This window comes from Lasioglossum baleicum, chromosome 15 (genome assembly GCF_051020765.1).
Source record: "Lasioglossum baleicum chromosome 15, iyLasBale1, whole genome shotgun sequence".
Classification (NCBI taxonomy): Eukaryota; Metazoa; Arthropoda; class Insecta; order Hymenoptera; family Halictidae; genus Lasioglossum; species Lasioglossum baleicum.
In genome coordinates, this window is record NC_134943.1 from 6,712,121 (window position 1) to 6,832,078 (window position 119,958).

At 44.9% G+C, this 119,958-nt stretch overlaps 7 protein-coding genes and 1 long non-coding RNA gene across 12 annotated transcripts; 4 read left to right on the forward strand and 4 right to left on the reverse strand.

Annotated features, from left to right (window-relative positions):
- The first annotated feature begins 4,944 nt into the window (after nt 1-4,944).
- Ask1 (apoptotic signal-regulating kinase 1) lies at nt 4,945-16,183 on the forward strand. Of its 5 annotated transcripts, XM_076438811.1 has the most exons (25): nt 4,945-4,975; nt 6,349-6,388; nt 7,208-7,258; nt 7,329-7,549; nt 7,636-7,830; nt 7,901-8,070; nt 8,144-8,312; nt 8,391-8,690; nt 8,772-9,025; nt 9,128-9,287; nt 9,525-9,878; nt 9,999-10,260; nt 10,337-10,474; nt 10,544-10,710; nt 10,846-10,941; nt 11,003-11,142; nt 11,221-11,376; nt 11,666-11,770; nt 12,607-12,719; nt 12,865-13,034; nt 13,104-13,368; nt 13,460-13,787; nt 13,875-14,022; nt 14,097-14,173; nt 14,377-16,183. In XM_076438811.1, exons 2-25 carry the CDS (start codon nt 6,373-6,375, stop codon nt 14,426-14,428), a joined length of 4,107 nt encoding a protein of 1,368 aa, XP_076294926.1. In that variant the 5' UTR covers nt 4,945-4,975; nt 6,349-6,372; the 3' UTR covers nt 14,429-16,183. The 5 variants fall into 5 exon arrangements, with proteins under 5 accessions (XP_076294926.1, XP_076294931.1, XP_076294927.1 ...); XM_076438812.1 differs by lacking the exon at nt 4,945-4,975 and having other exon boundaries at nt 6,230-6,388; nt 11,678-11,770; XM_076438814.1 differs by lacking the exon at nt 4,945-4,975 and having other exon boundaries at nt 6,236-6,388; nt 7,125-7,258.
- An 8,202-nt stretch (nt 16,184-24,385) lies between these two features.
- Dhc93ab (Dynein heavy chain at 93AB) lies at nt 24,386-51,715 on the forward strand. Its single transcript, XM_076439211.1, has 37 exons — nt 24,386-24,758; nt 32,301-32,540; nt 32,759-32,991; nt 33,109-33,374; nt 33,459-33,865; nt 33,982-34,409; nt 34,573-34,814; nt 35,093-35,360; nt 35,512-36,055; nt 36,152-36,469; nt 36,839-37,193; nt 37,621-37,892; nt 38,657-39,037; nt 39,112-39,260; nt 39,502-39,531; nt 40,021-40,266; nt 40,341-40,872; nt 40,971-41,535; nt 41,682-44,075; nt 44,133-44,494; nt 44,574-45,050; nt 45,273-45,537; nt 45,837-46,186; nt 46,267-46,529; nt 46,591-46,887; nt 46,956-47,125; nt 47,203-47,506; nt 47,570-48,039; nt 48,283-48,837; nt 48,933-49,233; nt 49,312-49,593; nt 49,670-49,971; nt 50,098-50,225; nt 50,303-50,517; nt 50,637-50,993; nt 51,064-51,212; nt 51,275-51,715. Exons 1-37 carry the CDS (start codon nt 24,548-24,550, stop codon nt 51,567-51,569), a joined length of 13,623 nt encoding a protein of 4,540 aa, XP_076295326.1. The 5' UTR covers nt 24,386-24,547; the 3' UTR covers nt 51,570-51,715.
- Nucleotides 51,716-59,448: 7,733 nt separating this feature from the next.
- On the reverse strand, nt 59,449-62,145 carry LOC143216296 (uncharacterized). The gene is made up of 2 exons (XR_013010541.1): nt 61,965-62,145; nt 59,449-61,105 (listed from the first exon to the last, which is right to left on the reverse strand). It is a non-coding gene; the product is annotated as an uncharacterized LOC143216296 (long non-coding RNA).
- A 5,872-nt stretch (nt 62,146-68,017) lies between these two features.
- Nucleotides 68,018-69,036, reverse strand: LOC143216165 (venom metalloprotease inhibitor-like). Its single transcript, XM_076439003.1, has 3 exons — nt 68,876-69,036; nt 68,602-68,714; nt 68,018-68,515 (listed from the first exon to the last, which is right to left on the reverse strand). Exons 1-3 carry the CDS (start codon nt 68,925-68,927, stop codon nt 68,375-68,377), a joined length of 306 nt encoding a protein of 101 aa, XP_076295118.1. The 5' UTR covers nt 68,928-69,036; the 3' UTR covers nt 68,018-68,374.
- Nucleotides 69,037-71,306: 2,270 nt separating this feature from the next.
- LOC143216173 (zonadhesin-like) lies at nt 71,307-86,642 on the forward strand. The gene is made up of 8 exons (XM_076439014.1): nt 71,307-71,622; nt 79,924-80,027; nt 80,093-80,168; nt 84,770-84,818; nt 84,885-84,971; nt 85,088-85,152; nt 85,810-85,928; nt 86,351-86,642. The coding sequence occupies exons 1-8, from the start codon at nt 71,571-71,573 to the stop codon at nt 86,429-86,431; spliced, it is 633 nt and encodes a 210-aa protein (XP_076295129.1). The 5' UTR covers nt 71,307-71,570; the 3' UTR covers nt 86,432-86,642.
- Nucleotides 75,347-79,900, reverse strand: LOC143216312 (uncharacterized). The gene is made up of 3 exons (XM_076439233.1): nt 79,784-79,900; nt 76,655-77,458; nt 75,347-75,657 (listed from the first exon to the last, which is right to left on the reverse strand). Exons 1-3 carry the CDS (start codon nt 79,898-79,900, stop codon nt 75,484-75,486), a joined length of 1,095 nt encoding a protein of 364 aa, XP_076295348.1. The 3' UTR covers nt 75,347-75,483.
- LOC143216164 (uncharacterized) lies at nt 80,170-83,698 on the forward strand. Its single transcript, XM_076439002.1, has 4 exons — nt 80,170-81,474; nt 82,581-82,631; nt 82,707-82,804; nt 82,899-83,698. Exons 1-4 carry the CDS (start codon nt 81,426-81,428, stop codon nt 83,079-83,081), a joined length of 381 nt encoding a protein of 126 aa, XP_076295117.1. The 5' UTR covers nt 80,170-81,425; the 3' UTR covers nt 83,082-83,698.
- On the reverse strand, nt 83,082-88,464 carry LOC143216166 (chymotrypsin inhibitor Ani s 6). Its single transcript, XM_076439004.1, has 3 exons — nt 88,327-88,464; nt 88,126-88,223; nt 83,082-87,350 (listed from the first exon to the last, which is right to left on the reverse strand). Exons 1-3 carry the CDS (start codon nt 88,376-88,378, stop codon nt 87,267-87,269), a joined length of 234 nt encoding a protein of 77 aa, XP_076295119.1. The 5' UTR covers nt 88,379-88,464; the 3' UTR covers nt 83,082-87,266.
- Between the last annotated feature and the right edge of the window lie 31,494 nt (nt 88,465-119,958).

Consider the following 119,958-nt stretch of genomic DNA (forward strand, 5'->3'; position numbering starts at 1 on the left):
AACGTGTTCCTTCAACTTCTCGAAAGTGGATGTGTGCCACATGTTTTGGAAGGCATCGCGACCGTCATAAATAATAACCTGCATACACAGCCGCGAACGTTCCGGCGCGGCGTGCCCTCACCGATAATAAATTACCGAGAATGCAAACACCGACATGAATTATATTTGCCGCGGCGCGGCGGAGTTATTCCGTGACTGTCGATAATCAGCTCCGTGACCGAACGGCTGCCAGAATTCATTCCGACCATCGATTCCCACGAACGGGATTCACCATTCTGCAACTTTCAGCTCGAAAACTCTCTGTGTCTCTTTCCCTTTGTCTCTCGCGTGTTCCTTAATTTTTACTGAAACCAGGTCGCTTGAATTAAAACGCTCAATCATTGATTCGCCCTCTCTATAAACAGAAAGAGACAAATCTACAGGAGAGTTCATTAGGACGCTCGCCAACTAAAATTACCGAATAAGATCTTCGAGGAACGAATTTAAATCTTCTATTATTGAAGCTATTCGTGTCGCAACGTTCCTTGATTGTTTCGTTCTCCAAATAAGTGTCTACTCTAATCTTCACCACATTATCAGGTTAGAAACATCAATGGAGACCTTTCTAATAACTTCAATTAAATTATACCTAATACGAGAGATGAAATATAAACATATATTGCATTCAATGATGCATATTAAAACGCATCGAATAACCTCCTGTCGATTTTGCATACTCGAACAAATCAGTACAATATATCCTTCACAATCTCGGACTTCATTCACAAGCAGTGGAAGCTCGGAATAAATTTCCCTACAGAGAATAAACAAGAATCGATTCCGGAATCGTTTCGGAACCAAAAAAACAACAGCATAAACCCGCATGGAAACCGAAATGAAAACCGTAACGGAAACAAACGGTAGTTGGAAATTTCGGTGCATCGTAACTGTTATTCAGAAACGAAGGTTCTTTCGCAACTGTTTTAATCAGAACATTTGCAGAACTGTTTTAACCAGTTATTTTCGTAGCCGTTTCGAGCCGTGCTAATTTCCGTCGAATGCTCGGCGTCGTTACCAAACGCGGCCGTTCGTTTCTCTGGGAAACGGCGGCGAGCACGGGAAAACAAGGGAAAGGATTAAATTGCGAGCGTTCTCGCGTCGAATGATTCGTGGCGGGGACGTGCATCCCCTTCGCAACGGGCCGTGTACACTTGTAATTCCGTGGTACGTCGGTGTAACGGCCCGTGTCGTGAAATATCGGGCCGATTGCGAGGCGAGAGGGTCGCGAGCGACGAAAACCGAGCACCGTTTCGTGCTCGCTACCTTCTAAAACCTTCTCCAACTAACAGACACTACGTGGCCGGTTTTAAATCGCTGCCATTTCGTGAGCCAAACAACTGCCTGTCATCTCCACTCGTCATTGACTTCGCAATTCATCGTTCATACGACCAACGCGTGTCGAAAATACTACATTTGCAAGTCAACTCGATCCTGGAGGAATAGGGATCGGTGTCGGATCTAGACGAGTTGTTCTTAATGTAATTTAGAGCTTTAGCTACTATAGAGGCTCTGGGGAGCTGAGACAAACGAGAAACTGGAGTGAGAAAAAAATAGAAGGCAAGTGCTTGCATTATCTTAAAATCGACTGTTTTTAGACTCGAACCTTAGTATGTACTTCTTTTGTTGTATTCGATTCTAAGTGGGAATGTGTTGTTAAAATACTACAATATTTTGTTAAAATAATCAGCGAAGGGAAGAAGTTATACAGTCGCAGTTATTATTTTTATGTGAATATGAAACTGCAATATATCAAATAGAAATGGTCAGGATGAACCCTGAATTCCCAGACCACGGATAACGATGCTATCCTATAGCTTTAGGGGATGAATTTTGGAGATGAAAGTTTTTTACAACATCAGGCCTATTGCTCGTTTTTTATTAATACATCCTCCTTTATAGTCCAGCCGACAGATGTTAAAGTGTCCTCTTTCCCAAGGACAACTTTACATTGTCGAGGGTCGAAGAGCCATGAATGTGAAATTAAGGGTGGGTTCCTTGGGACACGGACTTTATGATCACCTTTCGCGAATAATGTAGCAACCGTTGCGCAACAGAAACGCCTGCGAGCAATTGCTGTTCTCGATTTGATATCGACGGTAATATGATGAGTTAACCCCTTTGACAGCTTTGAGCACTAACGAAAGCGTTGAAAGATTATTCGGTACAAAAAACCGTATGATTGGATCGCCCGACGAACTACGCGACGATAAACGAATCAAATTTAATCAAAATCAATTACGAGACGGTCTTGGGTCTGAACTAGTGTTGCAGCTATGGCGGTTTCTCTATTTTGATGGACTGCAACAAATCGATACGATCACATTTCACTACAACTTCACAGCCTGAAAAATAATATTATTAAATAACAAACTCTATCCTCAATAATATGTTGTAATATAAATTACCGTAAAAATTTTCGACAGATTTTAATCATTACAAACACTGTGTGCATCGTTTGTAATTCGTCTAGCATGTGTTTTCGAACGGTTTCCAGTTTCCATACTGTTATCGTTTGCACACTCGTATGTCTTATGTGTGTACAAGTGTACATATAGGAGCTCGCGCGTACTATGAGGCGACGCGCCGGAGCATAGCCAAGAACATATACACTGATATACACATTTCCAAGCCAGCACGTCAAGTGTGCGTGCAGGCTCGTCTTCGTCTACGTATGCAGGTAAAGAGACGCGTATGTACATACACGATGACGAGCCGCGTACGTGATGGCGACAATGAGTGGGCGTGACGTGTACGTACACGCATTACACGCATTCCTCGAGCAGTTTCTACACCGCGAGGCTCCCCGAGGATCAGGGAATCATCTGAGATGCTATAGTCGACGGTACACCTTCTGCACAGACTGCCAGCCTTCCGCGAGACGTGTCACTCGATTAATTCGGTGTTTTCTTACGCCCTCTAGGATATATTGTGGCTGAAGTAAGAAACAGAAGGCCACCGACGGTATCTCGTCGGTGCAGAAGCAAAAGGCCACTCAGAAGATTCTCGTCCGTGAGAAGGCGAATCATCACGGAACCACCGACCAGATAGTATTAAAAGACTGCTAGCTTTACGGGATATCGTGTCACTCAAATAATTCAGTGATTTCTTACGCTCTCTAGGATATACATTGTGGCTGGAGTAATCAGAGTAATCGATATCAAATGTTACATTCTCCGCAGACCGTATTCAAATTGAGCAGGTATTTTTTTCAAAAGATGTTTTGGTGTTATAAATATTAACCAATTGTAATAAATATTAACCAGTCCGAAATAATAAAATCAATAATTACTGTCACTTAATTGTCGAAATCGATCGATAGTAGACAGAGTGGGGAGAGTTGCGCCTTCATTGCGCATCGCCGCGTACGCACCAGTACGCACTGCTTGAGCTCGGCGGGAGCGCTCGGCGCTCATTGTCATTGTCAGTCAGTCAGTCAGACGGGCCGGGAATCCGGGAATACCGGCAGGAACGGTCGGGTCCGGGAACAGGAGGCCCAGGAGGATCAGGAGTGGACCGGAGGCTGCCAGATGAAACCTGGGCAATCGGTATTATCTTCTATTTCTAAGAACTTCAAGTATCTGTATATTTACAATTTCATTACAAGTTTAGTCGAATTTAAGACACTTGCTAGATGTAAAAACAAATGTATTGAAAGATAATCAATAAAGATCTTGTAAATTAATATCCATGATTATTTCAAACCTATTCCCTTCCATTACATTTTGCAGTCACCTTCCGTCAGAACAAAATATACATATGTATTATTCAAGCTGGTTCATTTGATTTTTGTATAAACGTGAATATGATTACTTCGAGCTACTATCATTCTGTCACTTTCTCGAAGTGCCTCTATACAAAGCATGTAAACTCCAAATGTATGGCTGTATGTACATATGTATATGGTCTAAGATTCTCGTGGATCTAGTTCCGACATTTATCATTCCTCAGCGTAGAGGGCGTAAGAAATCGAGATGTTGTTAACCATGTCGGTATTTCAGATCGTGAGACACAAAAGCCCATATGGTGATTGGTCTACTCCTATACCTCGTCTGTGGTATCATTCAGTTTTGCACGTAGCTATTGTTTCTAGGAAGAAGCAGGATCTCTCGGTGTTCCTCGGTCACGAGAAATGACGTGTTTTGCCGGTCGATCGTGGGGCAGGCCAGTTCTCGGGGACCCCCTATATCAGACTCGTAGGATATACAAAGAGCTCATCGGTAGCTTATCGGTGTATTCTGCATTCCTGTGCAAAGGTCACGGTTCTCTACTCGGCAAACAGAGAACGTAAGAGGCTATAGCTCTCGCTCTATTCAAAGAGGATAACTTCCTTGCCAATTCTGCGTTCGCAATAAGTACACTTGATTTCCCACGCGGTGAGAAGAAGATACAGAAGGCTTTTAATGCTCAAACAATCTCCCAGCTTTTTCTACATGAAACTCTTTGTATATTCTGTACTCCTACTGAAAGGGGAGCGCTGCGGAGTGGCCGCTCCGCGCATCACTGCGCCCCACTATTCTTCACGCACTCGTAAACCGCGTATATACGAATCATACTCACCTTTGGAACCCTTTTTGCCTACAATTATGTCAGCTTCTACCGCTGAATACCAATTAAGTCAATCAATTGCCTGTTTGCTAGATCGAGTCTCTTTAACGGTTCCAATTTCGCCGAGGAAAATCCATTGTCACTCTTTTGACTAACTCGACGCAACTCATTCGAGTCATTGTTTTCAAGTGTTTGGAATCTAGTTTAAGTATCTTTAGCAATTGAATTACAGAGTTCCGTCTTGTGACGTAAATAGGCTAGGTGGTAAGGAACCGTTTATAATCGCAGTTTACATCGATTCTTTGCCATTCACACTGGTCATTACGAGTTTAGACTTAGGATAATGTGCAACAGTGCTGGGACCAGAAACAAGGGGAATCGTCATTAGAAAGTAAGTCGGCAATGTAGAATTATGATAATTAGGCTATATTTTTGGATAATCTTATCCTATTTCTATTTCTAATTTCCAATTCTTGTCTCAATTAATCAATTTTCTGAAAACCTATTACAATTTGAAAGAAACTCGTTTATTGTTTATTTACATTTACTTCTGTGTATCGGATTATCGCCTGCGATTGCGCCATAGTAACAGAAATAGCCAACGCTAATCGAATTTTGATAAAGCTACAGGCGTGATGATGAGTTTGAAGCAGTCCCTTGCATTTTTAATACTCGGGGAAATAATCGCATTTAAACCGCGAGCATACAGTGTATATTCGACACGATGATTCTTCGTGTTCCTGGCGTCCTGTTCCCGTGGAGTTCATTGGTACGTTTCCACGGTGCTCCGTACTGTAGCAACCGAATCTGAATGACCTAGAAACTCATCATCCGCCTTTCCTGCACCGATACAGCCTCCTCGATGATCATGCTAGCCGAGTGAACCGTCGACTCTAGTCGATCGACAAAAGTGTTTTGTGGCAGTAGCAACTCTACTCTCCGTACTATCTCGCGTGCAGATTTTTGTTGTGGACGATAGAGTTCACAACTATGATCATATTTCGTCGACACATTATTGTTCGACTAGATTAACTAAATATAGCTAGAGAGAAACTACGCCACATATTTCACGTACACAAACAGCAATAAATAATTTCAGTAATTATTTACAAAATGGTGTCTATCGATTTCAATGACCTTGAAGTATACCACAAAGGTCAATATCCTGAGTACTTTCGCTTATGTATAACCGTCGTTCGTCTTCAGTGTCAGGCGAGATCTACTTGAAAATATTTTCAATAAAATATAATGTAGTATTGATGAGAGGTTTAGAATACGTTTTATTAAATTTTGACACACTATATTATAGTATAACGTCGGAATCAGATCACAGCATAATGGCGTTGATTTAGAAGTTTTGATGGAATTCGCTGTGCTTGCAACTCGTAATCACGTGCACAGATTAACAGAAGATTATTAGAGCAAATACCTTTACGGTAATAATAAATGAGTAACAGCATTTGTCATTGTACATACACAACGAAATGCGTAGCATAAAGTCAAGTTCCGCGAATTAGTTAAACGATAGCAACTGTTTTCGAGACGAACAGCGAGGCATATTGTTTGCTCGCGATTCGTTTCTGCATTGGAATGCGCATTAATCGCAATAATCATTTCATTTTTATTATAATGCGTTCTATCTTGAGAGATTTCTATTTTTATACCGGCGGAGGAGCGCTCTCGCTGCCATCTGTGAACCGACAAGAAAATTCTTTACGCGAGTTGTCTTGTGCACGACCTCGACTCTGGATTTGTGTGTTCTAGAAGAAATGGACGGTCGTTTCTACGATGTCCAACGCAAAAGGTATTTTTTCACGTTAATCATACGTCGAACTACAGATTAGAATCGCTAGAATCGCGTCTAGTGGAAGCTGGGATGAGACGCACGGCTAATTTTCTGCACGCCAGTCTGTTGCGCGCCAATGTCATAACTCGATAATCTTTTTAACGTTCCTCCGCAATCTGTTGTTTTACTGTGGTCCAAAGTCTCTGAAAGCCCGGCAATCTTTATCTACGATAATGTCTCCGAGTGTCAGTCCTGTAACACGTACCACGAATTCCTGATAGACAGTGAACAGTTGAAAATATATTTAAAAGACAATATTTTAGGTCATGTCGTGTCGTTCTTTGACGCAGTAAACGTAAAATTTTAATATTTACATACGCGATTTAATCGATGATATATTGATCAGCCTATGTTTCAACGAAAAATATTTTTGCTTCATCTAGAGCCTTTCGATATCAAACATTAAATTACTCGATTTTCATTTATCGAAAACTCCGTTTCGAATTTCAAAAACAAATGTTGTCACTTTTCTGTTAATATTTTCAATAGTATGCTTATTTTCTTTTAACATACATGCTTTGACATATTTGGAGTAGGGAATATTGTTCTAAAGGCTCAAGTTATTACATTTCAAATTCATGAGTGGATGTGTAGTGAATCAAGGAACTTATGAGATGATCTAACATTATTTAATAAGTATAATATATATGTAAGAATATATATATTAACTCGATCGTGTTGTGTACCTTCGCAGGTAACTGTGTGTCTTCCATATCCATTGAAGTTTCCCAGAGACCTGCAAATACAAATTAAGAACATTAGTTTTGTCTGCTACAGAACAATTGGGCAACATGATCTCCAATTGCGGTGATACACCCGATACAGCTGGTAATTATCATTCCAAGATGTGTAAAACTCGTGTTATTGAGAGGGATTTAGAGCATACATTGTGTCTTAGCTCCCTCACAACCGGTAACTGTAGAGGGTATCTCCAGCACTGACAGTGTTGGCACTCACAGCGATATTTCTGGGCACACTACCATCTTAGGAAGGCCCAAAATGGATGTGGCATGTGTTTTGGACCTACAACAACCGGAGCACATAGCACAGAGAAGGAAAGCCTTGGAGGAAGTCAGACAAGCTTGTAATCTTGTTAATGCTAATATGCATCATATACAGGTATAATTTTGTGTCTTATCAAGCAAGACTATCATTTTTGTAAAGGTGTACCACCACTGAATATTAATTAAAATTTGTTGTCCTAGTTCGAGAAGCTTGACTTTGGAGAAACAAATGTGCTGGACACATTCTACAATGCAGATGTAGCTGTGGTGGATTTAAGTATACAGCTACAGCAGTCTGCCTTGTTCTATCATCTTGGTGTCAGGGAAAGTTTTGGCATGAAGGAAAATATTTTACTGCATAATGATACGGACTCTGAAACAACCATTAGACTTAAGGTATGCTTGTTGTTATCATTAAAAATAGCTGCAGAACGATTTAATAGACATGTTACACTGAAATTTGCAGTTGTCATGTGGGAGCTACACATTTGTTTCATACCGTGTGGTGGACTGTGGCTCATGCGTAGCCACAAATCCAGCCACCACAAGAATTACCGGGGAGGAAGCTATAGATCCAAAGCAACACCTAACATTGAGGCTTAAGAAACTGTTTCAAGATGTTGAAGTACAATCTAAGTACGTTCCACTCATTCTTTTCTTATAGATAGAAAATCAAAATCTTTATCGCTGAGTGATACAATTTTTCTAGAGCACACATGAAAGAAAAGTTCCTAGCAGACTTGCGGAAAGCACGAGAAACGTATTCAGGCGAGGAGCTTTCGAAAGCTTTGAACAACATGCGCAAACGTTTGGATGACCCGAACGTTCTATCCGGAGAAGTCGTTTTGAACGTCCTCATTTCTTTCCGAGAGATACAGGTAATAACATACACACGTATTTCATTGCAATTGATGTGGTACTAAGGATTGTCTTCAAGTATCTTCTTTCATCTGCAGGATTATGATGCAATGGTACAATTAGTCGACGACCTCAGGACTATACCAACGCACAAAAATTATATCAACACCCCCGCTATTCGATACCTGTACGCGTTCGCACTGAATCGGAGAAACAAAGAGGGCGACAGAGAAAGGGCATTAAAAGTTATAGAAAAGGCTCTGGAGAAGAAAGAGAATCATGTTCCAGACATGTTGTGCTTGTGCGGAAGAATATACAAGGATCAATTTGTAGAGAGTAGACACACAGATGAAGAGAGTTTAAAGAATGCTATCCATTGGTATAGGAAAGGTTTTGAGGTACAGTGATTTTTAGTTTTGAAACTCTAAATAGATTATCGAATTACATAATTTTATGCAATGAAATTATTTTGTGCCCAGGTACAACCAAATGAATACGCTGGAATAAACCTCGCCACGTTGCTGGTCATAGCTGGAAACGAGTTCTCGAAAAGCGAGGAACTGCAGCACATAGGCATGGTGTTAAACAATCTGATTGGCAAGAAAGGTAGTCTATCTAGTTTAAAAGACTATTGGGACGTGGCCACCTTCTTTGAGATCAGTGTGTTGGCCGAGGATTATTCGAAAGCTATCCAAGCCGCCGAGTGCATGTTCAAATTGAAGCCGCCAAACTGGTACGCATCGATACATTATTTAATTATTGTGTGTTCCTCTAAAAATAAATTTTTGAGAATATAGAAATATTTATGAAGACGCAACTTCTTGTCCCCCCTTAGGTACCTGAAATCAACAATAGGGAACATAACGCTGATAGATAGGTTCCGTAAAAAGAATGAGGAAGCTGAGGTATCGCCAGAGGAGCAAATATTTAGTTTTTGGATGGACTACTTTGTCGAAGCAACGAAATCAGAAGTCGGCGATAGTATACGGTTTCCAGTAAGTTGATAAATGGAATCGTTCTACAAAGGATCCAGTTTCCAATTCGGGAGACTATGGCTTATAATATTGTGTTACCAATCCAGCTTACTTCTGTACATTTTGGGTCAAAGTAAGAATAATATAAAACTGCTCTTAGTGCAGGTCCTTAGCTTGACTTTATAATCAATCAATCTTCTAAGAAGTACACGCGCTCGATGGAAAGAACGGATTAGTCACCGATCGTTCCTTTTTCAGCTCTTGGTGCTGGAGCCGACTAAGATCTTCATGCCGAGCTATGTGAACGTAAACCTCGGAGCAGAGGAGAAGTCGGTGCAAATCTGGAACCTATGTTTGGACAATATGAAGAACAGTTGTAAGCAAGTACACGACTGGCTTTTCACCGCGAACATGATACGCAGCGTGAGCCTGTATAAGCGAGACGAACGCTGCCTTTTTTTGTACGTCCACCAAAACTCCGACGATTTCCAAATGTACTTCCCATCGGTCCAATGCAGACAAAGGTTCTACAACTTGATTCTAGAGATGACCAGAGATCAGGAAGGCATGGTCACTGATCTGGACGCTTATTTGACTGACGATAGAATGAAGGTGTGTGGGGTGTCTCTTTATTTATTGAAGTTCCAGCAGCACGAGATTCTACTGTGCTCGTTACCTATCGTGTATTTTATTGAAATTGACACGTATTTATTAACATCATGTTCATTATAGTTTGAGTACGAGCTGGATGATCAAAGTAAACGAATGATCCTGGGTAAAGGTACATACGGCGTCGTTTATGCAGCTCGAGACCTAAACACTCAAGTTAGAATTGCAGTCAAAGAGATACGCGAACGGAACTTAGGGGATGTGCAGCCGCTGCACGAAGAAATTAAATTGCACAGTCAGCTGAGACATAGGAATATTGTACAGTACCTTGGATCAGTAAGCGAGAATGGCTACTTCAAGATATTCATGGAGCAAGTCCCTGGAGGTAAAATGATAAAATAAAATATCCTACGGGAAAGGAGATGTTCAGAGTATATTTATACACTTTTTAATGCTTGCAGGGAGCCTGTCAGCTTTGCTGAGATCAAAATGGGGTCCCCTGAAGGAAAATGAGTCTACGATTGCTTATTATACTAAACAAATTTTGGAAGGCCTCAAGTACCTGCATGATCAGAAAATTGTTCACCGAGATATCAAAGGTAATTTAATAAATATCCTAATCCTATAATTGTTAAGACTTCTGGATGCTGATTGCAACTAATTCTCAGGTGACAATGTTCTGGTGAACACATACAGCGGAGTAGTCAAGATTTCAGACTTCGGCATGTCAAAACGATTGGCTGGTTTATGTCCCAGTACCGAGACATTCACTGGAACACTTCAGTACATGGCACCGGAAGTGATCGACAAGGGACAACGAGGATACGGTGCACCCGTAAGTTTTACTTGTAGCATATAATTATTAGACATCGGATCTTTATGCAAAATATTGCTACTGTTTTAACAGTACACTAATAATTACATTTCAAGCGAGACACAAATATTATAATAATTTTTACACAAATTGTAGGCGGATATTTGGTCTCTGGGTTGCACCATCGTAGAAATGGCTACTGGTAAACCACCTTTCATCGAACTGGGTTCTCCTCAAGCTGCCGTCTTTAAGGTAACTTATTCGACTGTTTAAAACGTAAACCTTTTTGATAGCGATTTCTTTTTCTCGATAGGTTGGATATTACAAAATACATCCGGAGATTCCATCAGAATTATCGGACAGGGCAAAGAGTTTTATACTTCGCTGTTTCGAGCCGAATCCTGACATAAGAGCGTCTGCAGCGGAATTATTAGAAGATCCGTTTTTAAATGAGTACGTGGCATGTATAAATTAGTTGCTATATAAACAAATATAAAGAATGATTCTATATACATATATGTACGTTCGCAGGAAAAAGAAAGCCAGTCGACTGGTGGCTCCACCTGATTTTAGTCGTAGTATCTCTGTACCTGCTGACCGATTCGAACGCTTAGGGAAGTTCGACAAAACAAACAATAGTCAAATTGCTTCCGCGGCACCTATACAAGCTTCACAATCGGATGATAGGTAATAGAACTATTTTACTTGCACAACAAAAGGTCATGTTGCAAACTTGATGTATCAGTATTTCGTTTTGCTTGATCATCAAAAAGAAATTTTTATGTTCATGTCAACGTAGCTTTTTGTGATAGTTGAGGCTAATTAGAACGAGTCGTTTTTTGTCTAAATAATAAATCTGAATACATTGCGTTCAATGTATTTCGAGTTAGTTCCATTACGTCATTCACGTCTTTTTTAATCATTTGATTTTTGAATTCTTATCGAGTCTCTATTGTGACGAAATGTAATTGAAAAGTGTTACTCACAGTGGAGGGTTGACAAAGTCTAGCCCACTGAGGGAGCGCAGTCCAGCACACCTTCTGTCTCCCATCAGCATGCCCAGTGCCCTGTCTTTTAACAGGTATGGTGCTAACGTTATAAGCGGTTAATCCCATCCACTTTAAAGTATCACTAATAAACAAAATAATATCGTAATAAATGAAAGAAAATGATTATTAACACTAGTTATGGCGTGTATAGAATTAATACAGTAGATTCAACGCTTTGTATTGTCACGCATTCACATAATAGGGGCAATGGAATTTCCTGTTGGTGATTGTAACATGTGCAAATTAAGTGTAAAGATGCGAACACACCAACAAGTAATTTGAGACTTTTTCTTGCAAGAGCAACTTGTAGAAGCGTGTACAGTTGTTTGCAAATATTATAGATATATTGTTTCACTCTAAAGTGGACACTCTGTCGTTCAACTAGCTGGCCGCTATCTCAGAAGCGTTTACACGTTTCACGAGAATTGCTCTCGCAGCAAATGTCACAAGTCACTTGCTACTGTATGAGAAGCAAATCCTTAAGCCATTTTTCCATTATTTCTGCGTCTAATTGACCCTCGGAAGTTGTGTCCGTACGCCTGCCGTATTCCAAGCCAATAATACTGTGATCTGAAGCTTGATGTACTAAACAAGTACAATGAAAACGTATTAAAAAACAGGATTATGTAATACCGTACACACATATGCTTCTCAATCATACTTGTACTAGCTGTCTCGCGACAGTGTTCCGAATCTACTCGCAGCTTCAGTGAGTGTTCTATGTATTCAGGTTTATTTCCAATCAGAACTACTGCCAGGAAATGTTCTTGCCCTTGTGACACGTGCATCGCGCAACCACAGAATCGAAAGCTTGAGGACGTGAACGCAAATTTGAGAGATAATTAATAACGATTCCTTGTGTTTCTAGTACAATAGGCAATACACCTTCTATAGACACGAACGAATCAGACACGGCGGGACCTTCAATGACCAGAAGGAGCTCTTCTGGGGGTTTGTTGTCGCCTGAAGTCGAATTGGGAGGTCAGTGCTCGCAATCAGCTTCTTGAGGGGGGTTTTTGAAGTTAAATAATCAGAATATTCCTTAACACTTTATTCACCAGAAGCCTATTGATAAGTTTTTAAATTGCAAAAGTACTAATAGTAAATTTATTCATACTTTTTACAGGCCAACCAGGCCAGAAGACTGGTGAAGAGCAAGAAGGCTTTTATTTATTGAAAAAGGATAGTCAGAGAAGAATGACGCTCACAAGAGTCCTCTCACAGGACGAGGCCAAGATCTGTGAGGTGTGGATGAGAGGTATTCATCAGGCAGAGGGCCAAACAGTTCTCCAATTGGTAATTACTTCTGCAGCTGCCAATACACCATGTAAATGCTTCCAATGACAAATTTATTTTTCTTCTTAGAGTCATCTAGTATTGCTAATGCGAGCTCTGAAGGATTACATAGCTGAACAAAATAATGAAGTCATAGGAACGGCTATAAGAACGTTAAAAGAAGAATTGGACTTCGACTCCATAGCTATTAATCATCTGAACCAAGCCATTTATCTCTTTCAAACCGCAGTGAACGAAGTTCTGCGAATGCACAGTATAAAACCTCATTGGATGTTCGCGTTAGATAATTTGGTGAGAAATGCTGTTCAGGCGGCAATCACTGTGCTCTCTCCTGGTAATTATTTAGTGATTCTTATACATTTTTATGTCATTCAACTTGAGAATTTTTCTATTTCAATGATTATTGTTTCTAAAATTGTGTTTAGAACTCGGTGCCAATTTGCTGGGTCAAGAACGAGTACAGCCAGGTGACCAAGGAAACGGAGAAGGATCCACTTCTGGTGTGTCCACAGTAAATTCTGTAAAGTCGCAGAAAATGGGGGACTCCGTTGACAATAAATACTGGAAAGAGTACCGAGATCAAATGGGAGAGTTGAAGGTGGAAAATATGAGATTGATCCAGGAATTAATCGACAGTCAAAAGGCGTATCAAGTCCTGTTACAGCAGGCTCTCGAAGACCAAAGAGTTCGGATTAACACTCTAACACGGCTCTGCGAGAATATTAACAGAAGAACTACCAGACAAGAATCAGGGTAAGCTTTTCATATTTTCAAGCTTGACACTCTAACTACCAGAATGATCTATTAAGAAATCTTCAAGGAACATTTTTATGCTTGTAGTTACAATTCATCTTTCTCGGGGAACGTACCCAATGTACAAGTTCCAGTAATTATCAACGATGCAAGTTCTGAGATAACTTCAATCACAGACGACGATCTCGTATGTTGGCTGCAGAACCTGCATATCGATGAGGCGTCAATCGAAAGGGTAACTGTCGCGTTCCCGTGTATTTTAGTTTCAAATATCTATCAACCCGTTAATTATCCTATTATTGCTTGCAGATCACATACGAACAGTATACGTTAAATGATATTTTGAATCACGTTACTCATGACGACATACGAAGACTTAATTTGAGGTATTACATCTTTTTCATTTCTGTGTTCTACTACCCTTGGCAGAAAATATTTGACCAGACCATGAATGTGATTCTTTATGGAGGCACCATACAATAATTGTAAATTAAACTAGTGTCCAATTGTTTGTCCCTGTACCTCTTCGATCGAATACTTTTTGCCAGGGACGTGTATTGTTCTTGTCACTGATAAATTGTTTCTTTAGAGGAGGGATTGAGCTGAGGATATGGCAAGCGATATTAAGTCACCGGCGGTAGAGCACACAAGCCAGAAGACGGTTTCGCTTTCAATACTACATTGAAATTGGTCAACTTCATGCAGGGTAAAATAATTGTTCAAAAACGTGGCTGCCAGAGAAAGGCGACGGACAAATGAGCTGAGTTACTAGATGGTTAAAGAATTCGTGAAATACCCGTGTCATTCGTTAGTACTTCGTGGACTGAATGATCGCAGAGTTTTTAATGCACAAAATGATATTATTAGTTTACCTCGTAGTTCCTAATTGTAGATTATTTAATGGTCACGAGACAAGCGTGTACATAGCAGAAATATTGCATATGTACATATATGATTCGTTGAAAGATGAAATTTACAGAATTCGTTGATGGTAGAGAGAGAGAGAGAGGAAGATCAGTATTGTCGCGTCGAATAAAAATTTATTAAACTCTTTAGATTAGAGTTCCGATCTTGCCAAGTTGAATAAATCGATATTGTTGTTCAGAGGAAAATTGTTGTTCAAATTTACCAACTCTACTGCCAGGAACGATTGATATTATCGGAGAAAACAGTTACACGTGGATGATTGCTTTGTATGTTCGTTCCTTGTATTCCTGAACGACCATAAGCCACGAGAAGCCACATGGAAGGCTAACATAAATCGAAGAAGCAAAGCGAGGATCGTAGTGCCTTATGAACCAGTGTAATAGTACAAGAGAAGATATTTATTACGTGCAGCCGATCACGTTTCGTTATTGTATTTCTAGTTTTCGGAAGGTGTATGCAATTTGCTCGATGCATATGGAAATGTACTCGTAGTTGTGTGCATAAAGCGCTTGTTGTACGTTGAAATAGACTGTGGGTCCTCGTGCGAACTCGTAGCTGGTTCCATAACTAGACTGCGGACTTTTACAACTATCTATAAGGGGCAGAAATTCTCTTAATAGTTTTAATAAACTATCGATTTTTATCATGAATGCATAAACTCCGTAGTCTGTTTATATTGGTTAGAACTAAGGAAAAATTTCTTTCTCTGATTGGAACATTCATTGCGAAAATGAAATTAAAATGTATAAAGGTCCGTAATCTGGCAATACATAGCTCGCTATTAACAGTTTCAGAAGTTTATTGTGCGTTTCACAGATTATTGTAGATACTGATTTTTATATAACGACAGATGTCTTGCTTTCTTGTGCAGTCGTTCGTGCACAGAACTCATGCTTCCTTTCTACATCGTGTAGGCTAACATTCAGCTGTGTCTTCTAGCGCCTGAACGCAGTGATAGAGCGTGATCACGCGAGTCAATTCATACAAGTGCCTAAAAGCATCAGGAATTAGCGTGATGTCCATTCAATTCAATTATGTCGCCGATGCGTGTTGATCTGGGATGAGACTCTGTCCGAAACAAGTAGAGGATGCTCCACAAACTGAATCATAGTCCCTATTGTTCATCTTCCTCAAACCCACGGAAACGATTAACATAAATCTGTGACAGAGATTCTGCATTTGCAAATACTATATTGTATTTTTTACTATGAAGCGCGTTGTTGATCTAGCTCCTTTAATTGTTTCGAGTAGCATTCTGCAGCCAGTAGGGTCACAAATTAATGAAAGATCATCTCCCGAGATACTGCTTCGTCCGAGTGTTGTGCCGCTAATAACCGTGGACGCGAGTGCTACGAGTAATCGTTAAGACGTTTCCATTGCTGTTCCCATTCACTGTAATCGTTAAGATTAATTATCCCTGTTATTGTTGCAGGCTGAAACTTGTAATAAAGATTCCAGCGGACAGACAACGTGTTTTTTTTCGTTCCGTGACCCTTGGAGTGACTGAATGCACGAATGGAGAGTGGAAACGTGTTGTGAATCATATGTATTTCTGAGTGCATTGCTTCATGAACTTGATTAAAATGTCTCCTGAATTAATGCTTTAGGATCCAAGTGTGCCAGTACATTTTCATAGAAGAACGCCAAGTTACTAGTGTATCAAAAAATATTAGTATCAGTCTGCGAAATCGTGAAAATCGTGTTGAAACAGGTAATTGATTTCGCCCCGTCTACGGCGACCGCATTGATATGGATGAGGCGTTCCCTTCTTATCCGGTTGTGACGCTCCGTTTAAAAGATAAGCCAAATAGATTCGCAGCTCATCGACAGGGAAAGCCTCGTCGCGACCTCCGGGCTTTTCTTTTTTCCTCCAGGATTATCCTAGCGATACGATCTGCTCTTCGAAGGGGTGGGCTTGTCACCAAGCTTTCAACACACGCTCTCAAGGTGTTCGCAGGGGGAGAGTCAGGTCGCGCAGGGTGCTCGAAATTTTTGCAGGAGAAAGAAACGCACCGGCGAGAGGCAACCGACGCCCAAAATTGCGAAAGTTTCCGAGGGTCGGGGTCGGACCTATTCATTTGCACTACAAAAAAGCCGGTGGCTTATAAACGCACCCCCTTGGACCAGCCGACTATTTTCACTGTCGGGGCCCCTGCTTTTTTTCTCCCTCGCACACACCCTCCTCCTGCACCAACCGTTCGCCTATTCGTCCCGATGCATTCGGCCGCGTGCAATCCACCCCCGGCGAAATGTGTTTAACCGAACAAACTTTATGTCTGTTGGAGAAATTAATCGCATTCGGGCTCAGGGAACGCTCTGCAGCAAACAAGATACAACAATTAGTAATTTTTAGTTAAATACAATTCAATATTGCCATACGAATGAAATTGCTACTGTCACTCGGCAACAACTATTACATATATATAAAACCCCGAGTGCAAAGCGTTAAATAAAAGCTAAGAATTAAATGATTCTTTTGGCCGTGTGCAGAAGATAGAAAGAAGATATCGTACTACTTGCTTTAGCGATTTTTCGAAACAGTATCTGCTAGGGGTTCCGTTTTTATTCATCTCGTCCCTGCTCTTTTATTTGCTATTCGTGAAACAATTTCTGATCTTCTCCCCAATCTTCCATCTCAATTATTTTTCAATATTCCGTCATTATCACGGTAGCCTAACATCGATTGTCAGGGATGATGAAGCTTCCCCGTTGGTTGTATGGAAAATCGCGTCGGAGGGCCACGTTCCCTATGTATTTCGACGCTGCGAATATTTTTTCATGCTATCGGGCCGATTCAAGAGACAGCGACTGTTATTACAGTCACGGTAAACATCTCGCCCTCTTGCCACCCTGTTTATCATTAGCGATTCCATTAAGGAATCGAAGACCTACAATCCACCACGGCATCCCAAATATAAATGTTAATGTTCCTCCGTCGGGTTTCCGCATAAATTACGGGCGTCGCGAAAAATTCACGGAACGACTGCGGGGGTGGGTGATGCTCACAGTTAGGCGATTGCAACCCCTGGAAATCGGCTGCACCGTTTTTATTAGTTCTGAAAATTGTTGTCTGGAGGCTTATTTACAAAAATTTCATTGATTTTCGGAGGGCTAATACTTCAATTTCACATTCGATAAGAGTATCGAATTATATCGCATAGTGTTATAGGAATTTCGTCGAGATTCGCGTAGCTCGAATCGGATCATGGCGTTTTAAGGGAAAGTTGTTCGTAATTTCATGGAGCGGATTACCGGGTACCGAAGTCGCAAATAAAACGGCGCAAATATCCAGTGGATCGCAGTGTGAGCGCAGAAGGGTTGCTTTGCCGCGATCAGGATACAAATCCCGGGCTCTCCGGTGCCATCCCTTTTCGCCTGCACCGTACGTCCTATCCTGTGGACCTTCTCTCTCTTTACCTTTTAATTAACTAACTGCGCCGGCGGAGTAACTAAAGAGGATCCACGATTTTCGAGCACGAGGCTTTCAGCGCCACCCGAAATAATCCATTTTCCCGAGTGAAAGGCTAAATAAGATTATCGCGTCAGGTTCCGCCACTCTTGGCCATAAGGGAGAGAAAAGAGAGAGAGAAGGAGGAAAGGACTGTATCTCTGATAATCCCTTTCACAATTTCGTCTAATTGACTGCGATTTTTCTGCGGTTTTTATTCGTTGCGACAAAATTTTCGGAAGGATTGGATTTCGAGAAATTGTCTGGTGATAGATTAACATTTGTGCTAGTAACTTGACCCCTTTGAGATTATTTCATTAGCGTGCTTTGTAGTGATTTTCATGGTTCCAACTAAATTTGCATTCATTAATGTATCAGTAAGAAAATAATGAATATTCCAGTTCAGTTTGTAAATTTCTTGATCTGTTAAGGGTTGAAACGTCCCTAAAGCATATCGACGATTTAAATCTTTTCTGAAATGAAGTTGAAAATTTCACTGACTAAAAATTCACCGACAGTGGCCCTGGAGGCTTTTCCTCCGGTCGAAAGCAAATTTGCAAGATTTATCGCGAGAGCGGAGTTAATTTCGCCCCCGGGGAGGGTGAACGTCAGCATTATTTTTTCCCGCTTTTATCGGGCATCCGAGAGATCATTGTCCACTCCCGTTCCTCCTTCGTTTTTCGCTTATTTTTGCACAACAGCGACGAATATTATCTTTTTAAAACGCCTTTTACAGTGAGGACGCAAAGAAAGATTTTATCGGGACGAAGGACACGCCGTCGTCGGTCTCTCGGCAACAAATTAAGGATTTTAAGCCGAAAGTAATTAGTCCCGGCGAACAAGGTGTCACTCCGTGGAAACGAGGAGCCGGAGCGAGGACGAGGAGTCAGGCCTCATTGTTCTCGCTATAATCCCCTGGGAACGTTCATAAGGTCGTCCCGCTCGTCTGCATCGAAGAAAGCGTTCGCAAAAGGATGATTCCGGTTCCCGGACAGATTAATCGTCATATCGACGGAGGCTTTCCTACTTTTTTCCCTTCTTGCCGTCTGGCTTCGCGACGACGGTGATTTTCTACGAGAAACATCCCCTGAGAAAAAGAAAAGACGCCGGGAGACGAAAAATCCCGATCGTCTCCAAGCAACATTTCGATGTTCTTGAATTCTTCCAATGTTTTTACTGTTTGATATTTCATTGATCCATTAAATGGTTGAGGATAAAACAAAGCAACGCATTTTTTAAGAGCGTCTTGAAAGTATCTACTTTGTCTGATATAATTATTTGGTGTGCTGTATCTTGCTGCCTCGTGGCAGGCTAGAAGGAATTAAAATATTACAAATTGCCCTCATTCTCACCCTAGTGCCACCGAATTTCTTTATCGCAGGGCAAGAGGGGACCACGGTGAAAAAATGGACCTCGTTCCAGGATCCCTGGTGCCATTCATACGCAGCTCGCCGGCGTAATAATTCATACGGACGATTTAATTAAACGGCATCTATGCGCTTTTAAATTACACAAGATCGAGGGCGATCTCCAAGGGGCTGTGCCCTCTAAGAGAAAGGGAGAGAGGAACTAAAGAACTGGAGATCTCTCGTAGCTGGTTAGAAATTAGATCCCCGTTGGCAACTTCTGCCGGGTTGCGAACAGCCAGTAGACCGATATTGAATCGCGTCCGCACCCCTTTCTCTCGTCTCATAACGCAAAACCGGGGCTCGCGAGGCAACAGATGTACCTGATACATATTCATATCCGGGCTCACTGGGGCTCTCCGCGTTATTGTTACTGTTATTATTGTCAGACCCGAGACAGTCGGCCGTAATAGCCTCGAGAAGAAACCTCGGAGTGCTCGGCTCCCTCTGACCACGGCTAATTTCACCTACAGTCCCCCGATTATTGTTATTACCAACAGGATTCTTTGACCACCTTTTTACGAGGCCCCGACCTTCATCGTTCGTTATTATTTCCTGAAAAATGTGAACCTGTACAACAGCTACCTACCCTCCGATTTCGATCATTTTTCAATATGTTAGAAATCTCAACATTTTGAACAACTTTTTCTTTGCATGTCATTGGTGGTCATGTACAGTGAGCCACCAAAGTATTCGAACGCTCTTTAAAACAGAATAACTTTTTTTATAATTGTACCAAACGACCTGATTTTTTATAATCAATTAGAAGCATTGGATTACGAAATGATATGTAAAAAATATTTTCCAAAAATTATATAATAATTTACAAGGTTACATGCAAAAATGAAAAAGGTATTTTTTAGAACTTTTTAATTTGGTTCCTTCATGATAATTTAAAATAGATGTGTTGTAGATCTATGTTAGTCATACACAAAAAATTTCATCGAAATCGGTTGATGCAGGGAGAAACGACACGCATCGAAAGATGTACGATTCTGTGGATTTTAAGTAGAAACTGATCAGAAGTCGTATAAAACTACGATTTTCACAATTGTTAACCGCTTGTAGCTCGTGTATATGCTAATCAATTTCGAGGAAATTTTCAGCATGTGTGCAACTACTATAGATCTACAAAACAAATATTTTAAATTTTCTTTAATGGCCCAAATTAAAAAATTTTAAAATATGCCTTTTCTATTTTTGCATGCAACTTCGTAAATTGTAATTTTTGGAAAATCTTCTTTGCACATCATTTAGTAAACCAATACTTCTAATTGCTTACAAAACCTCTGGTCGTTTGGTACAATTATAAAAAAGTTGCACTGTTTCAAAAGGCCGTTCAAATACTTTTGTGGCTCACTGTAAAAATCATTCACCTTAAAGGATTTCACTTTCCGCGGAGTTTCTGCGTGAGTTCTTTTCCACGGGTTGAATTTCAAAATCCGGGAGCAGCGTTAGTAAGGCGTAGTGGAGTGGAGAACTGCGAATGTTCGTCGTCAAAAATATCGCAAGGGGTTGCAGGAAATCCGTGAAACCGCAGAGGATCGAACTTTCCCCACCGAGGGATGAGGGGTTAGATTTTCTGGTCTGGTCCGACGAAACGAAGCCAGCCGGAAGTTCGAAACTTCTCCATAACGCGGCCGAATTAATGGCAATTAATGGCAGCCGTGTTTGCCGGTCGGCTGTACACAAGGGCCTGTTTGTGCTGCCAATTCGCCGGCTCGCGGGCCGCAGCACGTGTAAATTTCCACTCTCGATTTCGGAGCCAAGACGAGCCTCGATCGAGAGTCCTTTGCCAGCGCCCCGGCAAACAGACCCTAATGAATTGCTTGTTATTCGAAAGCGGGGAAAAAATCCAATTAACCGGGGTTCCGAGAGGATTTGCCGGCGCTTGTTCCTCGACGCTCGACCCGCGATTCAAACTGCTGACGCGCGGGAACAGCGAACGCGAGTGCAACTGGACCGGGCCTTGAAAGTTTTAAGAATGTCAGTAATTTGTGATGGTTTTTCTTTTTCAGTCCTTTCTTTGGGTCCCAGGCAGGTATTTCGTTTAACATCGCCAATAAGCGCGATTGAAACCTAAAAAATTCCAACCACAGTGTAAAAGCACTTATGTTCACCATGATAGTGTGTTAGAAGTAGGGATGAGATCAAGTATCTCGCAAACAGGATCGAACTTTGATTGATTGAATTCGGACTAAGTATACTCGAACCTATGCCAGACAGTTTCGAACCTTTTACAAGTACTTTGGTAAACGGAAATAATACTTGCAAGTATATTTGATTCTTGGTCGAACAGATTCGAAACTTTTATGAATATCGTACCGGAAATTCTCTGATTTTTCTAATCATTAGTTTTTCATCGTCTGCTGTGTTAGGAGTGGAAAATGGAAATAGGATAAAACCAAGTATTGTAAATGAAATATTATTCTCAAATATGTAGTTACGAATTTAATAAAGGAAGTGCTTAGAATCTACTATGCAGTTCTGATTTCCAAGAGTCGAGTACTACTTGTGAAGGATTCGATTCCTTTTGAAATTGACTCCGATTCGTGAGTACATATTGAACTCGATCCCATCCGTAGTTATAAGAATAATATTTTCAGAAAATGCAGATCAGCTTTAAATGCTACAAGCTTGCCAGTAAAACTACTGTAGAAACTAATAAACATTTCCAACATACTAACCGCAACCAGCAGCCAGAAAATCGTCAGTGGCGCCACGACGGGTTGCGACACCAGGCAGGTGTTATGGTCGTTCCAATTTACGGTGCAGGGAATCAGTAGTCGGTGGTGTGAGAGATCCCCATAAAATAACCGAAGAGGAAGAAACTTCTTCGCGGTTTGAAATCGAACAAACAGCGTCTCCCGCGTATTTCCGAACGTTCCGCCACTCCCGCTGTTTTATGGCTCGTAAACAATGCTCCAGAGGAACGAGGACTTGCGAAAAAGCGCCGCGACCAAAAGGTCTGCCTCGTCGAGTTTCTATTTATTGTCGCAATATATCGACCGTTCTTGCTCGTGATCCGTGTGATTCCTCGAGGCACCCGAAGGCGAGATCCCCGATAAGAAAACGTTTACGTCGTCACGCGGCAACAACACCTCGTTGCTAGGTGTTTGTTTGCCCTCGACGATGACCGCACCCTCGACGATCCACCAATTAGGCAACGGGGATGACGACAATTAAACGGTGAAAGGGTTCGAGAGTTTCCGAGACAATGGTGCCGCGAGTTTTTCGGCCCTCCGCACACGGAATATCCGGCTAACTCGAGGGAAATGTTGGTTTCCGCGGTTGGAGCTCTCGTGCGGACTGCCTTGAGCCCGTCGCGCACTAGCGATCTGCACGGCTCTTCCTTTTGGTCGCCTTAAGCCCCTTTTACACCGACAGGTTCGTATCGCTCCTCGTTACACTTCTGCTTCTGCGCTCCGCGGCTAAAAACCTGACTGAACGTCTCTACAAACAGAAACCATAACATTTCTAGTCCAGTTTCTAGTCTGAAATCATATTTTAGGACCTGCTCGTGTTTTAGAGATCGTACATTCGATATTGTTACGGTGAATTTTCTCCTTCGTAGTTTTCCATTCTATTCCCAACAACTTGATCAACAGAGTTCTTAAAAAATGAGACCTAAAGAATGAAATTATACAGGACAGAAACGTAAAGATATTATACTATCTTCACAGCAAACGGAACAATTGAAGACAGAAACTTCCTACTCAGGGAAATGCCCAAAACCTCGTAGCTACTTAGACCCTCAGACTTCAACCCCTCGACTCTGAAAATCTGCGATTCGCGTCATCCCCCAGACTCTGCCACTCTAAGGGTAGAAGCAAGAGTCCGAAATCTCCATTCTACCCCGAGCATAGGGTGCATCGATCAACACCTCCCGGTGTAACAAGCTCTCGTTTTGAAAGCGCGTCGTTGCAAAGGATCCGCGAAGCTGCGAGTTTCCGTCAGAGGCTTGGTCTCAGCCAGTCTCAGCGGGTCCGGGGTTGTTTCTCGTGGCGGAACGTCGTCGTCTGACGAGAAGGCGTCGTGACACGCGATAAGAGGACGTCGCAGGCAAAGTGTTTCCGAAAAGAACGCCGAAGCGAGTGTCGACGAGGGTGGCAGACGCTGAAGCGGGGGGGAGTGGAAGACGAAGTAGAGGAAGAACAGGATGAGGAGGCGGAGGAGGAGGAGCCGTGAAAAAGAAGAGGCTCGACGTCAGCAGATCGAAGGTTCCACTTTCGCCGGGGGGTGGCTCGGGTATTGGAAAAGCCTCGGGAAGAATGGGGAAAGGCCTCGGCTGCATGCAACCTTCGAATAATATCATCCGAATATTGGAGACGCGACTGCCGCCCGCTCGCTCGCTCGCTCGCTTTCTCGTACACACGCTCGTAAACCGACGAGGATATGAATGCGGATAGCTCAATTTTCCGCGGCTGCCGACCGGCTAACACGCAAGACGTGACGGCTTTGTCGGCGACGCTTTCCTCCCTGTCCCGCGACCATTTTCCTCTTCGTTTCGCTCGCAGTTCGCGCCCCCCGAGACTCGCAAACGGATCGCCGACGAAATTATTGCCCCCGTTCGAACCTAATCCGCCTGATCCCGCGGAAAACTGCGCTGGATTACAAAACGCGCGACGGATCCCGATACGCTTTATTGCGTCCGCTCCCGATCGCGTCTGATTTATGCGATTGCGCCGGGATTCGGTGTAGGATGATCGATGGCTCTTACATAGGAATTAAACGAGCCCGGTGTTGTCGGCTGATTGCAGAATCGACCGCAGACATGTATTTCTCTTTTGAATTATTTCGCGTTCATATGAGCTTTTTATTTGTTATGTCAGTCTCAAGGTTCTGCAACAGTCTGCAATGCTTAGCAGAATTTTGCCGATGATTATACAGATTTCAGGAGATCGTGTACCGGTGGATGTTTCAGGATGCCGTTGTCGTGAGACTTTTCGCAACTGGCACCGGAGACGACAGGAAAAAGGATGTCAGATTCCGAGGGTAGCTTGGAGAGCGTCCACGACTCGGAGAAGTCGGAAACGCGGGAGGAAATCATGGTGCCGGTGCCGAATCGGCAGAATCCGAGTGGCGACAAGCTCGAGGAATTCGAGAAGTTGCTTCAATCGATGATGGAGTCCCGTTCACCCTCGCAGGAGGCGGACGAGCCTGACGAAAACGAGAGCGAAAGGAAGATAGGTGCGTCCTCGACACTTTCACTTCTGTTATCCTAACCGCGCGGCAATGCCTCGCTACTTGCCCATTCCGCGATCCTTCTCGTCTATTCCTTCATCCAGACGACTTATTCAATGGACCCATTACTTCTCCCACTTTTGTTAAACAATTTCGAACACTGTCCTCCTTCTGGTAAGACTTCTGTTCTTAACTAAGTTAATCTTAGCTAAGACTCCTTGTTGTCGATTGTGAGCCACCCGGTAGGGAATAAAGAAGTCGTCGCCAACTCTCGAGAAGACACGCGTGTAAGAAGCGGGCTCTCGTCTCGCGTGGATCCTTCGCTCAGGTTCTACAACAGGGGTGTTCGGGGGTGGGTCAGGGGATGCGCAGTTTCGCAGTGGAAACTCAGGTAACCTGTTGAGAGGGGGTGGTGGAGTGGGCGAAAATAGAGAGCTTGCTGCAGCTTAACTCGGAGAATTTCCCAGACGCTCGCCAAGGGCATTTCCAGGGAAAGTGGCTCAGCAGCCGGTTCAAGGGAGTTCGGCGAGGCGGGGAGGGCGGGGAACGAGGTTCATGGGCCAGGCGGGGGGACCCTCCCATGGGGGGCAGGAGGGTGGAAATTTCTTCCCGTGGCTTGGGGATTAAGTTACGCCGCCCGAAACGTCTCGGTGCTTTTCTCTCTCTCTCTCTCTCTCTCTCTCTCTCTTTTTTCTCTCGTCTTTTTCTTTCCCTCGGTTCCATTCTTATTCGTCCGCTTTTACGGGGCGAGTGAGCACGGGCAACCAGATGGTAACGCGAACTTTAATGATCTTTTTCGTGGCTCGGTAGACCCGGCCGGAAATTAGCGAACGCGAGAACTTGCTAGCCGGGAGCCCTTTTGCTTTTGTATTCCGTCGTCGTCGCCGTCGTCGTCGCGAGATCCCTGGCGAGGAAAGAGGGAAAAAAAGATTTTTCGAACTGTTCTGGGAGCTCGTTTGCATTCGTCCTTGTCCTCCAGCGCTTCTTTACCCCAGCCCTTGCACGCCTATTCTTAGCAGATACTTGGGAAACCTTGTTGAGATACCTGAAAGAAGATTTTTTTCGAGATCCGCAATGGATCCGTTCGTTTTCTCGATCTTGTTAATCGAGGTACGTGTCTGAGGGCTTCTGGGAGGGTGGGCTGAAGATTCACCGTGTTAGGGGGTGGAAATTATTCCACGAAAGGCCAACGGCGATGCGGCTCGCTGCCCACGCACGTGGAATTAACGATCGTCGCTAGGATCGAAGCGTTGACCTTTGGTGATCCAGTGGAATGAGTCGGGCTTGGTCAGACGGCTCTGTGATAGTTGCTGATATGCGTTGGACATTCGAAGTAGCGACATAATTAGCCCAGTGAGAAGTACTACTATTATAATAATTACTAGAGTGAGAATCTTTATGCAAGTTTTTTCAGGAATTCCATAGATCGCTCCAACGAGCATTTCTATGGTATCCAAAGCACGCTGAACGAATACCGAACAAATGGAACAGGTTATTTGCCCCAGAGGGAAATATCCAGATCTTGAACCTCGAACATTTCCTCTTGCCTTAGAATACCACAACATCCAGTGTAATAATCACACAAAGGAAAATTCGAGGCAATTTCCAACTCGATCAGATATTTCCATAAAAAACGAATTCTGAGTGGCTTATTCGGCAAGATGGCTCTCCCACAATGCGTCGAGACCCCCAAGACGCTTATCGACGTGTTTACGGTTATTTCTTGGCCACGGGGCCGTACATTTGTGGATAAGAATCGGGCAAACTATACTGCTCGGTTATTAGTGATTCAGGAGGGCAAACGCGGTATCGCCGAAACTTCGAAACTACGGAAAGATCACGATAGTAAATCATCCGCGGTGAAGTCGTCGGCTGAAAGATGACCGGACATTTATTTGTGGTCCTGTTGGCACAGAAAATGATCCGAGAAATAAATAATCAGGGAATGTCATCGAGCCATCGTTTAACGTTAGAACGTGCAAAGAAGATTCTTGGATTCATTTTAGATAATTTTTGCCGATTTAGTCGAGTCTCATCCTCCAATTCGATACTGCTGAGTCCCGTTTTGGGACCAATGTGCACCGTTGCACGTTCCGTTCGATATTCCCGCGGTGCAGCGGCGGTAACCGCTTTAATTACGATGCATCGAGGAGATTTAGGGCGGCGTGTAACGACACCGAGCGACCGCAGCTGTTGCCAAATTCGCGTCGTCGTCGGCTCGCGGCTTCTACCCGATCCGACCCGCCACGACCCGCCCTAAATTCGACCGTGAATTTCCCGTAGAACCGAAACGCCGCTGTCCCGCGCGACGTCGGCCAAATTAAACTCATAAAATGTCCGGAACCGACGCGACCTCGCATTAGAGACAGCTCTGAGGGCCTCGAACGCGTTCTCCGGTATTATATGACGCCATACGCTTGTAAACCCTGCGAGCTCCCGTTAGTATAAGGGCTGAAACTGGTCCGAGTGCTGGGAACAGCGTGAAAGACAAATTAGAAGCTGTCGAACAAACGAGAATTCACTATTGTCCACCATTCGAGGAGATTATTCTTTATGTTCTTCATGCGAGTTATTCTCGTAAAAATTCTTATTTTACATAAAGACCTCAACTTCAACCACCGACATGTTTGCACGCAATTCCTGAAACTCAGCTTGTAACACCACTGAAAAATGACTCCAGTATAATTTTCACGAGCTATAGGATTCAAATGGTGAACCACCTACCACTCAGTGAGGGTTGTTACCAAGAATGATCGCGCGGAGATCAACGAAGTTTCAATTACACGCGCCTAAGCGGTGATGAATTTGATGGTCCGCGAAGGTGTCAGGCCAGTAACCGTGATTAAAATAATAAATTGTAGGGACGGGTTGAAATTAGCGCCGGCACAGGGGTACACACCCCCGCAGTTTCTGCTTTTCGCGCCGCAAAGCACGGATACTCTGAATTATAAATGCCTCTGAGGGCGTTGCCTTCCGCCGCGGCGGTGCTTGTAAGGAAACTCTCGCCGAAGGGAGGACACAGAATTTCGCTGAAACTCGCTGCGTCCCTGGCGACGAGCCAATTCGATCTCATGGACTACTCGTTTTCGGAATTGTGTCGTTAGATTTACGGAAAAAGTGTTACAGTTCCCTGGCTCGCCCTTTGCGACGGCCACGATAACCACTTGATGGCATTTATTGCGAAACGGGAACGCCGAATCGTATTAGCGAAGGCCATTATCAAATGGGATTTGGAGAGGGAAAGTGTACTAGTTCGGGGACAGATTGGAATGCGAGATTACGGCGAATTATTTCGATAGTTCGGGTCCTGATAATAGAAACCTCTGTTAATATTCCGTGTACTATGAACTTTGCGTCTAGTTGGAGTAACTATTCTTGGAGATATTGCTGTTGTAGATGGAGGTAGTTAGGACAAAAATGAATTGGTGCAATTTAAAGTAGCAAGTACAGTCAAACCTGTTTTTGTGCGGTCTTTTTTTATGCGATTCTTTTTTGTGCGATTTGTTTTGCGCGATTTTTTTGTGAAATTTTTTTTGTGCAGTTTTTTATTATGTGTTATATATGTATATGAGTATCGAGATTCTGTTCGCCATATGTCGGAATCTCAACGATGTCGGCATCACTTTTTTTCTATCAGTGTGTATGTACATATTACATCAGCCATTTTCATACTTATTGCATCAGGCAATTTAATTAGGCATGCTCAATGTTCATATTGATATCTCGGATATCTCGGAAGACGTTGTCGTTATCAAAAAAGTGTTCCTATAAAATTTGTTTGGTATGACGGGCTACATTACGTAGTATTAATTTTTTTCTTGTGGGTGCAGTGGTGGAGGACATTTCGAGGTCACCTTGATTTTTTTAAATGGAATGTTTGCTTTGACATATTTTCTAAGTGAGACTTTTTTTATGCGGTCCCTCTCCACCGCACAAAAACAGGTTTGACTGTAGATTAAAAGAATTTAGAAGGTCAAGAATAAAGGAAAATTGCAGTTCTACGAGTACCGGGATATTTTATCGCCTCCGGGCAAAAGATTCTGTGTCTCACCTAGCCACGTGCTTCCACCCCCATCAATCCAGCCATTTTTAAAGGTTGCGTCTTATTAGCAGCCCCCTCGACGTTTTCCAAGTGGAGTGTCAATACACAATACCCGGATTATCATAATATCGTTCCTCGGGCCGCCACGTATGCGCGTACATGCTCGCAGAGTGACATCTTGCCACCCCTAGCTCTCGCGACGAGAGCTTTAAGCCTCCCCTTCAGGAAACTTTCCTGGATCCTGCCAGATGCGTTGCCGTTTCTCGCGAACGCCTCCCGCCGGCACTCGATTAGGGTCGAGTTCATGGAGACTGTTCCACTTTTATTTGTCCTCGGCCCACCTCGATCCACCGGATGGCCGTCTGTCGCGACGAACGCTTCTGGATTACGTGAAAACATAGTAATTTCCACGGGGGAATGCATTCGGGGACCTCTTTACTTTTACACACTCTCGAGGGTCCTGGCAACTTTCGAAAATATTGAAGCTTTTACGTTGATGGCCCGTTCTACTTCGAACACAATATTCTCCTCTTTTAGGGACTCTACTTTTTGCTGAGATAAAACAGACAAAGATGTTTCCGATGTGTCTGTATCCATTCTAAAATTGATATTCCACTCTCCGAGGCAGTTTAGCCGAAATTTCTGCAGCCGGCAGCTTAAAATACGATCTGTAGAAACTTCGAGAACCATCAATTTCCAGAAAAACCCACCCTCTCTGGTAGAATCGACTCAGCAAAATTGAATACGGGGTCCCCACGCGTGAGGTCAGGTTTCATAATCATCGCGGTATAATTTCACAGTAGACTCGTTCCCCCCGTAAAATCGGAAAACAGTGCGAGAAAACGTGGGCGGAACTATTGAACGGCGGGCGTGTCGAGGGACGAACGTTCAGGGAAGCGTGCGTGAAAAATGACACCGGGTTCGAACGGTCCCTAAATAAGAAATCAGTGGGACGATGGGTACGTTAGCTTCTGGAAGTCGAGGAAGCTGCGACGGTCATCAATTCCCACAAGGAAAAGAGAGGCCAAGTTTTGTTTCACGATCGTCCTTCTCGCGATAAAGAAACACGGAAGACAAATGGCAAGTGGGACAAATTTCGGCGGAGGGTAGATAACGTCCGAAATCATTATCCTTGGTCCGTGCAAATTGTTTGGCGATACTAGGACGAGAATCCTGCGTGTCGCTTTCTCCGACTCGACGATTTCGATTTGGGGAACCGGGAACGAAAAGTGATTAATGAAGTTTGACCAGCGAGGGCTGGATCCGCTAGCCAACCATGAATTGATTAAGGCTGTTGCGTCGCGAAGCAATCGGGAAGATTTATACGCTGCTTGTCTTGTAGCAGATGTCCGCCATCATTGGCCGTTAAATGGTCAAGGATCTTTCAGGACCTCCCAGGAAGGTTTTAATAAAAATTTAACATTTTTTTCTAATTTTCCGAACCCAATACTCTAAACAGCTTCCATCTAATTGTAAGTACCATTTTGGCACATAAGAAAATAACTTCGTGTTCTACAATGAAAGAACAATTTGTCTGAGGATACGTACTGAAGTGTGAACTACCAAGAGGTTCAATTATGTCGGCACAAGCCTAACACATGGACGCGGCAGACGCAACGGCAGAAATTCGCGTTCTCGGCGTGGATGCGTCGGATCTCGGCCCGCGTCGATCCAATTTGCGCGATAAGTATCCAGCAGGAGGAAAATTCGAGGGGGCAAGGGGGCTAGTGGATGTAATTTGAAGCGGCGAGTACGAGGGTGCTCGTGTTCCTTTCGCCTCCTTTCCATTCTCTTCCCTTTTTCCCTAATTCGACGCAGCGCGAGCAGCCGCTGCGGAATGAAAAGCGCCTCTTTGTGCGTCGCGTGCACACGCGGCCGCTTTTCTAAAGCCGGCCGTGTGTGCTCGAGCACTGGAAAATCTCGAGCCTTTTTGGGAAACGGCTAATCTGTCGACGGAATCGGATCGGCGCACTCGAACCGAGCAAAGTTGCCCGCGGGCACCGGGCACCAGATGGTCAGCCCTGCCGTTCCCTTTTCCACCGGGCTTTTTTCTGGTCTCTTTTATTTTCTGATGAATTAAATGACTGTCAATCAGAATTTCATCAACACATGCCTTGTATCTCATCAAACATTTTTAACAAATTAGAATGGATGTATAGACTGTAACTTGGAAGTCAGGGCGATGATAATGACGAACACAAACCGACGAAGTGTTACTTTGATCGTTTAGCGTTCTGTACATATTGCGTGCCATTGTGCGTTATGGGGGTTCTATGCCACCCTCTAGTCCTCGCTCTTAATCTCCGAGGTCCAAACAATGGTCCTAATGATCGAAAAACGTCGCGGGCCATTCCCGCCTGGCTGAAATCCAAGGGTAAACAGCTGCACCAACGAAAGGGAGCCTTCCTATTTTTACGTCAGCGTGGTTTCCACACCGTTTTTACGGCCGATCGATCGACCTGATCGGGGTTAGCTGCACACCCTGGTAAACGATCATGGGACCACGGGTTTTCCAGCGATCGCGCTTTCGTGCATTGTGCACGCGGCGAACAATCGGCGACATCGTCGAACGAAAGTCTGCTTGTGTTGAACGGGTCGAACGGTTCTAGCGATCCGCTATTGTGCAAGCTGTTAATCCCTTGCACTCTGATCATTTTTTACTGTGTATGCTTCTGGTATAAAAATATTTGTAGTGTTCGTAGATTATGGAAGAAAAGTAGGAGGAATACTTTGTTGCTTTGTAATTGTTGACTTAGAAACTTGTACGGGTACAATATATTCTTTCATACACTCTGTACTATATGGTTTTAGCATCCAAGGAAACTTAATTTCCAAGAAAATTAGAGAATGTAAAAGTTGAAGGGTCAAACTCACAACCCTTTCGCTATCAACGACTTCTAGCATTCACAAGAGAGGCGAACAGCAAGGTATACTCACCTCAAAGAATTCCTGCGGGTCTCCAAGGCATCGTCGGAGCCCGTTGCACTTTAATTACCATTTCCAGGGATAAGATCGACCGTTTGACATTTGCAGACAGTCGGTGTGTACACTCGCGTGTCGATCGGCTCGAAAGAAGACAGAGGAGTCGTTGTCGGCAGCGAAACACCGACTAATATCGTCGGTCGGTCGCGGAAGAGTAAAATGGTACCTGCCAGTACGCGGGAGGCGGGATCGCGTGCAATGTCAGTTGCTCGGATATATTCCGTGCGTCCCGCGACAATAGGGAGCCAACGAGCAGGCCCACCTCAAAGACACGATCGGCCAATGTAACGTCGGGTTCAGTCGGTGCCTGGTCTCTTGACCTGCTTGCTCGACGGCCACCATTGGCAATTTTTCGCCGTTTATAACCACCCACAACCCATTCCGCCCACCTCTGTCTCTTCTTTCCTGTATTTCCTGCGCTGAAATATGAGTCGAGTTTCATATCGCGAGCCTTGCCAGCTCGCTCGATTCCAAGGAACCGAGTCCTCGCGTTAACCACCTTCGTGTTCTGCCGTTCCCTGCAGAAATGGCTGCCCCGGATGGCCCAACGGACTTCCGGTTGGAGTACATCGGGGCTTTCGTGCAAAAGTCGCTGAAACTGAAGCCGGAAAAATGGGGCAGACTCCTGCTCACCGAGGAGTACCGAAACGCCGTGATGGACTTCCTGGATAATCCGTTGCCCGCGGCGGTTTTCGTTGTCCTGACGCCCAACGCGCAACTTGTCGCCTCCTCCTCGTTCCCCATACCCTGCCAGAGGACCAAGGGTGAGTCCTGAATTTTCTCGGAATTTTTCTAGACGAGTTTTGGTCGCTGCAGAAGAAAAATATAGTGTATTATTTGGATCTAACAGTCGAGATTCTACAGTGCAAGCTTTTTAAAAAAATGATCTCAACCTTAGAAATGAGAATTATATGACACAGCCAGTGAAGAAGAAGGGTCTCTGCTCTGTACCTGGTTACTGATTACTCGAAATTGCACGCAGGTATCTACGCGGTGAAGATCAAGCAGATACCGCTACCACGGGAAAAGGAGGCTTGCTCGTCGATGTTGATCCTCGGCGATCTATCCTCCCGTATCGTGGATCAGCTAGCTACTCTGGTCGACAACGTGTTCGCTCCTCTTCTGAGGAAGCCGGAGAACCACAAGGATTTGCCTGATGTGGCAGTCCAGGACATCTGCAGACACGTTCATGCTCTACGAGGCACCCTGTACCAAGTAATAAAAATTCGAAAAAGATCCTGTGATACCGACTGTAGATTTAAATTCTAGAGGTTGATCTGGAACCGATTGGTACCCATTAGATTTCTAAAGGGTCGACCTTTACTGTCACAGGTGAAAGGACAGGTGAATGGTAGGACGGTCCTCCCAATGCCAGCGGGAATGGAGATGGTGACCGAGGTGGAGAAGATGGTCCGAGCAGAAGGGCCTCAGGCGGTCGATCTCTACTTGAAGAGTGCGATCGAGGGTGTTGTGATAAAGTGGGCCTATTTGGTGAACGACGTTGTTACTCAGGAATCGGGCGCGGCCTTCGAAAATAACCAGAATCCTACTCCTGACGTTGAGCTGGAGTACTGGTCCGCTAGATTAGCGAATTTGAGGTAGATTGGGTCCAGAGGTGTTCGAATATTATTGCAAGGTGAATGTATCTCATTTTCTTCAATTGTTATATACCACGTTCCCAGATACATTTATGACCAGTTGCAAGAGGACCGAGTGAAGAAGATGGCGAGCATCCTGGAGCTTACCGAGAGTGCATACTACCCCTGTTTCCGCACACTGTTTGAGAACGTGGTGTCCTCGATGGCAGAAGCAAAAGAGATCTCCCTGTACTTGTCTCCTCTGTCCAGGTGTTTCAAGGCGGTCGAGGAGGTCGATTTCTCGGAGGCCAAACCATTAATGGCCACCCTGATACACACGGTCGGATTAGCTTGGTCCAAGTCCAGCCACTATCAGAGCTCGTCCAAGGTGATCATCATGTTCCGGCAGATTTGCAACCTGTTGATACAGGAGGCTCGTCGATTCCTCGACCCGTCGTCTATCTTCCAGAGCGACGTAGATGAGGCGTTGCAGCGCGTTCAGATATCGAGAGGTGGGCTAACGACAATTCGACGATCACCTCGACTATAAAATCAGTTTCTCCCGAACCTTGAAAACGAATAAAATCAACAGACGATTGGTCTAAACGATATTTAAACGGTTCCGCAGGGGTTCTTGAAGAGTTCCGATGTCAGTTCGAGCTAAGGAAAGACATGCCAGCGATGAAACCGCATGCTCCGCCCTGGACTTTTAATTGTAGTGCAGTGTTTGGACGTTTGGATGCATTTTTAAAGCGACTGGCTGATATAGAGTTGCTGTTTAATACTGTTATGGAGTTCTCCAAGCTAGAGAAGATAGAAATCGGTGGAATACTAGGTCGATCCCTCAGCAGTAGGATCATCAATGTTTACAAGGAGTTTCAGCAACTCTTCGTCTCGTTTACTGTGAGAGCCAGCGATGCTTTGGAACCTGATGATGAATCCTTTGCTATTGACTGTCAGAAATTTAATGAAGCCATCAACGATTTGGACAGCAAGCTCGCTGCCATTCTGTGTCAAGCTTTTGATGATTGTGGAAATTTGGAAAGCGTTTTCAAGGTATTAGGCCAGTGCAAAAGTTCGTGTCCGATTCTTTGTTGTATTTTGATACGAAATCGGGTTCGAACTTTTGCACGTTCGGCTACTCTCCGTTAGTAATTGATCGAGATTACAGAAGTTAATTCCAGGTGGTTGATTCTTTCTTGTAACCTCATCCTTCCAGCTGATAAACATCGCCGGCTCCGTGCTCGACAGGCCAGTGATAAGCAAGCAATTCACGGACCGCTACACCAGGATTTTAGATCTGCTAAATGTCGAGCTGACGGTAGTCGAAGTGCTGTTCAATCGCGGCACCAGAGGCGCGCTAATTAATCTTCCGCCGCTGGCGGCGGCTCTCACGTTCACCAGCATGCTGCGGCAACGCATTGACCTGCCAGTTCAATCTTTCAAGGCTATTCAACACCCGTGAGTGACTCCCACTGAGATTCAGGACCTGTAAGAAGCACGACGGGGTGTGGAGATCGCTTTTGAAGTGACATTAAGGGTACAAAGTCGCGGCACACACTTGCGAATTCGAAGCTTGCTCAACTCGAGACTTACTTTTCTCATTTTTAGGACGTTCGTTGGTACTACTCCCTGCAAATCTCAAAATTAGAATACTGTTCCAAAAGCAATTTCATCATGCTAGAACTATTCCTGCCGGCACTCCCGATTCTCTAAACTAATCAAACTCTCTTCTTCAGTATGGTAACAAGCGAGGAGGGCCAGAGCATAGAGCGTCGCTACGAGAGACTAATCAGGATCTTCAGCGAGAAGGAGGACGATCTCTTCACAGAATGGGCCCAAACGGTGCCAGAAACCGTGGACATCGGCCTAAATCGCAACATCCTAACTCGCGAGAAGGACTCAACGCTCCTCCTAAACTTCGACCAAGAGCTCCTCGCAGTCCTCAAAGAAGTAAACTATCTGAAGCAGATGTCTCGTACGGACATCCCCGACGAGGCAGTAAAGGTTCGTCCAAAAAGATTGTTCTCGGATGGACCAAGTTGATAGTTTTACATTTATTCAATAAACAAACAGTTTACATGATATTTTGTACGAATTTTCCTCAAAGTTCAAATTCAACAAAAATTGTAGAAATGATGCGGGATCGTCGTTGCAGGTATCGGAGGACGTGGAGACGTTCCGGAAGTTCCGTACATTGTTGGGCGCGACTGTGAATTCGTATAATAATATTCGGAAGACTACCACGCGGGTAGAGTTCCATCTGATCGAGAACGAGATCACGAGGATCGATTCGCTGGTGTCCCGCGGTGAGAACGAGCTGTGCTGGCGGTCCGCGGGAGTTCTGGAGTACATCGTGGAGCTTGGCGAGCTGGTGGAGGGCCTCTGGAGGCGGATCAAGTCCGCTCAGACGAACGTCGGCAAGATCAAAGCGATCCTAGAGCCCTGGACCAGGACGCCGTTGATCGAGAGGAAGGACCGGCGCAAGGACGCTTTATTGTCGTTCGAAGAGCAGCCGGAGAAAGTATCGAGACTGTACGGAGTGATTGAGAAAGCCGCCGAACAGATCCACTCGTTGGTGAAAGAGAACAGGACGCTTTTCCAAGTCTGCGACGAGATCGAGGAGCCATGGCGCAGATACGTCGAGTACGTCGACGACATTGTTGTGGAATCCCTTCGGAGGGCTTTGGGCTGCTCGTTAGGTTTCTATCATTGCCTCTCTCTGTCTTTCTCTCTCTCGTTGATCGACGACGGCCTTCCTGCTTCGTCTACGAAGCTTCTTTTTCTATGTTCGTTAGGGTACTTGGTCGAGAACATGGATTCCGTCGGAGAAGGAGAGCCTTTGCTCGAAGCGAAACTCGAGCTCAGGGAGCCTGATCTTTATTATGTCCCTTCACTGGAGCCCGACGATCCCGACGGACTCGATCAATTGATCCTCCGTTTGCTGGACGATATCATTGGAATGGCTGCACTGCTGCCGAGATTGAAGGAAGACTCTCCCGGCTATGGACAGGAGCTGGAGGATGACCCAGACATCAAAGGGATGAAGAACGAAATTTTGAATAAAGTCAGCACTGCTGTCGAGGACGCTACCGAGTTCTGCAGCAACTTCGAAGGTCATTAGTCTTTACTTTGCTCGAACTGAGAAGTTCTGACACGGTGCTATCGCTGGGCAGTCGATATTTATGCAAACATATATTTTTGTAGAATAATTTGTAGAAATTGTGAACGCAGACAAAATTTGTTCTGTCTACTGAAGGTCCGATTAGATTGAAAAGAAGCTCATTGTACGTTTAAATGGTGATTTTATCAAGTCTAATCAACCGATAGAGAATATTGTAAATGATTGATGAGATGAAGGAGTTAAAGATCTAGCAATGTCCAATCGAGGATCGTGGAAAACGGTCGTCTACCGTTAATCACGGATCCGTTGCCGGCGTTTACCATTCGATCCCCGGTGATCCTTCGTCGTTTTCTTTTATCAGGGTACGCCTATCTCTGGTTGGACGACAGGGACATGGTGATGCAACAGTTCCTCGAATATAGCCGACAATTGACGATAGAGGAAATGGAGATGGTGGCCGTCCAGGATCCCAAGGGGCCGGCGCGGTCGCCGCCGAAAATGGAGCAATTCCGCGAGCAAATCGACCTTTACGAGGGCCTCTATCTCGAGATCGAGGAAATGGAAGCGTCGAAAGTGTTTTGCGGCTGGTTCAGGGTAGACCTGAGACCCTTTAGACAGTCGGTGCTGAACATGGTCTGCAAATGGTCAAGCATGTTCAAGAGACATCTGGTCGATCGTGTCACCAGCAGCCTCTCGGATTTGGGGTCGTTCATCAGGTGTTTCCCCTACGACACTAAAAATACACTTCCTGATAGATTTATGCATCTCCATCAAACTGTCGAGAAACTAATTAAAATACAACAGCTTTTCTAGTCACTTTTTCTAATACAACATCTGCAGAAAAAGAAAGAAATTCTATTACATTTAAATTCTTTGCTCTGGAGAAAATTTTTGCGGTTCTGTTTCTTTTCTAAGGAGAGGTACTCTACGTCCAAAATTTCTGCAGCTTCCAAAGAGATTTTGGAAAATGCTAAGGAGGTAAAAGGCGTTTAACTATAACCCTCGACGGAATGCGAAACAATTTCGGTTCTCAGCAGAACCCTCCCCGTGCTTGACGCAATACGATGTTTGATTCGCCGCTATGGTTATTTCAGATTATCACGCGACGAACGAGAGACAATAATAAGAATATGAAATCCTTAGGAGAGCAGACGAGGGTCTGCTCCAGCCAATCCAGCCGGGTGACTATATCGGCCTAGTCAGCGTGATGGGCTATCTTCTGCAAGTGAAAGAGAGACAGCCGACCACCGACGAGATGTTCCAGCCGCTCGAGGAGACGATCGAGCTGCTCAAATTTTACGACCAGGACATCCCGGAGGAGGTGAATGTCCTTTTGCAGGAGCTGCCGGAACAGTGGGCCAACACAAAAAAGCTCGCCCTCATGATGAAGCAGCAAGTGGCCCCGTTGCAGGCTGGTACGCTCGTAAATCTCGGGAAATTTCCCTTAACACCTTGCCATCCGAATCGATTGCCTTCTGTTTCTGTATGCTCAAAGTTTCACGATATTTTTTAACCGACTTCGAAAAAAGAGGAGGTTACTCAATTCAATCTGTATGTGCCTTCTTTTTCGCTTTTTTTTCTATGTATGTTCACCGATTACGCCGAGATGGATGGACCAATCGGGACGAAACCTTCTGCATTTCGTAGGGTATGTCTCCCGATTGGTCCCTTGAAAACAAATTTGAATTTTTTCATTCTTTGCGGTTTTTATTGCAAATAACCAATTAGACTGAAAAACCATCCTACGGTGTTCTACAAATTCTGCTCGTTCCACTAAAAAGTGTGAAATAAAAAAAATTTTCGGAGGCGGCGCAAAATTGAAAATTTTCCAAATGACAGATGTTGCTGATTATGATTTCATTGGAATATGGTGAACTTGGAAATCAGTAGGTGGGTAGAGAAGATACATTAATATGTGAAAGCATGTAGAAGAATTTAAGGATTTTCGTAATTTCTAGTGTCGAAAATTTACAATTTTGCGCCGTCTCCGAAAAGATTGTCGTCTGTATATTCACATAAATTAAATGGAAATTATTTCATACTTTTTAGTGCGTTTTTTCGAAGTCGGTTTAATGTTTTTTTATAAAATTTTTTTTCCATTACGTATCTGATACGGAGCAATCAAAATTAGCTTGATTGGTTCACTTGAATGTCGACTGTAGATCTATATGCATAACAGGCGAAGTGTCCAGGATCAGAGGACGAATCGCCGCATTCGATACAACTATAACACACTACCGCGAGGCGTTTCGTCGTTATACCTTCTTCAAATACGAATGCCGTAACCCTTACGAGCTCCTGGACGAGGGCCACAGGGAGATCTTGATGTTGGAGACGCAGATGAAGGACATACAAGAGTCTGCATCACTGTTCGAAGTGATTGTACCAGAGTTTAAAGTCCTGAGACAATGTAGAAAAGAGCTGCGGATGCTCAAGCAGCTCTGGGACTACGTGAACATAGTGCGGAGCAGCATAGAGGGATGGAAGACGACGCCATGGAGGAAGATCGACGTGGAGAACATGGATATTGAGTGCAAGAAGTTTGCCAAGGAGATTAGGGGTAAGTAGTTAACTGCACATTTGCATCATCGAGGAATTCTTTGAAGTTCTGATATTTCAAATTGACTTTACTAGCTTTGGATAAGGAGATGAGGCTGTGGGATACTTACGTGTCACTAGAGGCAACAGTAAAGAACATGTTAACTTCCCTAAGGGCTGTCGGAGAGCTCCAGAACCCTGCCATTCGAGAAAGGCACTGGAGACAGCTGATGAACAGTACTAAGGTACCGGCGAGGTTCGAGGGACGGTTCAGAAACGCGAAGAGAATGATTCGGGAGTACAGATACATATGAAGTTTGTAATATTTTTGTACGAACGATTTTTGTATTTTTGTATTAGAGAGGTAACTCTGTGTGAACGGTTCGGAGATTAGGTGCGTGTGTAGGGAAACGGGTGACGATTTTGTATTGACGGGAATACTAGATGTTAGTTGCACAAGCTGTATATACGCTATCGGTGTTGCAGAAGCTGGGCGACATGACTCCAGAAATGACCGTAAGTCCACTGTAAATACGCGCACGATTACGATTTTTATTGTTCGACTGTTCATTGATTATTGTTGTGCATGCTTTATACGCATCATTCATCTGGCATCGTTAGTTCAAGACTTGTATATATTTTGATTAATAAATTGGTTCTGCGATGAACACGATCATTTCATCACCCACCTGCTTCATCCTCACACTTCATTCTAAAAATATTTTCTGTCTCATCACTAGATTTCGGGTCCTTATGCAAATAAAACCTAATTGCTACTTTTACAGATGTTTCTACCATTCACTGTGTGCACTACCATCTCAAATGCCATTACCACAAAGCAACAGAACAGTCACGTATTTTTAATTAAATTACACCCCCAAACCTAAATCCCCCTAGTTACGAGTTAATTTTGTTTACGAATAAATATTTTTTATGAAATACTACGAATCTTGTAATTGCCATGGAACATCAGAGGACACGCTGAACAGCGATCACTGCGTTTAGGTTCGATTCGTGATGGACGAATCAACTACCCTGGCAGACCTGTTGGAGCTGAACCTCCACGACTGCGAGGAGGAGGTGAAGAACATCGTGGACAAGGCCGTAAAAGAGATGTCAATGGAACGATACATGCGAGAGCTAAACGTCACATGGTCCAAAATGGAGTTCGAAAAAGAAACCCATACTAGAACCGGTGCCACCTTGATCAGAGCAAGCGAGGAGCTAATCGAAACCCTTGAAGAGAACCAAGTACTCGAAGAACCCTCAATCTTTCGTTTAAAACCACTCAACAGAACACAATCTAAAATTACAATCTATTCCAGGTCCAACTGCAAAATCTCATCACCTCAAAATTCATCGCTCACTTCCTAGGGGAGGTCTCCAGCTGGCAGAAGAAGCTCAGCATCGCAGATCAAGTGACCACAGTCTGGTTCGAAGTTCAAAGAACTTGGATGCATCTAGAGAGCATTTTTACTTCCTCTGAGGACATTCGGAGACAACTGCCAGTCGATGCAGAGAGGTTCGACAGGATAGACAAAGAGTTCAAGCTGATGACAGAAGAAATGGCGAAAACGCCTAATGTGGTGGAGGCTACTAATAGAGAGGGCCTAGCAGCAGCTTTAGATATCCTGCAGAAGGAGCTGGTACTTTGCGAGAAGGCTCTGGCAGAGTATTTGGAAACGAAGCGTCTGGCTTTCCCTAGGTTCTATTTTGTTTCGTCTAGTGACTTGTTGGACATTCTGTCCAACGGGAACCAGCCAGAAGTGGTGGCCAAGCATCTGACAAAATTGTTTGATTCCATGGCTCGATTGAAATTCGATGATTCGGCTGATAAGCTGCCCAGCCGGGTACTGGGTAAGTTAATTCAGGAACAGGAGAATTTTTAAATGATTGGTTTAGCTATGAATTATATGTAGATTTCTGGTAGATAACGTGTTTGTTCCCGTGCAAAGGTATGTTCGCTAAAGACGGCGAGTATGTGGATTTCGCGAATTGCGAAATGACGTGCGAAGGGGCGGTAGAGGCATGGTTAAATGGCCTCCAGAGAGCTATGAGGGTGACCATAAGACACTACTTCAGCGAGGCAGTGGTCGCATACGAGGAGAAACCGCGAGAACAATGGCTGTTCGATTATCCAGCTCAGGTGTCGCTCTGCGGCACGCAAATCTGGTGGACCACCGAGGTGAACATCGCGTTTTCCAGACTAGAAGAGGGCTACGACAACTCGCTGAAAGACTACTTGAAGAAACAGATATCGCAGCTGAGCATTCTAATCACGCTGCTGATCGGAGAGCTGACGAAACAGGAGAGACAGAAGGTGATGACGATCTGTACGATCGACGTGCATTCTAGAGACGTCGTCGCGAAGCTGGTCCAGTCGAAGGTGGAGACCTCGCAGGCCTTCCAATGGCAGAGCCAACTGCGACACCGATGGGACGAGAAGGAGAAGGATTGCTTCGCTAATATTTGCGACGCCCAGTTCAAATACTCGCACGAGTACCTGGGAAACACTCCCAGGTTAGCGTCATAAGCTCTGGCACATTGGGATCATTTGTCGAAGGCTTCTATAGAAATAGTTTTCTATTGCTGTAGGGCATTGTTGTACTTTTATTTTCTCTCTGCGGATCTTTATGCAAAATTGAAGTTCCCCCTTTCTCCCTCAGGTTGGTCATAACGCCCCTGACAGATAGATGCTACATCACCCTAACGCAATCCCTCCACCTAATCATGGGCGGGGGTCCAGCAGGTCCCGCGGGCACCGGAAAGACTGAGACCACAAAAGACTTGGGCAGAGCATTGGGCATAATGGTCTACGTGTTCAACTGTTCCGAGCAAATGGACTACAAGTCCTGCGGCAACATCTACAAGGGTCTAGCACAAACGGGAGCATGGGGATGCTTCGACGAGTTCAACAGAATCACCGTAGAAGTCCTATCAGTAGTAGCAGTCCAAGTAAAATCGATCCAGGATGCAATCAGGGACAAAAAAGAGAAGTTCAATTTTATGGGAGAGATGATTAGCCTGGAACCTACCGTAGGCATTTTTATCACTATGAATCCTGGCTATGCTGGTCGCACGGAGCTTCCAGAGAATTTGAAAGCCTTGTTCAGACCTTGCGCTATGGTGGTACCCGATTTCGAGTTGATCTGCGAGATCATGCTCGTGGCAGAGGGTTTCCAGGATGCTAGGGTCCTTGCCAGGAAGTTCATCACGTTGTATACTCTGTGCAAGGAGCTTCTGTCAAAACAGGATCACTATGATTGGGGTTTAAGAGCTATAAAATCCGTGCTCGTGGTCGCAGGGAGCTTGAAAAGGGGAGATCCTGGCAGACCTGAAGAAGAGGTGCTGATGAGAGCTTTGAGGGACTTCAACATACCCAAAGTGGTGTCCGACGATCTACCTGTGTTCATGGGATTGATAGCAGACTTGTTCCCAGCATTAGATGTCCCAAGAAAAAGGGACGCAGAATTTGAGAAGATGGTGAAGCAAGCTGCAGCTGACCTGCAACTTCAGCCAGAGGATGGGTTTATTTTGAAAGTTGTACAACTCGAAGAATTACTTGAAGTGAGACATTCGGTGTTCATCGTTGGAATCGCTGGTTCTGGCAAGACCCAGGTCTGGAAAACCCTTTTCAGGACCTACCAGAACATGAAAAGAAAGCCTGTGTACAACGATCTAAATCCAAAAGCTGTTACCAATGATGAACTCTTCGGAATCATCAATCCTGCGACCAGGGAGTGGAAGGATGGTTTGTTCTCCGTGATCATGAGAGAGCAGGCGAATTTAGGAGGCGAGAATCCTAAATGGATCGTCTTGGATGGCGACATAGATCCCATGTGGATCGAGTCTCTGAACACCGTCATGGACGATAACAAGGTTCTGACTCTAGCTAGCAACGAGAGGATTGCTCTGACGCCTGTGATGAGATTGCTTTTCGAGATCTCGAATTTAAGGACCGCTACCCCGGCCACGGTGTCTCGAGCTGGGATCCTGTATATTAATCCTCAGGATCTAGGTTGGAACCCTTATGTTACCAGCTGGGTAGAGAAGAGGACATCGCCGATAGAGAAGTCGAATCTGGTGATGCTATTTGATAAGTATATCCCTCCTTGCTTGGATACTTTGAGGATCAGGTTCAAGAAGATCACGCCTATCGCTGACATGGCGCACGTGGAGATGCTGTGCCATTTGTTGCATTGTTTGCTGAAGCCTGAGCTGACTGGCACTGATTTTTTAAAGGAGCATTATGAACTCTACTTTGTGTTTGCTGCGGTTTGGGCTTTCGGATCCTCCATGTTCCAGGATCAAACTGTTGACTACAGAGTGGAGTTCAGTAAATGGTGGGTGAACGAGTTCAAGCAGGTCAGGTTCCCCCAACAGGGCACCGTTTTCGATTACTATATCGACGCTGAGACGAAGAGCTTCACTCTCTGGACTGAACGTTTGCCTAAGTTCGAGTTGGACGCCGAAATGCCACTGCAAGCAGTTCTGGTTTACACATCAGAGTGCATCAGGATCAAGTATTTCTTAGATTTGCTGATGGTGGAGAAACACCCAGTGATGTTAGTAGGCACTGCTGGCTGTGGGAAGACGGTGCTGGTTGCTGAGAAGCTACTGCATTTGGCTGAGAACTATGCAGTATCCAATGTACCTTTCAATTTTTATACTACTTCTGAGATGCTGCAGAAAATCCTGGAGAAGTCGCTGGAGAAGAAAGCTGGCAGGAATTATGGTCCACCTGGGAATAAGACTCTAGTGTATTTTATAGACGATATGAACATGCCTGAGGTGGATGCTTATGGGACTGTCCAACCACATACTCTGATTAGGCAGCATTTGGATTATGGTCATTGGTATGACAGGACCAAGCTGACGCTAAAGGATATTCATAATTGCCAATATATCAGTTGTATGAACCCTACCGCAGGATCTTTCACGATCAACCCTAGGTTACAGAGACACTTCTCCGTGTTTGCTGTTAGTTTCCCGAATGCTGATTCATTGACCACGATCTATGCCTCCATTTTGTCGCAGCATCTATCCAACATCGAGCACAGGTACCTATCATCATTTATGGACTGCGGCTTTTATACCCTTACGTGATGATATTTTAGGTTCCCTCACGCAGTCACCGAACTATGCAACAACATAGTGCAAGCCTCCATTCAATTGCATCACCGCTGCGCTCAGATGTTCCTTCCAACAGCAGTGAAGTTCCACTACATCTTCAATCTCAGGGATCTATCGAATTGTTTCCAGGGATTACTATTCAGCGGCAATGAATGTCTACCATCTTCTTTAGATCTAATTAGGCTCTGGCTTCACGAGACTCAGCGCGTTTATGGTGACAAATTAACCGACGAGAAAGATATCGAAAGTTTCACAAAGTTACAGTTGGACATCCTGAAGAAGAACGTGGAAGAGATCGACGAGGGATCTGTACTAGAGAAACCGAACATCTACTGCCACTTTGCAGGTCATTTTACCATCCCCTATTGTCTCTCTTAATCTGTGTATTTGTTATTGCATCCTAATCCAAGAATCATTGTCTGCAGGCGGAGTCGGCGAACCTAAATACATGCCAGTGAAGGACTGGGCGACACTACATCGATTGCTATCGGAGGCAATGGTCAGCTACAATGATCTAGTAGCTGCCATGAATCTAGTGCTCTTCGAGGACGCGATGATGCACGTCTGTCGCATAAACAGGATCCTGGAATCTCCCAGAGGCAGCGCTCTTCTAGTCGGTGTAGGAGGATCTGGCAAACAGAGTCTGTCTCGACTGGCAGCGTTCATAAGCACGTTGGAGGTCTTCCAAATTCAACTGAAGAAGGGTTATGGAATCACTGATCTCAAGCTGGAGCTCGCTGTTCTTTATAACAAGGCTGGCTTAAAAAACGTGGGCCTGGTGTTCTTGATGACTGACGCGCAAGTGCCGAACGAACAGTTCCTCGTACTGATCAACGACATGCTAGCCTCTGGCGAGGTGCCCGATCTTTTTGCCGAGGATGAAGTGGAGAATATCATTGCAGGTTCGCTGCTTAGCAATATTATTGCGGATTTTTATGCAGAATAAAGTTTTGGTGATTCTGCTCCTGGTAGCGATTTGATTAGCGAGGGTGTTATACCAAATCGGTTTCCATCCCACTTCCTTGATCGTCCTCGTGGAAACCAGGCTCTAGCCAGCGTTCAATGTATCCAACAACCCTCTACGGTAAACGATCAAGTGTAAAACTCATTCTAAACGTCCACAGGCGTCCGCAACGAGGTGAAAGGTGCCGGGATGCTAGACACCCGCGAGAACTGTTGGAAGTTCTTCATCGACCGGGTGCGCAGGCAGCTTCGAATAGTTCTCTGCTTCTCCCCGGTGGGATCCACTTTAAGGGTTCGCTCGAGGAAATTCCCGGCCATAATAAATTGCACGGCGATAAACTGGTTTCACGAATGGCCGCAAGAAGCTTTGATGTCTGTGTCGAAGAGGTTCCTGCAGGAGTTAGCCGAACTTCCCGAGAGTTATAGGTATTCCGACGCGTTCTGATGGCAAGGGAAACGCGAACTGTATCTTCGGCGAATGGAAATGATTGTTGAGCCGGACTTTGGAGAATTACGCGTGTTTCGGACAGAGTCTGAGAACAGTCTAAATGCACTTCAATCGAATCATTATCGGATACTCTAACTGAAACTATCCTTAACTTTGCCGGACCAATTGTGGTAATGGCTGAGGTCTTTCGCTTACAATTCTGATGAATAACAGAGCAGGATCGATCACTAGAATTGATTAGTTTACTATCTAACACGAAATTAATTTCCTGATGCAGGGACTCGGCAGCAAAGTTCATGGCACACGCCCACACAAGTGTCAACGCAGCCAGTCGCCACTACCTAGCCAGCGAGCGTCGCTACAACTACACAACTCCAAAATCCTTCCTCGAACAGATCAGTCTGTACACTCGTTTACTGAAAACGAAGTCCAGCGAGCTTCGAGCTCGAGTTGCCAGGTTGGAGAACGGTTTGGAGAAGCTTAGGTCCACTGCTGTGCAAGTGGACAAACTAAAGGAGAAGTTGGCAGTGCAAGAAGTGGAATTGCAACAGAAGAACGAAGCTGCCGATACGTTGATCGCGATCGTTGGCGTGGAGACTGACAAAGTGCAGAAGGAGAAGGCTATAGGTACTCCACAACCTGCCCTCTGGGTAATCCGCGTCTATCTAAAATTCCATTGACGTAATTGAACTTCTACTTGTATACAGCTGATGAGGAGGAATCGAAGGTGGGAATAATCGCGGAAGAAGTGTCCAAAAAACAAAAGGACTGCGAGGCGGACCTGTTGAAAGCGGAGCCAGCTCTGCTAGCGGCCCAGGAAGCTCTGAACACGCTGAATAAAGCAAACCTAACCGAATTAAAATCGTTCGGCTCGCCTCCAGGTGCTGTGACCAACGTGACAGCAGCTGTGATGGTCCTGCTGGCTCCAGCAGGCAAAGTGCCCAAAGACCGCAGCTGGAAGGCTGCCAAGGTAAAATGAGGTCAATGAAAGACGATACAAGGTTACCGGAAACATTCTTCCACCCTTCTAGATCGTGATGGCGAAGGTCGACACGTTCCTGGACTCCCTAATCAATTACGATAAGGAGAACATCCATCCCGAAGTGATAAAGGCCATTCAACCATACCTGAAGGACTCCGAGTTTGAACCTGAGTTTATCCGGTCGAAATCAGCAGCGGCGGCAGGTCTCTGTGCCTGGGTCATCAACATCATCAAGTTCTACGAGGTATTCTGCGACGTCGAGCCTAAACGGAAGGCCCTGGCGCATGCGAATGCTGAACTGGCTGCTGCTCAAGACAAGCTAGGCGTGATCAAGCGAAAAGTTGTTGTATGTAAACATTTTTTAAGTGAAAAAAATATTGTTCCAATAGCCTGAACATTATTTGTCGGTTGCAGTCTCTCGAGGAGCAATTGGCGAAGTTGACAGCAGACTTCGAGCAAGCCACAGCTGAGAAACTGAAGTGTCAGCAGGAGGCTGACGCTACCAATGCAACTATTGCACTCGCCAACAGGCTGGTAGGTGGTTTAGCCTCGGAGAACGTGCGCTGGGCGGACTCTGTTGCAAAGTAAGTTGCAAGAAGTTCAACAACTCTTTCAAAGTTGAATTGGAAAGTCAACTGAAAAGTTAAACGATTCGTTCAAGTTTCATGCAGCAAGCGTCAACGCTGCCAGGTGACGTGCTGCTGGTGACAGCGTTCATATCGTATGTCGGCTGCTTCACGAAGCAGTTCCGTCTAGATCTACAGCAGAAGCAATGGCTACCATTCCTAAGAGCCATCGAGCCCTCGGTTCCCATCACAGAAGGTCTGGACCCGCTATCTTTACTGACAGACGACACTCAGATTGCCAAATGGAACAACGAGGGTCTACCAAACGATAGGATGTCTACAGAGAACGCAACCATTCTGACAAACTCGGATCGTTGGCCCTTGATGATCGATCCTCAGGTAGACGCATCACTCTAGGTACAGTCTTCGCATAATTGCTTCTGACACTATCAACTTTCTCAGCTCCAAGGCATTAAATGGATCAAACAGAAATACGGAGAGGAACTAAGGGTCATCAGGCTTGGACAGAAGGGTTGTCTGGATGTCATCGAACAGTCGTTGGCGTCAGGATCGACCGTACTAATCGAGAACATCGGGGAAACGGTGGATCCGGTGCTGGATCCTCTGCTGGGCAGGAACTTGATTAAGAAGGGTCGCGCGATTAAGATCGGCGACAAGGAAGTCGAGTACAACCCGCTGTTCAGGTTGATGTTGCACACGAAGCTGGCTAATCCGCATTACAAGCCCGAGATGCAGGCGCAAACTACTCTGATCAATTTCACGGTGACGAGGGACGGCCTTGAGGACCAACTTCTGGCGGAAGTGGTGAAGGCCGAGAGACCGGACCTTGAAGAGCTGAAGGCAGAGCTCACCAGACAGCAGAATGACTTCAAAATCACGTTAAATAGCTTGGAAGACTCGCTGCTGTCGAGGTGCGGGTTGAAGGAGATATTCTTGATCTTTATTATGTAATAAAGAAGGCTCCTGTCATATTAATTGATAGAAATTATTAATGAAAAAATGTGAAACTGAGGATTTGATCGGCTATTGTAGGTTTAGTGTTAGCAACGACAAACCTTGTCAGAGGCGGCAAGAGCTTTCTCGGTTACCCGATATTTCCCGTGCATTCGCTATCTGTGATCGTTTCCCAATGACGAGCTGACAATCGTCCGTAGACTTTCATCGGCTGGGAGCAACGTGTTAGGGGACACGTCACTAGTGGAGAATCTCGAGACGACGAAGAGGACCGCGGCGGAAATCGAGTCGAAGGTGACGGAAGCCCGCGGGACCAGTAAAGAGATCGACGCTGCTCGAGAATTGTATCGACCAGCGGCAGCCAGAGCTTCTTTGCTCTATTTTATCTTGAACGATCTAAACACGATCAACCCAATCTATCAGTTCTCGCTGAAGGCCTTCAGCGTCGTCTTCCAGAACGCAATCTCGAAGGCGGACCCGGCGCCGGACGTGTCCGGCAGAGTGAAGAATCTGATCGAGTGTATCACCTATTCGGTGTTCATGTACACGAGCAGGGGTCTGTTCGAGTGCGACAAGCTGATTTTTGCCTCGCAGATGGCCTTTCAGATATTGCTAGCGAGGAACGAGGTGACTGCTGGCGAGCTGGATTTTCTTCTACGGTTCCCCATCACGCCCCATGTGACTTCGCCCGTTGACTTTCTCACTAACACCAGCTGGGGAGGAATCAGGAGTCTCGCTAGTCGAGAAGAGTTTCGGTGAGCTGAGTCCACTGCTTCAAGAATTTTTCTCGTTTCAACATTTCACGTGCAGCAATCTAATAATGTCCTTCTGGTATCGTTTTTCTGCATAGCAATTTAGACAGGGACATAGAGAGTTCAGCAAAACGTTGGAAGAAGCTAGTAGAATGCGAGTGCCCTGAACGAGAAAAGTTTCCTCAGGAGTGGAAGAACAAGACAACGATCCAGCGTCTGTGCATGCTGAGGGCTCTACGACCTGATAGGATGACATATGCAATTGCAACGTTCATCGAGGAAAAACTGGGTCCTAGATATATCGAAGGGAGAACAGTCGAATTCGCGAAATCGTTCGAGGAGACCGGTCCATCAACCCCGATTTTCTTCATCCTTTCCCCTGGAGTGAATCCTCTGAAGGTCTAAAAAGTCTTCTCACCCCACAAGATCATCCCATGATTATCCCCCAGATTTTTCTGCAGATTCATCTGGTTGCAGGACGTGGAAGACTTGGGTCGTCGTTTAGGCTACAGCCTGGACAATCAGAATTTCCACAACGTATCCTTAGGCCAGGGTCAGGAGACGGTAGCGGAGCAGGCGATGGACGAGGCAGCCAAGAACGGTCACTGGGTCGTCCTGCAGAACATTCATTTAGTCAAGAAGTGGCTGCCATTGTTGGAGAAGAAGCTGGAAATAGCTGCGGACGGTTCCCACCCCGAGTATAGGGTGTTCATGAGCGCGGAGCCGGCCAGCACGCCCGCGGGACACATCATCCCCCAAGTAAAAGCCTCTCTTTGTACTCTGACACCCTCTAACTAAGGCGAAGTAGTCGAGACGCTCAAACGAGACGAATTAGGGGATCCTGGAGTCGTCCATTAAGATCACGAACGAGCCACCGACGGGGATGCAGGCGAACCTCCACAAAGCCTTGGACAACTTCAGCCAGGAGACCCTCGAAATGTGCAGCAAGGAGGCCGAGTTCAAGGCGATCCTGTTCTCACTGTGCTATTTCCATGCGGTAGTTGCCGAACGACGAAAGTTCGGCCCGCAGGGCTGGAACAAAATCTACCCCTTTAACGTCGGGGACCTGCACATCAGTGTCAGCGTGCTCTATAATTACCTGGAGGCCTCCCCCAAGGTGCCCTGGGAGGATTTGAGGTGAGCGTTCGCGTCACACAATCTGGCTGGCGTAGTTGATCCCTAATCTCAGGGTGGACTAAAAACGAAAAATTTCATTAAAAAATATGCGCATCAAAAATAATTATTGGATTTGTATTTATTAAGGTACTTGTTTGGAGAGATCATGTACGGAGGACACATCACAGATGACTGGGACAGAAGACTCTGCGTTTCGTACCTGGAGGAATTGATGCAGCCGGATCTAGTGGACGGGGAACTTCAGTTAGCGCCAGGTGAAGCACTAGAGCGATCGATTAAGATAGCTTTCGGTTCGGATTGGGGTCGGGAAGTATCGGTTTCTTCTTTCAAGGATTTCCCGCACCCCCTAATACTGATCTCATCGGCTACCACGCGTACATCGATGAAGCGATGCCTCCGGAGTCCCCTTATCTTTATGGTCTACATCCTAACGCAGAAATAGGCTTCTTGACGATGACTGCGGAGAATCTCTTCAAAACCGTCTTCGAGATGCAGCCTCGGGATTCTGGGAGCTCTGGTGGACAAACTGTAACTCGGGAAGAGAAGGTAGCAACTATTGTAATCAGTCTGTAGCAAAGTTGTCATTCAATTGAAAGAAAGATTCTTTTTATAATTCAATTGTAATGTGGATGAGGATCAAGACAGTTAATTAAACGATCGTCCAGGTGAAGCAAATATTGGATGAAATAATGGAGAAGCTGCCAGACGAGTTCAATATGACGGAGATCATGGGCAAGGTGGAGGAAAGGACGCCGTACGTGATTGTAGCGTTCCAGGAATGCGAGAGGATGAACTATTTGACGATAGAAATCAAACGATCGCTTCGAGAGCTGGATTTAGGTTTGAAGGGTGAGCTGACCATCACGTCGGACATGGAGGACCTGGAGAACGCGTTGTTCCTGGATCAAGTGCCTCCTGTGTGGGCCCAGAGAGCTTATCCTTCTCTACTGGGCCTGGCCGGTTGGTTCGTGGACTTGTTGCTGAGGATCAGAGAGCTGGAAACCTGGTCCACGGACTTTGTCGTAAGATATACCATCGTAGATGCCGTAAATGCAATCATGCTGAGGAGCCTCACCTAGAATCTCGTTTCAGCTACCAGCATCAGTTTGGCTTGCAGGATTCTTCAACCCCCAATCCCTCCTGACAGCCATCATGCAGTCCACAGCAAGGAGACAAGAGCTACCCCTCGACAAGATGTGCCTGCAATGCGACGTGACTAAGAAGAACAAGGAAGAATTCACGTAAGCGACGAAAAAGAGAATGATTTGGTAATCTATATCTGATCAAACGTTTTCTGTGTTAGCTCGGCACCAAGAGACGGTGCATACATTCACGGAATTTTCATGGAAGGCGCCAGATGGGATGTTCAAACAGGAATCATCGTGGACTCGAAGGCAAAAGAACTGTTCCCTGCGATGCCTGTGATCAATGTCCGAGCAATCACGCAGGACAAGCAGGACCTGAGGAACATGTACGAGTGTCCTGTCTATAAGACGAGGACAAGAGGACCCACCTACGTGTGGACTTTTAACCTGAAGACCAAGGACAAGCCGGCTAAGTGGACCTTGGCTGGAGTTGCGCTTTTACTTCAAACTTAAAGTTTAATTGTTAACAAAATTCTTCTTCATTGTTCTACACTTCGGAAGTTAACTCATTGCCCTATAATGTCGTGTCAGAGTCGCGATGTTGAACAGAATTTAGTGAATATTGATATTATTCTGTTGAACTGAAATAAAATTCTATTTCTCCACATACGGCTCCACATTTTCCAATTTTATTTCTTCGATCACATATAACAAATTGCATGTTGTCATTCTTATGAATTACGGATTTTACACTGATTGCGACTGTTTTCAAGTTCACCCATAGAATAGAGAATGTTTCAGATCAATTTAAGGACATCGTTACCACATTTTCAGATACTTCAGGTTCTCAAGAAAGAAATTAGAGTTCGCTTCCTAACTCCGACCGCTCCAGGAAGTTTCGATTCCGTCCAAAGACCCGTAGCCCAATCACGAAACTGCTACCCACGTTTCCATCGAGTCTCGTGCCCGAAATTATTCCCGTCCACCACAACGACCGAATAGAATGAGTCAAACGACCGGTTCGCCTGTTATTAGCGATCGATCTGGCAAAGTCGGTCGTTTAAAAAAAGCGAGGGGGGCGATACACGTGGCTGGTCGGTTCCGGCGGAAGAAGAAGAAGAAGAAGACAATAATTCGAGCGTAAATCCCGGAGGGCCCATCGAACGAAGCAGATATCTGTAGGTCGGCTAATCGACCAAGAGTTAATAAACCGTAAGACGGAAGAAAACCGACGCGAGGTCTCCGGAGGAGTGCTCCCCGTTTCCTGTCGATTCCTGGGCGACTTCTTGGAGCTTTGAGGCGGCACGGGGAGGGAATTATCTGTCATTCCTCGAAATAAAACCCTCGCCAACGGGGATCGATACTCGCGAGAACCTCTACACCACCGCCCAGTGGGCTGGAAATCCGTTTTTTGGGGCTGAAATTGTTTTAACGTTGTTTCAAGGTTTAAGGTTACAGTACCAGTAGATTGTTGAATTCGTCTCGACACCAGCCAGAATAGTATGAAATCAAAAGTATGTATTAACATTTTAAAAAATCGTGGTAACCTCGCCTCCGAGGAGGTGAAAAACGCGTGGATATAGAAATCCGGGGGTCGCCTCGGGGACATAAAAGCTTTCAGATTGCGGCGCGGGAACAAAATTGTATCGTGTTAGCGAAAGAAATTAGATTTCCCTTCCGACGGGGACGTCGAAGCGCGCAGCGGATATCGCTCGGGGAACGATCTCTCGCTACAGAATGGAATCCCATCAAATATGCAGAGGTTATTAGCTCTCGAAGAACCGAGGAAAAATGTTTGCCTTCGCCAAGGAGGAGGATCCCCGATCCCTCGCCCCTCGAACACAAGGCGAAGATAAACTCCTGTTGATCAACCTGTTAACTAATGCAACCGATGTTTCCGACGTGGGGTGGCTGCTTTATAAATTCTACATCGGACCCGTAAGTAGTTCTAAAAACCTCTCTGTTTCCCGGGTCGCTATTTATTTAACCCCCGAGATCAGCCACGGAGCCGGAACGTTGCCTTGTGTTCCCGAAAACGATATTCTGGAAAGTTTGGAACTCTCCTTTTCCGTGTTGTAGCTTATTCTCTGTTACTAGTTTAATGTGTTTCCTAAAACAGTGCAAAAAACTGTGGACAAATGCAACTTTCCGTAATAATGCGAATTTCTGGTGCGTCCTAAAATAGCGACGGATTGGTCTCGTGCACGAGGCATCGAATCCGGGGTTTCCCGGCCCGCCTCCGTTATAAGAGTTTCATTAGCCCGGACACAAAGAAAATCCGGATGGCCCGGACGGTGCACTCCGGGCAAAGTCAACTCATGAATCCCATCGAATCAAAGGGGCAGAGACAGAGAAAGAGAGAGAGAGGAAGAGGAAGAGAGAGAGAGAGAACGAACGAGCAAGAGAGAGAAAGAGGAAGAGTGAAAAAAACTGCTCGGACGGAGGACGGTGATTGGCTAGCAAACACCCTCCTCGTGATTCGTGCCGATCGATTGGCCCCTCGTGCACCGGCTTCAATCACGGTTTTCATTAAGCCTCGCCGGACAACGGAGGGCAAGAACAGGATCGAATACCCGGTGCTCCTTGCGTCAACTATCGTGCTCGAGAACCTTGATACGCCTTCCGTTAGCTACGCTGACTAATCGACCAGTCAGACATGCCCGCGAATCCGCAGAGTTTTCCTAGAGGAACCACGGACCTGTGAACAGAGGATGAACAGGAAACGAGGAAAGTTTGGAACTGTGGCCTTTCGCGGGCAAAATTCGAGCCGCGAATAGATAGTACGAGAGAACCACGAAGGACTGATAGTCGGCGAAATTCGGGAATTATAGTGATGCGTATGGAAATTACACTGGAAAGAATATATAAAGCAGATAGGATGAATCAGTGATTTTAAGGGGCGACTGATGTTTGTATCGATTAAACAAATGGACTGATGGTGCTGCTTCCAAGATCGATGTTACAGTCATCCAGGAAGTGCGTGCGTTGTTGTTGAACGTTTTGGAGCTCCTGAAATGTTTTTATCGTTTATTTATGTACTAATTTATTTTCTTGTACCAATCACTTGAAATTTTGCTGTGTAATAGCAAAAATAACGAACAATTTCTATACTGGCGAAATTTTTGCTCGCGGAATATATTTCGTGGAAGCGGGGCCATGAGGCAGAATATTTCGAGAGTTGTCTCTGGTAACGAGCGATCGATAGAACATAATGAAACCGACAGAGCCGAGAGGCTTCCGAGAAGCAGGAGTGGCTCTTTGACAAAGAATTCTTCGCGACGAGTAATCTTCCCCTTCGGAATGCTAATTTGAACGGCGAAGAATGGGCTCCGCCTCTCCTCTCTCCTTTCTCTCTCTCTCTCTCTCTCTCTCTCTCTCTCTCTCTCTGTTCCCCTGAGAGAGTACAGCGCCGAATGAATTCACCGAAATTCCCTTGCCGAACGGATTTCGAGCGTCACCTTTCGGAATCACGGATCGTGCACACGTGTCCGCGGTTCTGCATCTGTTGGCGACGCGGTCGTTAACGGAGGCTCGTTAGCGTGACGAATCGGTTGTCAAAACGACGTGTCGCCGATACGCGATCTGTTTCACTGTGTCGGCGGAGCTCGATCGATTCGAGATCGATGGGCCCTCGAACCGGTTCGTGACAGAGGATTCAATTGGGTGAGAACAAGCTTGAAACGCGGGCCCATTGAAATCCATTCGGTACAATATTTCACGTGAACGAGAGATGAAAACCTTGCCGGAACGTTGTCAAAAGAATATGGTGTGAGAACAGTATTCAACTAGACTGCGCATTTTATGCAGTTATAACTAAAAATCAGTTCGAACATTTTTTGCCTGCAGTATGGGATTGTTCCGATGGTTTGGAGCATCTCGGAGGAATAACTCAGCGAGTCCGGTGCAAAATGAATGAAACAAACCTAGGGAAACGCACGAAATCAGCGGATCTTGGGCACGGGTCACAAGGACGTCGCGTTCGCGATATTAAAACGCGCTCGAACGGACGTCCGCGATAGCCAGGCCTGACGCGGCACGTAGGGTGTGCGAATTTATTCGTCTGCGGAAGAAAAAGCGCTCGCTGTTGGCACAACATTAGCGAGAGAATTCATAGGGGCCGCGAGGGAGAGTTATGGCGAACACGTGCCGTTCCTCGGACACGTACGGGCGTACCTGTGTTACGGAGACCTCGCGATACATCCTCGCGGGGAAACTGCAGAGAGACCGAGCGCGGTAACCACAGCTCGTGGAAGATGCTGTCGATTTGTCAAACTGACCCGGGGAACGCGCGTCCGTTTCCGGAGAAAGGTAACCGGAAAGAAATGACTCGCGGTGCGTCACGTTCGAATTTCGGGGGTTGGTAATCGTCCGCGCGGCGAAACGATTCTAATTTGAAAGAGGGGCGTGTCAGATTCTTGACGGACGTGAAAAATGTCACTCGTATGCAAAGCGAATCGTGCCGCTGCCTTTCATTATTTCGTCGCCGCTGCCTCGGGGTCTCGGCTTTCTCCCTCGCGGAAAATTTCATTCTACCGCCTCCGGAAAGTCGCACGCCCCGCGAACGCGACCCCTGTTTCCTTTAATATAAGATCACGAGGAGAGCCAGCAGCAAGCACGGGACACCTGCGGTCGCTGCTTTAAAAATGATTAACCCGACGGAGAACCGAGGCCGGACCGGGCCGCGTTGACGCCGATGAAAAATGAATCCCGCCCTAGGCTCTTGGAAAGTCGCCGCACTGTCGTTAACTCTTCCCTTGATTTTTAATGATTTTCTAACGGCTCCCATCTGATATCACCCCATTCCCCAAAGAAACGCGTCGATTTATGCCAACAGTAAAATTAAATTTGAAAAATTAATTATTGTTATGATCGATTGAAAACATAGTTAAAGCGGCTGAAGCGAGACGGGATAAGAAGAAGTTGTACTGCAGTAAGAACCGAGGAAGTCCAAACAGTTTTTCGTTGCCTTCTTCATCCGGTTGGGTAAGTTGTCAGTTAAACGGGGTAACAGAATTATCCGGCGCGCTTAATTGGCTCGGTGAAGACAGCAGAATCGCGACATTCGAATAATGGAGCTCGAGAAAGGATCCCGTCGTCCGTTTCGTTTCTTCGGCGTCTCGTTTCGCCAACTGTTCGTCAACGAGCGTTCCTGGCGATTCATTTTTCTCCCAATTAAGCGTTAATTTATTTATACACTGTGATCCGGCGGGCGGGCCGAGCGTCTTGCCACTTCGCGAAATCAAAGGTGCTAAGCCTCGAAGCAAGGATTCGGAGGAAACTTAATGAAACACCCGCGAAAGGAGGAGGATGAGGGACGACAGAAGGTTCGGCAAGGGCCGACTCGGCTAACTAGAGAGGCCTTTGAGCGTCTGAGTTCGGCTCAGCAGATCTGTAAACCAATCAGTGACGCCTCGCCGATACGGGAGGCTAAGTCGACGTAACCGGATCGCTCGACTAAACTGCTTACTTGATTATAGCGTTAGTTAGCGCCCCGTGGCCGTCCGTCTGTGTCGCGGGGAACCGTCCCCCTGAATTCTGATCACGTGGCCCAATTTTTGCTGTCCTACGCTGTCCCGAGTCGACGCTAATGGCGCGACAACCGACACTGATTTCTCTCGTTTGATGAATCCTCCAGGACTTTCGTCCTTTGTGAGGATCTTCCCCTTTCAATTTGCGGAATCCTCTTCTCCTTCTTCGCTTTGACGTCCTCTGTTGTTTCTTGGAATACTAATGGCTCTTCGGTGGATCTTAAATACTAGAAGTTGTCCTCCATCATCAAACTCGAGAGACCACTTCCACCGATTTCTTTATAGAGTATTGGCTAGAGATTACCATACCTTCGACTCTCCAGGATCTGTATAGGTTCCCAGGGATTTATAGGTGTCCAGCAATCGCAGGGATCTTCAAGGACTCTGTCAGGGACCTCGGAGACCACGAGCGACCCCATCGAGCGGCCTCCACGAATTCCCAGGAATCCGTAGGGACACCCGTCTATCCCCAAATGCTCCCAAAGGCAGCTATAGAAGTTGATTATTTTATAGATACAGAGATGCATCCAAAAGAATCCCCCTTAACATTCAAACGTCCTTCACAGAATAGATGACCATTCTGTATCAGCTCTCATCGGATGTACCTCAGTGGATAGCAACATTCCGGTATTCTCATCGATGGGTCAAATGAGAGAACCTAGAACGCGGTGCTCCATTCCTTTTAACCTCTCCCTTTCAGCGCAACCTTTCACATCGCTTCAGACGTTCATAGAACTACTTCGCATCGCGGGATCCTCCACATGAAAGTGGAACTGGATAGCAGGTATACACGTGGAGTTCAAAGGCTCCCCCGACCCCGTGGATTCTACCTCCCCCATAGTAATCGTCGACATTGCGGAGTGAACCAACGAATCCGAGGCAAACTGACGAGAGAGAACTGGGGAGAGACGGGACGTGGTCTCGATCCGGGCAAGGAATATCGAGCGTACGTGCATCGGCTCCGCTCTCAGGAGATTACAAAGGAAACACGACGAAGAGTGTATACACAAGGGTGGCTACTAAATTTGTACTACGTGGATCCACAGGCTCGGATACCTTGCCCTCCCTCCGCCCACGCAAATACTCCTGGGACGGGGCAAGTTATTCGATAGGTTCGAGCTTGGCCAAACATCGACCAGTCCGATTCCGCGTCCTCCCTTCGACGTGGACACCAGGGAATCACTGGTTCCCGGGATCGCAACTGTCTATTGTTATAATTAGACCGGTCGCGATCATTATCGTCGCCGTGTTATCGGTTCCGTTGAGACCGAACTCCAAAAATATTGATGCTACGCTTACTTACGACCCCGAAGATGTTTGATCAACATCTTTACCACTCCGAAAACGTCAGTGGGTACTCGAGCTTTCACGGAAGTCCAAACAAACTAACACAATGCTTATTGTAGTTTTCTTTCTGCATTGGGCCTGTCAATCGCTGCCCATTATTAACTAGATTTATTTCGATACGTCTCTTCATCTATTCCTCCACTTCCGGAGGCTTGTTTCAATTTTTTGTTATCAACGATGATGATGAAGAATAGACATTCAGAAATCCATAAACAAATACTCACAAGGATCGTGGCAAAACGATAACTACGAAACCCACTCAAGACAAATATGATCTGTGTCTGTAAAATATCACTGCGACAATGTAAAAATCGATCAATCGTCGCCGCAGCTTATCGAAGACGTGCCTCTATTGCTCACAGGTCTCGCTACAGAGATTAAACAGATAAAGCGAATTTTTCCGTCTAGCCAGAAGTCGGCGATGGCACAAAGCAGGAAAAAAAATACGACTGTTTGATCGTAGACGATTTCGGTGTAGAAATAGCGACTGACGCAACGCCAGGCTCCGAACCACTTGCTAATGCGAGTCGCGTTCTTATCACGCGCGACGCGGCGTACTCTCCAACTGGTCTGGAGTCCGAGGTGGAATCTGGAAATACCGGCGTAAACACGAGGTCCAGGCCAGCCTCGGCACACAGACATTTGGAGAGAAAATATTGTAGGCTAATATTTACGTTCCGGCAGTGGCGCGCGAGGCCCGAGGCGTTTATCGTTAATGCGATTAAGTCGACGCGTGATTCATTCCCGAGCAGACATTAATCACATTGGCGGACGTGGCGCGAGTATTATCGAATTTTAGAGGCGTCCGGGGAAACTCGGGTTCTAATTGCTCGCACAGGTTCATGGAGAAATCATCCGGTGACTAGACAACTAGTCTGGCCCCGTTGCATTGCTTCCCCGAACCTCGCAGAGCTGTCTTTTGTAGATAAAAGTTGTTATTGTTGGTTATTCTCCTCTTGCACATCAGAGAACACAGATTAGTAAAATCTAAACATGTCCAACAAATTTATTGATCGAATTAGTGCCGATTTCTCTGGTACTCTAACTCTTTTCAACCCCTTAAGTGCATTGTTGAGGAGCTGGGTCTCCTGATCCTAGAGTCACAGTTTATTTGGTACACTCCTGACACTATAGAACCACCTCAATTCCTTTCATACACGTTGAATAGCAGCTTGACTGGAACACAATGGCTGCCATGCCCGCACTCGTCAAGAACCTTCAAAATCAAAACAGTTTGTAAGTACTTGCGATTTTCTTGTCAACGATGAACTTAACTATTCGATGTCGTCGATGGATTATCAGTTTGCTTTTGTACGGTGAACGTTATATGATGTTACAATAATCTTTTGATGATTTAAACTGTTTGATATTTTCTCTAGCTATCTGTCGATTCCCAGAAAGCGAACAATAATGCATGAGAAGGAAAAACATCGAATAATCTATCTTCTATAATCAATTTTCAAATATTCCTCAGAGAATGATGTATTACATGAACACACTCGGCGATAAAACGCATCTTCGCTCATATCTGCTATTAACCTTGCGGTCTACGAACAAGTATATTACCACGCTTATATTAGCTTGCCGAGTTGTCGTTGTTCTATGCGTCAAATCTTGTAATCGAATTTTAAACCACTTCCCGATGAGCTAGAGACTTGAAACTTTAAACATAGCTCAGAACTGTATAACAATGCAATATGAAAAAACAAATTTTTAAAAAAAGGCGCGTCAACTGTCTATTGGTTGACTGTGCCAACTCGCGTCTAGATCGCGCTCTGATTGGTCCGTGTTTTTCGTTAATAACTCCTAAACAAAGCCGCGGATAACATTTTTGCAACGGAAAATGTTGCTTCAAATGATCTTAGGAACCTCCCATTTCCGGCTGTTGAAGGAATTTTGGGACACCCTGTAGTTTAGCGCTCCACGCTGTTATTTATAGTCACTAATGTCCAAAAAAATGATTTCCTCCTTTTTAGTGCATTTCAGTATAAGCGTGGTTTTTAAAAAGTTTTTTTTATATATTTTTGTTTACAGTAATTTTGCGGTGTCTTTACGACGAGTAGGACGCGCAGCTGAATCGATACGCAGTCGACTGGTTTTAAGTAATTTAACAGAGGCCTACCGGACGCATAAACAAACACGTGCGCGCTCATTGCTGTCGATTGAATATTCATGCGTCGGCTCGTATTTACATTTCGTCCGGAATTATCATATCCACGGACTGCTCTGCGAAAATGTAGCTGGCTAACGGCTGTCCAGAGTTCGGGTTCGGCTACTCAAGAAAATTTGCGGCCGCTACCCCTGGGATCTCTGGAGAGATTCGCAACCCTGAAGAAGTTCGTCGAAACGACGGCGGATTAAATGGGCTCGTTGGGGTCCGTGGCCCGTGTTCTTTCCTCGATTTTGTTAATCATCAGATTGAGCCGAACTTGGGGATCATTTGGACTGAATTAGTCGATGGTTTTTCCACTTCCTAGTAGAATAGCAATTTTCTAGACAGTGTCTTCTTATTGTCTTCAATTTTCTAAAAATGGGTGCAAACAACTCAAAGTTTTAGATGTCTAAAACTCAGTGCTGCACCGAAAAGAGTCATCACTACCTCGCAATATCCAATATCGCTGTCCACATACTTACATTGCCGTCCCCTGCAGAGAGGGAACAAAGAGTCCGTTCAAAGCCGGCTGAAAGCGAAACAGAAAATCGGCAATTGATGATGCCGCGTAATCCAGGTGAAACGACGACTATGCGCGTGTGTTGGTCGGATAGGAAGAAGCCTGTTCAATCCCCAGTCTCGCTGGCACCGCGGCGAACCGGAACGCGCGGATTCATGCGACCAGGTTTGCACAGAGGGACGACTCGAAATTCCGTCGAGCGAGCCATTGTAAACCGGTGCGGCGCGGCGCCTAGCGAACCGGGTGCAACCCTTCGTGCCGAGGCCGTTCTCTGTTTTGGCAGCGTTATCGGTGCTCCCGCAGGGGAGTCAGGAACGCACGGCCAGCCCGAGATTATCCGCGCAGCATTGGGGAGCCGAGCGCCGGGAGACAATGCCAGGATTTCGTTGCCATTCCTCTTCGTCCGACTCCCTTTCGTAGTTAGCACGCGTGACTCGGCGACCGGGTCTCGCGAGGATTCCAGGATCAGGTCCTTGAGGCTCAAGGTCGACGATCGATGCCGCTAGAATGGAACGAGATCGACTGATAAATGGACTGTCGAGAAAAGATTTTTTCACTATAGTCGTTGTTGAAGTGGAAAATGTGCTATTGGATAATGACAGGGTATCACGTTAGAAAATGATCGGGAATTACACTATCGTTGGAACACGATTGTTCGAGCGTGTATGTAACGTGTTCGAAATTGTGTAATTTTCCAGCGCTGAAAGGTTTCCCCTCGCGTTCCAAAAGAAGGAGTTCGCAGGGAATCATCAGTCGCAGTCGCGGCGTTAATGGAACAGCTCGTCGGCCGATTTGTAAAACTTCCAACTGGAATTTCGTCGTGCTACCCGGTTTCGGGGGTAGAAAATTTTCACGTGGCTCCCTGCAAGTGGCCCGCTTTTTCACCCCCGTATTCTCAGCCAGGGCGCTCGCCCGTACGAATGATCGGCAAATCGGTCGGAAAAATGATTGGGTAGTGCGGCCGGATGCTTGTCGGGCAGAATCGCCGAGGCTGTCGACCGGGACGAACGAAATAACGGCAGTGAGCAAGATAAATACGTTGCTAGTCGTGGAGGCTGGCCGAAAGTAGGGTGGAAGGAACGACAATGATTTCTATTAGGGGTATTCTGGTTTCTCATTTTCCAAACATCGATTCGTTTTTTATTGTATTTTCTGTAAGTATAAATGTTGTAGAACACGCGTGCAGAAGGATTTGTTTGAATTGTGTTAAAAATAAACATCCAATTGAAAGCAGTGTTCTAATTGCCTTTAAAAAATGCCCAGGATTCCCCTCGATTTCCATTCTCGCCATTAGCAAGGTGCCGACCACCGTAAGGAGGACGATCGATTCCCCGCTGTCTCATCGTTTCGCAGTCACGTACCTGTTACCAAGATAGACACCATCGTACCGTCATGGACACCATGCTATCGCGATCCGCACTACCCGACAAACGGTGACTCAACCGGTCAGCTGCAACTGCAACCCGTGCTGCACCTTTCGCATCCGTTCCGTGCGGACGCACCGCTCAGCAGGTAGCTACATTGTATCCTGATCGCGCGAACGCGTTTTGTCGATATCCTTCGCAGGGACTCGTGTCCTACCGTGAAGTGGGCGGGTCCTGGAAGTTTCATTAACCTGGATCGATTGTTCCACTGGTTGCAGTTTTACGCTTTGTTCTCCTCGCAAATTTTAAGTAGTAGTTACTGCTGTCTTTGTTGCATGGCATTTCTTATCGAGACGTTTGATTAATCGATCCTGTGATGCCTTTTGAATCACGCTGCGTTGATGTTCAGCTTTCGAAAATGTTTCGGTCGGTTGGCAACAAATCGACCAATTTAGCTCTTTAATTGGTTGAAAGTTTCTTCGATGAGAAACTGCATAAAATATAGAACCATTTGTGTAACAGCTGCACACAGTCTACAAGAATTTGTTTAAAGTCTATATAAAATCCATGATTACTTGGTCAAGAACTGTATAAAATCCACAATCATTTCATTAAAAAGTGCCTGAAATCCATTCAAACATTTCACCAAAGCTGTCGCTTAAATAAAATCGAGCAACAATTGGTGCTCTCATCGTTTCATTAAAAAGTGTCTGAAATCCATTAAAACATTTCACCAAAGCTATTGCTTAAATAAAATCGAGTAACAATTGATGCTCTCATCATTTCATTAAAAAGTGTCTGAAATCCAATAAAACATTTCACCAAAGCTGTTGCTTAAATAAAATCGAGTAACAATTGGTGCTCTCATCGTTTCATTAAAAAGTGTCTGAAATCCATTAAAACATTTCACCAAAGCTATTGCTTAAATAAAATCGAGTAACAATTGATGCTCTCATCATTTCATTAAAAAGTGTCTGAAATCCAATAAAACATTTCACCAAAGCTGTTGCTTAAATAAAATCGAGTAACAATTGGTGCTCTCATCGTTTCATTAAAAAGTGTCTGAAATCCATTAAAACATTTCACCAAAGCTGTCGCTTAAATAAAATCGAGCAACAATTGGTGCTCTCATCGTTTCATTAAAAAGTGTCTGAAATCCATTAAAACATTTCATCAAAGCTGTCGTTTAAATAAAATCGAGTAACAATTGATGCTCTCACCATTTCATTAAAAAGTGTCTGAAATCCATTAAAACATTTCACCAAAGCTGTCGCTTAACTAAAATCGAGCAACAATTGATGTTCTCCATGAAAGCAAACGAGCAACGCTTCCTGGAATGAAGAGGAGACGATGGAGTAGAAAGTAGGTGAGAAAGGATGAAAGCGGCATCACGGGAAACCGATCGACCGGAAGACGTTTCTCCCCGTCTTCGGACGGTAAAGAGGATTCAAAGGCGATGGAAAAGGGAACGTTAAGAGAATTCACCCTCTGTAAAGTGGACCTCGGCCACGCGAGAATCGGCCGACGTTTGTTTGCGGGCCACTGGCAGAAGCCTGAGGATGATATCGATAGCGGGCGGCGGGCTTCCCCGTGAGAAAAATGACATCCGTTGTAGCCGAGAAGTATCCACTCGCGGAGATTTAACTGCGGAACCCCGCTACCCTCTATGGAGATCGGCGAAAAGAAATTCTCGGAACGCGCGCGGCTGAGTGCTTCGCCATGGATCGCGAGAGCTCAGATACATCATGGATGGTAAAAAATTCGTTGGGGGGGTTCAAAGTAATTCCCCCCCCGTTGCCTGGCGTCGTGGAATCGCGGAGGAATCACCTCTGAATCATTCTCGATTTCATTGTTTCGTCTGCCAAGAAATCTTGTGCTGATACAGGCAATTTGATCGATGGTTTGGATTCGTTCTAGTTATAATTGAAACGAGGATCTACATTTGATGCGGTAGAATCTCGATTATTCGACACGTCCAAATCGATTTTTGTGCTTGGTAGGTTTATTGTTGATCCAATCATGAAAAGATAGACTTTCGGAAGATACACATAGATCATTAAAATCGATGGGGTGGATTCGAACACAAGTAATAAATCGACGTAGATTTATGTTCCCCGAACAGTTGCGACGACGAAAATATTGACAGATCCTGGTAACGAGACACCTATAGCCTCGAAAGCATTCATAGCCGCTAAATGCACAAATACATCCCCAAAATTGTACCCCAACACCGAGGCTCCGAGCAACACACCCCTCGAGTTTGACTCGCGAGGACAAAAACGCACAGACCCGTTGCTTTCGAGAGAGTCTTTCACCTTCTCGAGAGAGAGAACGTTCGGCTCGACAAACAGTAGCGGTAAATGAAATAGTTCTACGCCTTGTCCCGCCATATGTTCCCCCGGAAACGGCCCGTATATTTTATAGTCTCGCGAACAAAGCTGGCCCTACCCCCCCTAGAAATCCCGCAAAGACCGAATTACAGTTACGCTCGTTCCACTTTGATCCGGCGTTTAGTCCGCGTCGATGGGGTAACCGAGCAGAAATGAACTCGCGATAATGATATACGCAGTGCGTAAAACGCGCCCCGAATGCCCCACCGACCCCCTCGCATCCCCAGCGAGAGGGAAAGTTTGCGTTCGGTAGGGGTCGTTCCGGCGGCCATGTTGCCAGGCGAAAATTCCGCGGTCGCACCCACGAAGACTCACTCGCTACCGATAACAGCTTGCACGACAACGAGAAAGGGGATGATTCTACCCCTCTCTGTGCTACCGAGGCCTGACTCCCAAATTTCTTCGACGGTCTTCCTGAATCTACATTATGAATCTACCTTCACCTTGTGGTTTCCAGTGGAAACGCTTAGGAGATCCAGAAGGGCTGAAATTTTGGGTCGTCGTTGTTTTTAGCTTGTTTGTTTTCAATCTAACTTTGTAATACTTTAACTACCGGAGGTTTAGGAAGTATTTAGCTGCCGGGGATAGCTGTACTGTATTTTAGAAATCGGACCCGCAATTGAAGGGTTTTTATGCAATTCTATTCCTTAACGGACAACTATAAACAAATGTATCCAATGCACGCTGAGATACGGAGATACATATACATATAATATTTAACCGAGTGACTAAATTATTAATTCAAGGTTGAATTCTTGAAGAATATTGTACACAAGTCTGGTTTCCTTCGATACCACGTTGGAAATAGTGAGTAGTTGAAAGAAGGTTGAATATCACGTGGCCCTTACTTTTTCTCACGGTATGCGCTCACAAATACTCACAAATGCATTAACAGTTTCCGCCAATGCATGACTCACGACGCATCATCGTTACACGTTTACCCAGCCAGAAATTAAATAAACATGATAACGTTTACGTAACGTTGCACGCCACAACAACGAAGTAAATCCTCGACTAACGCTTGCGCACGGATAATGGATACAGGAAGCGCTGGCGAACGGATCGAATGACTCACACGCGTTTGATCGCATAGTTTCGAGGCAAGGAAACTACGCCAATGAAGAGCAATTATCTGCAATGTATATTTTTAGCGTTGGGATTACCGAGCATTAAATCATGAAAAAATGTGGCAAAAAAAATCACGGGCTCCCTGGAATTGAGACTTTAGCCAATACATATTCATTGAATCATGATCGCAAGCTATTTGTGCAATTTATGCAATTTCATGCGACTGCAACTTTGTAGTTCAAATAGTCGTAAAACACGGAACAAGAACGTGTCTTTTGGATCGTATCAATAGTATAGTAAAAAACATTCGTTTGTTCAAGAGTTACGACGTACACGTGGCTAAATATACAGTTTCGAGTTAAGTGGCTTCAAAGTTTGAAATAACAATTACTGCAGCTTAGGACTGGACCACAAAGTCTTACAACATCTATAATTATGCAAATACATTCATACATGCACGAAGCTTCTTTAAAACGATCACCGAGGTCGCCAAAATTGATAACCATTTTTTATCGCACAACACTATCTAAAATTGATAGCTCCAAATGGAAATACACTCTTAACACAACAAAAAAATTTGCTGAACGAGGTAACAAAAGAAGCGGAAAAAAAATCATGTAGACCAATCCATCAGCTACTAGAGAAAATAGAAGACTGGAGGATAAAACCGTGGGTAAATGATGTCAGATTGCCTTGCATGATGAAGCCATCATCGCGTCGCTTGGATCCATCATCCCCTAAATCGCGGCGCGTCAATCGCGAGCATCAGCGTCGCTGGTCGGCGGAATGTCGCGTGCGCTTCGGTGGTGGGAAAAAGCGAAAAGGGGAAGCGTGGGGAGAGGGGAAAGGGGGAACGGGGAAAAAGGGGAAGAAGATCAAGGTCAGGGGGTGGAAAAGCTGGCGCACGTGCGGCCGCGCATTTCCAGAGCGATGCGGTCGTGCAGATGGGGCGGCAGAGCTCGTGCAGGGGTGGCTCCGGCGGCCATGTCGGTTCCCAATTAAACAAATGCCTGGTAGGAAGCTCGAGCAACCCCTCGGGCATAGGTGGCTCTCTTTTCCACTCCCCTGGTGCCATCCAGCTCCTCTCTGTTCGCGAGGGGCGCGGTGCACGTGTCGAACGGCATGCGAAATTTGAGTCGAGAACTGCTGCCATGTCGGTGTGCCTGCGTTCGATCTGTTCGCGAATGCGTGCCATTCCACGCGCTTGTGTGCGTCAGATACGCGCCGCGGATTGCTCCGCGAGCGGCCGCGTGTGTTGCGACACGCCGCGCGTGCAATCGCGAATACGCACGCGACTTGAATTCCTAATTGGCCTCCTCGTTCGAGAGACGCCATTCTACGATTCCCTTCGATCACCTAATCGAACCGAAATCGGTTCATTGCTTTCGGTATCTTGATCCTCGACTAATTAATTAGGCGAGCCGGGTGAACGACTCGCTTGACGGTGAATGATGATCTTTCATGCTGCTTAGCAACTCGAATATCAACTCCAACAGGAATAGCATCATTCGTGGGGGACAATCGATTTTCTTGTATGTATATTGACTAGGTTTGACTGAGCGTATGCTCTGCTTCACTGTGAATGGTCTAATCTTTTCAAGTATCTACGTAATTCTAGAATTTGAAACTGTCTCGCAATATCTAACCAGTCTAAAGAGGTCAATAATCTGTGCGACATGCAGCCGCCTTTTGCCGAAGCTACAAAAATAATTTCTATCAACACCTTTCTGGAGCAAACACCATTATCTCGATAAATTTGGTCCTGCTGCACGGTGAATCGAAAGGATACCCACTCAGACGGATCCACTCGTGACGAAAAGTGTACAAACACTCGTCCATCGGGATCCAAGAGAGCAAAACGCAAGCGATGGACACAGATAACTCTCCACGAAGCGTCCGGACGGAGACTCGAGCGGACAAGAACAGTCACGAAGCGATAAACCTTTATCGGTGACGGCGACCTTATCAGAAAAACTTTTCTTTTTTCTTGAGAAAGAGAGAGGGAGAGTCCAGCGTAATCTCGCCAGACTCCGAGAGGCTGAACGACCATGGCGGGGACAGGAAACCGGCCTCAGCACTTTCGACCTCTCCGTGGATTGCATTACGGATCCAAATATTGGAGCACCTCTTCAGCTACGGACCGGTCAAACTGTTTGACTTGCTCGAACGGAGTCTGGCTCGTCAGCAGCCGGACACCGGCCACTGGCAATTAGGCTCAACCCTCTCATGCTATCCAGAAATGTTTCATTCCAAGAAACTTTACTTAAATCCTTAATTTCATATTTTGACCCCCGTATGTCCCTCGTATCGATCGAGTACATTATTCACTGTTTCTGGAGTTATGGCTGGACTGGGGATTCTTATGTAAAATAAAATTTGTCTAAGTAGATTGTAAGAAATGGAAACTAGATAACAATGTATTTCATCTTTCACTAATCTTAACAAGTCGAAAATAATGTAACATCAATCTATAATTCATCTAATGTATTTACAATTTTGTTTTTCACTCATTCATTATTACTATAAATGCATAAAATCCGCAGTCTAGTTATGACAATTTCGAAATTAGAGCTGTCAAATAAATGGAGACAATTTATGTAGGATTAGCGAAACGCTTAAGTTTATTTCATTACATTCGAATACAGTCGTGATCGGTTAACCAACGAGAAGTTACGAAACTGACCCCCTGAACTGCGCCCTCTCGGTACACACCAGTACGATCTCCGATGTAACATCAAAATAAATAATTAACAATTTTATCGACGTAACCAATTCGTATCGCCGTCGTCTAGTACATAGTTAGCCGACGACTTTCATCGATTGCGCACTAGGCAAGCCATCGTACAAAAAGAATCACAGCACAAATGTCAGTCACGGAGTTATCTATATTTTTATGATGCGGAAGAGCAGAGGTCTCGTAAAATCCGTCGGAGTATCATCGTGGTCGGATCAGAAGCGGGAAATCCCTGGGTACTTCCGGTAACGCAAATTTCGCATGCAACTTTTGCCTGGACACGACTTTTCGGGAATGCACTCATTCCAGCAGTTTCTTACATAACCTGGTTTGCAGTAACAACCGTCGTTGCACCTCTGAAAGGGGAAATTTCAAGAAGAAATTGTTATTTTCCAAGTTGCAACATTTTTATAAAGTTCTGAATCATTGAATCTATACTCACGATGTTTACGATGGGACACGGCTCGTTCAAGGTGTCACATGTGGCTTGACAGGCAGATCCACAGGCATATTCCTCGTTACGCCTGTTGCACATTAACAGCTGGCCGGAAGTTGCTGAAAAAGTACCGAAATTTCCAAAATTATCGTCCCGACTTTTGCTTATTATAGAAAATATGTATACAGAGAAATGAAGAAAGTTGATTGAATGAGAAAAATGAAAGAGACAACCCTTTCGAAATTAGCAAGAAGAATGTTGCTTATTTTGGAGAACTTACAGGAGAAAAGCGCCGCAATGGCGACCAAGCATACGATCCACAATTTCATCATCTTGACTGTGCACACAGAGACTCTAAACTGACAGGAAAGAGTCAGTAGAGCAGCTTATATACATACGTCGCATTTTGTTGTCCTCGACGCGTATCTATTACACAAGTTTTCTGAGCATTTGTATAATCCCCTTTCCCGGGTCGTCGTCATACACATTTATGTTTGTAAATGTCTACGATCATCCGTTTTATTAAGTATTGACGCTGTCTCGAGTGGTTTCCATTTTTCTTGACCTAAACTGGTGCAAAGTGTACTGAATTAGTACGTTAACTATTTCCCATGTAATTACTATCCTCATGATAATTAGAAAATATTCCATGAATTTGTTTAATCTTCAGCGCTCGAGTAGCTAATTCCTAAAATAGAATTGCGGGAACGAAATTCACAGAAAAGTCGCAGCGTAAAATCCAATTATTGTGAATGCGGTACTTCTACGCGCGGCAAATTCGCAACATTGACACGCGACACTGATTAGCTGTGAACTCTTCATAATTAGTCACGGACAACTCCCGCGGTCACCGATTTGCGAAATGAAAATTCATAGAATTCATACAAGTCATGGAATAATCTGTGGGGAAGTACGAAACGGTATCAATTCTAACTGGAAGCTATATTTTCGATGGATTGCTGATGGAATACATTATCTTGGTTGTGCAAGAGAGTTGCGTTTGAGAGGCTAATTCAGTGAAAGTGTACTACCAAAGGAGAATTGGGTTATTTCTAGCTCTATTAAGAATATTCTAAATAATCTAGAATCCGGAGGCTAGCGGCAGTCAGCCGGACTGGAACGCATTTAAGACGTTCGTTAACACCCCCATGGTGTCAAGGGGTTGACGACGAAATCCACAATTAATTTGTGATACGAGAGCGCGTTGACCCCCTTCAAAACCAGGAAACGTTTAGGTGGAAGTCGAGCGAGGTTGATTGGGACGCGTTAATATCGGGTCAGTGTGTCAGTGCGTTTTCACCAGGGGGTTAGATCGCGGCCCTTCATCGGCACAAAGGAGCCAGGAGCTCGCCTCCTGCAACGTGACGTCGCTGAGGGGTTGAAAAGTGGAGTAGAGTGCCTAGAAGGGGAGGAGATAGAGAGAGGGTGGGTCTCCCTCGAGGACTTCCAATCGAGTTTTCCGCTGCCAGTGGCTGCTGGTCGCATTCAGGCGACTTAGAACACTGAATAACCTTGCCGAGACAATGTCGAAGACCAGCTGGACTCCTGAAGCCTTTCACCGTCGAGATTTGCTGAACAACCTCCCGAGAAAATGTGGATCACAGGAGCCTGATTATATTCTGGAGAAAAGAATATTATCGATGAGGATGCTTCTTGGATTGTTAGATACTGCATGGCCGATTGAAAAGGTAACGCGTGCATGCAGAGACTACGCTCTGCTCTGTTCTCGTCCAGACGCCATCAGTAGGGTCTGGCAATAGACACAGAGGGATTATTTATCGGTAGAGGGATCGAGAGCGATCGAGAAGAAGCACTAGCGGCGAAAGCAGCCTTTAAAGCACTCGCTCGCCGTCGAGACGAATTACCGACCCGAAGGATGAGAATATAGGGAGGGCGGCGGCTAAGGGGGTCCTGAGTCCTGAGTGCTCAATAATAAATAGCATTTTGACTGTCGGATATTCGATTCTCGACTCCCGCTTTCGCTAAATAAAAAGCGAAGCGAGGAGAGAGGGAGAGGGAGGAACAGCGAGGCGGCGTTCGTTGTCTCTGCCGGCTGTGAAAAGGCATTTAAGGGTAAAAGCAAACGCGGATTCAGAGAGCTGGATCGATCGATCTGCTGCTGCTGTGCTGATCCGGACCGATCCGCAGAGTCCGCTCCGGGCTCAATGGGGCGAAATCCGCTCGGAACCTTTTCACACGTACAAGCCGGGAAGGTCGCTAATTGCTGGCTCCGCACAATGTCCGCCGATTGACCGGTCGATACCCGCAGGAATCGCTTGCGTCGCACACTGGGCCAGAATCGAGAAAAACTGGACAGTCTGAATGTTAAATCGTCGCGGAAGCATCAGAGAATTATATTTGATGGATTATTTTATTTGGAATGAGACGTTCGTTGCTTCATATTTTCCTCAGATCATTAAAAAGTAAGACTGAATGTTGAATAATAGTTGAACATTTTCCAAAACACCCGAATTGAAACACGCCAATGATTCATTAAGAACACATAAATTAAACCTGGAGATCGTACCACCATTGTTGAAGCAGCCTAAACACATTCGAATCTAGCAGCCTGCAGCTGCACAAGCAGATTATCTTCGCACTTTGCGGACGATAATAATTTTACTACACGGTAAACAGACGTTTAACTTTATCTCTGCAAAAAATAATTCCGTTTGCATTACGCGCGGACTTACGTCACCGGTTTCTCTTGACTACAGCTTCCTCTGTCTTTTCTGGCGTTTCTTTCTTTGAAATGCTTCTTGCTGTAATAATTTTTGCGGTTTTTAAGTGCTGGAGATTGATCAAACAAGGTTGAACGAGAAATGCAAAAGAAACGGAAGCAATGATGACTATCGTCCGTCTTATGACAGCGCGAACGACGTAACGATAGGCTGTCCTAGCAGCGCTATATAAAAGCCAACTAGTTTCCGCGAGTTTTAGTGTCGGTCATAAGCTGTCCAGTAACGAGTGCTACAATGTCCCGTTTCGTCTTCGTTCTCATCGCCGTTCTGGCAGTGTTCTCTGCTAGTAAGTAAACTCCTCCTAAGTTTTGACTCCGTTGGACTTTTTTTTTGTGGGGAGCCGTTAAGAACAAGTGTTACGCTAACCATCCAGCGACGATTGACGACTTGAAACACGAAATCGAAGTTGCCATTGACGAAATAGAGGCCCAAACAATCGAAAATGTACTGAAAAGTTGGACTGATCGAATGGGGTATTGTAAGGCTAGCCGTGGCAGTCATTTGAATGATGTTGTCTTCCATTCCTAAATGGAAAGGTTCAATCTTTCTAATAAACTCATAACTTTGAAAAAATATTCATTAGTTTTTTTTTATAGCCGATTCAAATTGTATCAAATTGAATCAATTGAGTAAAATTTGTTCGATTAGAAATTTGAAATTTGTCGGATTAGAAATGTCGGTGTTACGAGCCAGGGCCGCGAGTAGCACGAGTGGCCGGCGAAGGGTTATTACCCTAGGAATATGATATAAATTTGTTAGTTAAGGAACGCGGACGAACCCAATGCGAAATTGGGGAGCCGCTAGGATTATTGACAGCGAGGACGAACCTGACGCGAAGTCAGGGAGCCTCTAGGAATGGAGTCAAACGCAGACGAACCCGATGCAAAACCGGGGAGCTGCTAGGAGGTTGTATAATAGCACAGACGAACCTGATGCGAAATCAGGGAGCTGTTAGGATGCGGACGAACCCAATGCGAAACTGGGGAGCCGCTAGGTTGGATAAATCTCTGTTCGGACAATTGGAATGTCGCGAAAGAACCTGATGGTTAATCAGGGAATTGCTAGGATAATTAGTAAGCCTCGTAACTAGTATAATTTAATTGATACAATCCGAGCGGTAAGATTGTATCATGTGGGGACGTTCAATTACTTGGTTAGGATATTGGACGATAATTATGGGTTTAATGAATTTGAGTTAATTATCAAAGAAGACAAATATATTCTTACTATAGAGTTTCGTTCTACAAGTGTACTTGTGTCGCGAATGAACTGAATTTAGAATAGGAAAGAAATTGAAAGGTGATATTACCTAAGCTAAGACGCACGGTGTTGACGCACTGGCAATGCGGGGGACTCGAAGCAACCTTGTCACTGCCTAACAGATTTTAGACCGAACTCGCGGAATCTGTACGGTTAAACTTTGATTCAAAAGGAACGAACGTCCGATCTCACTGGTAGTTGACTTCCGAGATGCAGCACGACGCGACACTATTCGTGATTACGACAGTACTAGCCCACGAGAGTAGAAATGTAAGGGCTTATATAGCCCTGCAATGACGGGTGGTACTTGTCAGTACCCTTCAAGTGAACATTCGTATTTTGTCAACGACCAGTTGGTCGTGCGTACGTTTGGGCCCTAAACTAACCTAAACAATTATGTAGATTTATCTAGGGAAAAACTCTGTTCGTTTATCTAGGACGGTTCCTGCCAGAGATGATATTGAACACCTGTTCGTCATCCGTAACATCTCCCCACCAAGAAGAAACATCGCGGTTCCCGTGATGCTTTCTCATCAGGAAGGAAACGTCCTAGATACAATAGACTTTAAGAAAAAAAGAAAAAAGTGGAGAGAAAAAAAAATAAACTGAAGAGAAAAAATTTTTAACGAGTGTAGTGTAGGTGTAAGTGTACTTATTGCTAGGTGGTGCTCAGGTAGAGACTGCTGTCGGTGGAGGTAGTCCTGCTCCTTAGAAGATCGTTATGCATGGTTTCCATTTGCTGCTATATTACGGATTCGGACTATATTTGTTATTAGTTCCGATAAATAGTCTCCATATGTCTTCAAAATTGTACCGGTTGGAAATGAGGTTGGCTCTCGAGCCTGTTTACCAAAAATTAATTCATATGGTGTGAAGTTGGTAGCTTCATGAACAGACGTGTTATAAGAAAACATTGCAAACGGAATTAATAAATCCCAATCCTCGTAGTTCTCCATATAGTGTTTGAGGTATTCTGTAAGAACAATATGGCTTCGCTCCAATGATCCATTAGTTTGTGGTCGGTATCCGGAGGTGGTGATTTGTTTAATCTTGAATATTTCTGACAGATTTGTCATAAGAGTTCCAATAAAGCTGGTTCCCTTATCCGTGAGTATGGCTCGAGGTGTCCCATATATTGCAATAAAATGCCTTGCAAAAGCATCTGCGATGGTGGTGGCTCGGATATTAGGTATCGCTACTGCAATACAATATTTGGTTAGATTATCCTGCATGGTGAGAATGTGTCGGTTCCCTCCAGGTGTAATTGGTAATGGTCCAACGGTATCTAATGAAATTTTGTCAAATGCGTCCAACGGTGTGTCAGTGATCAACATAGGTTGACGAGTTTTCGTTCTGACTAATTTTTGCTCCTGACAACTTTTGCATTTTCGGATGTAATCCTGAATTTCGTTGCGCATGTGTGGCCAATGAAATCTTGATCGAATGCGATTGTAGGTTTTTGTAACTCCTTTATGCCCTCCTATTAGGCTATCATGTGCTTCATGGATGATTTCCTGCCTGTCTTCTACGGAAGGTGTAGTAATAACACAGTTACATATTGTAATTTGATAAGTTGAATCTATAAAGACTTCCTTTAATGCTTTGAAAAGTTCATCAGGCGATGATTTATGATGATCTCCGGTGGCGGATATTCGAAAAGATTTGCTCCTATTTTGTTCTAAAGCAGATTGAAGAGTTTTCAATCCATTAATTATATCCAATCCTTTTGGTTTATCATAGAAGTTATCGGAAATTACAATGCTGAAGGTTTTAAATAACCCATTGTTTGAAATTATGACCTGTCCCTTTTTCGGTCGTGCAGCTAAAAGTTCTTGCTTATTTATCAATCCCGTGTCCAGTAACAGTTTTCCTACGGGGGTTATTAGGTTGCGATCAGCTGATATGAAATGTACATAATGGTCTTCCTTTGCGGTAAGGGTGTTTGAAGAAATGCTAATCCTCTGTTTCGGTTCCGGCGGCGCTTCCAGGTCAGTTTCGGTAGAAGAACCATCGGTATCGGCGTCAAAGAATGGGTAAGGGTCGGCTGTGCGATCAGGCAGTTGCCGCGCCCTTGCTTCGCGTATTATATTGTTTGGAAATCGAATTACGTTGCGTTGCAAAATTCCACCTATTTCGGGAAATGGTACCTGCGGTATGTTGGGTACATCCTCCTGTAAATTGTTCCTATTCTCTATAACGGTGTTTTCCAGTGGCTCCTCAAACGAAATTAAATCACCAGATAAGGTCGTATTCTTATCCGTAGAAAAAATTTCTGTGGAGTTTGCTGCGGGCAAAAAATGGTGTGCGTTGTCCTGATCTTCGTCTGGCATCACTATCTCTTTAGATAAACTCGGAAGAGTTCTATTTATGTTAATAATTGGTGAGCGTTGAACCTTCCCCAGGGCGGGTTGTTCCGTCTCATCTGAACTGCTGCTTGTTTGTTGATATTTCGGCCGTTTTTCTCGGTCTCGATGTAGTTGTCTGACGCGTTGTCCTATTGAAACAGCGTCGACAGCTGTTTTCGGTATTTGGATTTTAAAATCGGGGTCTTTGACTTCCCTCGGGATGAGTGGTAAACAGGTGGAAGTAGGATTACGTGATAATGCATCAGCATTCTTATTTGTTTTTCCAGATTTATGGACAACCTGATAATCATATTCTAATAGTCGGAGCTTCCATTTCATGAGTCTTGATGTCGGATCTTTCACAGAATGCAGCCAAACTAATGGTCGATGATCTGTAACCAATGTGAATTTTGTTCCGTACACATACGGTCGGAAATATTTGACGGCGTATACCATTGCTAAACATTCTTTTTCCGTGGCTGAATAATTTCTCTCTGCTTTGTTGAGGCTGCGCGATGCATAAGCGATCGGCAGATCATTTCCTATTTCGCCTTGACTAAGCACGGCTCCAACGGCATATTCAGAGGCGTCTGTTGTAATGACGAATGGTTTGCTGAAATCTGGATATTGTAAAATAGGCTCTCGACAGAGTTCTTCACGTAACTGCTTGAAACTGTTTTCCTGTTCTTCAGTCCATTTGAATTTTCTGCCCTTTCCTAGAAGGTCAATTAGAGATTTTGCTTTTGTAGTGAAATCTGGTACGAATCTTCGGTAATATCCTACTAAACCCAAAAACTGTTGTATATTTTTCTGTGAGGTAGGCGTTGGGAAATCCTTGACAGCCTTTAATTTTCGGGGATCAGGTTTTACTCCCTGTCTTGAAATAATATGTCCAAGGTATGCAACTTCTTTTCGTAAGAATTCGCATTTATTGGTTTGAAGAGTTAAACCATGTTCTCGCAAGCGGTTTAATAATTTCCTGACTTTAATGTTGTGTTCGTGTAATGACGCAGCGTAAACCACGATATCATCCAGGTAAATGAAAACGTCCGTTCCCTGGAGTCCAGTTAATACCTGATCCATGAGGCGTTGAAAAGTAGGTGGTGCATTTTTCAAACCAAACGGCATTCGTGAAAATTCATAATGTCCATTAGGGGTGGTGAAAGCTGTCTTCTGTCTGTCTTTCGGATCCATTTCTATTTGGTGGAACCCACTGGCAAGATCGAAAACGGAGAAGTATTTGGCTCCTCCGAGACGATCCAATATTTCCGTAATTTGAGGCAGTGGATATTTATCGGAAATGGTCTTCTCGTTGAGCGCACGAAAATCTATTACCATGCGCCAACGTTTGTTTCCTTGCGCATCTGGTTTTTTGGGTACAATCCACAAGGGTGAATTGTACGGAGATTTCGACGGAGTAATAATACCATCGGATAATAAGCCATTGATTTGCTTTTTTATTTCCTCTTGGTGTACAGGAGGGTAGCGATACTGTCTCGTGTTAATCGGAATCTCATCAGTTGTATGTAAGGAGTGCTTGAAATCAGATGCCTTCCCTAATTTATCTCCGGGGAGATAAAATCGATCGGGAAATTCCTTTATCAATGCGGTGATGCTACACCGTTCTTCTTTGTTCAGGTGACTCAAATTTAGCGTTTCGGAGATTCCCTGTATCCTATCTTCTCTAGTTTTGAAATTACAATGTTGACGTACCTCTGAATAAATATCTTCATCTGATGTGCTCAAAATGTCGTAAGGTTCCACGATTTGTGGCTCTATTTCTACGTCTATGGCTTCCTCGCTAGTGTTGGTTGCCATAACATGACATTTTCCTCCGTCGTTCAGGACGGCGGCTTCTCCTATGTAGAGTTGTTTGTGCGTTTTTATGCGTGGTAAATAGCCTTCTTTTATCCTTGGATTAGCTATTCTTATGGCAATCTGTTGAGATGTTCGGGCATCGATGCGATGTTTGGTCCGTACATCTGAGTCCTGCTGGTAATTTGAAAATCGAATAGGCCTGATGGGCTTATTTTTTAATACCAGTGTCCCATGGTAATAAGAAATTTCTGCTTCTTCCTGTTTTAAAAATGGGCTTCCTATAAGTCCATCTGCTTCTATTGCAAGACGCTTCACTACGTAGAAAAACGCAGGAGCTTCGTGTATGTGAAGTATCGTAGTTCCTAGAGTGCGAATTGGATTTATAGTAAGACCAGTTATTTCAATTTCTTCGCGTGAAACAATTTCTGCTCCTTCTCCTAAAACGTCAAGAACGACTAAATTTACGGATGCTCCACCATCAATTAGAAATTCTCCCGTGCCTGATTCCAGTTCTGGGATTTTGATTTTGATTCGTGGTGCTGGAGCTTCCTTGATGAGGGTTTTTCCTCGAAGCGGACAGTTCTTTGGCGAACTTCTTTGTTTTCGCTCATCGTGTCGCCTGTACGGTGAGCGCGATCGAAGTTTAAAGATTTGTTCGATTCCACGGACGAATCTCGCGAATCTCTTTGGAATCGCGGACTACGCGGTCGATTCTTGCAGAATTTTCCATCGTGTCCGGATGTTCCGCAATGCCAACAATACGATTTTGACATGCGATTCCTATCGGAATTTTTTAAAATTGTATACCGTTTCTCTCCGTCTCTCACAATTGACGAATCCGAACGGTTGGAGGGGGAACCGGAGGGGCTCCTGTGACGCAAGGTCCAGGCAGACGCTCGTCCTTCTCTCTCCTCCTCAAAACCAGATGGTCTCGTGCGTTGATCCCTGTGTCGGTCATATTTGCTTGGAGATAAGGGATATGACACTTCACGATCGCGGTAGCGAGAGTCCTGGTCATATGAATCTCGGCGGGACCACCTTGATGGTGATTCACTCCGAGGCGACTGTCGTCGATTCCTTAATCTTTTATCTATCTGTAGCACGGCGTCGTAAGCATCCTCCAGATTTTTTATATCCTTCAAGATAGCCGACACCTTCAGGGAAATCCGATCCGGTAATCCATCGATGAAGTTTTCAATGACGTCCTTTTCCATCAATTTGATAAATCCTTCAGCATGTGCCTCGTATTTTTCCCTCATGGCTCCGCGCATACAGTAGACCAAGTGGCCTGTCCTATCGATGTATTGTCGTAGGCTCTCTCCTTCGCGAATATGTAGTTTCGCGATTTCCACTTGATAATATGATAGGCTCTTGCCGGGAGCGAACCGTTTCTTCAAATGTTGAATTAACGCTTTTACGGTAGTAAACTTGTGCTCTAATGTGCATCTACGTGCTGGCCCGACGAGCTTAGTAAGAACAATTGCCAGATACTCGGTTTCCGTACCCTCCGGAATCAAAGTTAACCCGTCCTCTAAAGTTTGCGCGAAACGAATCAAAGAGGGGTCTTCCCCGTTAAAGGTCGGAATTGTCGAAGTAATATTCTGTAAGCATGTCTTTTGCGTCAACAGCGACATAGAATTTGCAAGTGAAACCGTCAAGTTCATTATGTCAACGGAAGAAGTATTTGCAGCTGAATTCGGCATTTTTTTTTTAAAATGTAACTAGAGAAAACTAGTATATTACCGAAACCTTTCAACTAGGAAAACTAGTATATAGAAACCTTTTAACTAGGAAAACTAGTATATTATTGGTATAAAAGCGTGACTAGCGAAAACTAGTATATTGCTAATAATATTGAGACGTAACTAGGAAAACTAGTATATTGTCAATACTCAGCTACGAGTAATTTAACGTAGTAAACCCAAAATTAAAGTGATCCTAAAATAATTGATAAATCCCACCGCTGTCACCAGTTCTGTTACGAGCCAGGGCCGCGAGTAGCACGAGTGGCCGGCGAAGGGTTATTACCCTAGGAATATGATATAAATTTGTTAGTTAAGGAACGCGGACGAACCCAATGCGAAATTGGGGAGCCGCTAGGATTATTGACAGCGAGGACGAACCTGACGCGAAGTCAGGGAGCCTCTAGGAATGGAGTCAAACGCAGACGAACCCGATGCAAAACCGGGGAGCTGCTAGGAGGTTGTATAATAGCACAGACGAACCTGATGCGAAATCAGGGAGCTGTTAGGATGCGGACGAACCCAATGCGAAACTGGGGAGCCGCTAGGTTGGATAAATCTCTGTTCGGACAATTGGAATGTCGCGAAAGAACCTGATGGTTAATCAGGGAATTGCTAGGATAATTAGTAAGCCTCGTAACTAGTATAATTTAATTGATACAATCCGAGCGGTAAGATTGTATCATGTGGGGACGTTCAATTACTTGGTTAGGATATTGGACGATAATTATGGGTTTAATGAATTTGAGTTAATTATCAAAGAAGACAAATATATTCTTACTATAGAGTTTCGTTCTACAAGTGTACTTGTGTCGCGAATGAACTGAATTTAGAATAGGAAAGAAATTGAAAGGTGATATTACCTAAGCTAAGACGCACGGTGTTGACGCACTGGCAATGCGGGGGACTCGAAGCAACCTTGTCACTGCCTAACAGATTTTAGACCGAACTCGCGGAATCTGTACGGTTAAACTTTGATTCAAAAGGAACGAACGTCCGATCTCACTGGTAGTTGACTTCCGAGATGCAGCACGACGCGACACTATTCGTGATTACGACAGTACTAGCCCACGAGAGTAGAAATGTAAGGGCTTATATAGCCCTGCAATGACGGGTGGTACTTGTCAGTACCCTTCAAGTGAACATTCGTATTTTGTCAACGACCAGTTGGTCGTGCGTACGTTTGGGCCCTAAACTAACCTAAACAATTATGTAGATTTATCTAGGGAAAAACTCTGTTCGTTTATCTAGGACGGTTCCTGCCAGAGATGATATTGAACACCTGTTCGTCATCCGTAACATCGGTATAAAATATTGACCTCGATCTGATTATTCCCAACAATAACCCCGAATTAAACCCGAGCCGGTAAAGGTGTGAGCGGAAGTGCTCCCGGAGCATAACACGGGCGTTTATTCTTTTCGGAGGTTCAAATGGACAGCAATGTGGCGTGAACGAGGAGTTCAATTCCTGCGGATCAGCTTGCGAACCGTCTTGCGGAACACCGAACCCGGAATTCTGCACTATGGTTAGTATTCACACTCTTTCGACACAGTCCAGAGATTAATCCCGATTTCTTTTGTCTCGGTTTAGCAATGCGTAATCGGTTGTCAGTGTAAGAGTGGATTCCTGAGAAGCTCCAGTGGAAGTTGCGTCACCCGGCAGGATTGTTAACATCCCTAACAGCTGACTACCCAATTTGTTGATGACCGGATCCATCTACATTGATCCTCGAATCTCTTTAAGATTACGTTGTACCGTGCGAATAAATAATCGATGAATTTTTATGCAGTTTAATCCGATTCTGTGTTAATACTCCCGACCGACTTGATAAATTAAGCAGATTCGCGATAAACGCTCTCGTGATCGTAACTTTTTTTTACCTTTATCGAATCATAGATCAGAATTTACGATCTCTGATAAACTGCGAGAGATAACGCTTCGTTAGTGGCCCGGAAAATTTGCATTTATTCGTAAAACAAAGGTAGAGACATTGTCTTTATCAGCCATATGCTCGATAACATCGATGAGTCATAATTGTTCGGTGATTTTTTTAGAAGGCTTGATTTCCATTATCGTGGAAGAATGGAGAGAGGGAATGAAGGAAAAGATTGGGATGGAAGATGAGCGATGGGAAGAGGGGGTATGATCAGGGGTGTAGGAAGGGGGGACGCCGATGTGAATGGAATATTGGAAATAGTAATTATTTTGTAAATATATTTTCTCTCTCTCTCTCTCTCTCTATTTAATATAAGTATAGCTGTAAATTAGTTTATAAGTCAGTAATAAGGTCAGGTTGTAAGAGCTGCGAGAAGGGGTAAAGGGAAAGTTGTGTCAGAATTGTAACCCTAAGGGGAATCAATTAAAGTCATATATCTGTGGTCGCCAGGAAAAACGCCGCATGTCACATTTTCGAAAAATTTCAGTTTATGCATTAATTGAGCTTTATAGTATAGGATTTACGTCTTTATCAGAAAAAAGTCATGAAAATAAATTCGAAAGGCTTAGAAACATAATGCAATTGAACCGATATCCTATGGCACAGCATTAGTGACCAAAACTTTAAACGGCAATATCTCGAAAGTGAAATTATGTGACATGCGGCGTTCTTCCTGACAACCACAGATATATTTCTATTATCGATATCTCGGAATAAATGCACGGAGGAAACGAGATTCTTTTTTTATTCTATGAGGTTATTTACGATGACGAGAACGCATTCAATTTTTATCGAGAGGAAAACGCGAGCGAATGAGAGCGCAAACGTTTGCAAAAGGATCAGCGGATTTAAACAATGATTACGCTTGTTGGGAATGAATTACAGTCTCCTTAAACAATCGAAGTTGTTCAGTATAAAAAGCCGTGCTGAGAATGCACTCATTAGTGTTGCATTATACTTTCCCGTGATACTTTGCGATCGGGCAAGATGAATCGCATCGCTGCAATTTCTTTCCTCGTATTTCTTTGTTTAACGCGTAAGTGTGCTTGTACGCCTCGATTCGCATAATCGATTCTCCTGGAAAATATAGGCCACGTTCATTCATTTTTTGACTAGCCAATCTTGACACTCTATCTACTAGACGTTCGTCAATGAAATTCTGAATGACGGTGTTGCGTCAGGAAGAACATATTCTACCCGTGAATCATAGATTTTTAGATAGTATTGAATAATCGCTGATTAGTTGTGTCAACGTTGAAATGTGATTATACTGTGACACATTGGTCGTTTTGAGAATCGCATGTTCTTCTCACCTGTATTTCAAAGCTTTATACAGTTCTTCGAATTAATATTCGGACGTTCTAAAAAAGACAATAACTTTTTTTAATATTGTACTATACGATTTGAACTATTTTGGAAAGCTTGACCGATTAGTTTACGACAGGATGTGAAAAAAATATTTTCAAATATAGCAATTGATCGAAATTGTAGAAAAAATACTAAAAGTTGCATTTTACAACTTTTTTACGTTGGCCTATATTGAAAATTTGAAAAGTACGTTTTGTAGGGCTGTGTCAATTATATGCACTGTGAAAGTTTCATCGAAATCGGTTGATGTGGGGAAAAACGACAGGCATTGAAAGATGTAAGAATTCTTAGATATAGGCCGAAAATCGTGAAAATCTGCAATTTTGACCATCTTTGAATGTTTGTAGCATATTGCAACGTCGACCGATTTTGACGAAATTTTCAGAATATTTTTAATTGACACAGATCTACAAAACGTATTTTTTAAATTTTCAATATAGGCCCACATAAAAAAGTTGTAAAATGCAACTTTTAGTATTTTTTTTCTATAATTCCGATCAATTGCAATTTTTGAAAAAATTTCTTTTCGCATCCTCTAGTAAACTTATTGCTCTAGCTTCCCAAAAAAGTTCAAATCGTATAGTACAATATTAAAAAAGTTATCGTCTTGTTTAGAGCGTCCGAATATTAATTCGAGTAACTGTATTTATTGCGGACAAAATTGAAATTGAATATTCTACATAATTGTGCATTAAAATTAGAAAGACGTGTTCCTGAATGAGTATAGCAAAAATGATTGGTGAGAACAGAATGTGAAGAATATCAATTTTTCAGAGCTGCCTGACACGGTTCTAACTGCTCCAGCCGATCCACCGGCTGCTATTGGTAAGTTTCTTATATAATATTTTAACAAAATGAATAACACTATTGCTAACATTTCACTAATCTGTTGCTTTTCAGATGCTGCAATTTTATGTTCCCAAAATGAGGAACCCACGAAATGCGTCTCGTGCTCGGCAACTTGCGAACGCCCTATACCTGGACGGTGTAATGGACCGGTAAGAAAAAGAAACTCCGACTTAATTCCTTTAAAAATGAATTTCCTCTTATATTTGTCTCTCCATCGACTCCACCTAAAAATTTTGATTTCAGTTGTGCAGACCAGGCTGCAAATGCAAACTCGGCTACTTCAAGGATAGCGATGGCGACTGCGTTTCGATCATAGGTTGCATAATCGACAACATAAGGTTCCAAAGGGAATGGTCGGTGTCCGAGTTTCTCAATATCGTGAAAAGACCTGGAATTGGTTCCCAGCAACCTTATCTTCCCAGCTAATTTCTAAACATTGAGACCAGCCTAAATCTACGAACACTGAGCATACTACACTCGAAGAAGTCGCTGTAGAATTAAATACGCAGATATATGTAACGCTTTACGCAATAAAAAGAACAAGTTGCAGATAGAAAAGTCAATCATTGCAGTCATGATCCTTATAATCATGAAGATTGAACATCTAAAAATGAATATCTTGTTTCCGTAATTGATTAAACTCACGGATTCCTTAAATCCAGCAATAAATATTGAATCGAGGCGAACTACGCCTTGAAATGTAACCGAGAATACGGAATGAAACAAAGTTTTCGTTTACTGTGAAGATTACATAAATATTTACACGATCGACCCAGAAATGAAGGCAATTCGACTCGGTTTCGGTGTCGGAGATCATGACCCGTGTGTCAGATCGTTGCTGGTCGAGAGCGCAATGTCCCAAATATAAATTGATAACGGCATTATTATCGCGACGCGGTTTTATGGATCGTGCGTGCGATGAAATTTCGGAAAAATATTTACCGAGACTCGCCTGCTTCGGCGAGAAATTTTCCGCACAAGGTGCAACAAACAGAGGCTAATTAATGATAATCTGATCGAATTTCAACGACAGCTCCCGATTTACCGAGACACTCGAGATTGAAGCGGTACATTTGGCCGGCAGAACTTATTAGAAAATATTCTCCGCGATCATGTCGTCGGTATCAGCGATTCTTCTCGATGCTTCGAAGCAATTGACACCCTTTCGACGAACTACATGATAGATGCTTTAAAAAGAGAGGGAACAGCCGCGCCACCTGTTTCTCCTCTCTCGGCAAACACTCTCAGCTTCCGAGAAGATCTCGGCTCAGTACAAATAGCGCAAAGTCAACGGATTGGAGGACGATTCGTATTAATAATTTGCATAAGATAAGTGCTCGGTTAGCGAACAAAACGCATCTCTCTCCTTCTTCTTCCTCTTTTCTCTCTCTTTTCAATCGTTTTTTAGGGAATTTAATAATAAATGAATAAAAATCCAGAATGAATGGTTGCAATGTTATACATTCTAGAGATGTTACAAGAGATTAGACAGTCTGCAATATCAATGACAGAGGTCGTTATCCTGACGATATAGATATCTTCACTCTATCACCCTTTCTCAACAAACCGGTACTCCCAAGTGAGATTCGCGAGAACAAATCAAAGAACGGTAATCTTCCAGTAAGCTAGCTGGGCTCGTTCCACTGGGAAGCTTGTAACGAGAGAGGGTCACGTTTTTGTCTTGAAAATCGATGCTGGTCGACTGAAGAAATTTCTGATAGCATCTAGATCGATAAAATGACTAGCGAATTATGTCAAGGCATCATATGATTCAGCAAACTAGGTAGAAACACGTAGAGTCTGCCGATAGGGACTTTAAAACGAGATTAGGGAGCTGTATTAACTTACTCCTGATAAAGGTGAGCTTGAAATCAAAATAAAACGCGTGAGAACAGTGTCTCCTTATCTTTTATTTTTATTGTGCTCAGGAGCAATACTAGAGGATGCAATACATTTCATTCACAAATTTTATACATAAAATATCGAATTTTAGCAGGTGTAGTGGACGTTTTTATTATTCTGCATGGCAACGCGTCATTTCGGAAACGTTCTAATAGAACGCTAATTTTGCTAACTATGCGGGCTGTTGCATAATCTTTCGAATTTTCCGGTAGTCTACGACGAAGATGGCTACCGGGAAGTGAAGTTTACCTCGAAATTTGGGTAACAGAGCCTAGAATGAGTCAGTTCTGTTTGGTATCGCATCGATCTCTTGTTTGCTGTAAGCAGACACCGCATTATCTCGACAGATAATCGATGCGACAAGTCGCAAGCGATAATACGAATCGTGAATTTTAGAGAGCGATACGCGGAGACGTGTGGCAAAAATCGGGGAGAGCAGACCGGTGGTCATCGTATAAAAGCTTGAGCGGACCGAGCGGAGATCAGCATTCGTTTTTGAGCACTCGACAAGTCTAACTCGTACTATCCAGAAAACCTCTCAACATGACTCGCGCTACAGTTCTTCTCTTGCTCGTCGTGGCCGTCGCCTACACCGGTGAGTAGCCAATACTCGTAGATCCGCCATGTCTGTGGTCATTCTTTAATCAACTCGGAGTTTCAGTCAATATTTCATTCATTAGCTTCAACCAAGAAGCTTCGAAATTATCAAAGTGTGGAATCGTTCGACGAATTGTAGTGTACGTGTGCCTGTGTATAGCGAATTTTCTGAATCATTTGTAGTTGTTGATGCTGATAACGATAGCTTTCACCTTTTATTAACTGACGCAGCTGTTTGTAGCAGGTTTGTTGGCAAATCAAACGTATTTTCGTCACCATCGATGCAGGGAATGATAAACTTCTGCATGCGAGTGTGCCTTTTTATCTGTTTTTGTTGAATCTGGTAAAGGAACGTGTTTTCAGAGCCATCGCCAGAGACATTGATAGAGTCTGTGATATTAGAAAATTGTGCTTCAATTATTTCAATTTAGTGTGTCATGCATTTTTTCTGTTTTGTCGTTTAAAGCGTCACATTGTTCGAGACTCGGTTAGCACTACAAAAATTATACTTCTTACTGTACCATGTAGACCACGGAAAAATTCATAAATTATATCCACAATATATGTTTTAAAGAATCATTTGTCCGTCGTAGAAGTTCATGAAATTGTGGCGAATAAAATCGTAAAAATTACAATTTCGTGATTTTTCTTTCAGTGGCGTACCCACAGGAGACCCAAGGTGATGAAAAGTGCGGACCCAACGAGGTGTTCAACAGCTGTGGTTCACCCTGCATAGACACGTGCGAAAGGAAGGCTCCGCCAATTTGCGTAATGGTTAGTGCGAATATGTTGAAATATACTGTATTAGAGCGATACGTAGAATATTCTATCTGCACTATGCAGATGTTCACAAAGAGAAGAAGGTATCCCCGTATTGGCGACACGCGTAAGTACTGTCCAGAGCACGAGAGAAAACTAGCGGGAGAGGAACGGGGCAAGAGGAACGCAAAGGCAATCTGAATGGTCAGGCTTCTTTCCCTGTTCCCTTCTCGCTAGTTTTCTCTCGTGCTCTGGACTGTACGAGCGACATCGTATGAGGACGCACGGTATAAACAAGTTATAAGTAAATACAGAAATATCGCGATTAGTACAACGTGATCACTCGTGTTCTAACAGAATAATTCTCCCATGAATCGCTCTCGATGTTTAATTATCCTTTTCAACAGAATCTGATTGTAATTTGTTCCTTGTTTCAGAGCTGCAAAATTGGCTGCGAATGTAAACCCGGCTACGTCAAGAACAAGGAGGACAAGTGTGTCCTGACTCGAGACTGTTAATTTTCTGGACGAGGTAATCGATCGCGAGGATCGTTGCCAATTTTAGAATAAAATTTTCCAGCGTTTATTAGAGCTAATCCTTCGAGCCGTTGTCACCCGTTATACACATAGCGACAATTGTAACAACGAATGTTCCATTGTAGAGAGCATCGCTAATTTTTGTTAACTCCGTTTACACAAATGTTGAATAAAACAACCGCTTGAAACACATTTCAGCTTTTCCCGTATTATTATTTTCCGCAGAATGGAAAGAACTTATTAAAATGATTCCTCTCTCGTTTATAATTGGCGCAACGATCGCGATCGATCATTTTCGATATCGACAGTCGAAAGCTCCAAGGATCAGGTGTCCGGATTAATCGTAAAGTGTTGGTAATTTCTTGGAATCGTCCGCGCATGCTGCAACGATTTATTAAAAACCACCAGTTCAATTACCGGTTCGTCGTTCTTTTTTTCCATAGATAAGTAAAGCGCGATACTCTCTTATCAGAGGGCACGATAAGATTGCCACTTTGGTACGGATAGTGTACTCGATTGACAACGTGAACGAAGGAACAACGCGTGTATTGATCAACTTCGATGACATTCCATCTCGTTTACCGCTGGAATTGTCGGAGGAGTCGAAGTGATTCATCTCATTTTGTCAAGTGTAGATCGATTAGTGTTTAATTTTCGGTATGGAGCTTATCATTTTTAATCTGCGCAGGATTGAAGGGTGACATAGATCTTAAAACACGAATGTAGTGAGGACGATATTATTTATGTCAATCAAAGTCTTGTACCTATTGTTATCCAGAAATATCTTGAAGCAATTAACGCGATAGTAATTCCTTAATTAAGCTGTTTTGTTCGAGACACACTCTCCTCGTTCGTCTCTACAGTATCCCAATTTACATTGGCAGCTGGGCTCTCCGCACTCCTAGACACAGAAGTTAAACATCTGCTTTTTTCTACTTGTCTGACTGTGAATGACTTATTCTACAGCGAGAGTAACAGTAAATACTACAGTAAATCCTCTATAAACGCAAAAGCTTCGGGGAGGTTCGTTTGCATTTTTCGTAAACTTTAGTCCATCAGAGTCCATAACTTTGTCGCGCATCTCGGAAGTCGGTGAGGTGGCGCTGGGTGGTGGGCTGTACATAAGCTGTACATTGGGAAGGGGGCGGATGGAGTGGGAGATGCGCAAGAACGAACGAAAACCGGTTCGTCCGCAATTATGGACTCTGATGGAACCGACTTTAGTCGGATACTATTTTTTGAGCTTCAAAGGCCGAGTCGAACGTAGAGAATGACGGCGCGGGTAAAGAGAGACCGCGCGCGACCGAGGCGACTGCGACGATACGCTGTCCTTCTTGCGCCCGTAACGTTCATCGTCAGTTAAACCATTAAATACAGTTGAAATTATATCGTGCTTGGTCTTATTTTAATCAGCAAAATGCCACAAATATATCGGTGAAAGTTTCATAAAAAAAATAAGTAATAATAAAAATTATTTAGAGACTATTGCGACCCTCCGCGTCGCATTAGTAGTGGACCACACCGATATACCCGAGCAGAGATCAGATTACTAGAGTGGAGGGGATATTTTTTTGCGTTTATCGTGTACGGCCTTTTCGCGTTTATAGAAGATTTACTGTATATAAATTCTTTACAAAAATCTTTAAATTTAAAGGTGAGATATAAGTAATTTAAACCTCGATGCATGCCCTTGGTTCTTCGTTGCATTTAAGTTCGCATCGACTTGGACACTCGTTGAACTGCTCGTTACGGCCACACGCTTCTACCTTGCATACTAATTAAAGTAAAATCAAGAAACAGGAAAAATTAACGAAGCATCGCGAAATCGAACTCAAAGAGTTAATTGTCATCTATAGTTACTTGTCATTGATACTTACAGGCAATGTAGGCAACGGCGACGAAGAGAAGGAGGATGGCAGAGCGAGACATGTTTGTGAATTTTCAAAACTTACTACTGGAAACTTACGAGACGATCCGACTTTTATACAAAAAGAACCACTTATCGCCTTCTGAATAATTCAGAAGGACACCTGCCTGATTATTCAGACACGATAGTTTACGGGAACATAAATAAACTTTACCGTAAGAACGTAACACCAGGAGGAAGGAAAAATTAATCGATAATATAAATAAACATCGTCCATCGAGGAAGAACACTGTTTATCGATAAGAAGGAATTGTGATAAATCATTTAGGAAATGATTGTATAAATTATTTAAATAAAAATAAATTTTTTAAAAATACCACGTTTTTATAACGGACTAAAAAGTATAAAATAATTTTTCTTAGCCCCATACAGGTCCCTAACCCCATACAGATAGTCCTGAATATTCGTGATTGTGAATTTTTAATAGCTATGAAAATACTTGTAAGATTTAAAACGAAAATCGTGGGGCGCATGCAATAGATAATTGATGCATGAATAGTTCACCTAAATCACTAACAATTTGTCACTAACACCTAAGTCATTAACTCTGCAAATGATATGAACTGTTGTGTGAGTTTTCTCAACGACAGCTACTCTCTACACTCCTTACTATTATCTTGCGCCCCACGTTTTTCGTTTCAAATCTTACAAGTATTTTCAAAGCTATTAAAAATTCACAATCACAAATTTTTAGGACTATCTGTATGGGGTTAGGAATCTGTATGGGGTTAGGAACCTGTATGGGGCTAGGAAAAATTATTTTATATTTTTTAGTCCGTTTTTTAAACGATATCCTTTTAAAAATTTATTTTTATTTAAATTATTTTATACATTTTAGTCCGTTTTAAAAACGTGGTATTTTTAAAAAGTTTATTTTTATTTAAATAATTATTTTCTGCTTTTTAGTCTTGTGTGTGTGAAATTTTACAATCGACTTTAATCATTTTGATGAGATTATAACAAAGACATATAGCAAAATTCAGACGGTATTGCGACCGTGTCATATCGAAAAAACGTAGTAAAAAAGTGGTAACAAACGCCGTGGTAAAAATAAAGCTTGACGGAGAATCTCGGTGTACTTAACGGTTCTTTCGCTTGGTAAACAAACATTATAGTACAATAATACGTAGTATGTAACTTTATAAACACACCGCACGGGTCAGTGGAATGGGGATGAGTCAGAGTGGGAACGCGTAGTAGAGTAGGGAGCGCTGTCGCGGGGAGTGGGGATCACTGAACGCGATGACGTGCTACCGAACGTCGCGCGACGAAAGGTGTGACGGTTAATATTAAAATTTTTTTCTCCTGAACGCACAGTTTTTTTAAAAATTTGTTTTTTAATATTGCATTGTTATCCAGTTGTGAGCTATGTTTAAAATTTCAAGTCTCTAGCTCATCGCGAAGTTAGTTTAAAATTAATTGCAAAATTTGTACCGAACAGACAAACAAACAGACAGACAAGAAAGCGAGCTAATAAAAACGTGGTAAAATGGCCATGTCGATACTGGTACTGCTAGCTGCTTCGTTAGGTGACTCACGCATATTAACGATGACTAATTAGCACCGGTAAGGTTGTGGGTTATTAGTTCGAAATATGTGGCAGACGGTTGTGCAACATGTGTCTCGTGTCTCTAAAGTGCGCTCAAGCCGTGGACAACGAAAATCCAGACCTCATTCTATCAAGAAACTGATGTCTCCAACGTTAGTAATTGGATCCGGATCGATTCTTCAATCATTTAAATAAAATGAAGCATGCTATCTTAACAAGTCTAACTCTGAGTTAGACTGCTTAGGGTTAAAACCTTCAATCAGCCTTAAAGTAACCCAGTGCTAAATAAAGGCGTCTCGGCCACCACCCAAGCGACCAAAGTCACTCGGAACGCAAACCTAGGATTCTGTTGGCCTAGCCGGAGCCTCCAAAGTCCGGTGATTAACAGTCGCAGCCGCAGACAAGCGTTTCCCACGGAACGATCGGAACATAAACGAACCGGCCGCGACCGGCCCGATCGTTTTCAATGGGCGATCTCCGTGTCGTCTCTGTAACGGCTGGTTCGTTTTCGGCGCGGCCGCATTTGTCAAGGGAGGGTGTGCTTGGTAAATTATCGAGCCGCGGTCACGGGTTAATGTTGCGTACAGTAGGCTCTGCGTGAGGCAGCTTGTCTATTCGCCGTTACTCGCCCGCTGTGCAAACCGACCAACGGGTTTAATCGATATCACATCGAATCTCCGCAAATGTGACTTTTTCCGTGTAACTTACGTCCTGGCCAAACACCGACGCGTCGCGACGCGGCCCACGACCATCGCGAAACGCTCGTATAAATTGCCAGTTCTCGCGCATTACCGGTCCGCTCGCGAAAACCTGTGCAAATTAAAACTTCCGGTCCTGAAAATTTCACCGCCGCGCCGTCCTCTAATCACTTTATCGTCGACGGAGTTGATTTTATACCTTTCAACACTTTCACTAGCTCTATGCTGGGTAAACGGTAACGTGGAACTTTTTGTGTTCTTTTTTTATCTTTCAGTTGAAATTGTAACGAGCTGGCGCTTGGGATGCGATTCTTCTCTTTTTCTCGTTTGTATGATTTTTATGTGCAGTTGGCATTTTTTGATACGTTATGATTGTGAGAAGATGAATAGATAATATTCAAAACAGGACGACATCAAAAGAAACTAAGAATAAGAATTGTTTAGAGTTCAGCATGAGTGAGCTGCAGGCCTCCGCAGCCGCAAATGCGGCGATTATGTTCATGATTATCATTAGGCGCACCGGAGGGAAAAAGACGGGCGATTTCGTGTGCCGCGAAGCGTGAGAAAATTGCGGCACGTGGGAACCGGTAGGTGATATTTACCGATCGCTTCATTTAACACGGAGCCGATCGCGGGGAATGAAAGATAGCGGACAATTTAGTTTTCGAATAGGTGTTACGGATGAACCCCGCCGCGGAATGACGGTCCCGGAACGTATAATAACGTCCCGTCGCGAATACGAAGTACGCCCGCCCCTAACGGGCCATTTGCGACGGAAAATTTCGGCGTGGGTGGTCTGACCGAGCGATTTATGAAAATCGAGGGCTGCCATAACGGGTCGTCTGCAAATCTATCGCGACCCGGTCGTCTGCAAATCTATCGCGACCCGGTCGTCTTTCTCACGTCTAGACGTTCTTGCAAGATGCTGTAACATGTACATATAGGGAGAAGTTGTTCATCATGACAACCTTGGCAACAGATCTCAAGGTTATCAAAATCGGTGAGTACCCGTAATTTACGAGCTGAGCTAAACTCGATTCGATTGCTCGAGCCGTGTCGAGCGTTTGATTTTTCCGAGCTACTTGAGATCCGACCAACTGTTTAAAAAAAAATGCGAGCTCGAAACTGAATTTTCATCTCAAACAGATCTTTAGCTTTCGAGTTACCGTGAGTAACACTCGTAATTGACCATGCAGAACACAGGCTGTTTGACAAGAATCGCGACTTTACTGTATCCGAGTAATTAAAAATTCATTTTCAAGTAGATCGAAGTTTGTACGATGGCTCGAATATTCGAGCTGTTTGATTTCTTCAAGTAGCTCGAATTTTTTTCAAACAGTTCGTTGATTACAAGTAGCTCGGAAAATTCAAACGCTCGACTCGGCTCGACAGACCGAGTAATGACTCGACTCAAAATTCGAGTACTCGAATATATCGAGTCAAATTTTTATTTGATTGAGAATGTATCTGCATGTTTGTACAACTGTATGGTTATTATGCAATGAGAACAGACTAGGAAGCAACAGATTAGATAACGAGGATAGGTTTCGATCGACGTGGGATCTTGGTTAATTAGGAGATGGTTGAATTAACACGATGCCTGGAGCTGTCGGCGCCTCCGAGAATGCTACCCGGCGGACTGCCAAGCGAACAGGGACTACGGTTGTCAAGGAGACGCTAGCGACACTTGTGCAGCGAAGAATACGCGACCCATCAAAAGTGTGAGCTCGCTTTGCTAATCCTTGAAAAGCAGTGTAATCGAGCAACGAATTAAATAACTACACTAATTGATAAAAGACTTCGATTATTTGTAGAAACACCTCGAATTGTAAGGAAAAGCAATAACCAATCGTTTCGATCTGCCTACTTTTTGCAATTCTTCTGTTCTTTGCGATTCCCTATTTTTATAAATTTAGTTATATACATATAGGGTTGCCTGTTAACAAACACACACATACATACATCATCCGTACTTCAACCCTATAGAATGGACAATTCCACAAAAAATCGATGAATAACTAGATGCTTTTAGCCACTACTATCTGTCAAGGATTAATTGCGATTAACTGTCACTGTGTCGCGAGCTCTTCGATCGATCTATTCTGCGATGAAAAAAGGCGGGCAATCGGCGTGGAATCACGGTACACAGTCGAGCGCAATCTATTCCGCAATAAACTTTCTGAACGACTTTGTCCGGCGGCGATAAGATAATCTCGCGGATTAAGAGCTGCGCTCGAATGTAAATCCGCTCGGGCCGGAGATATGCATGCTAATTAACGGAAAACGAAACAAAATAAACGGGGAGTTGCGCACAGGCAAAAATAGCGAAACCAGCCGCGCTCATCAATTATTGCCAGTCGAATGGAATTTATTTCGCTGGCTCTGTTTTACGCGGTTTTTTTTTATTCTCCGGCGATTAGGGGCGGATTAAAGATAACGCGCGTAATACCGGCGAGATGCGCAGATCGCGAGCTGGATAAAACCGTCGGCGGTTTTATCAGGCGCGTGCGCCTGCCCATTAGAAGGCCGTAATGAAATTGGACCGTGACTTCGGGCCCACGGATTTATATCTCAATTAAAATACGGCGGCCGCGCTTCCACCATTAATCACCATTAAATTCCGTGACCGTCGAGAGAGAGAGAGAGAGAGAGAGAGAGAGCGCTATCGCCCTCCAGCTCTCCAACGAGAACACGCTCGCGACAGGTGCACACCCCGTTCAGATATAATTAACCGCGTAACCATCGATTGGGACGTCCGCGGAACATCTTCTTTATCCGCATGTTTTATTGCCGTGGCCGATTAGTCGACAATTCGCCGTGTGCAAATGCGCTCGTTGCCGATTACGATCCCGACGGAAATATCGACTATTTGTCGAAATGTGTGGCAGACACAGCGAGCCCGATACTGGCAGTTTTTGTGGGGAAGATGGCAGACTACGCTGAAAGAAATAAGAGAAAGAAAGGAAGAGGAGAATCTGCCAGACTGTTTTCTGAAGCAAGAACATCGAGGATCATCGTCATTACACAGAAGAATTTAATGTGTAGGTACTTTTGTAGACAGGTTTGAGAAAATGAAGATTACAGAGACGTTTTATTTTATTTGATAATAGTTTCATGATTGAGACTAACAGTGGAAGTATATTGAATTTATATCGATCTTTAAGTCGAGTCTTATTTGGAGGATCTAATGATTTCAATGAATGAGATATAAAGTGGAAGTACATATATTAAATAAGTGACTGACAAATTTTTGTAGGTTTTAATAGCTGTGCATTCTTTTTAATCATAATTGGTTCTTCTATTCTGGTATAAGAATCCACAGTCTAATTACACTCATCAGAATGAAGCGAAGACGTGGATCGTCAACGGAGAAGAATACTAGCTATCTCGCAAAGGAAAAGGATAGTAGAAAAGCAAAAGTAGCTTTCCTCGTGAAGAAAATGAAGAGCACTTTTGAGAAGCAGAAGAATAGCTTTTTTGTGGAGAGGGAAGATAGCTTTCTCGCGAAAGGAAAAGAGTAGTTCTCTTGTTGAGGACAAAGGTACCGTTCTCGTGAAAAAAACAATAGGCTTCACCTAGAGAAAGAAAGGTGCTTTTAATAAAAAGGAGGATTGGAATCATCTTCTCATGTAGCAGAAGAACAGTTTCCATACCACGATAAGGAGAGACAAACGTTTTGTTATGGAGAATTGTGACGCTTCTCTTGTGGAGGACAAGGATAGCTGTCTCATGTTGCTCTCTCGCGGAGAAAATGTCCGACGTCCTCCCAGATGAGAAAATCAGTTGCCTAGCAAAAGGAATCGAGTCTCCCTTACAGGTTTCAGTCTAAGAAGGTTTTGCTTTGGACATGGTCGCTCCCATCGCTGCGTTTCGCGCACCGGGAAGCGTGGACAAGCGGACGTGAAACGGTCCCTCCTTCGAGACGATTTACCGCGGAGAAAAGACGCTGGTCCAGGCCGTAGCGTCGCGCTACGGGACAGATGTCTCTCCATTACGAAGATTGCCGTCGTTTCCCGTGGACGTAAAGCGCTCAAAATCTCGGCGGATAAGCTCGATACGGAGAATTACAAAGGGCACGATGGGTATGCGCTTCAGGAAGCTTTTATACGAGCGTCCATTGGAAATTAATCCGAATCCGGGCGTGTACGCGATCTCATCCTCATTTCGAGGGACACCCTAACGCGCCACCGTGAAAGGGTTGCTTTACCTGTGCAACACGAGCCGACTCGGTTCGAACTCGAAATATCAGCGACGCCTGTTTATGGTTGCCACGGAAACACTCGCGAGCGAGTCTGCTTGTGAAAGGGGACCGTGTATATTCGACGCTGGACGTCGTAACTTTATTTGAACAGTAACTAACGAGTAATGAATTCTTTGGTAAGTCGAGCCTTCCTTCGCTCGATAAATATTTGAATCGCTATTGGAATGGAGCTGGATCATTGCACTGGCGGCAGTGAATTCTCATTTCATCTGGCTGTGTAACAGCCAGTACAATATTTCCTGGTAGCTTTGAAGTCAGTGAAAAGGTCTCAAAATTTCGAGCTCTATCTGGCTACGTGCATCGAGATGGACGTCTCCGATAATCTGGCAGCAATCGGTGGCCATCTTGCGGTACACGGTGTGTGCCACCTGGGGCGATCGAGCGGGCCAAATTTCAAGGTAGCTATTTACGGTTGCCAAGGAAACATGCGCGCGGACGATGTTACGAGGGAAAGCGGAAACCCCTTTCGCGCTTGTCCACCGGCGACGATAACTGTCGCCGTATTTTTGGGGTCCGTGCACGCGGGGGGTAACACGAGCAAGGAGGATCGTTACAGATAATAACGCGCGTGTGGTTAAATTCGTAACAACCGACCTGGGCGATCGATTAGACGGAGGCTGGGAACCGGATAGATAACTGTGGGATTAGGACTCCTCGTGTTAACCCTTTCGTCCCTATTGAAGCCTAAAGACGTCTTGAAATTTTACTCCTAACATTTTGCTGTGATCTTGTTGTGGTTAAATTTCGAAGGGGTTAAGACAACGTACGGTGATTAGAAAAGTGGGAGGGCTCCGTGGCCGATGTTAAAAGCGAATTTGGCGAGCGAGCGAGGATGAAGGAGCCGCAAGGAGTTCTGGCAGGCGATTTATCGCGGCGCTGTGCTGCTGGCGAGCAAGCGAACCCGGCAAACGTTCGCGAGGCGTGAAAACTCTTGGCCACGGAGCCAACGTTCTCTATCCTCGGGCTCGCACTGTGCTCGGACGTTGCACCGTTACACAGGCATTAGACACGGCTTTGCAACGCCGGACAGCGTCCAGCACGCGCGCAATTTCTCCCTCGTTAATTTCCAATGTGTTCCTCCGCAAGCCGTCCCGCCAGCTTCGCCTGGCTCGCGTGCGACTTATCACGCGACAAGCATAACTGGCTCCCCGGCGATACCAACAATCGCCACGGTGGCAAGAAGGAACCCACATGGCCCGGACGGCGCGAGGAATTTTAATTGCGAGCGCCTCCTTCTATGGTAATTGCCGGCGATTCCGCGCAAGCCTCGAGGATCGACGATTTGAGGGTCTACCGAGCGGTACAGGGCTCGAGCTGCGATTTTTTAGAGCGTTCTGGGAAGCTGTGTTTTTTTCTGGATTTGCAATTGTTGTAAGTGGCTCATCGTTATCCGTTTCTGATCAAAATGTACAGCCGAAAAATGTTTGCATGAAATCTGTGTCGGGGCGCTATCCACGTGTGCATCACTGTTCACCTAACACCGCATCGTTTACCATAAAAAAAATCTCGGAAAAGATAAGTCGTCCCCATTTTCTGCCTCGGAGCTAACTCGCAAAACGGAACGGACTTTCGAGCGAGCACGCAGGTGCATAAACGAGCATAGGTGAGTTCCATAGTCGGTTTTGCGTCTCGACGCGAGAGAAAAAAAGAATCGGATAGACAACAATAGCGGGCGAGATAAGCGCCGATAAATACGAGCCTGTCAGTCTCTTACGACGATAGATAAAACGAGCATTCTATTCGACAGCTCCGTTCGCCGTCCTTTCTCTTCGTGTCCGCGCGAGTCGCCAACTGTCTTCATTCGCATGCGAATCGCGAATTCGCCCCGGCTAGCCGCTCGCTCGCCGGCTGGCAGAAACTATCGGAATAGGAGTGTTTACCGAGCACGGTGGCTCTCGCACTTGCCTCGGCCTGCTAAGCCGGCCGATCCTCTCGCGATGCAATCGCTCGGCACGTTGCAGCCGTTGCTGGCAATGCTGGCATGCATGTACACGGCGACGGACCGAGCCACGTGCATCCTTGAACTGGTTCGAGGTTCCTGAACCCCCTGCCATGCCGCCTTCTCACGCAAATCGCGCGACGGACAGACAGACGGTCCTATAACCGAACCGCAAATCGCATGAGCGAATGTACTCACGTTACATAACAGCCATTTTTATAACCAGTATATACGGAAAGGAATAACGAGAAGACATTGCCTGCAATTCACGATGATATAATTGATTTTGTCAGATCAACGTGACAAGCTTCTGCGAACGTGAATTCGCCACGGAACCAACGGAGGTCGCTAGTTTCAGCTCCCGTTCGACTTCAAAATCGAGTTGTCCGCACATTGCAATAAACAGACGGTTTGAACGAGCCCGTGAGTCACCGTGCGTCAGTCGTTCGCTAAATTCCCAAGTACACAGTTGCTCGGCGACGACAAGCGGGGATCAAGAAGAAGAAGAAGAAGAAGAAGAAGCGTTGAGCGTAGAGAGAATCGTCGCTCGATCACAAATAGACTTTGACTGGCTTGTTTGCCGCGGCGAACGATTAAATTTTGTTGACGACAGCGGCGGTGGGCAATTAGAGAAGGAGAGCTCCGTCGCTTATCAGCAGCTCAGCGTATTTACAAACGAGCGGTAAACACTTTTCGCGCGCGAGATACGCATCTGCACTTGTACAAGATCCGAGTTTATCGACCGATATCCTCAATCCACGACCCCCTCGATCTAGTCGAGAAGATTCTTGGATCGAGCGAGCAGGTTCACTCGGGATGGAGGGGGGATCGTAGCCGTCTCTCTCAACTATGCGATCCTCGCATAGCGATTCCATCCGCAAGCATTATTATATTTGCCAGACGGTTAGGTTCCACGTCGTAAATTATCCTGGACGATCAGTGCAACGGTTCGCTCCTCCGTGATCCGTAATCGATTTATCGCTAAACAAGGAAGTTATTGGCGATCGCGGCCACCGGCGAGCCAAGCGTGCTGACATTTTCGCAGCCTTTCACCGGGTCGCTGCCGCGATTGGCAGCGCTACCGTCCAAGGAGCAGTTTCCATCCGGAATGGAGTCCAAGGACCTCGGTTCGACGTCCGATTGCGCAATGTTGCGCGTGTCTGGCATCCCATTAGGCTGTTAACTAAGGGTCCAGCCGGATCACCGTCGCCACACCACCATTTTTAGCTTTTAGTTCCACGATATACCACCACTGCCACTGAAACACCTTTTTCGAGAGTCTCAGATCTGATACTAATGTGTCTGAAATGGATCTCAGAAACATCCGCCCGAAAAAACGCCTACCTGCATTATTAAAATATTAAGGTGGAGTGGGGTAAGTCCGTCTACGGGGCAAGTCCGTTAATTGGTAATTTTTATTATAATATGACCGAAATTTCTCTAGTTTGTATTTATTAATGTAGTATAAGTTAGTATGAACTATTCGACAGAGATGTCGCCCAAGAATAAAGGTGTTTTCCTCGCTTAAATCAACCAATGCCAAACAGTACACGTACAACTTTGAGGTTACCCTAAACGTGCAATAGTTTACAAGTTATTAATATATTCTGTGTTGTTATTTTACGTGAGTACAACAAATATTGATGTAGGTTTACATTAAATAAACCGTTTTTATTGTATTCTTTTTTAATTTATTGAGAAAAACATTAAGATGCACTTGCCCCGTAAATATTACTACACCAGGCAAGTGCATACGATCACGGTGGGGTAAGTCCGTACTGTATGGGTAACTATAAAACTAAACAATATAATTTAATGCAATAAGAAGCATTTTAAAGCAGGTTTGTTAATCATTCTTTTCTTGCCCCATTCTCCGAGCAAGTGCGTCCTACTTGACACTTTGTACAATATCCTATCAAACTGATAATTTTCAAGCAAAATTAGAATCCTACATAATACTAATTCATCAGTAATAACTATGGCAAGAGTTTGATACCAGGAACGTTAAGTTTTTACATACAGTGATTCCCACTAATATTCGGACACTCTTAAAAACACCATAACTTTTTTAATATTGAAATATACGACTAGACATTTTTGGAGAAGTTAGAACAATTGGTTTGCTACACAACGTGACAAAAATTTTTGAAAAAAACTGCAAGTTTTCGGAATTGCAGAGAAAATACTAAAAGTTGTATTCTTCAACTTTTTTATGTGTGCTTATATGGAAAATTTAGAATACACGTTTCGTAGATCTGTATCAATTAAACATATTCTGAAAATTTCATCAAAATCGGTCGACGTTATAATGAGTCCCGAACGTTTAAAGATGCAGTTTTTCACGATTTTCGGCCTCCAACTGCAGTTGGAGCAATTCTAACGATTCTTAAAACTTTCACAGTGCATATAATTGATATAGAACTACGAAACGTATTTTTTAAAATTTCAATATAGGCACGCATAAAAAAGTTGTAAAATGCAACTTTTAGTATTTTCTCTACAATTCCGACTAAATGAAATTTTTGAAAAAATTACTTTTCACATCCTGTAGTACACTAGTTGCTCTAGCTTCCCAAAAAAAGTTCATATCGCATAGTCCAATATAAAAAAAGGTGATGGTGTTTTTAAGAGTGTCCGAATATTAGTGGGAGTAACTTAAAATTAAAATCCAACTTTGCAAAAACTCGGTCGGACTTACCCCACTCCACCTTATTTATAGAAGTTTGCACAGGTTTCTAAAGTGTAGAAAAAATAGAAATTACAATGTGGCATTAAATAAGAGCTAGAATTTGGTTCTCTTCTCGATTTTATCGCGTCTCGCATTCCAGCATATCGAATAAACCATGAAATTAGATTTACAACCTAACATTCCTATACCAGTCAACAATCCATCGCCTGATCTCTGATCCACAGCACGCAGTCCGATTAAGAGTCTCTCGTGAAAGGAGAACGATCCCGATGCCGATCGCGATCTGCTCTTTTTTCAGTTTCGAGACCAGCCATCAAACGAGTCCTTATTGGCGAGCACTTGAGAATGACTCGCTCGAGGAGATCGTATCGATGCAAAACAGATCTGCGTTTCCAAAATTACTCCTGTCTCTTGCAATTAAGAGAAATAATGTTTATTGTGCATAAAGATCTGTAGAAGATATATAAATCATACATGAAATAAGTCAGCAATCCGCCTGTCTTATAGAATATCCAAAGTGTTCCGTAAAAGATTCAGGATTTATATGTAGACCGTTTGGTAGCAGGGAAATTTTTAGAAGAATTTGCGAACGCGATCGGAATCTCGGAGGATTTTAAACATCGCGAAGTTATTGCGCAAGGATCGGCAGGAACAGGCTCGAGGAGGAAGGCAGACGGAGTACCGTCTGCTTGGAGGAAGAGGAAGGAAGGAAGGCCGCAATTTCGACAACGATTCGACCGATTGGCCGGTGGGCCCGGAAACCGCAGCAGCTGCGGCAATCCGGTACGCAATATGCTCCGGCGGATCCTCCGGAGCTGTGACGACGACGGCTCGCGCGGCCTCTTATGAAACAATGGACACGCCGAAATTGGAGGACGACTGCCCTCACCGAGATTAAAGGCTTCTCTTCGAGACCGCCGATGCGTCCCGCGTTACTCTGACGCTTTATTAGATTTCACCATCGGGAGAATGTCCTGCGATCGAGAAACCTGACGACTGGACACTGCTTCGAGTACAGACTGATTCAAACATTATTCACACATTATTCAACACGTTCGAGACGAGAGATTTAACTTACAAATAGTTTAATTATTATAATAAATCAAAAAATGTCAACAGCAAAATGGTCACCAATTTTCTCTTTAGGACTGCAGCCGGTAAAGGCGCAGAAATAATGGAAGGTTCAATTATCCTGGTAGGGGTGCTCGTTTGATCGCGGGAGCGTCAAATCGCGCGTTTAGGGGTAGCGCAGTCATTAACGCTGGCAACAGCGATGGTCGCGGGTTAAACTGCCGAAACGATGCTGAGCGACGTTCGTTCGAGAGTCGACACGGTAAATCGATGTAATTGCTCGACCATTGCCCGGCTTCCAGGTCTGAGGAACCGTCTCCGGGCCACCCCAAAACCCCGAGGTACGTCTACTCTCGAGGCTTTTCGGGGCGGCGATTTTATTTTTCGGAACCCCCGCTGCCATGTGATTGACAGCGGGAGGGCAGAGGGTCCAGGAACACGGCGTGTTTCGTCCAACCCCTATCCGGGGGTTGTAGAGGGAATGGGTGGGGTGCTAGATGGCAATGGCGACTCGACGAGGGTCCTTCAACGTTGCCACCCCACTCATTACTTCGGCATTAACGGGGGATGATGCTCCTCTACCCCTCTCTTCTTCGCGGATTCACTGGTTCAGCAGGACTCGCCGAGAGAGGAGAGACGAGAGGGATGCAGTTCCAGAGAGAGAGAGAGAGAGAGAGAGAGAGAGAGAGAGAGACAGACAGACAAAAGGACGGCCTCCATCGGGGAGAAGGAGTGTCGAGCAAAGTTAAATCGCTGGATTTACGAGCTGGACTCTGTGCTTTAGCCTGGTTCGCAGTTGCGTCGACGAGTTTCACCCTTGTTCCCGAGATGCGGGTGTCTGAGTGACCTGGAGGAACGATCTGGCGCTCGATACTCTGACCCACTGACTATATTAATTACAGAATTGCTCTAGTCACGTTCCTCTTGGGGAACGGGACAGAGAGAACTTCGTGCAGAGAAGAAGGGAATAGATTTGAAGATTGAAGTCTTCCAAAACTGAAAAGACATTAGAAAAATTCCATGGACGTTGTACCATTATTTTTGACGTTCTAAGATGATCGAAAGAAAACGTATATTTTCATTTAGCTTCGATTCCATACGATTAACTTGGACACAATTTTTATTTCGTACGAAGATCCGCGGTCTAGATATGGTTATCGTTTACTTGCCACGTTCAAATTTATTTTCATTTGATACCGGCCGTGAAATAAGGCTAGTTATTGTTGTTATCGCTTGCACGTGTCGCGTGTAGCATTAGGCCCGTAAATCGGCGCGGTCGGCGCAGTTTCGTCGGAACGGCGTGTAATAACCGGCCGAATAGACGATAACGGAATCCATAAAACGGGTTACATCGCTATTCTAGATTCCAGGAAGCGGCGGCCGGTCCTCCCTTTGAGCCCAGGCCGTGTAAAAGAAGGACCTCGGTTGTGTCTGTTCTGGCCAGCGGTCCACGATCCTAATCGTAAACAACGGTATGGCCGATCGACCGCTATTAAGTCAGCTCCGAAGAGGAAGTGGAAGGGAGCAAAAGGGCCGTCTCTCTGATCCACGTTTCCTGCGGCTGGAAAGTTTCGCCCCTGGCCAAAGCCACGTGGACGATGGAAAAGGAAGGATCGCGCAGGTGGCGCGAAATGCCTCGTACGCGGCGGATACATCGCCAACGGAATGGAATTGCATGAAATTACGAGCCCTGCTGTTGCTCGACCTCGCTTTAACTCTTGTCGACCACTCGTTCACCGTAAATAGGTTCTTTTAATCATTCCATTTCATTCCTCGAGCCTGCTTTTATAGGCAGATAATAAAACGAATGGCTCTCCTCGTTGTCTATCATTCCTCCGGCTAGGATCCGCGAAGAGTCGTAGACATGTACGTATGTATATATGTACCGCCGGAATTTTATTCCAATTACAATGCCGTTGAATGAAATCGGCAACCAGCTACCAGGACTAAATAAATTGCCAAAGAAACGCCTTTTCCGATTTTCAACAGCTCCTCGCGAGTAATGCAGACATCACCGAACGCGCTGCCGAAAGAGCAGGGGTTTCAGTAAAATATAGTTTCCACGAAGCTGGTGGCCAGCTCGCGAGTCAGTGAATTATGACGGTTAAACGAGACCGATCGGGGAATAAATTGAGCGGGACAGTAGGGGTAGATGTCGGCGATACGGTGGCTTGGCTGGCAGGTTTGCAAAACGTACGGCGCGGCGTCACGTGAAATTTCGCGGGCCACACGTGGCAATCCTTGGCGCGATCTAATAAAAAATTAGTCGGCACGCGAGCGCCCTGTAATTACGTGGGCCGGTGGCTTCCGATAATAACGCCTTCCCGGGACAATCAAAAAATAAAGAAATGAGGTAGGTAGCGGGGTGGTTCCTCGGAGCGTTTTCGGTTCGAGGTGCAATGAGTCACGGGAACTGGGTCTCGAAGGAGGAGACCAGCTGCCCCGGAAATCGATTTTATTGATAGCATTCTCGAGCTGCTCGTCGGACACACGATTTCCGATGACCAATGGGCGCGACGCTCAGACTGTTTCCTACGCGGCCAGAGCCCTAATGGCGAAATGAATTTAATAGAGGCGATCGCGCGACACGTAATCCGTTATTACCCGACAGCGTTGTAATTTGCGGTCGTCTTTCCTGCGTGCAGCCATCACTTTATGGAATTGCCAGCGAAGATGAATGGAGGCTCGCCGAGTCGTTGTCTCCTTCAATATTCTCCTGGAACTCGGAAGACAGTACGTGCATGGGCGGGCTGCTCCGTTGATTAACCCTTGGAAAAGAGATTTTTCTGGTTATTCATTATACATTTACGAATTTTTATCCGGCGACCTAGATATTCGACTCCATCTTGAATTCCCGGCTGGCAGCCTCCATTTTGGTGTCCGGAAAGAGAGAGACTCATAACTCACCCACCCTCGAGTCGCTCCGACTGCACCGCACCCTCTGTGTCAGACACCCTCGTGCATACACACTCGGATAACACGCGAAAATACTGCGATGACAGTAATGCGATTCGAGCGAGCGACGTTCGCAGCTCTCTCGCGTGAATTTTACAGATCTCTCCTCCGCTCGTACGATCATCCCCCTGAGCAACGTAGTTTTTTATCCGTCGCCAAACGAGCGGAACGGGAAGGCGCTCGTTTTGGAACACTTTGGCAGAAACAGAAACGAAACGCGACGATTTTCGACTCGCAATTCCAAAGATTGATACCGACTATAGAAAAAACGTGTTTTTCTGTAATCGTGGTGCTGGTCTCGTGGGTGACAGATGTTTCGGTGCTAAGTCGAGTCGATAAACGGTGGAAAAATGTTTCGAAATTCTCCAGCGTTTTCATACGAGTCGATCGGACGCGAGGCTCGAGTGAAAAGCAATCGCGTGGTGCGTGGCATGGACGACCAGCACGGAACGTATAATTTCGGGCAATAATTCCCGGCCACGGACGATTTCAGGCGAACCGACGCGTGCTTCCGGACCGTCGAATCCCCTGATTCGTTGTTGCGGAGACAGCGTGAGCTGGAAACTTCCATAAAAGCGAATGGAGAAAGTAAATCACCGGTCGGGATTGTTCCGCGATGGATACTATCTTCATCGGTTCGAGTACGCCTCCGTTGCTCGATCGACACACGATTTACTTGCGGAATGAAGAAATTACGTGGACGGAGGTTCAGGTAGACCTGGAATTTATTCTTTGAATTTTCTAGACCAGACAGCAGCTTATATTGCTCTATAGGCCACGGTTATGGCTCTGCAGAATCTGGAAGCAAAGCGGCGCCTATTAGATACGCCTGTTTAGAGTATTCTACATGCAGAGAGAATGAGATAATCATCTTCTGTCGACCTTGTTTTACTATAGATATTTTATACCAGACACTCTGAGTAGACTTTGATCTACAACCTTCAAAATCACAAACGAGCGTGTCCACAGATAATTTTTTTCGAGCAAGAACAAAACAGTCTGGTTAAACAAAAATAGTGGCTGTAAAGTTTAATCCACAATTTCCATAAACAAAAGGGGACGCCGTCGTGTTCCTCGGATCCGTGTTTGATGTAAATTTATCTCGTCGCGACGATTTAATCGCGCCTAATCGCGGAAAAGCGTCGAGAGAGAGGCGGTGAGAGAAAAAGGGAGAGAGAGAGAGATCACATTCCCAGACGCCGGGAATGGCTTTTCAATCTCGGCGGGCTTTTTTTTGCGCGAGGAGGGAGCCCGATGAAAAATCGCGGGCGCAACGATGATCGATGCGTTCGCCGATATACGGGGCCGAGCACAGAACGATGGAAAGAGAGGGGAAGAGAAAAAGGGAGGGCCCGGTGTATTCTCGATGCGTTATCGGCCTTCGAAACGCAGCGACGGATCTACATCAAGGTAATCACGGCGATACGTCATATGGAAAAAGCTTATATACACGTGGGCACGTACGGTGTCGCCGGGTGGGGCCGAGCAAATATAGATTCATCGACAAGGCTCTCTATATTCCACCCTCTGCTGTGTCTTGTGGGGTGCGAGAATCACGACTGGTAAATTAGGCATCTGCCTACGCGAGTCGGACCTCAGCATTTGTCAAAGAAAAGAACCTGAAACCAGCAGCAGGATTACACGCTGGCAAACTTGATGATGGACAAGAAAATGGTCTCGATTCAACGAGAATTTCGATATTCTCTCCTGGAACAGAGGCAGGGGTGACTTGGATGAAATAAATCAGGTTTGGAGCAAAGATTGCCCCTTGGAGCACTGCCCTGGCTTCATCAGGAGCATCGAAGCCACGCCTATCTGTAAGGGAACGCCCCCTATTGAGAAAGAATTTTGTAACTCACACCGATCTGAACCAAAACGTATGTGTAAACAGTATATAAAAAAAACTTTTTAAATACCACACTTAAATAAAACGCCTATAAATAAAAGCGTGGAGAGCTATTCTTTTATTTATAGTCACTAATGTCTAAAAAAATGATTTTCTCCTTTTTAGTGCATTTTAATATAAGCGTGTTTTTTAAAAAGGCTTTTTATAATTTATTTTTTTATTTTGTTCTTTTTAGTCTTTCTTAAATGGAAAGCAAGATATAGTAATACTGGTATGAAATAGTAAGATATAGAAACGCAAGATAAATACGCGAAATAGAATAAGGGGATGACTCCGATGGACGACGTCTCTTGATGGAGTCCGAAATTGTTCGAAATGGAAGTGAATGAACGGAACACCACACTGACTGAGCTCTTTCGGTGCGAAATGAGTCAGTGGACTGGGGACGAGTCGGAGTTGGAACGCGTAGTGGAGTAGGGAGCGTTGGCGCGCGGAGTGGGGATCGCTGTCCGCGATGACGTAATACCATTTTTAATAGTTTATATCTCCTAAACGCATAGTTTTTTTTAATTTGTTTTTTTAATATTGCATTGTCACACAGTTCTGAGCTATGTTTAAAGTTTCAAGTCTCTAGCTTATCAGGAAGTGGTTTAAAATTCGATTACAAGATTTTACGCATACAACGACAACTCGGCAAGTTAATATAAGCGTGGTAATAATAAAAATAGGATTTTATATATAGGATATACAACATGAATTCTCGCTTTCCGCTGTGTTTACGTTCTGTGTACCGACGCACAGTGGTCCAAACGGCCGATTTAGGAGTGCAAAAGTCTAAACGCTTCTAATAATCGATAATTCTGTGTTACATGTATTTTATACACATTAGATAAGTATAAAGAAGGCTAATTGAGTTCCGTAAGTTTTTTGAAATATCTTTTTTTCTTAAAATATAGCAAAGACGAAGCAACATATTTCAATTTATAATGCCAGTTTTAATGTACAGTGTTAGAAAAGAAAAACTTGTGCACAATTCTTCATTTTTTACAAAATTATAATTTTCAGAAATGAAATTTACGACAACAACAATAATAATACATATAAAAAACACAATAATAATAAAAATAAAAACAAAACAATATTTATATCTAGTTATACTATTATATTTACATCTAATTAGATATAATTATATAACCTAACACAATCTAAGCTGTTAACGATCTCTTCGACACAATAAGAATGGGAAACATTCATGTGGAAGGCCCATAATAATAGAAAATCAATCTCTTTTTGTTTACGCTCTCTACGACTCGCAAAAAGAACTGCCAATCGGCCCTCCAACAACAATGCCACAACACCAGGCATTCTTTGCACATTATTGCCTAATACGTCTATTAATCGTCTATTATATATTATTATAATAGTATGTCTATTATATATGTACGTCCTACGCGTACTCGTCATCGAACTGTACCAGAAAAAATAAAATAATTTACTAATCTGCATTTTTCTACAAATAAATTTGATGAAACCATAAACTACATATTTCATTCCTAATATTCATGCAAAAATTAACGCGAATACGGGCGAGTATCGTTAGTATTTCCTACCAACTTAAGAAATGAATTTCTTAAAACCTCTTCGTTCCACGCGCACTCGTCATCGAACTGTATCAGAGAAAATAAAATGACTTGCTAATCTGCAATTTCCTGCTAATAAATTTGATGAAACCATAAACTACATATTCCATTCCTAATATTGATGCAAAAATTAGCGCGAATACGGGCGAATACCATTAGTATTTCCTACAACAAACTTAAAAAATAAATTTCTTAATACTTCCTTGAGGAACATTACTTAAACATTTCCGAAAAATTGTTTTATATTTTTTTTCATATCTTCCCAATGCTTCTGAACACGGCTATTATAATTAGAAATCAATATTATCGTTCTAGACAATAAATAAGAGTTGAAAAGGATGTCCTTTATATCGATGTACTTGTCATACTGCTACTTTCAACCTATGCCACACTTAACAATAATTGATTTAAGAAGTAATATTGTCGATTTCAGCTTCTACAGACATATGTGTTGATGTAAGAAACAGTATTAAATGCCTACTTCATGTTTGGTTTTTTGACTTTTGCACTCCTAAATCGGCAGTTTGGACCACTGTGCGACGGTCGGATTTGGGCCCCGCGGGAAACTTAGCCGAATTACGCTGGCGATCAAAGTGTTAATTGGGTATTTAACACCAATATTTTTCTCACAGTTACAGCCAAAATAGCGCCCCTAAATTTTTGCGCCCCGGACAAATGTCCGGGTTGCCCCCTCCTCCCTAGAGCGGGCCCTGCAAGCTAATATTATAAGCGTGGTAAAAACGGAAATGTGCGTGGAGATACACAATGTAATGATTAGACTGCGTATTTTTATGCAAAATAAAAATTGTCTGCATTATTTCTTCCTCATTTCTTCATTCTTCCTTCACGGCGCAAAGTAGTGATGATAAAAAACAAGATACTCAAAACAAGTATATAAAATCAGGCACGATCCTAAAATAAAAGGGCCGTAAAGAAAGTTTATCCACTAGAACCATCATCTTTTCTGCTGAATCGTCTCGCAGCCAACGGAGGCTGGGAACGGTCTCGCTGCTTCATGGCTTCCACCATGGTAAACAAAAACGTGGAACACGTGCTGCGCCGAATTCCAGGTCCCGTAACCCATCCTGCTCCACGGCTGCCTCTTCGAAAAATGAAAACAACAAGAGGGGGTCTGAAGAAACGACCTGTTCTACGCCTCCGATTCGACTAGTTTGCGTCGCAGTTTGACCCACATACCGGCGCACGTGTGCGAATTCGCGGGAAGGTCGAAGCCGTGGACGGTTTCTCCCTTTGCCGAGCCACAGGAACGAATGCAAATCGGCCTGGAATGCGCGCGCGTGTGTGTGACCGAGGCTCATGCGTGAGAGAGTTAATACGTAATAGGGGCCCTTAGAGCCGAGAGAGACCTTGGGCCCCGCATAACCCAAGCTAACTGGCTCTGCCTCCCAGCTGCCACCGGCGCATAACAGCCTCCTGTGTTCCTCCGCCTCCCCCTTTTGCAAATTATCGAGGCCTTGGACTCGACCAGGAACTGCGCGTGCGGTCCCTGACGAGGATGCGTTCTTGCCGAGGCTCTTACGGTTCGTTACGAAACTCTCCTCCACCGTAAACAACGCGGCTAGCCACGCGTGAAATGGAATTTTAGCCTAAGCGGTTTAACTGTCCATTTTTATTCATCCCCCACCGCTTTGATATTCTCTCGGAACTTTGATTGCCTCGTGTCGCGAAAACAACGACGTCTTCGCAATTGTTTCGACCCTCTTGGGTCTGTTCTGACCCGGTTCCATCTAAATTACAATTATTTGGCACTGCGCGGAGGCATATAGCTCTAGATCAAAATTGACCAAAGTTTCAGCATCGGAGGGTTAATAAGCACAAAGAAGACTGCTGATGCCGCCATTTGGCCCTTCTTACGGAGCAGCCCCAGGTTGCGAAGAATTAATTAGGACGAAAACACAATAGGGTGACGTCCCCATGTCGTGCACCGAGGAAAGTGTTTTCGATGCGTCTTAAAGGCCCCTCAGGCTGCACGACGGAAAGAGATAGCAGGAGATATCGAGGGTACGGGAATTATGGGAGGACGAACGATCCTCGAGAGGACCCCGGGGGCGTTCGATCATTATTTTCACGGAACGCGGCTGCTCAATGGGCCGCGATCCCTCGCGCAGCGTTCGCCAATATTACGAATCCGCCCTTAATCGGGTACAGCTCTTCGGAGCACGTCGATTCACAGGACAAATCGCTGGACACCGGGAAAAAAGGCTCGGCGAGCGTGTCCGATGTGCTCCACGTCCCCCTGGAGCCTCGAAATATACGCCGGGGGTCCAAACGGGGACATGGAACGATCAACTATCAAGGATAACCACCGCGATTTCGAGCCGGATCGATTTAGAGCGATGGGATGTCCGATTTTTGCGAGCATGCAGATTCATCGTCTGAACGGCTCGGGGGATGTTTTCTGAAAGGATGGAGCGTCGGAGCTGAGCTGGTGGACGAAAAAATATTATTTGATGAAAATCATTTGAAGTAGGATTACAAAAATAATTTACTTTTGTTCCTGAAGAAGGTAAGGGTAGCGTTCAAATTTCTGTTCGAATTAAATGATTGATTTTCTATACTCTTCTGCCGGAAGAAGTCTATTGTTTTTTCCAGAAAAAATGGCTAAAAGACACGTTTATTTCAGACGGTTAACTAGGCAGAACGCTTAACGATGGAAAAGAGAGTGCAGCGCCCCCCGCGTCATTCATCAGATCATTTCCCTCGGAGTTTAAGTCGGCTCAGGCCGGAAGCAGCGTTAAACAAAGCTCGATGTAAATTGCGGCTCGTGAAAGGGGTGGCTCTCCTCCGATCAATGTCCCAGCTGTTTTGTTCGCACGGCTAATCCTTGGCGCCCTAAATCATCGGGAGCTCGTCCCTGCACAAAGCACGAGGGGATTAACATGGTGAGCCGGTGTGCTTGGAATGAAAGAAAAGGAAAAAGGAAATTCCGTAGTCAAGAAGCTAAAAAGGAACGTCTCGGGGCCAGACTGCCGTGGAAAACCGACGTTCCCCGTGGAAATTGCTCGTTCTCGAGAAGAGAAGGGAAACGTGGGGAGGTTGGGAAACGCTGGGAAGAAGAAGAAGAGAAGAAGCTAGGGGGCTTGAATTTTTCCGAGAGCTAATTCGCGCACTGTCACGGGTCATCCGGAGGGTGAGATCCGTGGCTGACTGGGAGGGACGCCATATTTGAAATTCAGATGCTCGGATTGTTTCGTTAAATCAAGAGAAATGTGGCCCCGGTGGGTTCCGACGGGGCGAAATATCGCGCTCGTGTTCCACCGCCCCCGTAGCCACCCCTGTATAGTGCTCGTCGCGCCGAGTGGCACGTATGTTTATGGCTAAATCACTTTCGTTCTCGTCGCGCCGAGTTTCGCCGGCACCTTTCATATTCTCGCCACCCTCGGCTCCTCCTGTCTTTCGCCGCCGTATTCCTGACACTGCGAACGAAATTTCCGGCACGTGGGACACACGCTCGATCAGTTTACCAATATTTACTTTTCCTGTGTGTGCCATCGAGCCATCGCGTCGCGCGTCGCTCGCCTAAAGGCCGCTATAAAGCGCGCGATACAACGGCTCAAAGTTTTTCTATTACGATAACAATGGGGCCGAGATCTGCCTACCAGATACAACTAAAGGGACACGAAGGGGTGCCGTTCTACGACCGTAGAAGCATTCAACGATTTTTAATGGGCCCCTCGTTACCAATTTGCCGAAAAACTACCATGATCCTAAAATGCAGTATTATTCGAATCCATTACCCAGAAAGTAAAAATCAATACTCGACGCAAGAGCGGACGAGATTTAACTCGCCGTTCAATTTGCGTACGCGGCCCTCTTATTTCCGACGTGTCTGTTACAGGTCGACGGAGAGGAAATTTCCTCCGAGATTATGCTGGCGATATCGGTCCTAGATTAAATTATTATTTGAGCCAGGAACCGAACCGTTCTCACAATCAGTCCGCGGGGAGGACACGGCCGTGTCCTCTCTCCAGCCTCTCCTGGCAATAATTCAGGGCCCGTTTTAAAAGCGATCGGGGATGATTTAGCGCGCATTGTGGCACTGTTCGCACGTTGAATTTACGAGGACCAAGACCGGCACCGCAACCGATGTATAGCGGTAACACAGTGGCCCTCGTTGCCGCCATTATGCTGTTACTATTTTTACTGGCGCATCTTTGAACAGGGAAAAGAGACGTCGGGGAGACAAGGGACCCATCGGCAAACTACCTGCGGCCCCATTGTTGCGGAACTGAAGCAGTTCTCGCACAGTTTCTACACTTTACTTCTTCCTCGTTCTATGGTGTTCCTCGTTCGGCTCTGATGTCTATCGACAAGCAATCCCGAGCAACCGGAGTTTGATCGTCTCACCGTTAGACAGTGATTTAGGTCTCTGAAGAGCATACTCGCGAATGTTCGGAACAGTTAGGACACATGGGAAACCTTCGGTAAACGTGCGTGCCGAATTTTTTACAGATAGTATCTGACGTGGAAACGCAGTTGGAAAGTGCACAATTATGCATAATAATAAAACAACAATTGTCAACGTCCCTTCTCTGTTATTATACAAGTAATCTTTCATCGTTTTCTATTGTAAACATTTATGTAAGAGGTCTTCGGTCCGTTTATAATAAATAATAATAATAATAAAATCCCATTTTTTTTATTTATGTGTTTAAACAGCGTTTTTAACAGCGTATTTTACAACCCCATTAACGTAGGTATAATATGAATAGGAGTGGTTTTTTTCCATGGGAACGGATCAATCATTATTACATTACTTCTTATGGGAAAGGTTGGTTTGGTATACGTCCTATTCGGTATAAGTCCAAACATCAGGAACGGATTAAGGTCGTAAACCGAGGTTCCACTGTACATCTCTCTCCTACGTGAACTTTCAGAAAACGAGTAACAAAAACTTCTGCATGAAGTTGCTCACTTGCACTGTCTCACTTTTCCCGAACACAACAGGTGCCTAACGTTAAAATCCAAATCGGCACACAGCATAGGGTCCACAGAAGCTCCTCGACGGCCAAAAGAATTTTCTGTTGCGTCTCGAATTCGATTCGCCCCGTCTTTCGGGAGCGTGAATCGCGGGACAGGTGATCGTCGTAAACCCGGACACGGTTCCCATTCGAAATCTGCGCAACTATAGGGCCGCGGGAACACGACCGGACGTTCATCGAAGGTTTTTCGCGAGTACTGTTCTCCCGGTGCTCCGTTTTGCGATATTCCCGCTCTGTTTCGTCGAGCGCGTCGCTTTTCGGCCATAAATATGCCTCGTGCATTTCCATGGGGCTACGGGGCGGTTCTTTGTTTGCCGTTGCTGGAGGGAGCCGGCTTGCTAGAGAAAGAGGACGGAAGGGAGGACGAAAGTGGGTCGTGAAGAAGGAGGGGGCACCGGGAAGATTCTTTTTCTAGCGCAACTCCACGGCCAAAATAGGCGGTCCTTGGAATCTAATTATCGGTACCCGAAACGCCGGATTATTTATGTCCGTTCTTTGTCACGGCCGCCTCGCGTTCCTCGCGCAAGTGTGTGCGTGCCCTCTTCCTCCGTCGGAGAGGAGAGGAGGGAAGAGGAAAGGAGAGGAACGTAAAACGACGGAGGAAGAACCGAGAGAAGGAAAAAAAGGGGCGCCGACGTCGGGACGATCGCGCTCGATCGTAAGTAACGGATGAAATTCCCGGACGATCGACGGGACTGCGTAACTGCGACGGGGTCGAGTTTAATATGTATCGTTCGGGACTCCGAATGATAAATCAATTGCCTCGGATAAAGGAAACAAATCGCTTTTGTTCGGAAAAGATGTGTAATCTCGGCTACTTGCACGAAAGTTTCGTGGAACTACTCAGAATCTACTCAGCCACCGTTCGAGTATACTTGAAAGTAGCTACTGTACAGATTTTGATCCTACCTCGTCTGAGTTCCAATCCACTTGAAGGTATTGCTTTCACTCTTCGAAGCGCTCGTGTGAAATGTTTGAAACCATCAAGTTAAATTGAAGTCTGCCTATTGTTGGGAGCTTGAGAGTTGGCACGAAGGTGGCACAACACCGTGGAAGCTAGTCCAAAGTTTCAAATTGTCTCAATCCACTCTACAAATTTAGTCATGAGGCATTTAGTTGAACACTAAATACGTAGAACGCGATCTACACAATAATAATTTGAAGTTATACTAAATATTTTAATATGAAATCATCTAATGGTAGGGTTCTAGCAGTTGAAATAAACAGTAACTTTTTAGCTTTCGAGATAGCCTAATGTTTGAAACTATAGTTTCCACCTTTCAAAGCGTTCGAAGCCATCAAATTAGGGTCGAACCTTCTCGCACTGTTCTCGATCCCATCACCATCTCTCGCGGCGCCCTTCCCAGCCCTGCCCCCATAAGAAAGTCCCGTGCCCTATCCAGCGCGAATAAAACTGCGGTTCGCCGGAGCGAAACGGAGCGTCGCGGAGGACTACGCGCGAGCTCGCTCGGAAACGCTCGTAAAATGCAGGCCTTTAAAATTCAAATTAGCTCCGGCCAGGGGGGACGCATCTGCGGCCAGTTTCTGGGTCAGCCTGCAGTTCGATTTCCTGCTCGGGTCTCCGTGGGCGATCGATACATACGTTGCATCGAATCGCAGCCGTTTCACGGCGGTTTACGCGTCAATGAAAAATGGGGACAATTTGCATCCGGGGGGGACGAATTTTGCGCAGCCGAGAGAGTCGATCTTTGATATTCAAATGACCATGCGAGGAACATATGTACCGCGAGAAACATTCACGAATGCTGTTACGGAATTCTGTCTCCTATTTCTGAGAGACATATATGGTACTAAAAGTATTAATGAATTATTAACGAAAATATTAAGAAAGTAATCAATAGATCGTACATCTTGTTTGGTCGCATTTCACGTTCCGAGACCAGAAATTCCGGATTGAAACGCAGTCCGGTCGTCCAGCGATGTAAAGGGGGCCAGATGTGCCCATAGCCAGTCCCGAATTTAGGCCATGGGGTTCACGGAACTGCACCGCCCCTTCCCAGCCGGCTCATCGGGTATGATAGACCCGAGTGCATCTCTGACGCGCGTTTCGCTGAAAGGAGCTTAACCATTCATGGCTATAAAATATAGTAATACGAGGACACATGCCGCACTGGCGCCCGGCTATAATTCCGCGAGTCTCGATGCGCATGGTGCACGCAGATGCACCCCCCGATGGCCGCCATACTGACTCGGATCGGTTCGATCCGCCGAGAATCCTTTTACGACATCGTTCCGCCTGGATGTATTATTAAACGCGCTTTGCGGTCCGTGCTTTTCCATTTTCGAGGTCCATTGGCGCGTTTCACTGTTCATTGCACTGGCCATTGTGCGGCTAATGTACACGTAACGAGCCGGGACTCTAATCATAAACAAGTAATAACAATTACTGCTTGAGAGTTCCATTAGAGTATTCGCTTTATGAATGTTTAGGTTCGAATTTAATCCTTGAAGTCACGTAATATTAAAATTGATGTTTTCCATGAAAATCTTTGTTGAATGAATTGAATGAGCAGATGTCGTAGACGCGTCAGGTTCTGTAGCAGAACGTGCGTTCGAAGGAAGAGGTGAGAGGGAATTCCGTTCGGAAGCACTTGGGATGGAATCGGGCTCCTGGGAATAGGTAGCGAGAGGCATTCACAGTGCAGGGCCCCGGTGCAGTCTGCACTTCGACCTGTCCACATGCCTGCACCGGTGCACGCGTATCTGTTTCGGATTGCGTACCCCGTTCCCTGTCCGACGGCGTTACGGTGATGCGCGATGGTCTCTAGTCCCACGAAGGGCCCAGAGCTGGCATGCACACAGAGAAGTGAGCCTATAACCGGTAGCGAGAGACGAGCGAGGAAGCGAGCGAGTAGTAAGCTAGCCGAGAGACCGGTGCACGCATAAAGGCCCGGTGAATTTCAATGGGGTTTGCGCGATGCCTTTATACTTGGCCCATTCTTTTCTGGCCATAAAAAGCGCACATTCCGCACTCCCGTATGCAACCGGCTTAAAACACACACGTCCCATCATAAATCACCTCCCTTGCACTCGCAAAACTCGCCTAACTCTATCTCCCTCCCTCCCTCCCTCCCTCCCTCCCTCCCTCCCTCCCTCCCTCTCTCTCCCTCTCTCTCTCCCTCTCTGTATATCGCGCTTACGGACCGTCAGTTTCATTAGGAGCAACGCGAACCGTCCCCTCACCTTCCCTGCCCCTCGCATTTCCTCTCTGTCGCTCCCTGCAACGTGCACGAATGCACGAATGCACGCATGCACCCGTCGCCCAACTGCATGCACGCGTAGGCTGCGCGTGGGTCGCGAAAAATAACAGCGAGGCTCGACCTATGCTGAGACTGCACACGCGGGGTGTTTTCGTTTCAAAGCTCTCGCTGTTGCACTGCAACTCCCAGTATGTAACTCGAATACTGCAACTATGCTTCCGTTCCGCACGAAAATGCTAAATGGCTGCACGACCATGTTTGCACGGTGTTGGTACACCGATGCCGCTCCAGCTACCCTCGCTCCCACCGCTGCCGGGCCTCTGTTTGATCATATGTTCGACCACCCTTTATGGGTTACGCTGAAACCACCATGAGTTACTAGTTTGGTATCGAGATCCTGCAATTAACTCGCGGGAATTGTTGCATAAACGAGGCCGCGTCCCTTTAGGCTGCGTTTATAGTTCCTGTCTCGCGTGCTTTTCGTCTCGCGTGCTTTTGGTCTCGCGAGACAAGCGGGTCATAAATTTCGAGCGGGGTCGACGGGCCCACTGTGCGAGGCACGAAAAAAGGTCTCTACGGCTTCACGGTTCGTTTAGGTAAACTACCGATAGCTTTCCTTTAAGGCGGTAGGATATCTTCGGAGACCTTTTTTTGTGCCACGCACAGCGGGGGGCACAGTGGGCCCGTCGACCCCGCTCGAAATTTCTGACCCGCTGTCTCGCGAGACCAAAAGCACGCGAGACGAAAAGCACGCGAGTCAGGAACTATAAACGCAGCCTTAGGCTCTCGCGCTCGAATCTTGCAGCTTTGAACCTCGCCAGAATATTTACTGCCTGTCAATTTCGGTTAGGTTGTCAATTGTCATTCCACATTTGCTTCTACAAATGATTCTGTCATCCATTTTTGGTAGATGTGCTACTCCAAGTGTTAATCTGTATTTTTAATCAAATAATGTTTATAGGGGGTTCAGGTTAGGATTAACTGCATACGGTACGACTTTTATTCACCAGGTCCCCACAGGATTAATTATGTCATTTAATACCTAAAAAACTTTACAATTCCTTCCTGATAGGGTTGAAAAGTACGGTGTCCCTTTGCAAAAGCTGGATCAAAATAGAGGACCACTTTCGCCATGTGTTGGCAACGCGCAAGGGTTGCCAGTCACGATCAACGTTCATGTCGATTGATCGTCGTGTCCAAACTGGTTTTGATGAATTCTATCGACGCAGTTGGAACCGGTATGAGCTGAATTCAATGCAACCCGATCCCCGCTGCAAACTGGTAATTGGCTATGAGTAGAATGCAGCTGATATTTATGCAAATCTGACTATTCTCGAAAAATGATAATAGCCACATCGACAGAAATATTTATCGTGAGCACAAAGTAAAGATGTCATTAACTTCTTGCACTTTAATATCGAGTCAGACTGATGATAGAGATTTCGAGCACAATCTCGTTTTAACTACAATGGGTTAATGTTTGCCGATGGAGTTGTGTTCTATTGTTCTGAAACTTTGTAAATTTACAGCTCGAGTCGTGGAGCGAACATGAAGCAGTCGGCGTTAGGGTGACCAGAAGGTATCACTGCGACTGTTTACGCGAAGTCCACGTCCCGGGCAGTGTTTTCGCCGTTGAACACGCTCGTGCTCGCGGCTAAGTGTAAAATTGGGCAATATCGAGCGATTTTACGACTTCGAACCGTGTGGGAATCACGGGTGTGCAGTTAATGGGCTCGAACGGGGGGACGTCGATCGAGCTGTGGCTCTGTGTTTGAGTTACCGTGGGAGGAACCTAGGAAGTCCCAAGTGGCTGACTGGGGAACGTATAAATAACAGCGGCGGAAAGGTCGTGCGCTTGAAATATAGTTGACGGTGTAATTTCCCTCCGGGAGCTGACTTAAATCACAATGCTCGACCCGATGATCTACATTTTAATAAAACCGGCTAACTCGTCCCCCAGCCCGAAGCAGTTCGATCAGCACCGTGAAATCGCTAGCTAAAACTCGCCTTTCCTGTCCGTGAAAATGGCACCCCTATGTAAGCGAGGACAATCTATTCAAAATTTCTAATATATCTCTAGAAGAGCCTTCCGTCTTCAGTTTTAAAAAGTTCCTTTCATAATTTCAACAAATTTAATATTCTGCTTCTTCTATTTTCAGCAATCGATGCACAACCAAAGTATCGTTAATTAATTTTTATTTTCTGCCTGGAGTTTGTCGTTGCTTGAACAGCGTCCATTCGGTGGCGACGCCTCGCGACGCTTCCCTAAAGCTTTCGCGCCGTCGTTATCTCGACGCGCGCGTACTATCAGAGATCAAATATGCATTCGATCATGGGCGCGTGTAAAAATCCATCGGTGCCTGTAAACGGCACGCGGCGCGCAAGCCGCATAACAACCGAGCTGTTGTTCGTACGATACCTCGGACTTTGCAAGTCAATGCTCTCGAGAATGTCGTAAAAATGGCGACTCGCCGAGAGAGCGGACACGTCCGCGTTTGCAATAGACAGGCGAATGAAAAATTAGCAGGCTATAAAACTCTCTTGGCCAGGAGCGAGACGCGTCGTCCGATGTAGATAAGAGCTTGTTCGCCGTGCGGTGCGCAGGATGCACGGCGAACTTATGCGTCGAGATTTATGTGTTTTTCACGGACGCCGACTCTCGCGGTAATAGAATTTTCGAGCGTTCCACGGGAAAACGAGCAACTTCTTCGGAAAGAATATCCGCTGGCATTTAAATTGGCTGGATGAAAAATGAGAGGAACCTCTCACGTTCTGAGAGCTTCCAGTTTGGAATTAATTTGACTATCTCTTTGAGTGGATTGTGCTGTCATCTAACTCTATTAAAAATATTGTTCGCGAAAGACGAAATTAAACAGCATTCTTGTTATCCACCATCGGCTATGAATATTACTACGGGACAAAAGGAGCGTCACTGTTCGAAATGTGTCGTTCACAACATGTTCGAAGAACTCACGCGAGTCGGACCGGAAGCGTACACGTGTTGGCCACAGGCGGAATGTAAGGAGGCAGCGTTCGTCTAGGATTTATGTTATCCATATTGACGGGAAGATGAATGACCAAGGACTAATTTTCCCGTTGAAAAATACCTCGGGGGCGTCTCTAATGTTTCACGGGCATTAATCCGCGGTGTCTTTAATTTCGCGCCCCCGTAACGTCCCAGTTTACTGGCGGAGGGGTGACAGAGCGGGGGCGGCAGAGAAAAGGGGTTGGAAGCCGAGCCGAGCCGAGTTGACTCGAGCGGAGAGGGATAGAGAGGGAGAGAAAGATGGAGAGAGAGAACGAGTGGGTGGAGAGGTGGTGGCGCTGCAGAAGGGGTAGCCTCTGCAGCTCCGGGTGGCCGAGGGTGGGCGATGACGTCACGCAAGATGCAGCAGGGTGCAGCGATGCAAGGGGATGAAGCGAACTGCGTGGAACTGGGCCAGTGGGTCTCCGGCAGCCATCTGCGATTCGCCGAGCGACTCGGCGCCGCGATGCACCCGCGTCTCGCGATTTTCTCGCTGGAATCGTGCACGAGCGGATGCCAGTCTGCAATCGGGACGGCGCTGAACAACGTTCTGTGCGGGCATCTGGCCATTTTTTCTCTCCGTTCCTTTTTTTTTCTACTACCAACACTGCTCGTAGTTTGTGAACGGTGTGCATCGTCGAGTACGAATGCCCCAACGACAACGAGTGTCGCGAGTTACAACGGAATTCCGTCCGAACGAGACGAACGTTTCGAACACGAGGAATGACTAATCTTTTGTTATGTAAACCGTGACCTCAAGTTTTCCGCTGCGCAATAAACGACTTCTTTATCGAGCGCTTAACCGTGGCTTCGTCGCAACGCTTCGTTACCTTCTTTTCTCTCTTTTCCCTTTTCTTTTTTTCCCCGCCCGTGATTCACCGGCCGACGATTCCGTCCGCGAGCTCGTTTATTAAACTGAACCTCGCGGACCGGTAATTTCCGTTTCCCGGAGGATGACTCTGTTTGCAAATCGTTAATTGCACCGTCGCGGGTTAACTGGCCGGACCTAATCGCGGCTAATGGGACACGATCGGAGTGATTACGCTTCGGGATCTGCCACAGGCTAGGAGAGCTCTTGACCGACCGGGAAATCTCCTCGGACTGTCCATCGACTGCAACCAAGATAAGTTGTGTGTCAGCGATTGAGCAACGTCTTGCCCTCGTTGTTCATCGGGGAAATGAAAAAACAAAGAGCGGATCGTCGAACCCTCGGATAGATCGAGCGCAATCCTCTTTTCGACGATCGTGTACACTGATACACTTTTATCCGACTGCGATTCGGGCGTAAATCCTCCATCTCCTCCCCGCCCGAATTTGCACGTCCGCCTCGTCTCTCCCAATCGCGGCCAGGAATTTTCTGTACACGTTTGCTCGTTCGCCCGCCGCGTTTACAGAGGATAAAAGCGGGAAGAACGAGCGGACACGGCTATTGTATCGCCAGTTAATTTACACCGGCGCACACACCAGCGCAATCGCTGCACGCGCCGCTGCACTTTTCGGCGGTGGCCCGCTAAAATCGCGCTCCGACGGGGTAATTAACACGACCCGGCTACCGAGTAAAATGCAAAGCGATAAACGTACCGACGGCCAGCCTTTTGTTCCTCGCGCCGTGCAATACATACATACGCCTCCGCGAGAAGGAAGAACGCTTGTCCAATGGTCCTCCTAATTCTATCTCTCCAACC

What these genes read in the sequence shown, in the direction of transcription:
- Ask1 (XM_076438811.1), top strand. An exon ending in GGTATAGGAAAGGTTTTGAG is followed by an intron (nt 8,691 to 8,771) that starts GTACAGTGATTT and finishes TTTTGTGCCCAG; the next exon opens with GTACAACCAAATGAATACGC. An exon ending in CTCAAGCTGCCGTCTTTAAG is followed by an intron (nt 10,942 to 11,002) that starts GTAACTTATTCG and finishes TTTTCTCGATAG; the next exon opens with GTTGGATATTACAAAATACA.
- Dhc93ab (XM_076439211.1), top strand. Translation starts at nt 24,548, where the DNA reads ATGTCAGATTCCGAGGGTAGCTTGGAGAGCGTCCACGACTCGGAGAAG. An exon ending in ATTTGGAAAGCGTTTTCAAG is followed by an intron (nt 34,410 to 34,572) that starts GTATTAGGCCAG and finishes TCATCCTTCCAG; the next exon opens with CTGATAAACATCGCCGGCTC. An exon ending in CATCTACTGCCACTTTGCAG is followed by an intron (nt 44,495 to 44,573) that starts GTCATTTTACCA and finishes CATTGTCTGCAG; the next exon opens with GCGGAGTCGGCGAACCTAAA.
- LOC143216165 (XM_076439003.1), bottom strand. Translation starts at nt 68,927, where the DNA reads ATGATGAAATTGTGGATCGTATGCTTGGTCGCCATTGCGGCGCTTTTC. An exon ending in CATTGCGGCGCTTTTCTCCT is followed by an intron (nt 68,715 to 68,875) that starts GTAAGTTCTCCA and finishes GTACTTTTTCAG; the next exon opens with CAACTTCCGGCCAGCTGTTA. An exon ending in CGTGTCCCATCGTAAACATC is followed by an intron (nt 68,516 to 68,601) that starts GTGAGTATAGAT and finishes TTCCCCTTTCAG; the next exon opens with AGGTGCAACGACGGTTGTTA.
- LOC143216173 (XM_076439014.1), top strand. Translation starts at nt 71,571, where the DNA reads ATGTCCCGTTTCGTCTTCGTTCTCATCGCCGTTCTGGCAGTGTTCTCT. An exon ending in TCTGGCAGTGTTCTCTGCTA is followed by an intron (nt 71,623 to 79,923) that starts GTAAGTAAACTC and finishes TTATTCTTTTCG; the next exon opens with GAGGTTCAAATGGACAGCAA. An exon ending in CTCCGCCAATTTGCGTAATG is followed by an intron (nt 85,929 to 86,350) that starts GTTAGTGCGAAT and finishes TCCTTGTTTCAG; the next exon opens with AGCTGCAAAATTGGCTGCGA.
- LOC143216312 (XM_076439233.1), bottom strand. Translation starts at nt 79,900, where the DNA reads ATGCTCCGGGAGCACTTCCGCTCACACCTTTACCGGCTCGGGTTTAAT. An exon ending in ATGTTACGGATGACGAACAG is followed by an intron (nt 77,459 to 79,783) that starts GTGTTCAATATC and finishes TCGACCGCGTAG; the next exon opens with TCCGCGATTCCAAAGAGATT. An exon ending in ATGAAGATATTTATTCAGAG is followed by an intron (nt 75,658 to 76,654) that starts GTACGTCAACAT and finishes TTGACCTTCTAG; the next exon opens with GAAAGGGCAGAAAATTCAAA.
- LOC143216164 (XM_076439002.1), top strand. Translation starts at nt 81,426, where the DNA reads ATGAATCGCATCGCTGCAATTTCTTTCCTCGTATTTCTTTGTTTAACG. An exon ending in CGATCCACCGGCTGCTATTG is followed by an intron (nt 82,632 to 82,706) that starts GTAAGTTTCTTA and finishes GTTGCTTTTCAG; the next exon opens with ATGCTGCAATTTTATGTTCC. An exon ending in CTGGACGGTGTAATGGACCG is followed by an intron (nt 82,805 to 82,898) that starts GTAAGAAAAAGA and finishes TTTTGATTTCAG; the next exon opens with TTGTGCAGACCAGGCTGCAA.
- LOC143216166 (XM_076439004.1), bottom strand. Translation starts at nt 88,378, where the DNA reads ATGTCTCGCTCTGCCATCCTCCTTCTCTTCGTCGCCGTTGCCTACATT. An exon ending in CGCCGTTGCCTACATTGCCT is followed by an intron (nt 88,224 to 88,326) that starts GTAAGTATCAAT and finishes TACTTTAATTAG; the next exon opens with TATGCAAGGTAGAAGCGTGT. An exon ending in AACCAAGGGCATGCATCGAG is followed by an intron (nt 87,351 to 88,125) that starts GTTTAAATTACT and finishes TTCTGTGTCTAG; the next exon opens with GAGTGCGGAGAGCCCAGCTG.